The sequence below is a fragment of the Rhinopithecus roxellana genome, chromosome 12, assembly GCF_007565055.1.
Source record: "Rhinopithecus roxellana isolate Shanxi Qingling chromosome 12, ASM756505v1, whole genome shotgun sequence".
NCBI lineage: Eukaryota > Metazoa > Chordata > Mammalia > Primates > Cercopithecidae > Rhinopithecus > Rhinopithecus roxellana.
The window spans coordinates 135,907,362-136,051,540 of record NC_044560.1 but is presented as its reverse complement, the minus strand read 5'-3'; the positions used below and the strand labels follow the sequence as shown (position 1 = coordinate 136,051,540).

At 39.4% G+C, this 144,179-nt stretch overlaps 5 protein-coding genes across 14 annotated transcripts in view; 2 read left to right on the top strand and 3 right to left on the bottom strand.

The window, feature by feature from the left end:
• ZNF155 (zinc finger protein 155) overlaps nucleotides 1-5,849 on the bottom strand; it is a 12,669-nt gene extending 6,820 nt beyond the window's left edge. The window contains exons 1-2 of one of the 2 annotated variants that reach the window (XM_030913421.1): nucleotides 5,789-5,849; nucleotides 2,726-2,825 (exon numbers count right to left, since the gene is read on the bottom strand). In XM_030913421.1, coding sequence (XP_030769281.1) covers nucleotides 2,726-2,740 — 15 coding nt within the window. In that variant the 5' untranslated portion in view covers nucleotides 2,741-2,825; nucleotides 5,789-5,849. Of the gene's footprint in view, nucleotides 1-2,725; nucleotides 2,826-5,671 lie in introns of both variants that reach the window. The other variant, XM_010372459.2, reaches the window with a different exon arrangement.
• Nucleotides 5,850-23,088: 17,239 nt separating this feature from the next.
• ZNF221 (zinc finger protein 221) lies at nucleotides 23,089-35,752 on the bottom strand. 2 transcript variants are annotated; one of them, XM_010372456.2, is made up of 6 exons: nucleotides 35,575-35,734; nucleotides 30,468-30,634; nucleotides 28,026-28,108; nucleotides 25,771-25,897; nucleotides 25,522-25,614; nucleotides 23,089-25,044 (listed from the first exon to the last, which is right to left on the bottom strand). In XM_010372456.2, the coding sequence occupies exons 3-6, from the start codon at nucleotides 28,038-28,040 to the stop codon at nucleotides 23,486-23,488; spliced, it is 1,794 nt and encodes a 597-aa protein (XP_010370758.2). In that variant the 5' UTR covers nucleotides 28,041-28,108; nucleotides 30,468-30,634; nucleotides 35,575-35,734; the 3' UTR covers nucleotides 23,089-23,485. The 2 variants fall into 2 exon arrangements, with proteins under 2 accessions (XP_010370758.2, XP_030769280.1); XM_030913420.1 differs by lacking the exon at nucleotides 30,468-30,634 and having other exon boundaries at nucleotides 35,575-35,752.
• A 10,908-nt stretch (nucleotides 35,753-46,660) lies between these two features.
• On the top strand, nucleotides 46,661-69,309 carry ZNF45 (zinc finger protein 45). Of its 4 annotated transcripts, none has more exons than XM_030913164.1 (8): nucleotides 46,661-46,714; nucleotides 47,221-47,521; nucleotides 55,070-56,117; nucleotides 56,207-56,279; nucleotides 58,261-58,307; nucleotides 61,371-61,497; nucleotides 62,104-62,196; nucleotides 66,740-69,309. In XM_030913164.1, exons 5-8 carry the CDS (start codon nucleotides 58,293-58,295, stop codon nucleotides 68,554-68,556), a joined length of 2,052 nt encoding a protein of 683 aa, XP_030769024.1. In that variant the 5' UTR covers nucleotides 46,661-46,714; nucleotides 47,221-47,521; nucleotides 55,070-56,117; nucleotides 56,207-56,279; nucleotides 58,261-58,292; the 3' UTR covers nucleotides 68,557-69,309. The 4 variants fall into 4 exon arrangements, with proteins under 4 accessions (XP_030769024.1, XP_030769025.1, XP_010370757.1 ...); XM_030913165.1 differs by having other exon boundaries at nucleotides 55,959-56,117; nucleotides 66,740-68,572; XM_010372455.2 differs by lacking the exons at nucleotides 46,661-46,714; nucleotides 47,221-47,521 and adding an exon at nucleotides 50,773-50,823 and having other exon boundaries at nucleotides 55,959-56,117; nucleotides 66,740-68,572.
• Nucleotides 69,310-80,306: 10,997 nt separating this feature from the next.
• ZNF404 (zinc finger protein 404) lies at nucleotides 80,307-103,314 on the top strand. Its single transcript, XM_010372454.2, is given in 8 exon segments — nucleotides 80,307-81,072; nucleotides 81,155-81,241; nucleotides 94,266-94,345; nucleotides 94,347-94,378; nucleotides 95,543-95,554; nucleotides 101,631-101,984; nucleotides 101,987-102,263; nucleotides 102,265-103,314. Coding segments are annotated over 7 exon segments (1,695 nt in total). The 5' UTR covers nucleotides 80,307-81,072; nucleotides 81,155-81,187; the 3' UTR covers nucleotides 103,151-103,314.
• Nucleotides 103,315-129,459: 26,145 nt separating this feature from the next.
• ZNF283 (zinc finger protein 283) overlaps nucleotides 129,460-144,179 on the bottom strand; it is a 16,426-nt gene continuing 1,706 nt past the window's right edge. For 2 of the 5 annotated variants that reach the window (XM_010372451.2, XM_030913567.1), the window contains exons 4-7: nucleotides 141,814-141,877; nucleotides 137,625-137,712; nucleotides 135,362-135,488; nucleotides 129,460-131,419 (exon numbers count right to left, since the gene is read on the bottom strand). In XM_010372451.2, coding sequence (XP_010370753.1) covers nucleotides 129,717-131,419; nucleotides 135,362-135,488; nucleotides 137,625-137,712; nucleotides 141,814-141,827 — 1,932 coding nt within the window. In that variant the 5' untranslated portion in view covers nucleotides 141,828-141,877 and the 3' untranslated portion in view covers nucleotides 129,460-129,716. Of the gene's footprint in view, nucleotides 131,420-135,361; nucleotides 135,489-137,624; nucleotides 138,145-139,269; nucleotides 139,826-141,813; nucleotides 141,878-144,179 lie in introns of those variants that run through there. The other 3 variants (XM_030913569.1, XM_030913568.1, XM_030913566.1) reach the window with 3 other exon arrangements.

Below are 144,179 nucleotides of genomic sequence, written 5' to 3'. Positions count from 1 at the left end.
CTGGGCTACCTATATATAGGTTCAACACATCTTGCCAACTGCCCCAGCAATATTAAACAATTCAGTCCCAACCTTGTTGGGTAAGGCCTATTGTCCTCTCTCATATTCAAACCCTGGTTGCTATCGCTTTTCTTTAGTATTTGCTAAATTAACAAGTTTTAGGTAACTGTGGGTAATTTTCAGGGTGGCCTTGAATCATTCTTTCTTGCTTATAGTTCTGAAGAATAAACATAGAACATGCTAGTAATGCAATGTTCCTGTCCTTCCTAGGGAAGATAACGTCTTGAGTTAGGGAGAAAGTGCCCAGTAAGTCGTGTTGCCCCTGAGGTATATAACCTGGGGTGGGCTGCCTTGTGGGGTACCTCTGCTCTGTTGGAAATGGGGTCAAGATTCTACCCACCCCAGCAAGTTTTCTTCAGCCTTGGATGGCCACCTCACAGCGTATCCTACACTTCTGTGCTCCCTTGCTGCCAATCTGTAGGTAACAAATCTGCTTCACGTAATCTGTTGAATGAGATCGTGTTCTGTCTCACAGGACTCACACAAGTTGATAATCAGTGCACAGTGAACCTACTCCACAGTACTTGTGTGGACAGCTGTGTGGGACAGTTATGTAGTGTGTCCTCTACTCTCAAGGTACAAACCACAAATGTTAATTGCAGCCCTCAGTGTCCTGATCAGAAGCCGGAATGCATCATTGCACTTCCTAAGGGTCTGCCCCTTCCTAACTGTGTGGCCTTGGACATGTTTGCCTACAGGAATTAGTTTCCTCTCTAAATAATAGTCCTTATTTGGCACAGTATTTTAAAGGATTAAACAAGGAAATACATAGCAAGGAAACATCTGTGCCACTGACTAAGTGTTTAATGAACATTAGCTGGAATCATTTTTACTGTTGTTACTAGCATTATCTATTTCATGGCTGCATAGTATTCCAGAGAACTGATGACCTACTTTTAGCTACAGTAAAGAATATTTAATTTTACATATTTTCCATTATCAATCCTGTGAAGAGATCATTAAGTAATGATGTAGTAAGATGTAAGAACATCTTACTCTCCTCTCTCATTGTTTAAAATAATAATTTCAAATGAAAATTAAAACATCAAAAAATAAGCAAATTTAGAACTGTGATCATATAACTGCATGCTTTCTTCCCAGTTTTTTACCTACCTCCATAATCTTTGAACAGAATACAAGTACTTTGCTTCTCTTTATCATGGCCAAGAGCAGGTTATAAATATTCCCACAGTCTTGGTAATCTGATTGGGGGAACAAGTCGTTCTATTATTCTCACTTATTTGATTATAAATGAAAACCATCACTTTTGAAGGTATTGGACATCTCTAGTTCTCCTTTTACACTGGCCTTTTAGTGTCCTTCGTTCCTATCTGTTTGGAGTTTTTCCTTTATTCTGTGCTCAAGGTTTTGATTTTGAATTTTATTTTCTTTAGGTATCCATGTGGCAAACATTTCTGCCCCAGGTCATTATTTCTTCTGGTAACATTGTGTGAGGCATCTTTTGCTATAAGGGATTTAAAGATTTTCTGTAACAACTATGGTAATCAGTGTACTTCAGTGCTTGGAGTAGATGCCATGTCAGAGTGACATGTGACAAGAAGTCACACCAAGTAGGCACAGGGAGGAGCAGCACCACTAGGGACACCATCACTCAACAGGGCACTCCTGACACCCACACCACAGGGCACAGGTTGCTCAATGGAGAATTCTGTCTCTCTCCTTGTCTCTCTTTTTCACTTGAGCCAAATGGCTAACACTCGTGACCTTTGGTTGCCTGTGTACCCCTGAGCAGGTTTCTCATATTTCACCGGTTTAAGAAGAAGAAGAGATCAGGAACCTCCTCATTCTGCTGCTCTGAGGAGTAAACGTAGTAACAGAACACAAGTGACTGGCAAATCTTAGTATCACTGGACATTTTAAATGAAGGTTTTCTACTACTTTGGTTAAACTGCTTACTACATAAGTGAATTAAAAGAGACCAGTAAATAAAGCACACGCAAAGTATGACTGAGACAAGGAGAACACAGAATCTAGCTCTTCCAGTCTGAAAACTCCAACAATATTTGTGTGGAGCAGCAGTTATATCCTGTTGTTCTGTGCCCAGTTAAAATATTCTATCTGCACAACAGCCAATGTGGTACATATCAAAAATACCCTTTCAAAATTGAGCTAATATGGCATATGGTTGCCAAAATTAATTTTGTGGGAAAAGGTTATAGATAGGAAAGCTATCACTGCAGTGTTGCTTAAAATAAGTCTATGAGTGTGAGGTAGTTATAAATAAAAAGATACATCAGTGTAATAGGAATATGATATAACCATAAAAATCGAAGATTATGTAACATATAAAAAGAACACAGTTTACAGTTAGATGTATATCATCAATACAAATACAGTTATGAATGTACATAACAAACAGCAAGAGAAGATAAAAATGGATAATTTGAGAGAGGGGAGGTAAGGAAGTGGGAGCACTGTTCATTTCTACTAATTTTCATACTCCATAAAATAAATAATGGTAAAAAACAAAACAAAACAAAACCAAAAACCAATTGCAGTCAACACAAAAGAGATAAGCACCTGGCACACAACAGGTCCCCAAATGCCTGTTTTCCTCTTGAGTCTTCTCATGACAGAGAAAAACACATGACCATATGAGTAGTGACATGGAATTTTAACAGCAAGAGAGGCATGTCCCGCTCACCTTGAATGTGGTCATTTTTCCTCCTACTTTGGGGAATTTGCAGACTCCTGAGTCATGCAGTTTGAAGGAAGGAGGAATCCTGCCTGAAACATGCCACGGTCTGCAGAAAAAGAGACATGAAAGGGTTGCCACGGGTGACACCCAACAATACAGATGTGTGTTGTGAATTAGCACATGAACGATCACAGCAGCATTATTCATGATAACTCCAAACTGCACACAACCAAGATGCCTTCCTCTGGGTAAATGGATAGGCAAATGGTGGCATATCCATACAATGGAATCTTATTTGGAAATGTAAAGGAATGAAGTGCTGACTCAAGCTACAACATGCACAAAGCTTGAAAACATCATGCTAAATGAAAATCACAAAACCCATGGATTATATGATACCATTTATATGAAATATCTAGAACAGATAACAGTTATATAGAGAGAAAATAAGTTAATGGTTGCTCCAGAGTTGAGGTGAGAATGAGTTTTTATTTTTTAAGAGATGGGGTCTTGCTATGTTGCCTAAGCTGGTCTCAAACTCCTGAGCTCAAGCTATACCTCCCACCTCAGCCTCCCAAAGTGCTGCGATTACAGGCATGAGCCACCATATCCGGCCTGAAAATGAGTTTTAACTGTAAGTGGGCACAAAGAGTCCAGTTGGGAGATGAAAATGGTCTAAACTGAATCATGATGATGGCAAAACAGCAAAAAATGTAAACAATTGGCAAATTTGGGTAAAGAGTATATGAGAATTCCTTACACTATTTTTGCAACTTTTCTATAGCTTTGAAATGATATAAAAATGAAAGGTTTTAAACTATCAGGAAATAGTCATAAGAGCGGTAACAATGGGAATAGTAAGGATGAGCATGACATAATATGGTAGTTTGCTAGTTCATTCTCCATTAGCAGTGTTTAAAAATTTCCATGGTTAAAGAAACATGGGAAAACACAATAAGATATTATAACAATGTTTCAAATGCTTATAAATAAATATACAAATAGACATAAAGAAAGACTAAAAGGAAAGGGGGGAGAACTGAAAGTTCTATAACTTGTATCAGACAGTTACCACCTTTACATCTTGGATTCACAGGTAATTTAAAACATGTTTTCTCCTCCTATTTATCTAACTTTAAACGGCTCCACAATGATATGGTTCCACAATACAAAATCCTTATAAAAAGTGAAACAAAATGTTGACCAAGTTTTAAAAGGCTCCTACAGAAGTCCAAGCCCATGAGCCTTGCTTTCAAGGTCCCTTCAGTCAAGTCCTAGCTTTTTTTCCCAGTCTGATTCCAGCTAGTTCCTCTACCTCAATGAAAATGTATCCAAGGGATGATCAACTCAGGCTCTGACCCAAACTGCCTAGGTTCCAACTCCAGCTGCACCTCTTACTACTTGGGTAACTATGCACCCAGTGTCTCACTCCCACGTTTAAAATGGAAAAGAACGACCCGGCTTGGTAGCTCACGCCTGTAATCCCAGCATTTTGGGAGGCTGAGGCAGGCGGATCACGAGGTCAGGTGTTCGAGACCAGTCTGACCAACATGGTGAAAACCCGTCTCTACTAGCAATACAACAATTAGCCGGGCATGGTGGTGCACACCTGCAATCCCAGCGACTCAGGAGGCTGAGGCAGGAGAATCGCTTGAACCTGGGAGACGGAGATTGCATTGAACCCAGATCCCGCCACTGCACTCTAGCCTGGGCGACGGAGTGAGACTCCGTCTCCAAAAAAAAAAAAAAAAGCGGGGGGAAAGAGCAATAACTTTTCACAGAGCCACGGTGTGCTGTAAATGTATTTATTGCCATAAAGCCCTTAGAATGAAGTTACCAATTAAGGCTTAATTATTATCAACATCCATGCCCAAGGATACATCCTATACACTCTTGGTTGAGGTGAACATCTCTGTAAAAGAAAAACACCGGCTCGGCACGGTGGCTCACACCTGTAATTCGAGCACTTTGGGAGGCCGAGGCGGACGGATCATTTGGGACCAAGAGTTTGAGACCAGCCTGGCCAATATGGTGAAACCCCGTCTCTACTAAAAATACAAAAATTAGCCGGGCATGGTGGCGCATGCCTGTAATCCCAGCTACTCGGGAGGCTGAGGCAGGAGAATCACTTGAACCCGGGAGGCGGAGGTTGCAGTGAGCCGAGATCACACCACTGCTGCACTCCAGCCTGGGAGACAGAACAAACCTCGTTCTCTAATAATAATAATAATAATAATAATAATAATAATAATGGCAGACTAACAAATTAAATAACACTTTTTAAAAAAGAAAAAAAGCCAAGGACCACTCGTATAGAGAGCTTTGCCCTCAGTAGCCAAATCCCTCCCTGCAGTTCTTTTAGAAAGGTCAGGCTGGGGAAGGAGAAAGCTGTGAAACACCCTGACTGCGTCGCCGTCCCGGAGCAAGTTAAATGCTCCTCTCCCTTCGTGAAACGTGGATGCAACCCTCGCCTTCCTAAAAAGAGGTCAGAGGCATCAGGGACCATCCAGCGTCCTACAGGGATCAGAGAGAAGGGCCGGGGCAGCTGGAGCACTGACCCCACCTGGGGTCCTGACCACTTCGCGGGAAATTAACAGGACACCAAGTGACAGGGACTGTTAAGGCTTTGTTTTATACCACAACTTCCAATTCCTAAAACAATTCTATCAGGATGGTCCTAAAATCCTCATTTAAAAAACGGCAATAGGCGGTACAGGGAGATAACACCCCACGTTGTATTGCGAGAAAGAGGTTGCACATTTAAGGTGGAGGCGGACTGAACGAGGTCAAAGACCTGGAAAACCCTCTAAACAGGAACACAAGACTAGACAGGGTTCTCCCCCGCCCACCGAACCCCCGACAACTCCTCCGGTGGACCAGCGTACAGCCCCCAACGCCAGAAGGCTCCATCGACCGCAACAAAACCCCCCTTCGTCCCCCGCATCTCCAAACCTCAGGTCTTCGCCAGGGCTTCTTGCCCCCTTAGTTGACCCCCAGGTCGTTAGGCGCCCCCCAATAACTGGTTCACTTTCGCAAAGACCCGCAAGACACATAGTAGGCCCGAACCACCTTGTTAAGTAAAGTAGTCAAGTCCTGCTCGGAGACCGGAAGTGTCCGCTATGCCACAGAGCGTCTGGACTACACTTCCCAGAATCCCCCGAATCCTCCTGCCCGAGCCAAAGTTCCCACGACTCCACAGAGCAAATGGACTCCACTTCCCAGAATTCATAGGTCTTCCTGCCTGAGCCACAATTCCCACGCTCCCCAATATACTCGCGAAACGCCTGCGGGGGCCAAATTTCCCGCGCATTCACCGGGCAACTGGACTCTCGCAGGCGTTTCGCGGGTATCTTAGGAAATGGAGTCCATTTGCTCTGTGGAGGCGTGGGAATTTTGGCTCAGGCAGGTGGACCTGTGAATTCTGGCCTTTCAACCTATATTTTTTATTTTAAAATAATGGAGTCTCATGTTCTATATCAATTTTTCTGAACTAAAAAATAAGACTTTTCATGGTTTTCTTTAGATAAAGTGACTACCACAATATGAGGAACACTTCTCTGAAAATTGAGTGAATGCTATTTCTATACCAGTTATAGCTGTATCCTTGCTCTATTCTGCCCCCACAAGAGACAAAAATTTATTGACACGCTCAATCATAGTAGGCAGGAAACTGTGCCTAATATATTAGGATATATCTGGCATCAAAGGCCCTTTCTGTCCCCCAGGTCCTTGCACTCTGGGCCTGTGATGGGAGAAGAAGCTGCCATAATCTGTGAAATGCCTTTGGGGTCATTCTTCCATTGTCTTGGACAATAGGTCCTGGCTTCAGTTGACATGGCCAATCCATACTAATTTCATGAATTAGTTGCTTAACCATACCCTTGTTTCCTTCAGGTTTCCTTTTTTTTTTTTTCAAAGTAGATAGGCTGTAAACTTTTATAAATTTTAGTTCTGTTTCCCTTTTAATTAATACTTATTTCAGTCATTTCTCACTTCTTGCCTTTTACTATGGGTAGTCAAGATTATTCAAGCAGCAACTTCACTTTGATTAGAAATTAATTCGAATAAATCTTCAATTATATCATTCACAAATTTTACCTGCCATGCAACACTAGCACCTGAATATAATTCAGTCAAATTCTTCATCCCTTTATAACAAGAAGCTCTCTTCTCTTCCAATAACATGTTCAACATTTCTGACTGAGGTCTTCAGAATGGCCTTTACTGTCCACATTTCTACCAACATTCTGATCGTGACCACCTAGGTATGCTCTAACAAGATCGATGCTTTCTCTACAGTTTTCATTCTCTATTTCTGAGCCCTAACCAGAATTGTCCTTATCAGTCCATTCACGGCACTGTAGGCTTTTCCTAGTATGCATGTAAAATCTCTTCTAGCCTCTATCCATTACATAGTTCCAAAGAGACTGCTACATTTTTAGGTATTTGTTGCAGTACCAATATTTTTAGTCACAAAATACCATAGCTTGCCTGGCTTCTAAACAACAGAAATCTGTTCTTCACAGATCTGGAAACTGTGATTCAAGATCCAAGCACTGGCAGATTTTGTGTCAGGTAGAAGGCCATTTTCTGGTTCATATGTAGCACCATATTGCTGTGTTCATTTGGTTGAAGTGATAAACAAGCTCCTTGTGGCATTTTTTATAAGGGTATTCATCCCATTCATGAATGTTCTTCCCTCATGACCTAATCACCCTCCAAAGGCCCCACCTCCTATTACCATCACATTGAGAGTAACAATTTCAACATATGAATTTTGGTGGGCCACAAACATTAAGACCATTGCATATGCATCATGTAATGTCAGAATTACTAATTCATATCATTGTAAAAAATAACTCAAAAGTAGAGTTCAACTTTTTTTTATAGTACTTTTTGTCTTTAGACTGAGGATATATAGTCAAATACTGTACTGTTTAATAAGTTGCTTAAATTACTTCTTGCCCTCACCTTTAGACTGTTTATGTCATTGACTTGAAATACATTTAGGTTAATTTGCTATTCTATGATTTTAACTTTCCTCGTTTATCTACAAAGAAATCTTATTCTTGATTTTATATTATTGGGTATATCAGTCATTAACATGTTCCCATAAGTCAATGCTCTACCACATATTACTCTCAGAGAACTGTCACTCCCCTCCTTCCTACCCCTAACCACTTCCACGGTGTTGCCACCTAACACTTTTATGTAACTAATTGTATTATTTTCATTACCACTTTTTTTTTAACAGAATAGATGTGTTTCTTATTTTCCCTTTTTACTTAAATGTTAATATAGTACACCTCTAACTCTTCTATGTTCACATAATAACATCTTGGAAATCACGTCATATAGAGTAATTTATTTTTAAAACTGAATAAATTCCATTGAGTGGTTTGTTTAACAGGGCTTCAATTTACGGGCATTTCTGTGACTTCCAATATTTTATTATTACAAATAATGCTGTAGTAAATACACTTGTACATGTATATATTATCCCTGGTGAAGACATATCAGAAGAGTACATCCCGAAAAGCAGGATTGAAAAGAGAAGATGTTAATAGAAATATAATTTGTTGCATATTTTCAAGTTGCCTTAATTTTTTGGTACCATTTCCATTTCCAGAAGTAATGTATAAATATACTCTTGCCTTGAAACTAGCTAACAAAATGTGTTATTACAGCATTTTTAAAGTTTTGCCAATCAAATGGTAAGAAGTGTATTTAAATTTAGTTTTAATTTACATTTCTTGTTTTTTAAATAACATGGAACATTTTTGCATATTTCCTGTGTCAGTATTATTTTTCTTCTTGTAAATTGTTCAAATCTATTACCCATTTTTATGTTGAGTTTTTGGTCTGTTCTCCTCAATTTTTTTTTTAGAATGAGGTCTTGCTATGTTGCCAAGGCTGGTCTTGGAGTCCTGGGCTCAAGCGATTCTCCCGCCTCAGTCTTCTAAAGTGCTGAGATTACAGGTATGAGTCACTGTACCTGGCCTCTTCTCAATTTTTAATTATTATTTATTTAAGATGTTAACACCTTTAAAGTTTTTATTGCAGTTTATTTTATTGACAAATAATACTTATAACTACTCATGAGACATATGATGATGTTTTGATACATATAATGTACGATGATCAGATCAGGGTAATCTGCATATCCATCATCTCAAACATTTATTATTCCTTTGTATTGGGAACATTCAATATCCTCCTTCTAGATATTTGAAACGATATAATATACTGTTAACTACAGTTGTCCTATAGTGTAGCATTAGTCCATTCTCAGACTCCTATAAAGAACTACCTGAGATTGGGTAATTTATGAAGCAAAGAAGTTTAATTGACTCACAGTTCCACAGGTTTAACAGAAAACAAGACTGGGAGGCCTCAGGAAACTTACAATCATGGCAGAAGATGAAGGGGAAGCAAGCATGTCTTTATCATGGCAGAACAGGAGAGAGAAAGGGAGAGCACATGAAGGGGGAGGTGCCACATACTTTTAAACAACCAGATCTTGTGAGAACTCTATCATGAGACAGTACTAGGGGGATGGTGCTAAACCATTAGAAGTGCGCCTATGATCCAATCACCTCTCACCAGGTCCCTCCTCCAATTCAACATGAGATTTGGGTGAGGACACAGTTCCAAACCATATCTCTTGGCAGATTATTAATTTATCTCCTATTTTTGAACGACAGTTTCACTGAATTTAGAATCCTCAGTAGACTTTTTTCTTCTGCATATTAGAACATATCATCTCCTCAAAGGTTTGCTGAACAATCCACTGATTATCTTGTAGAAGATTCCTTGTACATGACAAATTAGTTTTGTTTTGCTACTTTCAAGGTCTCCTTTGTCTTTGGCTTCCAACAGTTTTATTATACGTGTTTCAGTGTGTGTCTCTGGGTTTATCCATTTTGAAGTCCATTAGTCTTCTCGGATTTGCAGATTCATATTGCTCAAATTTGAGAAGGTTTTAGCCTTTATTTATTTATGTATTTACTTTTGAATTAGCTTTCTGACTCTCTCTCTCCATCTGGGACTTCTATTATGCATACATTAGTCCAACTGATGGTGTCCACAATGTCCCTTAGGTTTTGTTCACTTTTATTAATTCCATTTTAATTTTGCTGCTAAAACAATAATTTCATATAACTTATCATGTTCACTCATTCTGAAGTTAATGTAAAAGGATTAGGGACCATGGGCTTGGAATCACTTACCTGAGGCTACGGGGACTGCTCAAACTCAATCTCACCTATACCAGTTCCAAATGGAATGCTGATGTGCACATGCAATTTAAAGACATGGAGGGGCCAGTCCGGGCGAGGTAGCTCACGCCTGTAATCCCAGCACTTTGGGAGGCCGAAGCAGGTGGATCACGAGGTCAGGAGATCGAGACCATCCTGGCTAACATGGTGAAACCCCATCTCTACTAAAAAAAAAAAAAAAAACACAAAAAATTAGCCGGGCGTGGTGGCGGGCGCCCGTAGTCCCAGCTACTCAGGAGGCTGAGGCAGGAGAATGGCGTGAACCCGGGAGGCAGAGCTTGCAGTGAGCCGAGATCGCGTCACTGCACTCCAGCCTGAAATGTGCCATTTGACAATAAGGAGTTAGTCATTGCCAAGATGTTTGAACATTTCTCCTTTTGACTACATAGTCACACGGGTTAATGGTTGTAGGGCCTTGTGAATTACTCTGCAATGTACCAGGGTCCATCCTAATTCAGAACTGACCTCCCGTTTATTGAAACAATTGTGGATTTGTAAACTGGACATGTCTTAGAATTGATTTGGGAGATGTGATTCTGTTAGGTAATTCCAGTTGGATTTCTGTTTACCTGCAATAGAATCCTCCTGCCTATACGAATCAAGTAACAGTGTAATAGACTTCCCATCAAGTTATTTACTATGAATGCCAAGATCAACAACACAAGGTTAAGAAGCCATGCACAATGGCTGAAGCTTTCAGGTTATTCTGGTTGAGCTGGAATTTGATGCCTTGACCTCATCTTTTTCTGTCCCACTTTCTGAAGCACAAATAGGAGCAACTAGTAAATACCACTATAGTCCTTTGTTTGACTATTATGTCCTAAACTAACAAATTCATAGTAATCCAGAATCATGCCTTCTATAGGTATATGCTTGGGATATACAATATATTTGGCATATATTTATCACCATGTCGTGGTTTTAACAACCAATGCCTTATTTCCCACTGGAAATAAAGTCAATAGTGCCTTTAAACTAAAACAGATGAGAAATCCAATTTGAGAAAACACATAATCAATTTAGAAAACTCATTCTTAAGATTCTCTTCCTCTGGAACCATTTCTGGAACAAAGCATCTTTTGGTCAGCTTTGAAAGAGAGTAATAAAATCAATATGACATATACAAGTGATTTATTGCAAGGAACTTTCTTATGCCACTGTGGGACTGGCTAAGCAATTGCAAAAACCGAATGGCTGTACCCCAGGATGGCTCAGATGGAACACTAACTCATGGGAGGAAGATGCTACTAAAAGGTGCAATTTTTTTTTTTTTCAAAGAAGCTTCAGCTCTACTTTTAAATAATTTCAAGCGATTCATCAGGCCCACCGACATTATCTCACATAATATCCCTACTCAAAGCCAACTGATTATGGGCTAGGTATCTACAAAATGCCTTCCATATATATATATTAGTGCTTGATTAAATAACTAGGGACTGAAGTCTAGGCATGTTTTAATTAAAATTGATACCACACAGATCCTCAGCAGCAGAAAACTGTTTAAGGAAAAATTAATATTCAGTACACCAGGATACAGCAGGCAGTAGAAATGAGTAGAAATGAGGTTGGAGGTCAACTTATTTATACAGCCTTTAACATTAGTGTCAAATTAGGACAATCCTGTTAGGAGCAAGTATGCTTAGTGTGTTCCTAGTTTTGTAAAATTCTATACAATTGTTACCCATGTGCATATATATGCTGAACTATCCTTACCAAAATATTCATACTTCCTATCTTCCACTTTCCTTTTTAGACTTTTCTGTACCACCATGATTGTTTCCAATGTCTAGGCATTATTCTTGCAAGTAAAATGAGTGTATTTTTACTATAAAAATTTAAAACAACAACAAATCTATCCAGGAAGTTATTGTCATAGTGTATCAAAAAAAAAAAATCCACAAATGTTGTGGCATTTAACTCAAACCTTTAAATGGATATCCTACTGATATGGTCAGAGATTAATAACTTGGGAAGCTTCCCTCATTTTTCAAACACAGAGATTGAGACTCTGCAATAATTCCCAATTATAACAGTGTGCCCAATTTCAAAGTTAACATGGTGAACTCGCCAGGGTCACACACATAAAAGGGAGACAGTCCATGCTGAGAAGTGGCAAGAAATACTGGCCACACAAAAGCTCAGGTACTACATATGAAGATAGGTATTCAATATTTAGTTTTATTAGGAGTCAAATACTCATGCACTCTGTGAGACAGAAATATGAACAATTAAAAAAAATCAACTGCTCCCAGGTGTTAATGTCATCTTGTGACCAATTTGAGGACCCAGGCACACAAGAGGGTAGATGGAAGGCCCACCTATGATATTTTTTGTTATAACAAATATTTTAAAATGTAATCTGATGAGTTTTCTTTTACAAATAATTACCTTAGAGATGAACTATTATGCTATCTGGTGATAGTTTAAGGAAACTCCACAAGACTGCAGACCCTACTGTTCTGATACCATGTGCACAAAAAGTTAACAGAGCAGGCATAAGTCAGACTGCTAACTTTAAAAAGAGCTGTTCACAACACTGGCCTTTGGCTGGTGTCAAGGAACATGGGGTTTGAGAGTTACCACTTTTCAACAATGGGTAAGAGTGGTTCACCGTGCCTAAACTCTACAATGCAGCTTATTCGGAACACTTGCTCTTCTTCTTAGAGTTGGGAATCTTGGTATGCACTAGACAGATACCTATATAATAAATCTCAATAAGAACCTTTGCTGCTGGTTGCTAATGAGCTTCCACTGTAGACATTTCACAAGTAGTATCACAATTCAATGCTGGAGGAGTTAAGTCTTATGTAACACCATGCAGAGAGGACTCTGGTAAGTTTGCTTCTGGTTTCCTCTAGACAACTGCTTATGAACCATTTCCCTTTACAGATTCTGTTTTGTATCTTGTCACTGTAATATTGTTATAAGTACAACTATACTTTCAGTTATTTTAGCAAATCACAGAACCCAGAAGTAGTCTTAGGGACCTCCAATCTACTATCCAAACTGGCACAGCATGAATACAGCATCATGAAAAGATATTATTTAGAAAACTAATTATGAAAAGCTTATGAATCTCAACTAGACACTTTGAAGAATGACTTTTAACCTAATACAGTTAAGTTATACCATGGTGTATAACTATGAATTGGCACCCAAATCAGCTGTTTGTCCTAGCTGGTTCCACACACTAAGAGACTGCTGCTGTCGTGTTAAGTTCCCTGATCATGCACACCTGTTCTTCAAAGAATCTGTTTTTTTAACCTCCACAACTATATATACCCCCATTATTTCTATCACTAGGATTTGCTTGCTTCCTGACTTATGCCTAAAGCAGAATCACACACATTAGTTATGAAGGCAGTTGACCACACTCATCAATCTGTATATCCAATGACCAGATACATTTTTTTAAATTTTGAAATATGACTCCCACATCCTTATTCCTTAATTTTGAACTGTCATATGACAATGTAGAGCAATCTTATTCAAAGTCCTTATAGGTAAGTGATTAATATTAATAAATCTTCAAATTTTTGTTCACATAGCTGCTTTGGTAAAATTGGTGTTCAATGAGAAATTTAAAAATGTGTAAAATTATAAAATGAAAAATTCCAGCAAATACTCGTTGCCAGGGAAAATGTCAGAATATTCATTCACAAACGATGTACATACACACTAAAAATAACCAAATAAACCCAGAAACACAAAGACACTTAGAAGATTACAATAGGATTTCCTAAGGCATACATTATGTTCTTTTTTTATTGTACATCTATGTCATCATTTTACTGGCTTTGTGTTATTATACGAATAAATGCACTTCACACAAATTCCTGTGGTTGAACACTTGTTCTTTCCATTTTAAAATGAAGTGACGGCCGGGCGCGGTGGCTCAAGCCTGTAATCCCAGCACTTTGGGAGGCCGAGACGGGCAGATCACGAGGTCAGGAGATCGAGACCATCCTGGCTAACACGGTGAAACCCCGTCTCTACTAAAAAAATACAAAAAACTAGCCGGGCGAGGTGGCGGGCGCTTGTAGTCCCAGCTACTCGGGAGGCTGAGGCAGGAGAATGGCGTGAACCCGGGAGGCGGAGCTTGCAGTGAGCCGAGATCGCGCCACTGTACTCCAGCCTGGGCGACAGAGCGAGACTCCGTCTCAAAAAATAAATAAATAAATAAATAAATAAATAAATAAATAAATAAATAAAATGAAGTGACATCATCCGTGTAGTCTACTAATTTTCAGAGTTTTAATGTTGTAATTTTCTATCCTATGATTTCCAGGTCGAACAGTTGTACCTTATACATACTGCCATATGCCACTTTCCAAAAGACGTAGTCTTCTGGCCAACAATGAAGAAGAGTATGTAAATGTTACTCCTGCTCAAATAATGAATACATATGATGAAATTACCAAACTCCAACAAATTTTCTTGGTAGTTCATAGAGATGGGAAGAAAGACTGAGTAATAAGGTTGCCAAAAACTTTCCTTCGAATTTGGTAAAGCTTCTACCTGAGAAGTCTGATAAAAGAAATACTACAGCAATTAGAAGGCAGTCATATTAAAGCCTGCATAGAAACACAGAACCACAAATCATGATCAATTCAAAACTTATTAAGAATTTTTTTTTTTTTTTTTGAGATGAAGTCTCGCTCTGTAGCCCAGGCTGGAGTACAGTGGCACAATCTTGGCTCACTGCAACCTTTGCCTCCCAGGCCCAAGCGATTCTCATGCCTGAGCCTCCCAGGTAGCTGGGATTACAGGCACACGACACCACACAAGCTAATTTTTGTATTTTTAGTAGAGATGGGGTTTCACCATATTGACCAGGCTGATCTTGAACCCTTGGCCTCAAGTGATCCACCCACCTCAGCTTCCCAAAGTGCTGGGATTACAGGAGGGAGCCACCATACCTGGCCTTTACTACAAAAATTTTTGTCAATGTAACTACATCTGCCACATTAGAAGCGTTACTGTGAGCTGGGTGTAGTGGCTCATACCTATAATTCCAGCACTTTGGGAGGCTGAGGTAGGAGGATTGCCTGAGCCTAGAAGTTCAAGACCAGTCAAGCAACATGATGAGACTGTCTCCATTCCTTAAAAATAATTTTTTAAAAGAAAAAAAAGTGTTTTACTCTGAATCCTGCCTTAAAACTTTTGAAAAAGTTTAATTGTACAATATACAGTGGTCTGTTATTACAAAATCTTTTCACCTTGTATTGTGAGAAAAAATGACAAATGATTGTTAAATTTATACTGTATACAATCAGTGGAACACTAGACAGAGTCCCAAATAATAAGAATCCGACTTGAGAACAGAGGATGAGGGGAAGCCAGGAGCCAAGTGGAATAAGATAATAAACAAAATAAAGTTATAGATTGCAGTGCTGAGTGTACCCTGCATTTCAACTCATGTTTCCATAAATTACGTCTTGCAGGGTTTCTCCTTTTTAATACTATTATTTATTTTTTTCTTCAACTTTTATTTTAAGTTTAGGGGTACATGTGCAGGATGTCCAGGTTTGTTACACAGGTAAGTGTGTGCCATGGTGGTTTGCTGCACAGATCAATCTATCACCTAGGTATTAAGCTGAGCATCCATTAGCTATTCTTCCTGATGTTCTCCCTCCCTCCACCCCTCCAGAGGCCCCAGTGTGTGTTGTTTCCCACCATGTGTCCATATGTTCTCATCATTCAGCTCCCACTTATAAGTGAGAACATGCAGTGTTTGGTTTTCTGTTCCTGTGTTAGTTTGCTGAGGATAACAGCTTCTAGCTTCATCCATGTCCTGGATGACCTAATTTCTTTTTATGTTTATATAGTATTCCATGGTCTATACGTATGACATTTTCTTTAACCAGATTATCATTGATGGGCATGTGGGTTGACTCTATGTCTTTATTTTGAATAGTCCTGTAATGAACATACAAGTGCATGTATCTTTCTAACAGAATGATTTATAATTTGAGGGTATATATTACAGTAATGGTATTGCAGGGTGAAATGGTATTTCTGCCTCTAAATCTTTGAGGAATTGCCACACTGTCTTCTACAATGGTTCAACTAATTTATACTCCCACTAACAATGTAAAAGCATTCCTTTTTCTCCCCAACTTTACCAACAACTGTTGCTTTTTCCTTTTTTTTTTTTTTTTTTTTTTGACAGTTTCACTGTGTTGCCCAGGCTGAAGTGCAGTGGCATGACATTGACTCACTGCAAACTCTGCCTCCTGGGTTCAAGCAATTCTCATGCCTCAGCCTCCCAAGTAGCTGGGATTATAGGCGTGCACCATCACATCCAGCTAATTTTTGTATTTTTAGTAGAGACAGGGGTTCGTTTCACCATGTTGGCCAGGCTGGTCTCCAACTTCTGACCTCAAGTGATCCACCCACCTCAGCCTCCCAAAAGTGTGGGATTACAGCACTTTGAGCCACTGCATCTGGCTTTTGACTTTGTAATTGCCATTTTGACTGATGTGAGATGGTATCTCATTGTGGTTTTGATTTGCATTTCTCTAATGATAGTGATGTTGAGCTATTTTTCATGTTTGTCAGCTGCATGTATGTCTTCTTTTGAGAAGTGTCTGTTGATGTCCTTTGCACACGTTTTAATGTGTTTTTTTTTTTTCTCATAAATTTGTTTAAGTTCCTTGTAGACTCTGGATATTAGACCTTTGTCAGATGGACAGGTTGCAAAGATTTTCTCCCATTCTGTAGGTTGTCTGTTCACCCTGATAATAGTTTCTTTTGGTGTGCAGAAGCTCTTTAGTTTAATTAGATCCTATTTGTCAAATTTTGCTTTTGTTGCAATTGCCTTTGGTGTTTTCATCATGAAAACTTTGCCTGTCCCTATGTCCTGGATGGTATTGCCTAGATTTTCTTCTGGAGTTTTTATAGTTTTGGGCTTTATAAGTTTTCAATCCATCTTAATTTTTGTATAATGTGTAAGGAAGAGGTCCAGTTTAAATTTTCTGCACATGGCTAGCCAGTTCTCCCAGCACCATTTATTAAATAGGGAACCATTTCCCCATTGCTTGTTTTTGTCAGGTTTGTTGAAGATCAGTTGGTTGTAGGTGCGTAGTCTTACTTCTGAGTTCTCTGTTCTGTTCCATTTGTCTATGTGTCTGCTTTTGTTCCAGTACCATGCTGTTTTGGTTACCGTGGCCTTGGAGTATGGTTTGAAGTTGGGTTGTGTGATGCCTCCAGCTTTGTTCTTTTTTGCTTAGAATTGTCTTGGCTATTTGGGCTATTCTTTGGTTCCATATGAATTTTTAAATAGGTTTTTTTTTCTAAATCTGTGAAGAATGTTAATGGTAGTTTAATGGGAATAGCATTGAATCTATAAATTACTTGGGGCAGTATGGCCATTTCACAATGTTGATTCTTCCTATCCAGGATCATGAAATGTTTTTCCATTTGTGTCCTCTCTGGTTTCTTTAAGCAGTGGTTTGTAGTTCTCCTTGAAGGGGTCCTTTACTTCCCTTGTTAGGTGTATTCCTAGGTGTCTTATCCTTTTTGTGGCAATTGTGAATGGGAGTTCATTGATGATTAGGCTCTCTGCTTGCCTGTTGTTGGTGTATAGGAATGCTAGTGATTATGCACATTGATTTTGTATCCTGAGACTTTACTGAAGTTGTTTATCAGCTTAAGCTTTTGGGCTGAGACGATCTGGTTTTCTAGATATAGCATCATGTCATCTGCAAACAAAGATATTTTGACTTCCTCTCTTTCCATTTGAATACCTTTATTTCTTTCACTTGTCTGTCTGGACTGGCCAGAACTTCCAATACTGTGTTAAATAGAAGTGGGAAAGGGGGGGGGGGTCCTTGTCTTGTGCCAGTTTTCATGGGGAATGATTACAGCTTTTGCCCCTTCAGTATGATATTGGCTGTGAGTTTGTAATCTATGGCTCCTCTTATTTTGAGGTATGTTCCTTCAGTACCTAGTATACACAGTTTTTAGCATGATGGGATGCTGAATTTTATCAATGGCCTTTTCTGCATCTATGGAGATAATCATGTGATTTTTGTCTTTGGTTCTGTTTATGTGATGAATCTCATTTATTGATTTGTGTATGCTGAACCAACCTTGCATCCTGGGAGGAAACCAACTTGATTGTGGTGGATAAGCTTTTTGATGTGCTGTTGGATTCACTTTGCCAGTATTTTGAGGATTTTTGGATTGATAGTCATCAGGGATATTAGCCTGAAGTTTTCTTTTTTTATCTCTGCCAGGTTTTGGTATCAGGATGATGCTGGCCTCATAAAAATGAGTTAAGGAGGAATCCCTCCTTTTCAATTGTTTGGAATAGTTTCAGTAGAAATGGTACAAGCTTTTTTGTACCTCTGGTAGAATTCAGGTGTAAATTTGTCTGATCCTGGGCTGGTTTTTTTTTTTTTTTTTTTTTTTTGGTAGATTATTACTGCCTCAATTTCAGAAGTCGTTATTGGCCTATTCAGGGATTCAATTTCTTCCAGGTTCAGCCTTGGGAGGATGTATGTGTCCAGAAATTTATACATTTTTTTCTAGATTTTCTAGTTTATGTGCAGAGAGGTATTATAGTATTCTCTGATGGTTCCTTGTATTTCTGTGACGTCAGTGGTGATATCCCCCTTATCATTTCTGATTGTATTGGATTCATCTCTCTTTTCTTCTTTATTTAGCTACCAGTCTCTTAAATTTTTTTTTCAAAAAACTACCTCCTGGATTTGTTAATTTTTGAAAGATTTTTTGTGTCTCTATCTCCTTCAGCTCTGCTCTGATCTTATTTCCTGTATTCTGCTAACTTTGGGGTTTGTTTGTTTTTGGTTCTCTATTTTAGTTGTTATGTTAGGTTGTTAACTTGAGATCTTTCTAGCATTTTGATGTGGGTATTTAGTGCTATTAATTTCCATCTTAACACTTCTTTAGCTGCATCCCAGAGATTCTGGTACATTGTGTCTTTATTCTCATTATAGTTGCAAATAATTTTTTGATTTATGCCTTAATTTCAGTATTTACCTGGGAGTCACTGAGAAGCAGGTTATTCAATTTCCACATAGTTGTGCGGTTCTGAGTTAATTTTTTATTTTAATTTTTGGGGGTGAACTTTTAATCTTGAGTTCAATTTGATCATGCTATGGTCTGAGAGACTGTTATGATTTCAGTTCTTTTGCACTTGCTGAGGAGTGTTTACTTCCGATTATGTGACCAATTTTTAAGTGCCATGTGGCAATGAGAAAAATGTATATTCTGTTGTTTTAGAGCTGGAGAGTTCTGCAGATATCTATCAGGTCTGCTCAATCCAGAGCTGAGTTAAGGTCTTCAATATCTTTGTTAATTTTCTATCTCAATGATCTAATATTGTCAGTGGAGTACTGAAGTCTCCCACTACTACCCCGTGGGAGTCTAAGTCTCTTTGTAGGTCTCTAAGAACTTACTTTATGAATGTGGGTCCTCTGCTATTGGGTTCGTATATATATTTAGAATAGTTAGCTCTTTCTGTTGAACTCTTTGCCATTATGTAATGCCTTGCTTTATTTTTTTTTTTACCTTTGTTGGTTTAAAGTTTGTCAAAAATTAGGATTGTGACTCCTGCTTTTTTCTGATTTCCATTTTCTTCGTAAATTTTCCTCCATCCCTTTATTTTGAGCCTATGTGTGTCTTTGCACATGTGATGGGTCTCTTGAAGACAGCATATCAATTGGTCTTGGCTCTTTATCCAACTTGCACTTCTGTGTCTTTCAATTGGGGCATTTAGCCTATTTACATTTGATATTAGTATCGTTACATGGGAATTTGATCCTGCCATCATGATGCTAGCTGGTTATTTTGCAGACTTGTTTATGTGGTTGCTTTATAGTGTCATTGGTTCTGTGTATTTCAGTGTATTTTCATAGTGGCTGGTAATGTTTTTTTTTTTCTTTCCATATTTAGTGCTTCCTTCAGGAACTCTTACAAGGCAGGCCTGGTGGTGATGAATTCTCTCAGCATCTGCTTGTCTGAAAAGGATCTTATTTCTTTGCACATAAGGCTTACTTTGGCCAGATATTAAATTCTGGCTAAGAATTCTTTAAGAATGCTGAATATTGACCCCCAATATCTTCTGGCTTGTAGGGTTTCCACTGAGAGGTCTGCTGTTAGTCTGATGGGCTTCCCTTTTTAGGTGACCTGACCTTTCATTCTCTCTGACTGCCCTTTACATTTTTTCTTTAATTTTGACCTTGGAGAATCTGATGATTATGTGTCTTGGGGTTGATCTTCTCATGGAGTATCTTACTGGGGTTCTCTGCATTTCCTGAATTTGAATGTTGGCCTGTCATGCTAGGTTTGGAAAGTTCTCCTGGATAACATCCTAAAGTATGTTTCCAACTTGTTTCCATTATCTCCATCTCTTTCAGGTTCCCCAGTCAGTCATGTGTTCAGTCTTTTTACATAACTCCATATTATTTTTTCAGAGGTTTTGTTCATTACTCTTCATTCTTTCTCTATTCTTCTCTGCCCGTCTATGTCAGAAAGATAGTCTTCAAGCTCTGAGTCTCTTTCCTCTTCTTGGTCTATTCTACTATTGATACTTGTGATTGCATTAAGTTCTTGTGTTGTTTTTGGCTCCATCAGGTCAGTTATGTTCCTCTCTAAACTGGCTATTCTGGTTATCAGCTCTTGTATTGTTTTATCATTGATTCTTGGCTTCTTTGCATTGGGTTATGACATGCTCCTTTAGCTCAGCAAAGTTCATTATTACCCACGTTCTGAAGCCTACTTCTGTCAATTCAGTCATCTCAGCCTCAGCCCAGTTCTGTGCCTTTGCTGGAGAGGTGCTGCGGTCATTTGGAGAAGAGGCACTCTGGCTTTTTGAGTTTTCAGCATTTTTTTGTGTTGATTTTATCATCTTTGTGGGCTTATCTACCTTCAGTCTTTGAGGTTGGTGACCTTTGAATGGGGTTTTTGTGGGGTCGTTTTGTTGATGTTCTTGTTGTTTACTGCCTGTTTTCTTTTAACAGTCAAGCCACTGACTGTTAGCAACTGTAGGGCTGCCACAGTTTGCTGGGGTCTGCTCAAGACCCTAGTTGCCTCAGTTTTTCCTGTGCCTGGAGATATCATCAGTGAAAGCTACAAAACAGCAAAGATGGCAGCCTTCTCCTTCCTTTGGAAGCTCTGTCCCAGGGCGGTACTGACCTGTTGCTGGCCTGAAGATTCCTGTAAGAAGTGTCTAGAGACTCCTGTTGGGAGGTCTCACCCAGTCAGGAGGAACAGGATCAGGGACCTACTTACAGAAGCAGTCTGGCTGCTTTTGGTACAGCAGGTGTGCTGCGCTGGGGGAGGACCCTTCCTCATCCAGATTGCCCAGACTCTCCAAACAAGCAGGCTGGAACAGCTTTGTCAACTGAACCATAGAGACAGTGGTCGCCTCTCCCCTGGGAGCTCCATCCCAGACAGAGTTTAGATTTCTGTCAGTATAAGCCTGGCTGAAGTGACTGAAAGCCCCCCTACAGGGAAGCACCACACAGTGGGGAGGAATGGATCAGGGTCCTACTTAAAGAACCAGTCTGGGCCAGGTGCAGTGAGTCATGCCTGTAATCCTAGCACTTTGGGAGGCCAAGGCAGGCAGATCACCTTAAGTCAGGAGTTCAACACCAGCCTGGTCAACACGGTGAAACCCTGTCTCTATGAAAAATGCAAAAATTAGCTAGGTGTGGTGGTACCTGACTGTAATCCCAGGTACTTGGGAGGCTGAGGCAGGAGAATTGCTTGAACCCAAGAGATGGAGGTTGCCATGAGCCAAGAGCATGCCACTGCACTCCAGTCTGAGCAACGGAGTGATACTCCCTCTCAAAAAAAAAAAAAAAAGCAGTTCGGGCATGATCTGGCAAAGCAGGTGTGCTGTGTTGGGCAGGAGGATCCTCTCCTTGTCCAGACAACCTGGTCTCTAAAGAGGTGGCAGGCTGGAACACTGAGTCGACTGAACCACAGAAATGGTGGCCAGTCTTCCCCTCAGGAGCTCCCTCCTATTTCAGGCCGAAGCCTGTTGCTGTTGGTTGGTTGGAATTCCAAGTCAGTGGGTTTTGTGAGGTGCCATGGAGGTGGGGCCCACAGAATGTTGCTGCCTGACTCCCTGGATTCAGCCCCCTTCCTACAGGAATATAAGGATGAATCTGCCATCTTGCCAGGAATTCTGGGGCTGGAGCATGTAAACCTCCTGGGTCTCTGTGTATGCCTGAGAGGCTGCTCTGCCAAAACTCCACACAGCTCTGTGTATCGAACCCAAGGCCCTGGTGGCATGGGCTCACAAGGACATATCCTGACCCATGGGTTGCAAGGATCTTTGAGTAACATGGTTTCCTGGGCAGGGTCATACAATCACTCACTGCTTCCCTTGGGTGGGGTGAGGGTTCCTTTGGCTCCATGCCACACCAGGTGGGCCTTCACTTCACCCTGCTTTTCTTCCATTCTCTGTGGGCTGAATTGATTGCCTAGTCAGTCCCAATGAGATAACCTAGGTATTTCTGTTGAAGGTGCTGAATTCACTTGTCATTTTCATTCCTCTCTATGAGTACCGTGAACCACAGCTGCCTCTAATTGGCCATCTTGGTCCATCCCCAGTTTCCTCTTTTAGATACAATTTTGAAATATGTTTTCTCCTTTTGGTCCTTTAATATCACGTCTCTGACATTTCTAAGATATGAAGCCCAGCTAAAGCTCTTTCTACATCTCTTACATGTACCAAACACACATACAAAGTTCCAATCAGTGTTAAGGTTGTGAAGATTCTGCAGCAAAGATACATACAGTTTACATTCTAGCTGACAATCAATTTTGACATGTCCATCATTAGAGATTTGTAAATGCCTGAACAAACTCCTATTCTTTCTAAGGCCTGTCTCTTGAATAACTATAATTGCCAAACTTCTGAATGAAGCCCCAACTTACAAAGGTTCTGTGCTACAGTGGTTGTAAAACTACATGGGTATGCTGAACTATGGCTGAAACACTGACTTTAACTATTTTCCCTCTTGAGACTGTATGAAATGTATCATCAGCATGGATTCTGTAATAAGCTATGAGATACGAACTCAAACTGAAGTGCTTACCACATGTATCAAATTTTTAATGTTTCTCCCATTGTTAACTCTCCAATGAGCTTGTAGTTGAGAAGACTATCACAGACATCACATTACTAAGGTTTCTCTTGAAAGTGAACACTCTGATGAAGCTGAAGACTTCGAGGCATAACTGAAGCACATGGCAATCTCCCCAAACTTCCATGGTTTCTCTACAATATGGACCCTCTGATGCATATCAAGTCAAGTGCCTGTTGTAGTACATCCCATACTCCTCACATTTATATGGATTATCTCCACCGTGGACTTTTTTCTTGGTCTTTAAGATATGATCTATGTTCAAAGCTCTTTCTATAGTTCTCATGTTTGAATGGTTTTTCTCTGCTGTGGAAAATCGATGGGTCAGATGAATTGAGGCCCAGCCAAAGCCCTTCCCACACTTCTCACACCTGTACGGCTTTTTTTCCACATAGACTTTCTGATGTAAATGGTGCTGTGAATTCTGAGTAGATCTCTTCCCACACTCCACATTTCAATGGCTTTTCTCCACTGTGGAGTCTCTGATGTTTCAAAAGACATGAAGCCCAGCCAAAGCTCTTTCCACATTCCTTACAATTATAGGGTCGCTCTCCCCTGTGGACCCTCTGGTGCATGTCAAGATTAAATTTACTGTTGTACCCCTTCTCACACTGCTCACATTTGTATAGCTTTTCTCCAGTATGGCATGTCTGATGGGAATGAAGTTGTGAACTCTGAGTAAATCTCTTTCCACACTCTTCACATTTGAAAGGTTTTTCTCCACTGTGGAGTCTCCGATGTTTCAAAAGACAGGAGGCCCAGCCAAAGCTCTTCCCACATTCCTTACAATTATAGGGTCTCTCACCTGTGTGGACCCTCTGGTGAAACTCAAGATCCAACCTCCTTTTATAGCCCTTACCACACTCCTCACACTTATATGGCTTTTCTCCATTGTGGGATCTCTGATGGGAAGATCGTTGTGAATTTGTATAAAATCCCTTCCCACATTCTTCACATTTGAAGGGTTTTTGTCCACTGTGGACTCGCTGATGGTTCAAAAGACATGAGGACCACCTGAAGGTCTTCCCACATTCTTTACAATTATATGGTTTCTCTCCTGTGTGGACCATCTGATGCTTACAAAAATCTCGCCTACAAATGAAGCCTTTTCCACACTGCTCACATTTGTATGGCTTCTCTCCTATGTGGACCATGGAATGACTATTAAGTGCTGATCTCTGACGAAAATTCTTGCCACATGTATCACATCTGAATGGTTTTTCTCCTGTGTGAACCATGGAATGCCTATTAAGTCTTGATCTAACACGGAAGCTCTTACCACATATATCACATTTGAATGGCTTCTCCCCAGTATGGATTCTCTGATGTTCCTGAAGCTGTGAATCGTGAATGAAGGCTTTCCCACATTCCTCACAATTATAAGGCTTCTCTCCTGTGTGTAACTTGCAATGAACATTAAGTGCTGATCTACTATGGAAGCCTTTCCCACACTGCTCACATTTGAATGGTTTCTCTCCAGTATGGACCTTCTGATGAGTTTGAAGATGTGAGCTCTGATTAAATTCCTTACCACACACATCACACTTATAGTGTTTTTCTCCCATATGGACTCTTTGATGAGTACGAAGGGCTGAGATGTAACAGAAGCTTTTTCCACACTCATCACATGTATGAGACTTCTCTCCTGAGTGCAATTGTTGATGAAGATCAAAGACAGAAACATCACTGAAGCACTGTTTACATTCATTACACTGGTAAGATTTCTGTTGCACATGACTTATAGATAGTCCTGCCTCAGTCTGGCAGAGGACATCACCTTCTATGAATAACTCAGAGCTGTTCCTTATGGAGTCTTGAGACCTGGTTAGGTCACTTGCAATTTGCTCCCATATTTGCTGACAGGACCACTCTTCATGTGGTCCTGCTTCTGGAACAGTCTCCATCTCAATTTGGATCTTCCCTCCTAAAAAGACACAGAATTAATATATGTGGGCAAGTGAAGCCCTGTTCAATGTTTTCAAGATTTCACATAAGACACGGCAATAAACTTTAATGAATACAGGAAACATCAAGTTCATGTTTTCCGAGTCCACTATGGTCTTTGGTTTTCAAGACACCAATTTAGAACTACATCACATCTCATACGTAAAATCCTTGGTAGAAACAAAATACTGAATTAAATAATTAATAACATACACACATTTAACCTGTTACTAATTCTGGTAAATTTCCCAGTCTAAAATCTTGCATAATAAATTATGAAACTAATAAAATATGAACATGAATAATGAACCCAAAGGAACTTTAAAGAAGAAAGGCAGTTGCAATAATTCAGGAAAGCAGTTTGGGAATTTAGACCAGGGTGATGGAAATAGGCATGGACAGAAGTAAAACAGATGGAAGAGTCATGTACAAGTATGCACAGTTGCTTGGTTCTGACCTGAATTCCCTTCTCTTTGGCTTGTTGTCTTCATCATCCACAACTTTTCCTTCCTTAAGAAGTGGAAAGTATCTTGGTGGAATGGTTGATTCCCTGTGAACATGCAGTGACATGCTTAATTCCAACCCACTGTAGGTAATATCTAGGGAAATTTTACTGGAAATTTAGATTCCCAATGCATACTCAAACTTGGAATACAAAGCCACTCCTGGGGCCTAATATTCTGTTACAGAGGGTGTCTGTCCTCACCTACTGAGAGCAGGTTCCTGAAGTTCTCTAGCATCACGTCTCGGTACAGCTTCCTCTGGGCAGAGTCCAGCAGCCCCAGCTCATCCTCAGTGAAGACCACAGCCACATCTTTGAAGGTCACTGCCTCCTAAAATATCCAACATACAAAACCTAAATCTTATGACCAATGATTATTCAAAGAAGGGTGGCACGAAGTAGGCAAAGGGGACAGGTGTGGTAAGTTGTCCTAGATCTTGAGGGATGTAGGTCAACATACAGATTTCCCACTCATTCTGCCTATATCCAGACAATGACACACACTGATTTTCATGAGATCCATCAGAAGTGCAATGATATAAAAGAAGTCCTGTACTTTTACTTTGTTCACTCATTGAGTCTACTTGTAACCAGCCCTCTAGGACTCTAAATGCTGCCTCCTGGGCTTCAGGTATTTAGGTTATAGTGAGTTGCCAATTGCCTCAGTAACATTCAGCAATTTAGTCCCAACTTTGATGATGTCCATTGTCTTCCTCTCTTCTGTTGTCTTCCTTTCATACTCGAACTGTGGATGCTGTAACTTTTCTTTACTGTCAGACTAACCAGTTTATGGTGACCTGTGTGGGATAGCTATGCAGTACATCCTTTATACTCTCAAGGCACAAACTACATACATTAGTTGCAGCATTCAATGTCATGATATGGAACCATCATGCCTCAGAGCACATCCCAAAGCTCTGTACCTTCCTAGACATGTGGCTTTGGACAAGCTCACCTACATGCATTAGTTTCCTGTCTGTATAATGATTTTTCACCTGGTATAGTTTTCTCAAGGATTAAAGAAGGAAATATATATAGCATTGGGAAAACTGTGTGGCAAAGACTAAGTATTTAATAAATATTATCTAATTTTATTATTTTTAATTATAACTGTCCTTATTGCTATTTATTTCATCTCGCTTCATATCTGCATAGTATTCCAGGGCAAAAATGATCTTTTTATTTAAATAATGAATACTTCATATTAAATATTTTTCATTATCAATCCTGTAAAGAAAATAATTTTATATAGACTTTATTCTCCTGATTATTTAAAATGTCAAATGAAAATTAGAATGTCAATAAACACATTTAAAATTTGATCACATAATTTCATACTTTCTTCCAAATTTTTTTACCTACTTCCCACTCTTTCCAGTGAACACAAGTACCCTTATTCTCCTTATGATGGTTAAGAGCAGGTTGTAAATATTCCCATGGTTTTAGTAATCTGATTAGGAAGAAGAATTCATTGTATTAATATCATTCTCACTTATCTGATTATAAATGAGCAGAATGGCTAACATTCCTGACCTTGGTTGCCTGTGTGAATCTGAGCAGATCTCTCATATTTGATGAGTTTAAGAGGAACAAGAGACCAAAATCTGCATTCTGCTTCTCTGAATAAATATAGTAACAGAACACAGTGACTGGCCAATCTTCCAGTATCATTGGACATTTGAAATGAAGGTACTTACTACTTTGATAAAACTGCTTACTCCATAAAGGAATAAGAAGAGACCAATAAATAACATGCATACAAGGTATGACTGAGGTATGGCAAACACTGAATCTAGCCCTTCCTGTGTGAAAGCTCCAATAACAATATTTGTGGGAAGTGGCAGTCAGAGCCTGATGTGCTGTGCCCTGTTGAAATAATCTATCATCTATAAAACAGCCAGTGTGATACATGTCAAAAGTATCCTATCTTGTTTTCAGAATTAATTTTGGGGGGAAGGGGTTATATATAGGAAAGCTGTCGCAGCAGTATTGCTTAAAATAGTAAAATTCCGAAACCACCTAAATGTCTATGAGTGTGAGGTAGTTAAAAATAAGAAGGTACATTAATTCAGTGGGACTATGATACCAATGTAAAACTGGAACATTATATAATATATAAAATGAGCACAATTTTAAATTAGAGGTATATCATCAATACAAATACAGTTAAGAATGTACATGATGAAGAATGTAACAGCTAATTTGTGATCAGAGAAGAAGTGAAGTGAAAGAATTATCCATTCCTACTATTTTCTCTACTGCAGAAAATAAATTATATAAGAAAACAAGAACTAAAACCAAATGGAAAGTCAACTCAAAAGCAACAAAGGAAGCATCTGGCAAACAAAATGCCCTCAAATGCTTGTTGTTCTCCTTGAGTGTTCCCAAGACAGATAAAAATGTGACAATATAAATGGTAAGATGGAATTTTAACAGCAAGAGAGGCAAGCCCTACTCACTTTGAATGTGGTCATTTTTCCTTCTACTTCAGGGAATTTGCAGAGTCCTGAACGAAGCAGTTCAAGTGAAGGTGAAATCGTGCCTGGAAAATGCCAGGAAAGGCAGAAAAACAGACATGAAAGGGTGACTAGGAATGCCACCCATCAACACAGATAAGTATTTTCAATTAGTGCATGAATGTTCGCAGCAGCATTACTCATATCCCCAAACTGCAAACAAGCAAAATGCCCTCCTATAGGTAAATGAATAGACAAATCATGGCATATCCATACAAACAGAATTTTATTTGGAAATTCAAAGGAGTGAAGAACTGGCTCATGCTACAACATGCATGAACCTTGGAAACATTATGCTAAGTTAAAGAAGCCAGTCACAAAACCCCATGGATTGTAAAATTCAGTTTTATAAAATATACAGAGTAGGCAAATGTATATATAGAGAAAGGTTAGTGGTTGCTCCAGATTTGAGGTGAGAATGAGGTTTAACTGTACATAAGCATAAGGAGTCCAACTGGGGGGCAAAAATGATCTAAACTGAATTGTGATGATAGTTACACCACTCTTCAAAGTTCCTGAAGTTTATTAAATTGTAAGCCCGAAATGGGTAAATTCTATGACATGTAAAATACACCTCAATAAAGTCAGAAATAATAATGATTAATCTACATGTTATTTAACTGGATTCTCCGTCCATATTGATAGAATATTTATAGTTGAAGAAACTGATGAATAAATTGGGAAGAAGTGGAAGCTAATCTTTATAGGAGAATGCCCACTAATAATGTATCTCCCATAAGAAACGTTTTTATTTTCAAAATTTAATTAAAAAGTAACCGTTCAGTGGAAAAATCTAAAAGACATCATCTTAGCCAAGTGAACAAAGTTGAGATCTCCAATGAAGGGAAAAACAGACATCATTTGGCCCCTGTTATGACACCTCAACACTTCTGTGGTATCCACACCAACAATGCATAATCTGAACCTAAACATGAAATACATAAATCCCAAATGACTATCTTTCTATAAAATACTTTGCGTATATACTTCAAGGATGTCAAGAATAAAAAGGCAAAGGCTGTTGAATCTTTCCAGATTAAAGAAGACTACAGAAATGTGACACCTAAAAGCAGGACATAAAATTGGACTTTGGAATGGGAGAAAACAGTTACAAGAACTTTAAAAAGTACAACAAATTTAAATATGGGACTTTGGATAGAAAAGATGATGATGTCTAGCCATATCTAACAGGTAACAGAATTAACTAATATTGGTAGTCTTTTAATTGATATCTAGTATTTAATAGTGATATTATTTAATATTATATCTAGTAATACCTAGCATGTTATATGAAACTCTATAGCCAGCACTTCCTAAATGTCTCTTACCAAGACACTCCATGATCACCTTGGTATATGGGCTTCCTTGCTGCAGAAAGCTACAATAAGTTGTTTCTCATGATAAGTTTGTTCCCAGTGGTATTTGGCTGATGGGTGTTAACAAAGCAAAATACAAAAAGTAAATAATTGGAAAATTTGGGTAAAGAGCATATGAAGAGTCAGATGCTGTGGCTTGAGCCTGTAATCCCAGCTACTTGGGAGGCTGAGGCAGGAGGATAGCTTGAGTCTAGGAGTTAAAGGCTGCAGCGAGTTAGGATTGTGCTACTGTACTCCAGCCAAGGCTCTTAAAGCTCCAACATAATCCTTGACTCCATGTCCCACATCCTGGTATAAGGGATAGACTCCCAAAGCCTTGGGCAGCCAAGTGACATGACTGAGCAGTTGTTTCAGGACCACATCTCAGGGGGCAGTGGTCCCCTTCCCACAGATCCATTAGGCAGTGCCCTAGTGGGGACTCTGTGGGGAGCCCTCACATTTCCCTTTGGCACTACCCTGGTAGAGGTTCTCTGTGGGGGCTCCACTCCTGTGGCAGGCTTCTGACTGGGATCCCAGGCTTTCTCATACATCCTCTGAAATCTAGGTAGAAGTTGCCAAGCCTCCTTCATGCTTGCAGTCTGAGCATCTGCAGCCTTAACACAATGTGGAAACCACCACAATAACCAAGGCTTGAACCCTCTGGAGCTGCAACCCAAGCTGCGCCTGGGGCACTCTCAGCTGAGGCTGGAGCCAGAGTGGCTGGATTCAGGGCACAGTGTCTTGAGGCTGCTCAGGGCAGTGGGGCCCTGGGCCTGGCCCTTGGAACCATTCTTTTCTCCTAGGCCTCTGGGTCTGTGATGGGAAGGACTTTCCCGAAGACTTCTGAAATGTCTTCCAGGTATTTTTCCCATTGTCTTAGATATCACCACTTGGCTTTCTGTTAGTCATGCAAATCTCTTTTGCAAGTGGTTGTTCCAAAGCCCACATGTATTCCTCTTCTAAAAATGCTTTTTCTTTCTCTACCAAATGGCCAGGCTGCATATTTTCCAAACTTTTATAATCTGCTTACCTTTTAAATATAAATTCCAACTTTAAGTCGTTTCTTTGCTCCCATATACAGTTGTAGGCTGTTTGAAGCAGTGAAGCAGCCAGGTCACTTCTTGAATGCTTTGCTGCTCAGAAATTTCTTTTGCCAGGTGCCCTAGTTATCACTCTTAAGTTCAAGCTTCCAGAAATCTGTAGGGCATGAACACAAAGCAGCAAAGTTCTTTGCTAGGGCATAACATGGGTGACCTCTACTCCAGTTCCCAATCACTTCCTCATTTCCATCTGAGATCTCATCAGCCTGGACTTCATTGTCCATATCCCTACCAGCATTTTGGTCACAACCATTTAATCTGTCTGTAAGAAGTTACCATGGCTCAGTGAAAAAGCCAAAAAAAAAAAAAAAAAAAAAGTTCCAAGCTTTCCCTCATCTTCTCATCTTCTTCTGAGCCCTCCAAACTTTTTCCAACCTCTGCCCATTAGCCAGTTCCAGAGCCACTTTCACATTTTCAGGTATCTTTATAGCAATGCACTGTACCTCAGTACCAATTTTCTGTATTAGTTCATTTCTGTGTCCCTGTAACAAAATACCTGAGGCTGGGTAATTCATAAAGAAAAGAGGTTTAATTGGCTCACATTTCTTCAGGCTGGAAAACAAGTGTGGTGCTGGCATGTGCTCAGCTTCTGGTGAGGCCTCAGGGAGCTTTTACTCATGGGAGAAGGTGAAGCAGGAGCAGGCATGTCACAAAGTGAGAGCAGGAACAAGAGAGAGAAATTGGAGGACCCAGATCTCACATGAACTAACTGAGCAGGAACTCACTCATCACCAAGGGGATAGCACCAAACCATTTATGATGGACCTGCCACCATGATTCAACACTTCCCCCTAGGCCCCACCTCCAACACTGGAGATATAGAGGGACCAAACACCCAAACTATATCAAATGTAATTAAAAGAGAGGACTGGGTTGGACTCTGATGCTTGACCAAGCTCGAATTTTAGTGAATCTAAGCTTTAGCCACTTGCCTTGAAGCTGTCCCTAAGGAAAAAATTATGCCAGGACAACAGTAAGTACCTCTAAGACCTGTGGTTACCAAAAGTCAATCAATGTGTGGGAAGGGTAAAACCAAGAAACTGAAACTACAGTGTACAATGTAAAAGAATTCTTTATTTTGCAGTTTCCTAAGGAACTTTTATTCAACTAGATTGCTAAGTAGTAGCATCTTTGGTTTTAAATGTTGCAGAGTTGAAGAGCATGTTTGGGTTTATGTAGAACCCACAGTTCAATATGAAACAATTACAGATGGTGATACATGATGCAACAATTACAGATGGTGAAATCTGATGTAAACACACAGGAGATGTGGGAAAAAAAAAAAAACAAAACCAATAGTCTTATCTATTTGGGGCTTCTAAAAGTTGTTAGGCCCCAAGGAAACTGAGTCACTGGGCTTGACCTCTTAACTTCCTTTTTTATTTTCTTGTTCCTGGCTCAGACCAGATAGCATCTAAGATAAAAGATTCTTTGTCTGAGATAAAAGACCCCTTTGACTATTACATCCCAAATGCAGAATGTTAAATCCGTTCTTCCCAATAAAAGGAAACACTGCTATCAAATTGCTGTAACTATGCATTAATCTTGTATAGAAAATGCTGACATCCTGTTAAGCTTCCTAGACCCTGCCTACATAATGACTCTCAAACCTTTCCACTTCAGAGCATTTATCCAATCTTTTGAAGTCCATGTCCTCCCAGGTGGATATCTTCAAATTTTGTGTTTGAAAAAACTCAATATTTAACCACATTGCCTGAATCTCATTACCAATGTTAACAGGTTGTTCCCAAGGGAAGAGCCAGCCTGATCAACTGGATAAAAGGCATGGTAAGGTCTGCTTGCCCTGAAAAGAGGGACTGCTCAACTCACCCTATAAATGCTGTATGGGATACCCCAGATGATGCAGCCAATACACTGCATGCAAGCCACGTGGGACTGAATATATGATGACTGGGATATTCATCTTCTGAATATGCTTCTTACCCAGGTCATGGTAAATGCTGTGGCTAAGGGGGCCCCTTTTGCATGGGTACCCCATGTGACTTTTGTAAAAAGAAAATCCAAATTGGAGATGGTTATGTCAGAAGTTTATAAAAAGAGGCATGTGGAGTTGGACCCCAGTTATGTACACACCCAGACGGATTTTAACCTGTTTAACTGGGTCAAATTGTAAAACCAGCTGCATTTGATTGGAATTGTTTATACATGGCCTGATCATGAACCTCTTGGGGAAACAGCTATGCTGAACTAGATTGATCATCAACGAAAGACATCCTAAGTTGCTAACCAACTGACAGGAATCATGGACTGTACTAAGACCTTCCAGATATGTAAACTTACGGTAAACATTTATAAGCCCCTGCCCAACCTTGCCTGGATAGAACAGGAAATGATTTAGCTGACTGCTAGATCTGTACTTCTTGATTGCAATTCACAAGACCCCACTTAAAATATCTTTTCTTCTGTTTGTGGCTCAGTGTTGATTTTATTTATTGGTTGACACCTTAACTCTTGCAAAACTGAACAACAGTCCTAGAAGCCTTATCAGTTTTGCTGTCTCGGTTTCCCTTTAAGGATATTAAAGATGTTAAAAGATTACATTAATTAGCAAGAGGAAAAAGACAGAGGGCAGAGTCAAAGGACTCATCCCAGAAAGCTAGAGATTTTTTAAAGGTCATTTAAAAACAATGATAAAGGTGAAACTAAGAAGAAAGAGAGTGTCACGGGACTCCTTCCAACAGGGTGAAATCTTCAGATCATTATGTTAAATTAAGTTTAGCCTAAAGCTGCTTTCTTACATACTTTAAATTAGGTATAAAGGTTTCTCCAGGTGGGGTGTGATGGCTCATGCCTGTAATGCCAGCACTTTGGGAGGCCAAGGTGGGTGGATCACTTCAGGTCAAGAGTTCGAGATCAGCCTGGCCAACATGGCGAAACCCTGTCTCTACTAAAAATTAGCCAGACGTGGTGGTGTGTGCCTGTAAATCCCAGCTATTCGGAAGGCCTAGGTGGGAGAATCACTTAAACCCAGGAGGCAGAGGTTGCAGTGAGCCAAAATCGCTCCACTGCACTCCAACCTGGGCGACAGAGCAGGGCTCCATCTCAAAAAAATAAAACATAAAACATAAAAATAAAAATAAAAAAAGATTTATCCATATATAGTGAACTGTAACCTAACTGGAAGTGTAAACAGACTGTAATCTACTCTTGTGCCAATCACTGAGTTTTTACCAATCAAATGGAGGCAACTGTTCAAACAGGGATCAAATAAGGCAAATGATGAGCTGCAACCAAACTGGCTGTTTCTGTTTCTCACTTCCACTTTTTGAATGTCACTTTCCTTTTTCTGTTTACAAATCTTCTTCAACCACACTGTAGCACTGAAGCTTCTCTGAATCTATTCTGGTTCAGGGACTGCCTGATTTGCAAATTGTTTTTTGCTCAATTAAACTCTTTGATTTATCTAAGATTTTTTACCTTTAAAGTTTTATTAAGAAATGGAATAAATAAAATGGAAATTGATAAGGCTAAAACAAAGGTCTGAACACAATAATATTGAAAGTTTGGTGGACCAAAGGGATCCTCTGCTGATCCCCCAATATTAAAGGGTCTCAAATAAGTTTGCTGTATTTACTCCAGTTTGGAGAAATTTTAAAACTCGTCTTTACTAACAGACGGGGTGGTGTGCGCCTATAGTTCCAGCTACTTAGGAGACTAAGGGGAGGAAAATTGCTTGAACTTGGGAGGTGGAAGTTGTAGTGAGCCAAGGTCGTGCCACTGCACTCCATCCTGGGTGACGAGAGTAAGACTCTGTCTCAAAAAATTTAAAAATGAATTAAATAAATAAATAAAAATAAGCTTAATGGTTATTATCTTTATAGCCTGCATTCAGAGGTAATTAAACATTTTTTCTTGTCATATTTCTGTAATTTCTGAATGCTCCACAATGATATGGTTCTAGAAAAATATAAAATATGTGTAATAAGTAAAACAAAATAGTTGATAAAGTTTTAAAAGACTCCTAGAGAAGTCCAGGCCCATGAGCCTTGCTCTCAAAGTTCCTTCAATCAAGTCCTAACTTGCTTTCCCCACCTGATTCCAGCTAGTTCCTCTGCCTCAGTGAGAATGTATCCAAGAAATTATCAGCTTGGGCTCTGACCTGGACTGCAAAGGTTCCAACCCCAGCTCCACTTCTTATTACTTGGGCAACTATGGGCAAATAAGTCCTGCTCCCTTTGTCTCACTCTTATCTGTAATAGACGAAATGGCAGTACCTCTCCACAGAGCTACCGTGTGGTGTACATAAATTTCTTTGTATAAAGCTCTTAGAATTGAAGATAGCAATTAAGACTTTCTTATCAATGCCCATGCCCGATTACAGCATCCTACAATAGATGTGAACGTTACTGTAAAAGAAAAATGACAAGTCACACTCGCGTGGAGCTTTATTGTCAGTAGTCAAGGAATTACTCCATCTACCTCCAAGCAATCCCTTTAGAGAAGTCAGGAAGAGCAAACAATGCTGCGAAATACCATGGTTGTGTCACCATTCTTGACAAAACAATCAAGACCCTCCCATCCGTCTGTGGAAATTGGAGATACCCATCCTTTTCCTAAATAAGAGGTCAGAGAATATCCAGAATTTTCCAGCGTTCTGCAGGGATCAGAGAGAAGAGCCAGCTGGAGCTCTGACACCACCCCAGGGACCTGACCATTTCTCAGGAAATTAACAAGAGATCGCCATTCACTATAACAGAAACTGTTTTAAGACTCTTATATTACCTCTTTCAATTCCCAAGACAATTCTGTTAGGAAGGTCTTAATATTCCCCATTTAAAGAAAAGCAAAAAGAGGCCCAGGGAGATTAAGTAACACCCCAACGTTGTACTGGGGGAATCGGCCCCGCGCCAGTAGTGGAGGGAGGCGGATGGGGCCAGCTGAGAGCCCAAGAAACCCCCAAATAAGGCGAAGCGTGACAGGACCGAGTCCCAAACTCCCCCGGGACGCTAGGACAGCCCTAAACGCAAGAAGGCTCTGCCGCGGGGATCGCAAACCGCCGCCCTCACCCTTCCAAACCTTTGCTTTCCGACGGCTCTTCCTTTCCTCTAAATTTAACGCTGGCTCGTTGAGGGTTCCGAGAGTAGGTCCAGGAAATTCAGAAGGGCCCCCGAGACGCAGAATAGCTCAAACTATCACAGAATAAAGGGTAACTCTCGCAGCCGTAGCTCCCGCGACTCCACAGACCGTCTGGACTACATTTCCCAGAATTCTCCGGATCCGCCTGCCTGACCGGAAGTGCCCGCAACTCCACCGACCGTTTGGACACTTCCCAGAAGGCCCAAGGAGTAAACGTTCACAGTTTTACCCTCCAGGGGGAAGTGTTGCAACTATACAGAGCTTCTTGACCACACTTCTTCCAAGTCTCCAGAGAAGGGAATCCGTCATCCCGAACGCCTGTGTGGTAATATGGACTCCTGAACTGAGTGTCGTCCTTACGCTTCTCTTGAGTCTTCCAGCAAAAATATTAAATAAACAATGATTTCCTGATCGAAATATCCCCAATTATTGCAGAAGTATTACTGGAGAGTGAACAAATGTGGAGATAAATCTTCAAGGAACTAACAAGAAATTACTGCTTGAGGATCCTAGAGAACTGAAAGGAGGAAAATATTTAGTATAACCTGATGATGTGAGGTTAAAACTGATAGTATGCCGATGTAATTTTAATTTACATTTCCTGTATTGTAAATGAAACAGAACATCTTTTCATATTTCCAAAGGCCATTATTATTATTATTTGGTAAATTGTTCAAACCTTTTGCCTACTGTCCTAATGGCTTTTTGACCTTTACCCTCACTATTTAAATATTGTTTATACATTTGTAAAATAATTATTTTTTCTTGCAAATCTCTTCTATTTATTTATTTATTTTTTTTTTTTTTGAGGTGGAGTCTCACTCTGTCACCCAGGCTGGAGTGCAGTGGTGCGATGTTGGCTCACTGCAAACTCCGCCTCCCGGGTTCACGCCATTCTCCTGCCTCTGCCTCCCGAGTAGCTGGGACTACAGGCGCCCACCACCATACTAGGCTAATTTTTTGTATTTTTAGTAGAGACGGTGTTTCATGGTGTTAGCCAGGATGATCTCGATCTCCTGATCTCGTGATCCGCCCGTCTCAGCCTCCCAAAGTGCTGGGATTACAGGCGTGAGCCACTGTGCCCGGCCCCTCTATTTTTTCTTTTGGTTTTATGGCTTTTTTTGCCACAAAAAAATAGTTTAATGTAATCTATAATTTTTAAAATATTTTTATTGAGATGTAATTCATAAAACAAACCATTTAAAAATGGACAGTTCAATGGCTGTAACATTTAGTACATTCGCAACACTGTGAAAACAACACCTCTTAAGGTTTAAAACATCTTCATCTCCCCAAAGAAAACCCCATACCCAGTAAGCAGGTCATTGCCATTGCCCCTAAGCCTCAAATGGCTACCACCAATCTTTCCATCTTACTGAATTACCTATTTTGGATATTTCATATAAATGGAATCATACAATATGTAACATTTTGTGTCTGACTTTGCTGTAGTAGCATATTTTAAAGGTTCATCTACATCATAGCATGTATCAGTAATTTAAAGATAAATAATATTGTTATGTTTTATACCACGTTTTGTTTATTGTTCATTGATGTACATTTGGGTTGTGTATAATGTTACTATGAACATTCATGTACAAATATTTATTACGCTACCTGCCTTCACTTCTTTTGTATATATTCCTAGATGTGGAATTAGTGAAGTGATATGATAATTCTATGTTAAACTTTTTGAGCAACCACAAAACCGTTTGCCACTGCAATTGCCACACACCATATGTTCCAACCATCAATATGTGAGAATTTCTTCACATCCTCACCCATGTTTATTTTCCATTTTCAAATGATAAACATCATAGTACTTGTGAAGTGATAACACAGTGTTGTTTTGATTTGCATTCTCTAGTGATTAATGATGTTGAGCATCTTTTTTTTTTTTTTTTTTTTTTAAGATGGAGTCTCGGTCTGTCACCCAAGCTGAAGTGCAATGGCACAAGCTCCGCTCACTGCAAGGTCTGCCTCTGGGTTCCTGCTGTTCTCCTGCCTCAGCCTCCCAAGTAACTGGGACTATAGGAGCCCACCACCACACCCAGCTAATTTTTTGTATTTTTAGTAGAGACGGGGTTTCACTGTGTTAGCCAGGATGGTCTCGATCTCCTGACCTCGTGATCCACCTGCCTCGGCCTCCCAAAGTGCTGGGATTACAGGCGTGAGCCACTGCGCCCAGCCAATGTTGAGTGTCTTTTCATATGCTTGTTGGTTGTTTGTATATCTGAATGTTTACTCACGTGTTTTCTGCATTTTTTAATTGGCTGGTTTATATTTTTGTTGTTGAGCATAAAAGTTTTCTTTAATATATCCTGAATACTAAACATCATACTGTATGGTCTTTTCACTTAACAATGTTCTTTTATGGGTACAATTTTTAATTTTACTGAAGTCAAATTTATGTATTTCTTTTATTGCTTGTGCTTATAGTTCTATCTAAAATTTTATTGCCAAAAAAATCAAGATTTACTCTGTTGGGAACAGGCCCCTAAAATCTGGCCATAAACTGGCCCCAAAACGGGCCATAAACAAAATTTCTGCAGCACTGTGACATGTTCATGATGGCCATGATGCCCATGCTGGAAGGTTGTGGGTTTACCGGAATGAGGGCAAGGAATACCTGGCCCACCCAGGGCAGAAAACCACGTAAAGGTGGTCTTAAACCACAAACAATAGCATAAGAGATCTGTGCCTTAAGCACATGCTCCTGCTGCAGATAACTAGCCAGAGCCCATCCCTTTATTTCGGCCCATCCCTTTGTTTCCCGTAAAGAATACTTTTAGTTAATCTATAATCTATAGAAATAATGCTTATCACTGGTTTGCTGTCAATAAATACGTGGGTAAATCTCTGTTCGAGGCTCTCAGCTCTGAAGGCTGTGAGACCCCTGATTTCCCACTCCACACCTCCATATTTCTGTGTGTGTGTCTTTAATTCCTTCAGCACCGCTGGGTTAGGGTCTCCCCAACCAAGCTGGTCTCGGCAACTCTGATGGGTTCTTCTAAGAGTTTTTATACCTTTATGCTCTTAAATTTAGGTTGTTCCATTTTGAGTTAATTTTTAAGTATAGAATGAGGTGAGGATCCAACTTCATTATATTGCATGTGAATATCCAGTTGTCTTATAAACATTTGTTAAGGAGAATATAGTTTTCCCATTAAACAGTTTTGTATTCTTGTTGAAAATCAAGTGGCCTTAGATGTACGGGTTTGTTATTTTTTTATAGACTCTCAATTCTATTCCATTGCTCTACGTTCCTACTCTTACACCAGTATGATACTGTTTTGATTACTAACTTAACTTCCCTCCCTCAAAAGAGGGCTGTCCTAGAGAGTGGCTCTCTTGGCTTATGTCCACTCTCAACAGAGAAACTTCAAGACTAAATTAGAAAGAAATCATAACAATAAAAATAACTAGAATAGCTAAAGCAATTTTGAAAAAAAGAATAAAGAGGAATTGTTCTATCAATTTCAAGAGATTGTATATATTGACTCTCATAGAAGGAGATTGAATAGAATAATTTAGCCTTGTAATTTAAGGAAAGTTTGTGAAGGCTATCAAGGAGTTCCCGGTGGGGGTGGAAAAAAGGCATAGGAGAGAGAAAGCCAGTCTCCAGGTACAGGTCTACAATAGCATCTCTCCTGCATTTGCTGGAGCAACCCATGGGAAAATTGTAAATGGAGTGATGGATTTTACAGCAAACCAGCTGTGGCCTTTGTCAATTATCCTCTCCGCCGTCAGATATTGTACAGTAGGAGACTGTCTCTCAGTTTGAGTTCACGTTTGTTTCCTCATCATTAGATTCAGGTTTGTGCATTTTTGGCAGGAATACTACAGAAGGGATAGGGTATCCTTCCTTCTCAGTATATCATATCCGGAAGACTAAAATGTTGTTCTAACATTGACATTGTTAACTTGGATCTCTTAGCTAAAGTAGTATTTACCAGATTTTTTTTTAACCTTGTTTTTTATTTTTAATTTTTTAATATTTTAAATTGTCAGTACATAATAGGTGTATATATTTATGGGGTACATGAGATGTTTTGATACAGGCATGCAATGTGAAATAAGCACATCATGGAGAATGGGGTAACCATCCCCTCAAGCACTTATCCTTTGAGTTACAAACAAATTATATTTTTTAAGTTATTTTAAAATGTATAATGAAGTTATTATTGACTATAGTCACCCTAATGTGCTATCAAATAGTAGGTCTTATTCTTTTTATTTTATTTTTTACCCATTAACCATCCTCACCTCCCTGCCAACTCCCTACTATCCTTCCTAGCCTCTGGTAACCATCCTTCCACTCTCTATCTTCATGAGATCAATTGTTTCACTTTTAGATCCCACAAAAGTGAGAACATGTGATGTTTGTCTTTCTGTGCCTGGCTTATTTCACTTAACATAATGATCTCCAGTTCCATCCATGTTGTTGCAAATCACAGAATCTCATTCTTCTTTATGGCAAATAGTACTCCATTGTGTATATGTACCACATTTTCTTTATCCATCCATCTGTTGATGAACACTTAACGTTGCTCCGAAATCTTAGCTATTGTAAAGTGTGCTGCAACAAACATAGGAGCATAGATATCTCTTTGATGTGCTAATTTCTTTTCTTTTGGGTATATGCCCAGCAGTGGGATTGCTGGATCATATAGTAGCTATTTTTAGTTTTTTAAGGAACCTCCAAACTGTTCTTCATGGTAGTTGTACTAATTTACATTCCCATCAACAGTGAATGAGGGTTCCCTTTTCTCCACATCCTCACCAGCATTTTATATTGCCTGTCTTTTGTGTAAAAGCCATTTTAACTGGGGTGAGATGATATCTCATGGTAGTTTTGATTTGCATTTCTCTGATGATCAATAATGCTGACCATTTTTTCATATGCCTGCTTGCCATTTGTATGTTTTCTTTTGAGCAATGTTTATTCAGATCTTTTGCCCATTTTTGATCAGATCATTAGATTTTTTTCTGTAGAGTTGAGCTCTTTATATATGCTGGTTATTAATCCCTTGTCAGATGGGTAGTTTACAAACATTTTCTCCCATTTGTGCATTACCTCTTCACTTTGTTGATTGTATCCTTTGTTTTCCAGAAACTTTTTAACTTGATGTGATGCCATCAGTTCATTTTTGCTTTGGTTGCCTATGCTTGCACTGTACAGATCAAGAAATGTTTGCTCAGATCAATATTCTGCAGATTTTCCCCAGTTTCTTTTCTTTTCTTTTTCTTTCTTTTTTTTTTTTTTTTTTTTTTTTTTGAGTTGGAGTCTTGCTCTGTCGCCCAGGCTGGAGTGTAATGGTGTGATCTCGGCTAACTGCAAGCTCCGTCTCCTGGGTTCACACCATTCTCCTGCCTCAGGCACCATTCTCCTGCCTCCTCCCAAGCAGCTGGGACTACAGGTGCCCGCCACCACACCCTGGCTAATTTTTTGTATTTTTAGTAGAGATGGGGTTTCACCAAGTTAGCCAGGATGGTCTTGACCTCCTGACCCTGTGATCCACCCGCCTGAGCTTCCCAAAGTGCTAGGATTAAAGGCATGAGCCACCACGCCCAGCCCAAAGTTTTCTTTTATTAGTTTCATAGATTGAGATCTTAGATTTAAGTTTTTAATCCATTCCGATTTGCTTTTTTATATGGTAAGTCTAGTTTCATTCTTCTGCATATGGATATCCAGTTTTCCCAGCATAATTTCTTGAAGAGATTGTCTTTTCCTCATATGTATTCTTGGCACATTTGTCAAAAATTAGTTATCCATAGGTGTGTGGATTTGTTTCTGTGTTCTCTGTTCTGTTCCATTGGTCTCTGTGTCTGTTTTTATGCCAGTACTAAGCTGGTTCGGTTATTATAGCTCTGTAGTATAATTTGAAGTTGGTTTTGTTCTTTTTGGTCAGGATAGCCTTGATTATTCTGGGATTTTTTTGTGGTTCCATATAAATTTGAGGCTTTTTAATTTCTATGAAGAATGTCATTGGTATTTTAATAGAGATTGCACTGAATCTGTAGATTGCTTGGGTAGTATAGACATTTTAACATTACTAATTCTTCAAATCCATAAACATGGGACAGTTTTCCATTTTTTGGTGTCCCCTTCAATTTTTTAAATCTGTGTTTTATAGTTTTTATTATAGATAACTTTAACTTTTTTGGTTGATTCCTAGGTATTTGATTTTATGTGTGACTATTAAAAATGGTATTACTTTTGATTACTATTGATATAGAAAATGCAGTATATCCATACATTAAAATAGTATCAAAAACACCATGAGCAAAAAGAGAAAGCTGAAGAGTCCTGCCAGATTAATGGTGACAGGAGAAACGTGACAGTTAAAAATGATTCATAAAAGTGGGCTAGGCCGGGCGCGGTGGCTCAAGCCTGTAATCCCAGCACTTTGGGAGGCCGAGACGGGCGGATCACGAGGTCAGGAGATCGAGACCATCCTGGCTAACACTGTGAAACCCCGTCTCTACTAAAAAATACAAAAAAACTAGCCGGGCGAGGTGGCGGGCGCCTGTAGTCCCAGCTACTCCGGAGGCTGAGGCAGGAGAATGGCGTGAACCCGGGAGGCGGAGCTTGCAGTGAGCTGAGATCCGGCCACTGCACTCCAGCCCCGGCGACAGAGTGAGACTCCGTCTCAAAAAAAAAAAAAAAAAAAAAAAAAAAAAAAAAAAAAAAAAAAAAAAAAGTGGGCTAAACTGGAGGAAAATCAATTACAAGGAAATTAAATTAAAAACAATAAATTTAAATATGGAGTTTAGGTTAAATAACATATGTTATCAATATAACCCATTTTCTGATTTTGATCATGAAACTGATCATGAAAGAGAATGTTCTTGTTCTTAGAAAACATACTTAAATTTTAAGGGCTAAGGAAATGCCATCTCTATGGCTTAATTTCCAATGCTTTGGGGAAAAATAAAGATATAGATATGATAAAAGTGTGGAGGGGAAAAAAAAGCCCACAACATCTGATAGCTGGCAGTGGCTAGTCCTTGGTGTTTTCATCTCATCATAATTTCTAGGACATTAACAATTATCAAACAGAACCATTCAGTGACAATGGTAGAAAAAGAAATGCAGCCCTCGTGGGAAGCTAGGTCAGGAAAAGAAAAAAAAAAAGCAGGGAAATACAGTGACTTCTGTTCTTGAGAAAACACAGAAATATTCTCCCATCTCTCCTCCCCCATTTCTTCTTACTCCCCCAAACAATGCGGGGAGCAACTCTCTTCATTAAAAAAAAAAAAAAAAAAGGGTCAGAGACTGTTCCGCTCCCTACAGGAATCAAAGAGAAAGGCCAAGTCAAATACACATGGACCTCTGACGCAATGTCACGTTCACAAGAGTTCAGGAAACTAAGCAGTTCCCAGGAAATTAAAGAGACAACCACTTACCACATCCCAAGGACTGCTTTAGGAAAAAAAAAATTTTTTTTGTACTATCTCTTTGAATTCTCAAACCACCTTATTAGGAAGGCACTACTATCATCCCACTATGCGGTTTCACTCCTCCTCACAGAAAACCAAAAACAAATATACAGTACTGAGATTATCACCAGCAATATCCCAGAGCTCAAATATAACAAGGAGACAGTTCCTAGGGCCACAGAGAAGTGAAAACACTCTGAGTAGATGGTAGGAGAATTGAAAAAAAAAAAAAAATCAGAGGAACAGAGTTTAAGCAACACACGCGGGAGGCCCTAACACCAGGGAATGGACGACCTTGCCTCGACCCAAACGCTCAGAGGTTCAGTTAAAGGGAACGCCTCCCAAGGCCCCTGACTCTTTTCCCCTGAATTGATGGCTGTGCCCTACCAGAAAAGCTCCGAAGAGTAGAAAAGGCTGTACCAACACACCACAATGACGGAAAAATTGGCGGCAACCTCCTCTCCAGGAGCGGAAGTTCCTAAGACTCCAAGTAGTGTGCGCACTACACTTCCCAGAACTCCCCTGCCCTAGCCACCTGAGCGGAAGTGCCCCGGACGCCGGGGAACTTGTGGAAACTTCCTGGAAAGCCAAAGGCGAGCCCTTCCCACTGTCTCGCCGTCTTGGGTTGGAGATGTTTAAGACCCCTCCGCGCTCTTGAACTACCGGCTCCAACATCCCCCAGAATAGCAAAGTTCACGTTCTCGACTTAAGGAGTGGTAATGTGAATTCCTACCCTGAGTTCCTGAATTACCCTCTGCTACCTTCTGTAGGTAAAATAGTCCACAGATAGAATAGTCCACAGGCAAAACTCCTGAAAGACTAAACGTGTCCAATTATTACAGTATTGTTGAAAGAGTAAACATTGAGCCGAGAAAGAAAATCTTGGAGGAATGAAAGGGGAATTTCCTTGTTGTGAAATGTCCACGTCAGCTTTGCTCATAATAGCAAAAAATTTAAAGCATTCCAAATGTTTATCAAGAAATAAATGGATTAATATGTTGTGATATATCCATATCATTGAAGAGTACTCAACAGTAAGAACAAGTAGTACAACCCGAATGAATTTAAAAAACATGCTGTGTCGGCCGGGTGCAGTGGCTCACGCCTGTAATCCCAGCACTTTGGGAAGCTGAGGAGGGCAGATCACAAGGTCAGGAGATTGAGACCATCCTAGCTAACACGGTGAAACCCCGTCTCTACTAAAAATACAAAAAAAAAAAAAAAAATAGCCAGATGTGATAGAGGGCGTCTGTAGTCCCAATTACTTGGGAAGCTGAGGCAGGAGAATGGCGTGAACCCAGGAGGCAGAGCTTGCAGTGAGCCGAGATCGCGCCATTGCACTCCAGCCTGGGTGACAGAGTGAGACTCCAACTCAAAAAAAAAAAAAAATGCTGTGTCAAAAAAGCTTGACACATCAGAGTACATGTTGTGTGATTTCATTTGCATGAGATTCTTTGGCAGGAAAACAACTAATTTTTCATAACAGAAAGCAGATTAATGCTTGGGGCTGGGGACATGATAGAACAATCATAGTAGGGCAAACGAGAACTTTTTGGTGTGTGATGCAAATATCTATATCTTGAGTGTGGTGGCTTTACACAAATGTACACGTTCATTGAATGTATTGAACTTTATTCTTTAAAATGGGTATGTTTTAAGATAAACTATACTTAATAAAGTGGATTTGAAGATATTAGCAGTACCACTACCTCTAGTAGTAATAATGTTAGAGGAAATTGAGTTTGTCAAATGTCCAATGACATCCAAAGATTCAGTAAGGCTATTTTCTCGAATCTGAATTTGAGTAACATATGTAAATCTCATATAGACATACTTATAGGAGAAACATGTTCAGGGTAGTTGTCTTTAGATTTGCATTATTTGGGAAAGGAGCAGCCTTTGCTCACAAGAGCACTAATAAAAGGCCACAAGTTTAGGATTATGAGAGAGGCCTGAATTCTGCTAAGATGTAGGGATAAATGATTACCAATCATTATTCTGGAGGTCGCAAATTTGCAACTTCCCCAGTTATCCTTATAAATAACATTGCTATTGCAGAACCTAAGACTGGCCTTTTGCTATGTCTTTTCAGGCTTTTGCATTTTTGATGACCAGATGACCCCACCCAGACCCACAATTCTTGACTCTACCAGTCATGTGGCATCCACCCAGAGGAGGTCCACATCCCTGTAATTGCATCCCCAACCAATCAGCAGCACTCATTCCCTAGCCCCCTGCCCACCAAACTATCTTTTAAAAACCCCACCCTCCAAATTTTTAGGGAGGCTGACTTCAGTAACAGTAAAGCTTCTGTCAATGGAAAGACTGAAACTTTGTAAAATACCTGAAGAGATTATTTTGAGCCAAACACAAGCGTCCATGGCCCAGGACATAGCCCTCAGAGGACCCTGAGAACATATGCCCAAAGTGGTCAGGCCACAGCTAGCATTTATAAACTGTCATGGCGCTGGTGGGAGTGTCTTATACGGATAGGTAGCAAAGGGAACTTACAGGTTGCTTTCCATCACTTGCCGGTTTCAGCAGGTTTCTTATCTGGTCTTGGAATCACACCCTGCTGGTCTCCTGTCTCAGCCCAAATTGAACATTGTTCAAATGTTTACATCTACTCCTATGTAGTCAACTTCTATTTTTTGTTTTTTACCCTTTCATAATAAAGTTAGAAAAATATTTAGTTTCTACCTAGGAGAAAAGTAAATAGTATAGTTTTCTGTATTTTTTGCATTTCATGTCTTAATCCCTCACTTCACTTCCCTCTCCTTAGTGAATATACATAGACACTTTGGCAAATCATAAGACACCTTTACAGATTCCTGATTTTGAGAGCAAGAAGTGATGTGATTCCTTAATCTGAACTGATTTTTTTCAAGATTTTATATAGGGTAGAGTCTATTCAATACTATATACTTTCTTCAGTATCCTGTGAATGAAAGAAAACTAAGCGCAAGAAAAGTGGAAAATTTTGCTGCTTTTGTTTCAAGTCCTGCTGGACGATTGTATCTCCTTTTTTGAGCATTTTTAATCCAGACCCATGTAATAAAAAGGCTTGTTGCTCAGGGCGGCTGTGGCCACCTTTTTATTACCTCTGTTTTTAGCTCACACATAGCATTCTTTTGCAATTTCCTTTTTTTCATATTTGCAACTTCTGTCACGTATAAAAGGGAACAATGGCAAAAGGAAAACGCAAGCTGAGCTCTACAAGCAGTGACTTAGACTCCACCTGCTAATTCAAAAGGAAAATTGCAGGCTGGCGGGAAGCTCAGCCCTACAGAGGATTCTGGGACGTGTAGTCCAGACTTTTGTGGGCACTTCCGCTCTGGGAAAGCGTGGCTTTGTTATTTGCTCCACTGGGGTAATAGGAACCCATAACCCAGTGCTCAGTGGGTTCGGTGGTACTTTGGCTACTTGAGGACGAGAACACGAAGCCCGCTCCCCTCGGGGATTCTGGGAAATACGATTCGGCCGTGGGAGTTGAAGCCGGCACTTCCGCCTAGAGGAGAGGAGCAGCGGCTGCCGTTCCTGCCGGGGATGCTGGGAAGTGTAGTTCCAGAGCTCCCTGCCGTCCCAGGCACTTCCGCTGCAAGAGGTTGAGAGAGCGGCCTTCATTCCTCTGGTGGAGGTGAGTGAGCCTTGGGATCCTGCGACCTGTCTTAACTTTTATGGCTTGGTCGTAGGATCATCGGGGCTCGCTCTTCGGTCAGCAGGAAAAGACAATGCGGCGAGCAGCGGAGGGCGGAGTTGAATGGCAGAGCAGCTGACTGCCTTACTCTATCCGGAGCTGCTGCATTCGGGGCGGGTCGAGAGTCCCCAGATTGGGAGTGGACCTGGATGGGGCGGCGTCTGAGGGTCTCCTGGGCTCTCAGCGGCCCGACCCGCCTTCCCCCACCTCCCACAGCTCTGTCGCTTCCTAGCGGTATAACATTGGGTGGGAACTTAATCTTTCGGTGCTTAGTTTCTGGTCTTAGTTCCTCTTCTGCAAAACGGAACATTAACCTTATATATTTGTTTTGACAATTAGTAATATAGTACAAGTAAAATGTGTATAGAATAGTACAGGAATGTGGCAACATGTTGGCTATTAATATTAAAACTATCGTAATAACCTTAAAAATATTCATTTTTCAGCAAGCGCCTGGCTCTTCTTTCTGATTCCTGCAGGAGAGGAGGCTGTTCCTGGACTATTTCTGAGCTGTTTTTTAAGAAAGAGTGCATCACTCAACAGGTGGCATCTGGAGTTATCCTCTGTGGATTTTCCAGGATCTCAGACAACTTCGTGCAATCTCCCAGCCTCCTTTCCTTCCCCTGCTCTGGCTTCTGAAAGAATGCTGCGGAGAGGAGGCAAGAGAGCATCCTGGCTCCTAGCAGCAGAGCCCCACTGTGACAGGACCTAGCATTCACCTTTCTCTTCTGTTCCGAGTGGAAGAAGGTATTTCATTCATTGCAAATGTTTCTGCTACAGAAGTGTCCCGTTATTGAATAATTGGGGAAAATGTGACATGAATATTAGTCACACTAAACATTGGGTGCTGTCACTCTGAGGGCTTTATAAAAACTAACACACTGAACCTTCACAAAGGCTTTGTGTTGTGGGTTCTGTTCACCTTACAAAGGTGATGTGGGTATTGTTGTTACACCAATTTTGCAGATGAGAAAATGGAGAGAGCCTAATTTGCTTTCCTATATCACAGTGCTAATAAGAACAGTAGATTTGTGTCCTAGAATTGGGTTCCTTATGTCTGAATACCCTTGGTCCCACAGTTTCAAATCCCAATTTAGAATTAGGAAATCAAATAAACAATCCATATAAATAAGCATAGGAAACTGGCTACAGAGGACCCATTTGAGATCAAGTTGGGGACAGAGGTTGGAATTTTACTGTAGAAGATTTTGAAAGCAAGGTTGAGTTTGGACTTCTTTATAAAATTTTGAAAGAATTCTCATTTAATTTAATTTTAAGCAATATTAGTAGTTCATATTCTAATCATAGAGATGCATGTTCTCTGTACAGGATGCAGAAAATACAGAAATATAAAATTACAAATTTCCTTAATATTAGGATATAGATTATTAACATTTTAATGCATTTCTGTTTAGCAGTTTTTAATGTGTTTTTGTCTATGTTTTATGAAATTGTTATCACACTATTCATAGTGGGTTGTTACTCCCTTTTTTTTTACTATGGAAATATCCAAACATACCCAAATATAATGAACTCTTACGTACAGTCACCCTGCTTCCATCCTTGCTAATCTTATTGCCTCTCCCACCAACTTTTTTTTTTCCCTTGAGTATTTCAAAACAAACCCAGATGTTCAGTCAGTAAGGCTTAAAAACTAATAATTATTATTCATTGTGTTTTGTGTGTTTTGCTTTTTTTGAGATGGAGTCTTGCTCCGTTGCCCAGGCTGGAGTGCAATGGCGCAATCTCGGCTCACTGCAACCGCTGCCTCCTGGGTTCAAGCAATTCTCCTCTCTGTTGGAGAGCTACATGAATCACACTTACTCACTGAATAACTCCTCTTTGCAAACCTCTGGCTAGGTACTCTGAGAATATGATAATGTCCATGAAACAGAGGTCCCTGAAGTCCCACCTCTGGGATTACAGGTGCCCGCCACCACGCCCGGCTAATTTTTGTATTTTTAGTAGAGACTGGGTTTCTCCATGTTGGCCAGGCTGGTCTCCAACTTGACCTCAAGTGATCCACCCACCTCAGCCTCCCAAAGTGTTGGGATTCCAGGTGTGAGCCACCATGCCGGGCCTCATTAATTGTTTATATATGAAGGCCAAGGGAGGGGAGATTCTATTCATTTGCCAGGGCTGCCATAAGAAAATACTACAAATTGGTTGGATTATACAGAAATGTATTTGTTACAGTTCTGGAGGCTAGAAGTCCAAGATCAAGGTGTCGCCAGTTTTGGTATCTTGTAAGGCCTCTCCTCTCTGTGTGCTTGAGCTCCCTTATTGTATGTCAACTTCATCACCTCTTTAAAGACCCTATTTCCAAAGACAGTTATTTTCTGAGATACCGATCATTAGGACTTTAACATTTTGAAAGAGGCACACACAATTCCGCCCATAATAGATATTAACAGCAACTCCGAGGTTTTTGACTCCTGGCAGCTCTAGGAGAATGCTACTTATGTGAGAAAGCTAGAAAGAGTTGCAATTAGGAAAAGGAAGATGATTGATTTTCTTTGCTTTTTTTGGAGTTGCACTTGCCACTGGCATATAGCTCTTGGTTTCTTATCTCTCTCCCATTAGACTTCAGGGACCTCTGTTTCATGGACATTATCATATTCTCAGAGTACCTAGCCAGAGGTTTGCAAAGAGGAGTTATTTAGTGAGTAAGTGTGATTCATGTAGCTCTCCAACAGGCATCTGGATTTTGGGTGCTACAGCTTGCAATTAGAGAACAAAATAGAAAGATTATCCATAGTCCTTGTCCATTATCTCACGTTTGATGGGCGGTAGAATCCATCAACTTTTTCAGAGTATTCAAAATTTGAGTACAATTGTGGATAATATTGTTAACATCTGAAACAAACTCCCTTAAAGACAAATCAAACCACTGTTAAGGTACAGTCTTTTTTGTTTGCTTGTTTGTTTTTGAGACAAAGTCTTGCTCTGTTGCCAGGCTGGAGTGCAGTGGCGTGATCTTGGCTCACTGCAAGCTCCACCTCCTGGGTTTGAGTGATTCTCCTGCCTCAGCCTCCCCAGTAGCTGGGATTACAGGTGTGCACCACCATGCCCAGCTAATTTTTGTATTTTTAGTAGAGATGGGGTTTTGCCATGTTGGTCAAGTTAGTCTCGAACTCCTGACCTCAAGTGATCTGCTCGCCTCTGCCTCTCAAAGTGCTGGGATTATAGGCATGAGCCACCGTGCCTGGCCAGATTTAATATTTATCACATGGAGATTATGATAAGGACTGCTGACATTTGTTGGGTGTTTCTTATGACTTGGAGAATTTCTAGTGGTTTCCATGCACTAGCTTATTTGTTTTTTATGACAGTTCTATTTTATTCTGATTTTAAAGATGAAACAGCAAACACAGACAAGTTAACTATACAGATGACCCGGTGGCATAGTCAGTGGGGCAGAGCCAGAATCAAACTTCAGTAGCAAGTCAGAACACTCAATAACTGAATAACCTTGGGCAAGTTACTTGACCTTTCTGTGCCTCAGTTTTCTTACCCGTTAAGTAGGGATGATATTAATAACTACCTCGTAAGGCTTCTGTGAAGACTAAAAGAGATATGTAACCTGTTTGAAATAGCGCCTCACATGTAGTAAGTCCTCTGTGTATTATAGACTAAAGCTGGCCTTCATCTTCTACAGATAAGTTGAAAAATGCAACAAGTTATTGAAGGAGCAAAGGTGTGTGTGTGTGTGGTGTGTGTGTGTGTGTATATATATATATATATATATTTTTTTTTTTTTTTGAGATAGAGTCTCGCTCTGTTGTCCAGGCTGGAGTGCAGTGGCACAATCTCTGCTCATTGCAACCTCTGCCTCCAGGGTTCAACCAATTCTCTGCCTCAGCCTTCCGAGTACCTGGGATTACTGGCGCCCACCACCATGCCTGGCTAATTTTTTTGTATTTTTAGTAGAGATGGGGTTTCACCATCTTGGCCAGGCTGGTCTTGAACTCCTGACCTCGTGATCCACCCGCCTGGGCCTCCCAAAGTGCTGGGATTACACACGTGAGCCACTGCGCCCGGCCTCAAAGGTATATTTTTAAGTATTCTTTTCTTCCCCACTTTCTACTTTTTCTATGGATGCTTTAATTCTGTTATATATTTGAACAAATATGAATAGTTTCTATGACAGTGATTGTTGAAACCTATAACTAACTCTAATTTGCTGTCTTTTGAACTTAGCGAGTCCCTGCGGAATGATTATATGGTCTATATTGCCTTAATAAAAAGATCTAAGCCTGCACTATCCAATAGTGTAGCCATTAGCTACATATGATTATTGGCACCTGAAACATGACTAGTCTGAATTCAGATATGTTATAACGGTAAGGCATAACAGATTTCAAAGACCTACTATGAAAAAAAGAATGTAAAATCCCTCAGTAATTCTTATACTGATTACAAGTTGAGGGGATAATATTTTGGATATGTTGGGTTAAAGAAAATATATTATTGAAATTAAGCTCACTTGCTTCATTTTACCTTTTTAAATGTAGCTATGAGAAAAATTTAAATTACACAAATAGCTTGCCTGCATTATATTTCTCTTGGACAGCACTGGTCCAAGAGAAAGGGAAGCCTCCCCTTTCACTCTGAGAATTTGTCTCCAGAAGCATTACCAGTCATTCTGCAGCTCTTTCCTCTTAGAGAGAGCTCAAGGGGCATCTTATACTGGAGAGAAGCAGGGAGCTGATAATCAGTAGGCCTGAGTGCCAGGCAGAGCCATGCCCCCGGCTTCCCGGGTGCCCATGGACAGTTCCGTCAACTCTTTAAGAGGCAATGTAGAATAATGGCAGCGGTTCTTGAACTGTGGTCACATCAGAATCATAAGACCCAGGCCCTAGATTCCTTCTGTGAGCTTGAACCTCTGTGTTCTTTATTAGTAATTCAGGTGTTCTGGTCACCTATTCACCCCATTGGTAAAGGAGGGATTCCCCACCTGCTACTGAGTGTCCCCCAGACATTGAAACTTAATCCCCATTGTGGTGTTATTAAGAGGTGAGGCCTTTGGGAAATGATTAAGTCATGAGGGCATGAAGGAGTTAATGCCCTTATAAAAGAGGCTTCAGAGAGAGAGTTCACCTCCCTTGTTCTTCTGCCATATGAAGACACAGCATTCCCCCGTCCCCCTTTTCCCCTACTCTTCTGCTACGTGAGAACACAGCAAAAAGGCCCTCACTAGACCCACAACCTGCTGGAGCCTTGATCTTAGACTTCCCATCCTTCAGAACTTTTAAGTTTAGGAGTACACGTACAGGTTTGTTATATAGGTAAACTTGTGACATGGGGGTTTGTTGTATAGATTATTTTGTCACTAGTACCCATTAGTTATTTTTTCTGATCCTCCACCCTCTGATGGAGACCCCAGCATCTGTTGTTCCCCTCTATGTGTCCATGTGTTCTTATCATTTAGCTCCCACTTATGAGTGAGAACATGTGGTATTTGGTTTTCTGTTACGGTGTTAGTTTACTAAGAATAATGTCCTCCAGCTCTATCCATCTTCCTGCAAAGGACATCTTTTTTTTTTTTTTTGAGACAGTTTTGTTCTTGTTGTCAAGGCTGGAGTGCAATGGTGCCATCTCAGCTCACCACAACCTCGACCTCCCAGGTTCAAGCGATTCTCCTGCCTCATCCTCCTGAGTAGCTGGGATTACAGGCATTCACCACCTTGCCTGGTTAATTTTGTATTTTTTTTTTTTTTCAGTAGAGACAGGGTTTCTCCATGTTGGTCAGGCTGGTCTCAAACTCCTAACCTCAGGTGATCCACCTGCCTCGGTCTCCCAAAGTGCTGGGATTACAGGTGTGAGCCACTGCACCCAGCCAGGATATCTTTTTTATGGCTGTATAGTATTCCATGGTGTATTCGCACCACATTTCCTTTATCCAGACTGCTGTCGATGGGCATTTAGGTTGATTCCATGTCTTTGCTAAATACCAGACCTATGGCTTTTTAACAAAAAAAAAATTTCTGTGTTCTTCAGGGCTGAATTACATGCCTTCAGATATCAGATATCTACATGGCTTTCTCTTCCTATATTTGAGGTCTCTGCTCAAATACAAGAGAAATCTTTCATGACAAAAACTTATTCTGTGACAGCCCCTCCTTTCATCTCTTTTTATTTCTTTACCCTGCCTTCTTGTTCTTAAAAGTGTCTCTCACTATATATTGGGGGTTTGTTATGCCCTCGTAGCCCATTATAATATCAGCTTTGTGAGATCAAGGTCTTTGTTCACTGCTGTATATTTCACATCTAGGACCCTTGGCTGGCACAGAGTAGACCCTTCAACGATTATATGTTGAATGAATGGTTCAGGTGATAAATAATGAGGGCTTGATCCACATGGCATATCTATCAACTGTTCACTACATCATTAAAGTAGTCATTGTGCAAATCTTTGAGTTCCTTCCAAATGCTTGTAGCAATATAGTAGGTGTTGGGGATGGAGCAGGAAACGAAACTCCCCATTAGACAGGTGTAATGAATATAAGTAAGTAAATATCTAGAAGGATGTTAGAGAGGAATAAGGGCTTAGAGAAAAGAATTAAGCAGAGATGAGGGATAGGAAGTGTTGGGGTGCAGTTAGGAGACCGAAATTATCTACAGGATGGCTAGAGAGAGTCTCTGAGGTGGTGACATTTGAATAAAGAAGGAAGAGTTTCTTAGTGTGGCTCTTCTAATAGTCTCTCTGGCCCTAGCCTCCTCCCCATCAAGCCTCCTCCTGTCTGAGAGAGTAATCTGTTTCTAACACAAAAGGAATCTTTTTACTCTCCTTTCCGGAAGTCCTTCAGTGCTCTCCTGCTGACTTGCAGATAATATTGTGACTTGACCATCATCATGGTTTGAATTCTGCCTTCCTGTCCCATCTCTTTCTGCCTATTATTTGTCTTCACATCATGACATTTGTTCTCTGGGAGTTTTATAGTGATTTGGATTCTCCGGCTAATACAGCTCAGTCATCCTCCAGGGCTCAGATTAAGCCACGTTTGCGTAGAACCCCCTGCATTCCAGTGTGGGCTTAGGAGCCCATTCCTCATGCTGCCAGAGGATGCTGTGCACTACTCTGGCATTTGGCCATGTGTAGTGGAATTGCCAGTTTCCTCATCACTAGACTGTGAGCATCTTGAGGCTGGAGAATTGCATCTCTTTTAGTAAGGTTCCCACAAGTCTTCATTGAGTTAATAAACTAATCTATTTAATGAAGTAGTAATAAATTCACCTGCCTAGTGCTAATTATGCAGGCAGTAAAATAGTGTTCATTCTCAGTATTTTAAGGGACACATTCTGTAGGTTCCGTAACAGTGACTCATGCTGGCATTGACTTTGAAGAGCAGAGAGTACTGTCCTAAGATGTATTTAACAAAATCCAGAGATGCTTTTCCTTCCAAAAATGACTTTGATCTTGCCCAAGGACAGCAAATATTGTGAAAGACCTAGAGGAAAAACTTGGAAATAAAATCCCTGCTCTCCAAATCCTCCCAACTGGAGTCAGTCTCAGAATTATACAACTCAGAGAGACCTTAGACCAACTAGTCTAGTCTTCCTATGTGCATCTCCATGTCTGATGGTGGGTTCATTCATTCTTTCAGTCATTTCTGCTGGACAATTGCTTTGTACAGGAACTGTTTTAGGTACTTGGGATATAAAGCTGAATAAGCATTCATCACAAGACAGATGGTTGATGTGCTATTATCACTTCTTTCCCCAAGGCAATGGAAATGTAACCTCTGCAAAACATTCTTATTGAGAAGAGGTTGCTGGGCAAATATAGAGTTAGAACAAAGTGAATTACAAATTCTAAAAGTATTTCAGGCTGGGTGTCGTGGCTCACACCTATAATCCCAGCACTTTGGGAGGCCAAGGTGGGTAGATCACTTGAGGTCAGGAGTTCGAGACCAGCCTAGCCAAAATGGGGAAACCTCATCTCTACTAAAGAAACAAAAAAAATTAGCCAAGAATGGTGGCGGGTGCCTGTAATCCCAGCTATTGGGGAGACTGAGGCAGGATAATCTTTTGAACCGGAAGGCTGAGGTTGCAGTGAGCCAAGATCATTCCACTGAACTCCAGACTGGGCCGCAGTGTGAGACTCCATTTCAGAAAAATAAATAAATAGGTATTTCTTCTAAGATTGGAAGGTTTTATGTTTCCCTTTTCCATAGTAAGGGTTCTTCTATCTGAACTAAGAGAACTAAGAATAATTTACTAATAAATGAAGCAGTAATTAACTAATACTAAACTTTTAATCTGGGTATTTTACTCTGTTTCCACCCTCCATAGAATCAGAATCTTACCCTGAGAGCTACAAGGAGAACTCCATTTTTCACTGTGCAGGGGCTCTCTCCTGAAGGGTCAAGTGGAATCTGGAATCCAGCCCGTGCTTCCCCATCATCAAGCCATGTGAAGCTGCAGACTCCCTGAGTGTCTTAGTCCCTTTGTGCTGCTATAACAAAATATACCATAGACTGAGTGGCTTAAACAGCAAACCTTTATAACTCACTGTCCTGGAGACTGGGAAGTCCATGATCAAGTCACTGGCAAATCCATTGTCTAATGAGGCCACTCTTACTGGTTTGCAGAAGCTATTGTCTTGTATCTTCCTGCGGGGAAGAGAGGAGCTAGGTTACTTGCTTTTCTTACAAGGACAGCAATCCCATTATGGAGGTTTCACCCTCATGACCTAATTACCTCCTAAAGGCCCCACCTCCCAGTAACATCACATTAGGGCTTCAACATAAGAATTTTGAGGGGACACAGACACTGGTCCACAGCAGCAAGGGAGGGGCTCCTTGACTGTTTCATGTGAAGCAGCCGCATGGGTTTATGCATAACTTCTACTGATTGTTTAAGCTGCCAGAAACTGTTCCATGTGTTTTATGTATAGTCACTTTCACTGACCTTCCTATGAGGTAGTTATTATTATTATATCCAATTTATAGATCAGACATTAGAGCACAAAGTACTAGCAAGTTGGAGATGCCCGTATTCCAATACTGGTGGGCTGGTTCTGGAGTCTAGACTGTTCACAACTCTGTTCTCTACTCCCTCAAGCAGCTCCCTTGGCTTCAGAGTCCAATCTCCATTTCTCTGTCTTTTACCCCTAACTCTGGAGCCCTCATTTCTCCTTCCATGAAATCTTAGACTCCCATCTGCTTATTTTTGTCTTTAGAAGCAACAGAGAGACAAGATTTGGAATAGTGGCTCTGGTATGAAAGCCAGATTCAGGTACCGTTCCTGCCTCTTGACCTCATCAAGCCTCAGCTTCCTCACCTGTTAAATGGATACAATTGCCATCATCATATTTGTTGAGAACTCCCTAAAATGCCAGGTATTTTGCCAAGGGCATTGAATAAATTCACTCATTGATTCTTCACAGTAATCATGATTAACATCCTGTTTTCATTTCCTTTCTTTTAGCTGAGCATAGGCACAGAGGTTTGGGTGGTTGGACCAAGGTCACACAACTGACGCAACAGTAGGTTCTTCACAGGTATGTGTGACGTACCTTAATGAAACATCATGGACCAACTTCTTCATAAGTTAAACACAACCATTTTTGTTGTTATTACTGTGCTTACTGTAGCTTGTTAATTTCCGTGACATTGATTATCTAATGTATAGCTGCATAAATCTTGCAGAGTCACGATTTTTTATTCAATTTTCTCTGTCTCTATGATAATCTTTTTAAGGCCGTACGCTGTACTGTTAAAGTAAATTTTGCAAGGTCTTTTTTTTTTTTTTTTTTTTTTTTTAGATTTTGTCTTTCTCTTTAGAGACAGAGTCTCGCTCTGTTGGCCAGGTTGGTCTTGAACTCTTGGCCTCAAGCAATCCTCCCACCTTGGCCACAGAGTGCTAGGATTACAGGCATGAGCCACCATGCACAACCAAATTTTGCAGGGTCTTACACCTTTTAGAAACCAGTCCATATAGTCAAATTCATAGAGACAACATGGTTATCAGGGGCTGGGAGGGGGAATGGGGAATTATTACTTAATGGGTACAGAAAACATTCTGATGATGGATGGTGGTGATGGTTGCACAACAATGTAAATGTACTTACTGAACATAACCACTGAAATGGTTAAAATGGTAAATTTTATGTTATGTATTTTACTATCAAAAAAGCAGTCATCTATGTACAGTAGTCTCCCCTTATCCACAGCAGATACCTTCCAAGAGCCACAGTGAATGACTTAAACCTCGCATATTACCGAAGCCTCAATATACTATGTTTTTCCTTTACCTACATACTTACGATAAAGCTTAATTTATAAACTAGGCACAGTAAGAGACTAACAACTCATAATAAAATAGAATAATGATAAAATACTGTAACAAAAGTTCTATCAACATGGTCTCTCTGTCTCTCAAAATATCTTACTGCACTCTACTCACCTATTTTTGGACCATAGTTGACTTCAGGTAACTGAAGCCACAGAAAGCAAAACTATGGATAGGAAGGACCACTGTAATCTTAAGTATTATTGCAAAAGCCTCAAATTAAGTATGGGAAACTAAGAGAGTATAACAGGTATTTCAGAGGTTAAAGGCGAGGGTAAAGCACAAACCTCTACTAAAAAATTCATCGGCTGAGTATGGTGGCTCAAACCTGTAATCCCAGAACTTTGGGAGGCTGAGGCAGGAGGATCACTTGAGCTCAGGAGTTCGAGACCGGCTCGGGCAACATAGCAAGACTTCGTCTCTACAAAAAGTCAAAAAATTAGCTGGACATGGTGGTGCACACCTGTGGTCCCAGCTACTTGGGAGGCTGAGGTGGGAGGATCGCTTGAGCCCAGGTATGAGTCATGATTGTGCCACTGCACTCCAACCTGCACAGCAGAGCAAGACCCTGTCTCAAAAAAAAAAAAAAAAAAAAAAAAAAAATTTATTGGTAGAAACCATTAATGAGGACAGGTTTTATGTTACGGAATGTTATGTGCTTTTCTGCAGCTAAGAAGTAAGGTACTCTGAAAATGTTCTTTGAGCTTTTCCCCTCCTCATTTAATTCGTAAACAATCCTATGAGGTTGTTAATTCTCTCATTGTTAATCTCTTCATTTTATGCGTGAAAGAACTGAGGCACAGAGATATTAATAATTTGTCCAGGATTTCATAGCAAATAACAATGCCATAAATCTAGGCATTTGGCCCCAGAGGTTACTCTTAATTTGAGCATTTTACTCTCAATTTCTACTCTCCCTAGAATCAGTCATACCCTGAGAGCCACAAGGAGATACTATGTTAGGGGCACACTGTGTGTGGTCAGGCAGGTCACTCGCTTGCCAGGGTCTTACAGTCAGAGGGACAAGTAGTATCTGGAATCCAGCCTAGTCTCTGTTCATCAAGCCAGCCTGAGGAAGGAACACTGTTGCTATTTCATGTTTAAAAAGAGCTATGTGGGTTAGTGACATTCTTGGCCACACTCTCATGGCTTTTTTCTCCTTTCCCCTTGTTTTCTCCTTCCCTCTTAAGACTTGGCACTTCTCCAGAAGGAGGAGGACAAAATGACGAAGTGTAAGGTGAGTTGGACCTCCCTTTCTCCATAAAAATTGTCATCTCATTTCTGAAAGATTACACACACCTTATTCTTTTTGTTAGGAAGATGAAGGAGAACAGTAGACATTTGAGAACCTCTTGTGTGCCAGATGCTTGCTGCTTTTTACTTTTGTGTTAATTTTTCTTGCTTTACTTTATGACTTTATAATTTGATAAATAAGCATAGAAAAGTCAGTAACAGAATAAAAATCTCTCATTTTCCTACTGTTTCCCTTACAAAACAACCGTTTTGATTTTCCATGTTCTTTTCCTCAAATGTATTCATGACTGTATTTGTAAGCATTGTATAGATAAAATGTTCAAGTTACACCTTTTCTTTTTTTTTTTTTTTTTTTTTTTTTGAGACGGAGTCTTGCTCTGTCGCCCAGGCTGGAGTGCAGTGGCCGGATCTCAGCTCACTGCAAGCTCCACCTCCCGGGTTTACGCCATTCTCCTGCCTCAGCCTCCCGAGTAGCTGGGACTACAGGCGCCCGCCACCTCGTCCGGCTAGTTTTTTGTATTTTTAGTAGAGACGGGGGTTTCACCGTGTTAGCCAGGATGGTCTCGATCTCCTGACCTCGTGATCGGCCCGTCTCGGCCTCCCAAAGTGCTGGGATTACAGGCTTGAGCCACCGCGCCCGGCACACCTTTTCTAATTAATATTATTTGCCCCATATTTTTATAGTCCCTTAAATCGATGTTACTCTGTGGTGTGTGTGGAAATAACTTTTCTCCTCATTCATCAACATTTAGGTAGTTTGGAATTTTTACTGAAAACGGTTACTACAGTTTTCCCACAAATAACCATTTTTTTCCAAAAAGCAATTTGAAGGAGTTTTGCTATTATTTACTTTTAATGTTATAGAAACACTATATTAAAAAGTACTTTTGATGTGTGGTACTTTGGGTATTTCGTATATCAATGATTCAAATATGACATCGTGCGACATGATATCTCTGATCAGAGAAAACATTATTAGGTATTTCCATGTAAGAAAGCTAGATTTTTCTTACCCAGGCCTGAATTGTACCCTATGTATGTTTATTTACTGATCTGTATTGTTTTACTCTTATGTTAACTTATTTTATTGAAGTAATAATGTACTTAATTTTAGGAGTCCAGTAGTACAAGAGGACTTACCAGATACTTTTCTTACTGTATTTATTCCTCACACCAACTTTATGAGGCAGTACTTGGTCTCATGCATTTTAATTACAAAGAAACAAGACTGTAGAATTGTGGAAAGTTGCTGAGTTTCACTTAGGCTACCAAAGATCCGACTGATTTCAAAAGACTCCAGGATTTTTACTTAATTGAAGAGAGAGAGGCAAAGGAAAAGAATTCTTCACTCACAGGACCTGGCCCTTTTTGTGTGGGTGCCTAGCTTGTCCTGGTTAGTGGAAGATGCCTCAGATAATACTGCCTCTACTTGATTCTCTCTCCAGTGGCCCATTCTTCTCTATGATCACTGTCATTCATTTAGGGCACCTGAATGTGCAGGGCTCCAGGGATGAACAGTGTTCATATGATTAAAACAATATGATATGCTGGCTGGGTGCCGTGGCTCATACCTGTAATTCCAGCAATTTGTGAGGCCGAGGCAGGTGGATCACTTGAGGTCAGGAGGTCGAGACCAGCCTGGCTGAACATGGCGAAACCTTGTCTGTACTAAAAATACAAAAATTAGCCTGGCATGGTGGTGCATCCCTGTAATCCCAGCTTCTTGGGAGGCTGAGGCACGAGAATCACTTGAACCCAGGAGGCGGAGATTGCAATGAGCTAAGATGATACCACTGCACTCCAGCCTGGGGAACAGACCAGGCTCTGTCTCAAACAAACAAACAAACAAACTATAGGATATGCTAGTGATTATCAGGGGTGATTTTACCGCCCCCGCCCCCCACCCCCAGGCAATATCTGGAAACATTTTTGGTACCACAAGTCAGGCGTGCTACTAGCACCTAGTAGGTAGAAGCTAAGGATGTTGCAAAACACCCTACAGTGCCCTAGACACCCCCACACAGCAGACACCTATCCCGCCTGAAATAGCAATAGTGCTGAGTTTGAGAAACCCTCCTCAACACAAAGCCATACAACACCAGCAAAATGTAGGTGAACAACAACGTATATGCTAAAAAAAAAAAGACTTAAAATCATCACTAGAAATTTTACAGAGTTGTAAGATAAAACTCTAAATGGAATATCTATAAAAGGACAGTAACAGGCGAGATACCAAAGAAAAATAAAGATGTCCAGTAAATATATGAAAATATGATCTTAAGTACACACCAAAAAACCAAGTTGTTTCTTACAGAACAGATTGCCTAGGATTTTGAAAAAGTCAGTTATATTCAATGTTATATATGGTATGGAGAATCAATGATAGTTACTTTCTCTTGCGGGGAGGATAAGGTAGGGAAAAATTGAAAAGAAGATCTGTCATACATCATAATTTGGAAGTTGCGTATTGTCTGACATTGTGATTTTTCACTTCTTGGAACTTACCTAAGAAAATAGGTGGGTTGGCCGGGCGCAGTGGCTAAAGCCTGTAATCCCAGCACTTTGGGAGGCCGAGACGGGCGGATCACGAGGTCAGGAGATCGAGACCATCCTGGCTAACATGGTGAAACCCCATCTCTACTAAAAATACAAAAAACTAGCCGGACGAGGTGGCGGGCGCCTGTAGTCCCAGCTACTCAGGAGGCTGAGGCAGGAGAATGGTGTGAACCCGGGAGGCGGAGCTTGCAGTGAGCCGAGATTGTGCCACTGCACTCCAGCCTGGGCCACAGAGCGAGACTCCATCTCAAAAAAAAGAAAGTAGGTGGGTAATATCTATGTAAAAAGTTGTTCTTTCCAGCATTTATTATAAAAAGAAAAAATCTCTACAATGTAATACACTTTATATGGAATGTGATAGTAAAGTTGAGTATGGTCTCTTAAGAATCTGGCACCTTTCCCTACACATCTTTTTCACATTTCTCAGTGCTATCTGTCTTCCAGTGGACCTATATTGCAAGATTTAGGTGGAGTGTGTTTGATGTTGTAGGAGCCAGTGACCTTCAAGGACGTGGCTGTGGTCTTCTCTGAGGAGGAGCTGCGACTGCTGAACCTTGCCCAGAGGAAGCTGTACCGAGATGTGATGCTGGAGAACTTCAGGAATGTGGTCTCAGTGGGTGAGGACAGGCATTCCCTGACTGAACATTGTCTCCCTCCGATGTCTCTCTGTCCTTAGGTATACAGGGCTTTGGAGCTCTTGAACTGGTTTTCAGTTTTCTAATCATCCATCATAAGACAGATAGGGAATTTTTAGTCTTTCCCCCTGGCGAAAGTGTGTATTTTCTTAATGAACTGTAACTTGACAGCATGACAACTATACACTTTTATACTTTCTCAAATTGTAGTCATCTCCAATTAATGGGTCATGATATACATTTGATGAATTGTACCACTGGTTTTTTCAATGAAATAAAATGGGGTAGAAAATGTCAGAGCACTTGGCAGTAACTGCACATTGCAGCAAAGACTGTCCTGTTGCCAAGAAGAATGTGAGAGACAATGGAGAGGGTATGATGAAAACATATTTTTTTTCCAGTAATTTATACTTATATCTGCATATCTTGGGTCTTTGCATGAAATATACTTCCTCCAATGGGTCATGATTAGAAGTGTGGAAAACACTAATTTTGATGTCCTGAAGACGATGAAATGAGGACAAGAATTTTTAGTAATTTTGGCCTCTACTGTATTAATTATAAACCTACGTCCTTGCCTTTTCACAGGGCATCAGTCCACACCAGATGGTCTACCCCAGTTAGAGAGAGAAGAAAAGCTGTGGATGATGAAGATGGCAACCCAGAGGGATAACTCCTCAGGTAAGGAGGGACTGGGGCTGCTGGACTTTTTTCTATTAGTCTTGGAGATATTCCAAGGTTGGTAAACAAAAATAAGTGACAAAGGCATAGTCTAGAACAGTTTTTTCCCCCTGATGAATATCTAATCTAATTCTAATTTATTGGATGCTTTTGGATATATGAAGATCTGTATTCATTAACCCACTTAGTTTGTTCAGGATGCTAAAACAAAATACTACGGACTGGGGAATTTATAAACAACAGAAATTTATTTCTGACATTTCTGGGAGCTGGGAAGTCCAAGTTCAAGGCACCAGCAGATTCAGTGTCTGCTGAGGACCCACTTCCTGATCCAACAACAGCACCTTCTTGCTACATCCTGAAATGGAAGGGGCAAGAAATCTCTCTCAGGCCTCTTTTATAGGGACACTAATCCTATTCATGAAAGATCTGCCCTCATGACACAATCACCTTCCTTAGGAGTCAGGATTTCAGCATACAAACGGCAAGGGCACACACATTGAGACCATAGCACCCACATCTAATGAAAGCTTAGCTTTAGTTGTAATCAAATTGAATATCATTTCCCCTTTGTGGCTTTCCTGTAGCCATTAATAGTGAATCTTGCTCACTTGGTGAAGAACTACTTTTTAGAATAAAGATTCTCATGGCCACTTTTGAGGCAAGTCTCTATAAAAGCAAATCACTTTACACAAGGAAAAAATGTTTAGAGAATAGCTTTTAAGTCTTTCCCTTTAAAAGTTTTCTTTGTGGCAACCATCCCCCTCTTCCAAAGAGAGTTACAGAAAAGAATGTTACTTCTCATTTTAGACATCCCTATTCAAATATGGTATGTATGGCAATGCCTTTATTATCTACACAATTAGCCACTAACCAAATAATGTTATAGAAGATAGCCATTAAATAAACATATTCTAAAGAAGGTAGATTTTAGTTTTCTCTTCATTGTAATAAAGGGCTAACATATCAACATATCATTTTCTTTTTTTTTTTTTTTTGAGACGGAGTCTAGCTCTGTCGCCCAGGCTGGAGTGCAGTGGCGCGATCTCGGCTCACTGCAAGCTCCGCCTCCCGGGTTTACGCCCTTCTCCTGCCTCAGCCTCCCGAGTAGCTGGGACTACAGGCGCCCGCCATCTCGCCCGGCTAGTTTTTTGTATTTTTTAGTAGAGACGGGGTTTCACCGTGTAGACCAGGATGGTCTCAATCTCCTGACCTCGTGATCCACCCATCTCGGCCTCCCAAAGTGCTGGGATTACAGGCTTGAGCCACCGCGCCCGGCCACATATCATTTTCAATTAGAAACATTATAACCTGGGCAAAATAGGGAAATTGCCCTACTCAAATTGACACATTCTCAGGAAGACAAAAAAAAAGTCACATTTAAAAGTGAAAACTTGCGGCTAGGCATGGTGGCTCACGCCTGCAATCCCAGCACTTTGGGAGGCTGAGGTGGGTGGATCACCTGAGACCAGGAGTTCCAGACCAGCCTAGCCAACATGGTAAAACCCCGTCTCTACTAAAAATACAAAACTCAGTTGGGCATGGTGGCGGGCACCTGTAATCCCAACTACTCGGGGGGCTGAGGTAGGAGAATCACTTGAACCTGGGAGGTGGAGGTTGCAGTGAGCCTGGAGTGTGCCATTGCACTCTAGTCTGGGCAACAAGAGTGAAACTCCATCTCAAAAAAAATAAATAAAAATAAAAGTGAAAACTTGCAAAATATATACAGACATGACAAACTAAGTAGGCTTCAACTTAAAGGAAACACATTTATCTGTTTTCCAAGTTTCCATTATTACAATATAACTTCCTATTTGAACAATTTATTTGATTAAGAAATTAACACCTTTCTTAATCATTTAGGCTAGGAGGTTTCAAACTTTTGAGTATGAGTTACAATTAGAAATATATTTTATATCATAAATAATACAAACATTCACATATGGGTAGATGTGTCTGTGTGTGGCCTTAAACAAGAATTTATGCAGAGAAATACATTTACTGCTTACAAAACACATCTAATATTTTTCTATTCTGTTAATGCTTGTCACAAGCTACTGAATTTATTTCAAACTCACTAATAGTCCTAGCCTTCAGTGTGAAAAACAATGTTGTGATTCATATAGAAAAATGTATTTACATCCATCCATTTTCGTAGTCTGCTTTCAGAGACATTATTCCCGAGGCTCTAAATACTGACTCCTACTTGAAAAAGGAAAAATTTCAAAAACAATGAGAGAACAAAAATTTTAGAAGCAATCAATCCCTAGATCCCCTGGCCACTTTTCTGCCTTATGATTTTTTTTTTCCTAAGTAATTCTTACCATGATTTTGTGATCAGCATGATTTTCTCATCAGCACTATTCACTTAGCTTAGCCCTGCATCTGGTAAAACCTTTAAACTTCCCAGAAGAATCGCTCTTTCCAGTCCTTTTCCCATTATGCATAGTTTACTTGAAAAAGTTCTTTCACTTTTGTAATTTGGCTCAAAGTCTCCTAGAGAAGACAAGTGGGAATTCTTTTAAATACATCTATTGAACACTGTGTGTCAGGCAGAGCTCTTGGGTGATGATAAAGTGGTGAATGATATAAAATGCTTATTCTCATGGATGGCAACATCCGTTCAACAGAGACATAAAAAATAATAAGGGACATACATAGTTTGTCAGAGGGTAATATGTGCTTTGTCAAAACAGGTGAATGGAACTTGCCAGGGGAGTAAGGTAGATGGGGAGAATTTACTATTTGATATTGAGTGGGAAAGAGGCCTCACTGGGCTGGGCGTGGGGGCTCACAACTGTAATCCTAACACTTTGAAAGACTGAGGCAGTAGGATAGCTTGAGCTCAGGGGCTTGAGACCAGCCTAGGCAAGATGGTGAAACCCCAGCTCTACAAAAAATACAAAAATTAGCCAGGTGTGGTGGTGTGCCTCTGTAGTCCCAGCAGCTTGGGGGGATACGGCAGGAGAATTACATAAGCCAGGAGGTTGAGGCTGCAGCGAGCTGGGTTCACGCCACTGCACTCCAGCCTGGGTGACAAAGTGAGACCCTGTCTCAAAAAAACAAAAAGTGCCAGGCACGGTAGCTCACACCTGTAATCCCATCACTTTGGGAGGCTGAGGCGGGTGGATCACGAGGTCAGGGGTTCAAGACCAGCCTGACCAATATGGTGAAACCCCCTTGGTGGTTATGGAAACTTTAATTGCTATTAGGTTTTAGAATAATGTATGTTATTACCATAAACCTCTTCTCCCAGGTATTCTCATGGAGGATATTTCCTAGCAAGAGGTAAAGGACCACTATCTGTTTACACTCGAACTTTAGGTATGTAGGTCAGCAATCCCCAATCTTGGCACCAAGGATTGATTTGTTGGAAGATGGTTTTTGCACATACCGGGGTCGGGGGGATGGTTTTGAAATGAAACTGTTCTACCTCAGATCATCAGACCTCAGTTGGATTCTCATAAGGAGCACGCAACCTAGATTCCTCACGCACACAGTTCACAATAGGATTCACGCTCCTATAAGAATCTAATGCCGGCCGGGCGCAGTGGCTCAAGCCTGTAATCCCAGCACTTTGGGAGGCCGAGACGGGTGGATCACGAGGTCAGGAGATCGAGACCATCCTGGCTAATACGGTGAAACCCCGTCTCTACTAAAAAATACAAAAAAAAAAAAAAGCCGGGCGACGAGGCGGGCGCCTGTAGTCCCAGCTACTCGGGAGGCTGAGACAGGAGAATGGCGTCAACCCGGGAGGCGGAGCTTGCAGTGAGCTGAGAGCCGGCCACTGCACTCCAGCCTGGGCGGCAGAGCAAGACTCCGTCTCAAAAAAAAAAAAAAAAAAAAGAATCTAATGCCGCCACTGATGTGACGGGAGGTGGAGCTCAGGCAGTAATGGCCATTTGCCTCCTGCTAACCTCCTGCTGTGTGGCCCAGTTCCTAACAGGCCATGGACTGGTATTGATCCACAGCCCAGGGGTTGGGGGCCCTGACTTAGGTGATAAGGTATTTTCTGAAAAATGTATGTCTTTCTAACTAGCACAGTGCCTCAAAATCTCCCAATCTTGGAATAAACTTCCAATGAAATAATCCCAGGCAAAGGTTTTTGATAATTTATGGTAGGAGTTTTACTAGACATTTTGAACAGGGTCACTTTGTTCAGATGTCTATGCAGTAGGCAAATTTTGTCGAAGCTATTCATTAGACATCTGCTATAGCAAAAAATTAGGCTTTTAGTAAGGTGCAGTTTCTTGGTAAAGATTTCTTAGGAAACATGTTTCCTGTTCTGCAACCACCACATTTTTACCTGGTAGCTCACACAGAAATTTCGTGTGATTCTAAGCAGGTCTCATTAATGTGTAGTGAATGAGAACCTGATGACTCCCTCTTGGTTTCTTGGTGCATGTACATGATGATAAAGAGAAACGGAACCTTCTCCTGGTTCAATGAAGCCTTAGGCTGTGGGCCCGAGTTTATAAACTTGACATATTGGAACAAAACATTATTCACATGCTCCATCTCCAAATTTTCTTTATCCTTTTAGGAGGCAAGAATCTAAAAGAGATGGAGACTCTTCAAGAAGTAGGATTAAGGTACCTGTCTCATGAAGAGCTTTTCAGCTCCCAGATCTGGCAACAGATTACAAGAGAGTTAACCAAGTATCAAGATTCTGTGGCAAACATTCAGAGAACAGGCTGTCAGTTGGAAAAACGAGATGATTTGCACTATAAAGATGAGGGATTCGGTAATCAGAGTTCCCATCTTCAAGTCCACCACAGAGTCCACACTGATGAAAAACCCTACAAAGGAGAACATTGTGTGAAAAGTTTCAGCTGGAGCCCTCATCTTCAAATTAACCGAAGGGCTCATGCAGGAGAAAAGCCCTACAAATGTGAAAAATGTGATAATGCCTTCCGTCGGTTTTCAAGTCTTCAAGCCCATCAGAGAGTCCACAGTAGAGCAAAATCATACACAGATGATGCAGCTTATAGGAGTTTTAGTCAGAGGTCACATCTTCACCATCATCAGAGAGTTCCCACTGGAGAGAATCCATACAAATATGAAGAGTGTGGGAGGAACGTTGGGAAAAGTTCACATTGTCAAGCTCGTCTGATAGTTCATACGGGAGAGAAACCCTATAAATGTGACGAGTGCGGGGTAGGCTTCAGTCAGAGATCGTATCTTCAAGTTCATCTGAAAGTTCATGCTGGAAAGAAACCATATAAGTGTGAAGAGTGTGGGAAGAGCTTCAGTTGGCGTTCACGACTGCAGGCTCATCAGCGAATCCACACTGGCGAGAAACCATACAAATGCAATGCGTGTGGCAAGAGCTTTAGTTACAGCTCACACCTTAACATTCATTGTAGAATCCACACAGGAGAGAAACCCTATAAATGTGAGGAGTGTGGGAAAGGTTTCAGTGTGGGTTCACACCTTCAGGCCCATCAGATAAGCCACACTGGAGAGAAACCATACAAATGTGAGGAGTGTGGGAAAGGCTTCTGCCGGGCCTCAAATCTTTTGGACCATCAAAGAGGCCATACTGGAGAGAAACCATATCAGTGTGATGCATGTGGTAAGGGCTTCAGTCGTAGCTCAGATTTTAACATTCATTTTAGAGTCCATACAGGGGAAAAACCCTATAAATGTGAGGAGTGTGGCAAAGGCTTCAGCCAGGCCTCAAATCTTCTGGCCCATCAAAGAGGCCACACTGGAGAGAAACCCTACAAATGTGGTACATGTGGGAAGGGCTTCAGTCGGAGCTCAGATCTTAATGTACACTGTAGAATCCACACAGGAGAGAAACCCTATAAATGCGAGAAGTGTGGTAAGGCCTTCAGTCAGTTCTCCAGCCTTCAGGTCCATCAGAGAGTCCACACTGGAGAGAAACCATATCAGTGTGCAGAGTGTGGGAAGGGCTTCAGTGTAGGTTCACAGCTTCAGGCCCATCAGAGGTGCCACACTGGAGAGAAACCCTATCAATGTGAGGAGTGTGGGAAGGGCTTCTGTCGGGCCTCAAATTTTCTGGCACATCGTGGAGTCCACACAGGAGAAAAACCATACCGATGTGATGTGTGTGGTAAGCGCTTCAGGCAAAGATCCTACCTTCAGGCCCACCAGAGGGTCCACACAGGAGAGAGACCATACAAATGTGAGGAATGTGGGAAAGTCTTCAGTTGGAGCTCATACCTTCAAGCCCATCAAAGAGTTCACACTGGAGAAAAACCATACAAATGTGAGGAGTGTGGGAAGGGCTTCAGTTGGAGCTCAAGTCTTATCATTCATCAGCGAGTCCATGCTGATGATGAGGGTGACAAGGACTTTCCTTCATCAGAGGATTCACACAGGAAAACTCAATAAAATATGTTTTACTGTCTCAGATGGGTGCTGAAATACTTTAATTATCAGAGCTATCATAGACAAAACATTTGTCTTATAGAATCAGTAGTTCGGCTGAGTGATTGGGAGACCACACAGCAGAGAAGCCTCACGAGAGTGGAGACATACGGACTGCGTTCAGAACACTGACCATTAGCTGATACATGCAGACAAGAGGATCAGGAAGGATGAGTCTGATCTGGAGTAAACCAGAATTACTAAGATGGGAATGCTGAACGCTATTCCACTAGAATATAAGGTCCAAGAGGGTAGGGACTTTGTTGACTGCCAAATCTACTTTGCCTTTTCAGTGCCTAACACATTGTAATTTTTCAGTAATATTTGAAATTACTGTCATACTTGAAATTCAGTAATATTTGACATTTATCTCTCAAAGTTTCTCTAAAATTGTACTCAGAAGAATAATTCTGCAAGTCTTGGGGGATATATAAGTTAGTCATATGGCCTGATTTTCCCATTTTTGCAGGTCTCATGGATGAGTGTTTATCAAACTGAAGGTTACAGCTTGTTAGTGGGTCCAGAGATCAGTTTCTGGCTAGCAACTAGAAGTTTTGTATGTTAACAGTACTTTATTGAGGTGTAATCTGCATGCAGTAACATGCACAAGTCTCAAGTTTATGGCTTCCTGAATTTTGACAAATGTAATCATCACCAAGATCCATGTATACAATGTCTATTAAACCAAAAAGTTTTCTTGTGCCCATTTCCAGTCAATCCCACCTCCAGTGCCAAGTATTATGATTTCTATACCATAAATTACTTAGGTCTGTTCCTGAGCTTCCTATGGATTTAGTATGTACTCTTATATCTAGATTCTTATGATCAAATGTATGATGATCTCAGTAGATTCAGAGAAAACATTTGACAAAATTCAGCATCCACCGATGATGAAAAAATTTTTCATAAAAGGCATCCATGAAAATCATACAAGCTAACCTTATTTTTTTACAGATGAGGGAATAATTTATATACAGTGAAACTGACTTTTTTTTACATTATTAGGGAATAATTTATATACAGTGAAACTGACTAGTGTATCATTATGCATTTTGGCAAGTGCTGTCATGTGAACACCACCATCACAATCAAGACATTCAACAGTTCTAGCACCCCCTGCCCTGAAACTTGCTTGTTCTGTTTAGTCAGTCCCTCTCCCCATCACCAGCCCTTGTCAACCACTGACTCATTTTCCATCTGTATAGTTTATATCATTTCCAGAATGTCATATAAATGGAATCCTAGAGTATGTTTCCTTTGGAGTCTGGCACCTTTCACTTAATGCTTATGAGACTCATCTGTCTTGTTGCATATATCAGTACAGAAGTCATTTCTTTTTATTGCTGAGTAGTAGTCATATGGATGTACCAGTTTGTTTATCCATTTATCACTGGTGGGATATTTGGGTTTTCAGTTCGTAGTGATTATGAAGAGAGCTGCTGTCAACATTTGCAAACAGTTTTGTGTATCCACATTTTCTTTTGTCTTAGTAAATATCTAGGAGTGGAATTGCTGGGTTGTATGGTAACAGTATATTTATGAAAAACTGACAGACTTTTCTAAAATAACTGTACCATTTTACATTCCTACTACCAGTGTATGAAAGTCCCAGTACCTTAACTTCACCAACAATTGGTATGTCGGTTTTGTTTTGTTTTTATTTTTTATTAGGATTTCAAAGGTTTTATACTGGGATTTCATTTTGGTTTTAATTTACATTTCCTTAATGGCCATTGAGCATCTTTACCGCTTGTTTGCTACCCATATGCCTGTTTTCTTTTGTGAAATATGTTCAAATCTTTTGTCCATTTTTTAAAAACCTGGGTTGTTACTGATTTTTGAGAGTTCTTGATGTGTTCTGGATAGATATCTTTGTCAGTTATGTGTTTTGCAAATATCGTATACCATTATGTGACATGTTTTTATTCCATTAACAGTATTTTTCACACTAGAAATTTTTTTTTTAATGAAGTTCCTTTTTTGTCTTTGGTGGATTGTGCTTTTGGTTTCAAATATAAGAACTCAGCCTAATCCAAGGTCACAAATATTTTTCTCCCACTTTTTTATCACAACTTTTATGTTTTCAGGTTTTATATTTAGGTCTATGATATATTTGAGTCAGTATTTATGTAAGATGTGAACCTTTATATAAGGGAGGTCCACTACTTGCATATGAGAATCCAATTAACTATTCTTTCAGTATTGCCATGGCACCTTTATGAATCCACTAACCATACGTGTATGGGTCTTTTTCTGGCCTCAGTGCAGTTTCATTGATTTATGTGTCTATCATTTTGCCAAATATTGCACATCTTGACTTTTGTATCTGTATATAATGTCTTGAAACCAGATAGTGTGAGTCTTCCAAGTCATTATTTTATTTTGGCTATCAAATTTGTTTGCCTTGCTGTAATTTCCAGAATCAGCTTTGTCATCTGTAAAAATAATTTGCCGGGATTTTTACTGAGATTACAATGAGTATTATAGATGTGTTTGGGGACAATTGACATTTTAGCAATACTGAGAATGTTCTAAACCATATACACAGTACCTGCCTATTTGTTTAGGACTCCCTTATTCAGTAATTTGTAGTTTTAACCTATAGATCCTGCACATGCTTTATTAGATTTATACCTACATATTCCTTTTTGGGGGGTTCTAAATTAGTACTGTTTTTCAAATTTCAATTTTCAATTGTTCTTTTTCAATATATAGAAATACAGTTGATTGTTTTATGTTGACCTTGTGTCCTATAATCTTGCCAAACTTAGTTATTGATTTAAGTAGCTGTTCTATTGATTGCTTGGGATTTTCTGTGTAGACAATCCTGTCATCTGCAAAAAAAAAAAAAAAAAGTGCTTTTCCCTCCCAATTTATATGCCTGTTACAGCACCTCTACTATGATGTGGGGAAACTTCTTCCAAGGTTAGGTTTGAATGTGTCAAAACTCCTTCCAAGGTTAGGTTTGTATGTCAAAACTCCTGACAGTAGTCCTTTGGAATGATCAAAGAAAGATGATTACAGGGGTGGGAGGGCTGTCCAAAAAAAGGTCCAAAACAGAGAGAGAATAGTCAGTGTTCAGTCAGTTTATAAAGGGGGATGTCCTGCCAGCACAGAGTTTAGAAGAGGTGGTGGAGGGCATATGCACTTGTGGAGCAGTAAGTGAACCTTATCAGGATTGTGAGGGAGACTGGACATAGGCAAGAGATGCTTATAAGTGGCTTGCACTAAGTCAAACTCCCAAGTTTCCTCTAATCTTAACAATTCACCCCTGATGTTTGGGTTAGCAGCAAACTCCCAGGTTTCCTGTAAATAAACTTGCATTTGAGAGAGGCCAAATATGCAATGTTGACCCAATAAAATTAGGCCAACAACGATGATAGCTCCCTGTAAGATAATGTGGCACCAGATGATGTTAATCCAGGCAGAAGGAGGCAGTCAGAAGAAATAGGGATTCAGAAACTCTTGCTACATTTTAGTAACTTAGTAACATCGTTGACTGCTTTGGTTTGTTTTATCTATTGAAAGATTCTGGAGAGCTTTCCTGATTTTATTGACCTACATGCAGCCAGAGGTTCCCTTCAGAGGGCCACCTTGAGATGCCACTAGTTCGTCTAATGCAGTATTTTATCAACTACCATGACAGCTACAGAGCTTTATCTCATTAAGGGCTTCTAAATCTTGGGCTATTTGGTATATATGGTCTGCCAGGAATTGTGACGTCGTTTGGCAGCTCTAAGAACAAAGTCTGCTACAGAACTGAAAAGATCTAGACTTACGCCTATTATACCAAAGATTGTGACGAGGCCCAATTTATAATATATAAAAAGGTGGCCTGGTATCCCCTTTTATGGGAAGGGCATTCACCGGTGCATACGTGTGAGACCCTTGTACTTTCAATGGCTTTATATACTATCAATCGTTGATAGAGGGCAGGAAAGGTGGGACTGTGAAGGGAAATTTCATGAGGAAGAACCTGGTGAGGTTGAGGGAGTGCCTGGGGAAGTAAAGGAGCTGGAGGATGACCAGAGAGAATGGCGACTAGATAGTAGTATGGATATCAAATACCTCCAAGAGTGTGGAAATTAGTTGTACGAGTGGTTACCCAGATTGGGACACCTGCTGGCAGGCCCAGCTTTGTTGGAGTTTTATCTCTTGGATGACATGTTCTGTTGCTGTTTCACATGTATTATCTGGCAAGTTGAAGAAAGTAGGATGTGGTGTCATGACGAAGGAATAGTGCAGAGTGAAGCATGGATTGTTGGACAATGGGACTGGTGCTAATGTGGTGGTGGAGGTCACTGTGGAGACCATAGGGAATAGTTATCATGTCCAGGTCCCAAGCGTTAAGCATGAAGGGAGGTATAGTTTTAAAGGCTTTTGTGTGGGGGTCATTTTACCCAAAGGATGAAATTAAGTGGTGGGGCACCAATGGGTGTAAGTTGGCTAGTTTGTAGGGCATTGGTTTACACCAAAAGGGCATCACATGAGGAGCCAATAGAATGGGACAAGGACAAATCTAATCTACTGCAGTTCCTTGATACAGCAGAGTAGGTCATTGGCAATGGTAGGTCCTTGTGTGCTGTCATTCATCAGGGTTTGGATATACCTAGATAAGTAAGGGCCTGCCAGTAAACTTTAGCTTCTTGCCGAGTGTGATTACATTGTGCAGGACAGGAGAATACATGACTGTAGACAGCTATATAGCAGGCAGTGTGGGAGCTTCAGTTAAGTGTGAGGTTTTATGTTAATCTGGCTAGGTGTTGGGCTGTGTTTAATGTTTGATTTAGCTGAAGGTGTCAGAGGTTTCAGTTTTACTTTTCTCTCGTGTCCCTTCTTTTTCCCTCCCTGTTGTCTTTGAATTTCCCTAAGAAGTTTAAAAACAGAATCTGTGTCTTGCAGCCTTCTCAGTTTTATTATCCTGTTGTTATACAAGAATCCTATTGATATGTGGTAAAGTGTGGGGAGAGGGGAAGTGTTCTACAATCATATGATTTAATCTGTCTTTTAGTAGGCCTGAGTCTCTGGCCTGTGACCTTCAGACGCAGTTCTTAGTCTTTCTGTTTTCCCCTTAGGTGAGACAGGAAGGCTAAAGAGGGCAGGAGTTGGCATATTGCCTTTCTCGCAAGTTATATAAGTATTTGATAAAGTCATTTCCCTTGGAGAGCAGTCCTTTGTTATGTGGAACACTCTCAGTGTTATTTCAAAATAGTTACTTTTGTCCTCCTCCAAAACATGAGATTTTTCTTGTGTATTTACCACGAGAACCTAGTAGCATCACTGGAGGTAAATTCCATGAAAATGTGAAGCTCCCCCTAAGACTGGGTCCCTGGAAGATTTTTGAAGCTAGCCTCCAATGAATTCTCTAAATTACCAATTAAGCATTCCTACCAATAACATTGCTAATTACTTATTACCAGCTAATTAGTAACAGTTACCAACACTTAGTTACTAATTAGCTGGTAATAATTAAACTGCTAATAAATATTACCAATTAGCTGGTAATACTTAATTAGCAGTGTTATTGGTAACACTTAGTTACCAATATTCTTTCCCTGCCTAAATGGTCTTACTTGGTCCTTCTGCTCCAAGTAAGCTGATCTCTATTTGCTTTTCTCTCCAGATTTAGGGCTTGTGGTTTGCCTTGTGACCTCTATTATCTGACAGATCCAGAAAAAAAATTAATTTCTTTAGTTTTTTGTTGTTGTGAGGATGGGAGTGATCCTCCCAGAAATCGGACTGACTTCCAGAAATTGGATTATCTGGTTTTTTAAATTATTATTGTTGCGTTCTAACAGTTTTTGTATTCTAGATACAAGTCCATTGTCATATGTATGATGGGCAAATATTGTCTCCCATTTAGTGGGTATCTTGTCACTTTCTTTATGGTATCATTTGTAGTAAAAAGGTTTAATTTTGACATACTCCTATTTATTATTTTGCTTGTGCTTTTGGTGTATCTAAAATATCACTGCCTATTCCAAACTCATGAAGATTTGCCCCTGTGTTGTCTTTGAAGAATTTTATAGTGTTAGCTCCTATGTTTAGGTCAGTGATCTGAGTTAATTTTTGTGTATGGTATAAAGTAGAATTCCAACTTCATTCTTTCTTTGCAGACAGATATCCAGTTGTCTTACCATCATTTATTGAGAAGACTATTCTTTCCCCTATTAAATGGCCATAGCACCCTTGTTGAAAATGAATTGACAATAAATGTCAGGACTTATTTCTGGACTTTTAAATCTATTCCACTCATCTGCATGTCTACCCTTATGCCAGTACCACACTGTAGTTTTCTAGTAACTTTTGAAATTGGGAAATGTGAGTCCTCCAACCTGGTTCTTCCTTTCTAAAGTTGTTTTGGTAATTTTGGGTCCCTTGTGTCTCCATATGAATTTAGAATCAGCTGGTCAGTTTCTGGATGTGGTGGTGGTGGTGGGAGCCAGCTAGGATATTGATAAGGATTGCATTCAATCCATAGATCAATTGGATCTTAACATTAACTTTTCTTCTCCATGAACCACAGATGTCTTTCCTTTTATTTAGGTCATCTTTAATTTCTTTCAATGATGTTTTATAGTTTTCAGTGTACAAACTTTCCTCTTCATTTGTTAACTTTATTCCTAAGTATTTTCTTCCTTTATATTCTATTGTAAATGGAATTGTTTTCCTTTCATTTTTTTGATTATTCATTGCAATTAAGAACACAATTTTTTTTTTTTTGCATATTGATCTTCCTGTAACTTTGCTGAACTCATTTACTAGTCTTATTAGTTTTTTGTGATTTCTTTAGGACTTTATGTATATAAAATCATATCTACAAATATAGCTTTACTTCTTCATTTTACTTCTTCATTTCCATATGGATGTCTCTTATTTCATTTATTTGCCTGGTTGCCCTGGCTAGAACCCCCAGCGTGTATCAAATGAAAGTGGTGAGAGTTGGCCGGGCATGGTGGCTCATGCCTGTAATTCCAGCACTTTGAGAGGCTGAGGCAGGGAGATCACTTGAGGTCAGGAGTTCAAGACCAGCCTGGGCAACATGGTGAAACCCCATCTCTATTAAAAATACAAAAGTTAGCTGGGCGTGGTGGTAGGCGCCTGTAATTCCAGCCACTCGGGAGGGGTAGGCAGGGTTGAGGCAGGGGAATCCTTTGAACCTGGAAGGTGGAGGTTGCAGTGAGCTGAGATCGCACCACTGTACTGGCGTAACAGAGCCAGGGCAACAGAGCAAGACTCCCATCTCAAAAAAAAAAAAAAAGTGGTAAGAGTGCACATCTTTGTCTTGTCTCTGATCTTAGTACTCTGTCTTTCACCATTAAGCATGGTATTAGCTGTGGGTTTTTTATAGATGCCCTTTATCATGTTGAAGAAGTTCCCTTCCATTTCTAATTTGTTGAATGTGTTGTTTATCATGAAAAGGTGTGCATATTTCATGGATTTCTCTTTCTCTCTCTCTCTTTTTTTTTTTTGTTTCCTTTCTTCTGCCTACCTTGGGTTTCAGATGTTCTTTTTTTCTTGTTTCTTAAGGTAAAAGCTTAGGTCACTATATTAGTCTGTTCTCACACTGCTATAAAGAAATCCCTAAGACTATAAATTTTTTTATAAATTATAAAGAAAAGAGGTTTAGTTGGCTCACAGTGCTGCAGGCTGTACAGGAAGCACAGTGGCTTCTGCTTCTCGGGAGATCTCAAGGAGCTCTTACTTACACAAGTCACATGGCTGGAGCAGGAGGAGGAGAGCAAGGGAGGAGGTGCCACTCACTTTTAAACAACTAGATCTCCTGATAATTCACTCACTATACAGTACCAAAGGGGGACAGTGCTAAACCATTCATGAGAACTCCACACCCATGATCTGTTCACCTAACACCAGGCCCTGCCACCAACACTGGGAATTACAATTCAACATGAGATTTGGTGGGGACACAGATGCAAACCATATCAGTCACTGATGGACTAATACAGTGTTTATCTTAAGAAACAAGAGCAAAAGAAGAGCATCTGAAACCCAAACCGTATCAGTCACTGAGACACTCTTCTCTTTTAATACAGGCATTTAATGCTATAAATTTTCCTTGAAGTCTTATTTTATCTACATCCTATATGTTTTCATATGTTGTTTTTATTTTTAATTTTATTTTATTTGACCTATTGACTGTGAAATGCTGGCCAGGTCTGGTGACTCACACCTGTAATCCCAGCACTCTGGGAGGCCCAGAAGGGCAGATCACTTGAGGTCGGGAGTTGGAGACTAGCCTGGCTAACATGGTGAAACCCTGTCTCTACTAAAAATACAAAAATTAGCCGGGTGTGGTGGCTTACATCTGTAGTCCCAGCTACTCAGGAGGCTGAGGCAGGAAAATCGCTTGAACTCAAGAGGTGGAGGTTGCAGTGAGCTGAGATTGCGCCACTGCACTCTAGCCTGGGTGACACAGCAAGACTCTGTCTCAAAAAAAAAAAAAAAAGGTTATTTGGTTCCTGCTGTCTTTTTGTTATTGATTCCTAATTTAATTCCATTGTGGAATAGAGAACAAATTCTATATAACTTGAATCCTTATAAAGCTTTTGAGATTTGTTGTATGGTCCAGGTTATGGCCTATCTTGACATGTACTTGGAAAAATTGGGCAATTTGCTGTTGTTTGGCAGAATGTTATGTCAATTACATTTAATTGGTTGATAATATTGTTCAAGTTTTCTTTGTCCTTATTGATTTTTCATCTATTCTATCAATTAGTGTCAGCAGAGTATTGCTATGTTTGACTATAATTGTTATTTCAACTTCTGTGTAGTTTTACACATTTTTTGTGTTTTTGGTCTTTTATCCAGTCTGTTGTTCATCCTGGGTCATTTCTACTGTTCTGTCTTCCGGTTTCCTAATTCTGTCCTCTGTTCTCTCCATTCTGCTGAATACATCCAATGAGTTTTTAATTGGTTACTAAATTTCTCAGGTCTCAGAATTCCTTGTTGTTCCTTTATATCTTTGATTTCTTTGCTGAGACCCATTCTATATTTTCATTTGTTTCAAGCATGTTCATAATTACTGTCTGAAGCATTTTTAAGGTGGATGCTTTAAAATTCTTGTCAAATAGTTCTAATATTTCTATACGAGTGTAGGCATCTATTGAGTCTTTTTCATTCAGTTTGAGATCTTCCTAGTTCTTGGTGTGATAAGTATTTTCTGTCAGAACTGAACATTTTTGGTTTTATCATATGAGGCTTTGGATGATACCTAACAAAGTACCACCGATTGGGCAGCTTAAACAACATAAATTAATTTCCTTACAGTTCTGAAGGGTAGAAGTCTGATATCAAAGTGTCAGCAGTATTGTTTCTTGTGAGGCCTCTCTCTCTGGCTTGTAGATGGCCATATTCTTCTGGGAGGCGTGCTACCTTCACACACCCTTTGAGTATCTGTGTCCTGATCTCCTCTTCTTATAAGGATACCAATCATACTGGATTAGGGCCCATACCAAAGACCTCATTTAACCTTAATTACTTCTTTAAAGACCTTATCTCCAAATACAGTCCACATGTTGAGGTACTGAGAGTTAGGACTTCAACATATGAACTCAGGGAGTGGAGTACACAATTCAGTTTATATCACCTGCTCTCCTCTGACATCACTGAGGTAGGGGAATTGGGTCCTGCCTCATTATTATGAGGTAGTGACAGAAATCCAGATTTCCCACTCAGCCTCCATTGATACCCATGGGAGTGCTCATTACTAGTTGCAGGGATGGGAGTTCCCCCTAGACCTCCACTGATACCTTTCTTTGGAGGGAACGGAGTGCCTTATTACTGCACTCCATGTGGTTTCTACTGTTAGCACTGGGTTAAGGGGTGGGGAATGGCCTCATTCCTAACTGTGTGGTGAGGAAAGTCCTAACTCTCCAGGCAACAGTGGAAGCATGGGTCTTTGCTTGCATGCTGGGGATAGTGGTGAAGGTTTTTCCTGTGGTGTTTGACTAGAGCACGGCAGTAATTGTCTAAAAGTTTTCCTTCTTGCTAGGCTGCCCTCTTCCTTGTCTTTTGGCTAAAGAGAGCAGGCTTTTGCTGGGACTTTTTGTCTGTGCCCATTGGTATACTGGGACTGCTGGCTTCTTTGGCTTTAAGTCTGGCACAAAGGAGGCACAAAGAAAACCAAGGGAACTCAGCACCAGTCTACCTTTTCTCTACCACTCAGTCTTCTTTCTCTCTCTCTCTTTTTTTTTTTCAATAACCAATGCCCAGGGTTTTGATTGTACTTCGTTGGACGAATAGAAAAAAGTACATCTATTCCATCTTCCTGGAAGTCCCTTCTCAATTTTCTTTTTTTCTTTTCTTTCTTTCTTTCTTTTTTTTTTTTTTTTTTTGAGACAGAATCTAACACTTTCTCCCAGGCTGGAGTGCAGTGGCACGATCTTGGCTCACTGCAACCTCCACCTCCTGGGTTCAAGTGATTCTCCTGTCTCGGCCTCCCAAGTAGCTGGGACTACAGGCAAGTGCCCCCACACCCGGCTAATTTTTGTATTTTTACTAGAGACGGGGTTTTGCCATGTTGGCCAGGCTGGCCTCGACCTCCTGGTCTTAAGTGATCCACCCACCTTGGCCTCCCAAAGTGCTAGGATTACAGGCATGAGCCACCACACCCAACCTTTTCACAACATTTAAAATACCAATTTTCCTGAAAAGTACCCATATATTGAATGCAATTCCAATTAAAATGACAATGCCACAAACATCCCCATTCATGTATTTTGGTGAATATGTATACACACTTTTGGGTTAAAGAATGGAACTCCTAGGTTATAGCAAATGCATATATTGAAATTCAATAGATCTTGCCAAATAGTTTTCCAAAGTGATTGTATCAATGTATACACTCGCCAGTAAACTACGATATTAAGTTTCTTTGACCTTAAAATTCATTTTCTTATTCTGAAAGAAAACATTTCTGTGGGCTCTTGGTACTTTGCCCATTCTGCCTAATGGATAAGTAGGCCACAGTAGTATGCACCTTGGACAAATCAGCCAGATTCGTATTTTAAGTGAGAGGATGGCAAATGGGCATGGGAAATTTCAGAGTGGGAGTTGGAGTGAAGGGAGAGGGCTTTAAAAATTTACGTAATCTCAAAATCTGAAACAAATCCATTTTATGTCCAAAGTAACACACTTAGAAACAAACCATAATAAGGAATACAACCCCATCCATTGCCTCACACAATGAATTCCACAATGTCACAGAGTGAAAACACAAAACACACAGGCATTCTTGCTCTAAAACTAATGCACACTTAACGCCTGCTGTGCTCCTGGAGCTACTATAGGCGCTGGCGCTACCTGGGAGCGCGAAAAACAAAAGCCCCTGTCCTCAAGAGAGCTCGCACCTAGAGTACCAACCGCGGACCATACTCTGGAGCTCGCCACCTTCTCCTCTCACACGCAGGTTTGAGGCTTTGAGGTCTGCATACCCGTGTTCTGCCTTTTCCGGCCGAGACTCAAGATTTCACTCGCCTCCTCTAAACACGCAGGACGACCTGAAATCATAGCCCTTAATAGAGCAAGTCAACCAACGGTGCAGATGGCCAAGCTCTTGCGCATGCGCCCTCTGAGCATAGTCTACAGAATGGCGGGCGCCGTGGACATGGTTATTCCAGATGGACTACATTTCCCAGAAGTCACCGTGTTTGGCTCCCCTTCGAGCTCTAGGTCTTTTTCCGGTGTCCAAGCGGCTGTAGCCCCTACGTGGTGAGTAGATCGTGTCCAAAAAAAAGAAATCAGCGGAGGCTTCCACAGTCCCTGGTTGGAATGGAACCCGCGATGAGGGTGAGAGGCGCTGAAGACCAGAAGACCCAGGGCGTGGACGGGGCGTGTCATGCCTGGAGTTTCAGTGGAATTTCAGGCCTGTCTTCTTGAGCAGCAGAGGAGGAGATTGTGTGTGCCTGTGAGAGACTGTGTGGGTGTGGGTGTGGGTGTGGGTGTGATGAACGAATAGTGTTGTGTATGTGTGTGTGTGTGTTAGACGAATGAACAGGGTTGTGTACCTGTGTAAATTGTCACTGTGACTCCAGGCTCTAGGCTCTGCAGATTCCGCAGCCCTGTCGCCTCACAGACACTTGGGATCTGCAGCACATAAAAGAGAGAAGCCAGATTCATGGAGGCATGAAGGATCCCAGCAAGAAAACACAGACTTGATCTTGAGATGAGATTTTTGAAGTTGGCTGCGGCCTCAAGGCAGGCTCTGAGAAGACTCCATAAAGAGTTCTCAGGAATAGGAATCCCTCCTGGATATTTCCCTCTTGGAAGCTCCGAGGAGCCAGCTATATGTTTGTAACCATAGCATTTCTAAATCTCCAGCCCCAGGAACCTGCTGTGAATTAGAGACAGGTTCCACCCTAGACATCGGTGACGTTGGCCTCTCTGGTATTGGGAAGGTCAACACTGTTCCAGTTTCCCTCCTACTCCCATCTGGTTGTGCTCAGTGAAGTAGGTGAGCAGGTATGATCACTGAAGATATTTCCTAAGTTACTGTGTTATCCAAGAAACCCCAGATGTCTCATGATTGCCTTCTCTTTTCCAGTGCTGCCCTTCTGTTAAAAAAAAAAAAAAAACCATGATCCTGAAAGAGGAAAGAATTTTTGTTACACAACTGAAAGCTAAAGTCCAGGTGAGTTTATATTTCCTCATTACTCGTAAAATGCTCTTTAATTTTAAAGACAGGAGACTCTTTCTTCTCTTTGGAAATGCCCTGCCTAACAGTGACATATCTGTGAATATGCCATTACAGCCTCCTTTCAGGGCCCTTAAGCCCTTCTCTTCATAATTTAACGTTTTGCCTACTACGAGCTATTATGTTTCTAATTGTTGACTAAAAACTAGTCTATAATGAACACCATTTTGCAGAGATCTTTGCATCCTTTTATAGCCATTCCCTAAGGATAAACCCTAGTTTCAAAATGTGAGTCAAATATCAGATATTTACCATGTGCTTGTACTTGTTGGGATACAATGACAAAAAGATATAGTTACTATCCTCAAATGACTTGGTATCCAGTAAGGAAAATGAAATCAGAATAGGGATAAGAAAGATAGTGGATGTGAAAGGCCACTAGAGAAATTCAGATGACTTGTCTTGGAAGTTCACAGGGAAGAGGCATTATTCTGACTGTAGCAGCATTGTCAGGATATGATCAAACTGTGAGAATTCAGTGAAAGAAAATGGGTCTTAACACCTTAGAGTTTTTATTCTAATGATGTTAAATGCAAAGTGACATTAAATGGAACAAGATGTCTTAACAACTGTTTGCAGGACACTGTGATTAGGAGGACAGATACAGAAGTAAAATAAACCCATTAGGAATATATAATAGGAAGCAGCTTTGAAACTACCAGTAATGCATTCAAAATATCAGAGTCTCCGATTTACATTGACATAACATTTCTACAGGCAAACGAATCATAGGGTGGATTCAGGTAATCGGAACTGATGAAAATAAAGTAAAAGCTTTCAATAAAACACAGCAGCAGTTTTTAGAGCAGCATTGGTTCTCAAATGTAGAATGCATCAGAATCACCTGCAGGGCTTGTTCAAACAGAGTTTGCTGGGCCCCAGCGGCAGAGTTTCTAATTCAGTAGCTCTGAGGTAGAGCAGAGTATCTGCACTGGTAACAAGTTCCCAGGGACTATATTTAGAGGACCTTTGTTCTAGAGTATTCTAAGCTTTTTCCTCCAGATCAAAAGATATTTAAAAGGTAAGGCAGGGAGGATTTTTTCCCACCTGTTCAGAGAGAAGATTGCTCTGTTAAAAATTCAAAAATCTATCTAACTGTGTCTCAAGACAAAACTATATAGTTGCTATGCTCAAATGACTTGGTATCCAGTAAGGAAGAATAAATAAAAATAGGAATAAGTAAGATAGTTGCTTTTTTAAAAAAAGGTTTAATTTTATGAAATATACTTTTAGGAAAAGGCAGAAACCCAGGACTGTAAAACAAATATTGAGTAAGTTAATATACGGGTTTATGTTTTCCATACTTTTCTCAACTTATTGATGTCTGTCAGTTTTTCTCTCTATATTGATAAATACATATATTTTATAAATGTAATCATATTTACAAACCTATCATCATGAGAATGATGGGGTGACTCCAGCTGAGTATTCAGCTGGACAAAATAAGGTTGTTTCTGGTATTTGACTACTATGAATAAAACTTCTATGAACATCCTTTACAAGTCTTTGTGTGGACATATGTTTTTGTTTTTCTTGGGTACATACCTAAGGGAGGGCGTGGTTTACCTAGTTTACACTCCAACTGCAATGTGTATAAGGTCCAGTTGCTCCTCAAACTTGCCAATACTTCGTGTTGTCAGACATTTTAACTTGAGCCAACCTGGTGCATGTGTAGTGGTATCTCATTGTTATTTTTATTTACATTTTCCTGATAATGATGTTAACATCTTTTCATATGATATTACCTATTTTGATATACTCTTGGGTCAATCAACTATTTTCCCCATTTTTAAATTTGATTTGTCATTTTCCTATTGATTTGTAGGAATTTATAAATGTATTTTGAACACAAGTCTTTTGTGTATGTATACAGACATAAAAAGGAGCGGGGAGGAGGAGAAAAATGGAGGGAGGGAGAAGGGGGAGAGGAAAGAGTTCCTGTGGCTTCTTATTCACTTTCTTAATCATGTCTTATTATAAATAGATGTTCTTAATTTTAATGAAGACCTATCTACTTAGGTATGTCCACAATAAATGGGCCGGGTTATGAAATTTACATGAGGGCTTAAGAAATTTGGCTCAGGATCACAGCTAGCTTGCAACACATTTTCATCTTTCACTGTTTCAGGCCATAACCTACACAACTTACCAGTGCCTAGGAATGTTTAAGGCCTTGCCTTGGGTTCAAACCTATAGGGGAAAACATGCAACTGAACAGGTCACAGGGAGGTCAAGGCACTCTATGAAACACAGAGAGTAGGGGAAACTTGGGGAACCTAGTTGAGTTTGATTGGCACTTTTCATTTCTTTTTTTTTTTTTTTTTTTTTTTGAGACGGAGTCTCGCTCTGTCGCCCAGGTTGGAGTGCAGTGGCCGGATCTCAGCTCACTGCAAGCTCCGCTTCCCGGGCTCACGCCATTCTCCTGCCTCAGCCTCCCGAGTAGCTGGGACTACAGGCGCCTGCCACCTCGCCCAGCTAGTTTTTTGTAGTTTTTAGTAGAGACAGGGTTTCACCGTGTTAGCCAGGATGGTCTTGATCTCCTGACCTCGTGATCCGCCCGTCTCGGCCTCCCAAAGTGCTGGGATTACAGGCTTGAGGCACCGCACCCGGCCTAAGCACTTTTCATTTCTTAAATGTTTGGGAGAATTTGCCACCGAATCCCCTTGGCCTGACATTATTTTTATGAGAAGATCCTTAATACAGATTTAATTTCTTTAATAAATAAAACAATATTTAGATTTTCAATTTCTTATATCAGTTCAAATTGTGTCTTCAAGGAATTTTAACATTTCATCTACATTTTCAAGTTTATTAAAAAGTTATAAAGTTGTTCATACAATTCTGATTTTAATGTCTGTAAAATATGTAGTGATATCTTCTTTTATATTCCTGATATTGGCAGTTTTTTCTTGATCAGTGTAACTAGAAGTTTATTATTCTTATTAATCTCTTCAGTGAAATAGCTTTGGCTTTATTGATTTTTATTGTATATCTGGGTTTTTTCTGTTATTCATTACTTTTGGTATGTTATACTTTCTATAGGTCTAATTTGCTTTTCCTTTTCAAGCTTTTTGATGTATATCACTGATTTTCAGCCTTTCTATTTTGATAAAACATATATTTAAAGCTTATGTTTTCATAAGCATTGGTTTACCTGCATCTCACAAGCTTTGATATATCTTACATTCACTATCATTGAACTCAAAATATTTTCTAGCTTCCATTGATTTATTATTTGACCAGTAACTATTCAGAAGCATCCCTTTTACACAGGCACATCTCATTTTATTGCATGTTGCTTTATTGCACTTTGCAAATATTGCAATTTTTACAAATCGAGATTTGTAGTAACCCTGAATTGAGCAAGTACATTGTCTCTGGTTTTCAACAGCATGTGCTCACTCTGTCTCTGTGTCACATTTTTGTAATTCTAGCAATATTTAAAACTTTTCCATTATTTTTATGGTGACTGTGATCAGGGTCCTTGATGTTACTGTTGTAATTGCTTTGGGACACCATGAGCCACACTCATATAAGATGGTGAACTGAATGAATATATGTTCTGTGTCTTCTGACTGCTCCACCAACCAGCTATTCCTGTCTCTCTTCCTTTCTTTGTGCCTTCCTATTTCCTAAAACACAGCAATATTGAAATCAGGCCAATTAGTAGCCCTACAATGGCCTCTAAATGTTCAAATGAAAGGAAGAGTCCTCCGTTTCTCACTTTTAATCAAAAGCTAGAAGTGATTAAGCTTAGTGAGGAAGGCATGTCAAAAGCCACGACGGGCCCAAAGCTAGACCTCTTGTGCCAAACAGTTAGTCTAGTTGTGAATGCAAAGGAAAAGTTCTTGAAGGAAATGAAAAGTGCTACTCGAGTCATTTGGAGATACTGCTGATCCGGAGAAAGATTCATGGTCCAGATAAAAGATCAAGCCAGCCGCAAAATTCCCTTAGGCCAAAGCCAGAGCAAAGACCTAACTCTCTTCAATTTTGTGAAGTCTGAGAGACGTGAGGAAGCTACAGAAGAAAGGTTGGATGCTAGCAGAGCTTGGTTCATAAGGTTTAAGGAAAAAAGTCATCTCCATAACTAGAAAGTGCAAGGTGAAGCAGCAAGTGCTGATGTATATGTTGCAGCCAGTTGTCCAGAAGATCTGGCTAAGATAATTGATGAAGGTGGCTACATTAAACAAAAGATTTTCCATGTAGACAAAACAGCCTTCTGTTGGAAGAAGATGCCATCTAGGACTTTCATAGCTAGAAAGAAGTCAATGCCTGGCTTCAAAGGGCAGGCTGACTCTCTTGTTAGAGGCTAATGCAGCTGGTGACTGTAAGTTGAAGGCAATACTCATTTACCATTCTGAAAATCCTAGCACCCTTAAGAATTGTGCTAAATCTACCCTGCCTGTGCTCTAGAAATGGGACTGTTGTCCCAAAGCCTGAGTGACAGTGACAGCATATCTGTTTATGGCATGGTTTACACAATATTGTAAACCCACTGTTGAGACCCACTGCTCAGAAAGAAAAAAAAAAGATTCCTTTCAAAATATTACTGCTGATTGACATTGCACCTGGTCACCCAGGCACTCTGATGGGGATGTATGGAAAAGATAAATTTTGCTTTCATGCCTACTAACACAACATCCACCCTGCAGCCCATGCATGGATCAAGGATTAATTTCAACTTTCAAGTTTTATTTTTTTAAGAAATACATTTCATAAAACTCTAGCTGCCATGGATTGTGATTTCTCTAATGGATCTAGGCAAAGTGAACTGAAAAGCTTCTGGAATGGATTTAACATTCTAGATGCCATTAAGAACACTCCTGATTCATAGAAAGAGGTCAAAATGTTTAACAAGAGTTTGGAAGAAGCTGATTCCAACCCTCACGGATGACTTTGAGGGGTTCAAGACTTGAGTGGAGGAAGTAACTGCAGATGTGGCAAAAATAGCAAGAGAACTTGAATTAGACATGGAGCCTGAAGATGTGGCTGAATTTCTGCAATCTCATGATAAACCTTTAATGGATGAGGAGTTGCTTCTTACGGATGAGTAGCTAAAGTGGTTTCTTGAGATGGAATCTACTCCTGGTGAAAATGCTGTGAATGTTGTTGAAATGAAAGCAAATAATTTTGAATAGTACACAAGCTTAGTTGATAAAGCAGCAGCAGGGTTGGAAAAGATTGACCCCAATTTTGAAAAAAGATCCCCTGTGAGTAAAATGCTATCAAACAGGATCGCATGCTACAGAGAAATCTTTTGGAAAGGAAGAGTCAATTGATGTGGCAAACTTCATTATTGTCTTTTTCTTTTTTTTTTTTTTTAAAGACAGTGTCTTGCTCTGTCACCCAGACTGGAGTGCAGTGGTGTGATCTCGGCTCACTGCAACCTCTGCCTCCCAGGTTCAAGTGCTTCTTCTGCCTCAGCGTCCCAAGTAACTGAGACTACAGCTGTACCCCACCACGCCCAGGTAATTTTTTTTTTTTTTTTTTTTTTTGAGACAGAGTCTCTCTCTGTCGCCCAGGCTAGAGTGCAGTGGCACGATCTCAGCTCACTGCAGCCTCCACCTCCCGGGTTCAAGCAGTTTTCTGCCTCAGCCTCCAAGTAGCTGGGATGACAGGTGCCCGCCACCATGCCTGGCTAATTCTTGTATTTTTAGTAGAGGTGGGGTTTCACCATGTTGGCCAGGCTGATCTTGAACTCCTGACCTTGTGATCCACCCACCTCGGCCTCCCAAAGTGCTGGGATTACAGGTGTGAGCCACCGTGCCCGGCTAATTTTTGTATTTTTAGTAGAGACAGAGTTTCACTGTGTTGGCTAGAATGGTCTCAATCTCTTGACCTCGTGATCCACCCACCTCGGCCTCTCAAAATGCTAGGATTACAGGCATAGCCACTGCACCTGGCCCATTACTGTCTATTTTTAGAAATTGTCATAGCCATCCCACCCTTCAGCAACACTGACCAGTGAGCAGCCATCAACATCAAGGCATTACCTTCCACCAGCAAAAAGGTTATGACTCTCTGAAGGCTCAGATGACCATTAGCATTTTTTAGCAATGAAGTATATTTAAATTAAGGTATGCACCTTATTTTTTAGGCATAATGCTATTACACACTTAATAATACAGTATAAACATAACTTTTCTATGCACTGGGAAACCAAAAAATTCATGTGGCTCACTTTACTGCAGTATTCGCTTTATCGTGGTGGTCTGGGGCCAAGCCGGCAATATCTCCATGGTCTGTCTGTATTTGGAAATATTTGAGAACCTCTTCTTTTTGAGTTCTAAGCTAATTGTAAAGGCTGAGAAAATATACATTGTTTTACATTAATCCTTTGTAATTTGTAGATGCTTTATAGCACAGAATGTTATTCTGATAAATACGATGTAATCATTTGAACAGAATGTGTAGTCTGCAGTTTGGGAGTATAATGTTCATTTGGTTTAATTTGGTTAATCTTGTTCAAACTTTTATGCTTTTGTGGATTTATTTTTGGTGTTCCTATCGTAGTTACCAATACAGAGTGTTGAAATCTCTAACTTTAATTTAAAATTTGTCTCTCCTTTAATTCTGTTGACATTTATTTTATATTTTTTGAAACTATGTTATTAGGTACATACAAATATAGGCCTACCATTGTATTCTTGCTGAATTGCAGAATATGACCCTCTTTATTACTTACAATACTTCTTGCATTAAAATCTACTTTATCTGTTATTAGTATAGCTATGTCTGTTTTCTTCTGAATACTGTTTGATAGATTTTTCCATGTTTTTAAACACACGTGTCTTTACATTTAGAGAACGTTTCTTGTAAGCAGCCTAATTGATCCTATTTTTCTTTTTAACCTAATCTGATAATATTGGTTTTGAATTGCAATGGTTAGTTCATTTACATTTACTATAATTACTTTGGTTTAAGAATGCCATCTTGCTATGTGTTTTCTGTTTGTCTCATTCTTTATTTTTTAAATTGCTCTTTTCCTGACTTTTTTGTATAAATTCAGTTTTTTTTAAATTCCATTTCATCTCCTCTGTCAGTTTGTTGCTGTTGTTGTTTTGGGTTTTTTGTTTTTTTGTTTTTTTTTTTTTGGAGATGGAGTCTCGCTCTTGCCCAGGCTGGAGTGCAATGACTCGATCTCAGCTCATTGCAACCTCCACCTCCCAAGTTCAAGCAATTCTCCTGCCTCAGCCTCCCAAGTAGCTGGGATTATAGGCACCCGCCACCATGCCTGGCTCATTTTTGTATTTTTAGAAGAGACAAGGTTTTCTCATGTTGGCCAGGCTGCTCTCGAGCTCCTGACTTCAGGTGGTCTACCCTCCTCGGCCTCCCAAAGTGCTGGGATTACAGGCATGAGCTACCATGCCTGGTCTCGTCTATCAGGTTTTTCAATTGTACATGTTTGTATATTCTTTTGTTTTATGTATTTATTTTTTGAGACAGGGTCTTACTCTGTTACCCAGGTTGGAGGGCAGTGGCATAGTCTCGGCTCACTGCAACCTGCGCCTCCCAGGTTCAAGCAATTCTCCTGCCTCAGACTCCCAAGTAACTGGGATTACAGGCATGCCACCAAGCCCAGCTAATTTTTGTATTTTTAGTAGAGACGAGGTTTCACCATGTTGGCCAGGCTGACCTCAGGTGATCCACCCACCTCAGCCTCCCGAAGTCCTGGGATTACAGGTGTGAGCCACCACTCCTGGCCACTGAGGTATTATAATATAATATGCGTCTTTAATAGAGTCCCCATAGTGCAAGGACATTTCAGTAGTCATTAATAGAGGCTAATATGTTAACTCCATTAACCTCCTTGCTCACCATTTTTGCTATTATTGTCATTCCTCCATCCTATATTACAAGCCCCATAAAACATTATTATTTTCATTGCTTTAAATAATTCATTTGTTTAGTCATATCAGTCATGTCTTTACTCCATCTACAGCTGTTCATTGCTTGTTTGCATATTCTTGCTTCCATCTGGGATTACTTTCCTTTAGCCTAATGCTTTCTTTTAGTATTTCTTATATTGTGGGTCTACTGATAAAAAATTCTCTTAGCATTTGTTTGAACAAGTATTTAGTTCACCTTTATTTCTGAAAAATTTTTCTCTGGGTATAAAATTCAGAGTTCTCAGTTTTTTTCTTTCAGCACTTTAAAAATATACATTCCATTCTTAGGCTACGATAGTTTCTATTGAGAAGTCAACCATTTTTCTTACTGTTTTCTTATAGCTGACAGCTTTTTTTTTTAAACTATGTGGTTTTAAGTTATGTTTTTCAATGTTGTTTTTCAGCAGTTTGACTATGATATCTCTAGGTGTGAATTTCCTTATTTTATTTTGATTAAGTTTGACAAGTTTTTTTATTTATATATCAAGGTATTTCCTGAGATTTGGAATGTTTTTGTTCATTATTTCTTTAAATAATTTTTCTGTCCCATTCTCTCTTATTTTCTTCTAGATGTTCAGTGTCACATTTTCACCGTTTCTTGGCATTTTTCTTTTCAATTGTGTTCTCTTTTTTTCCCCCTCTCTGAATAAGATTGTTGTTAATTTGAGGCGCAGTGCATTGCCTCAGACTTGTCATTCCAGCTACTTGGGAAGCTGAGGTGTGAGGATCACTTGAGCCCAGCAGTTTGAGGCTGCAGTGAGCTATGATCATACCACTGCACTCCAGCCTGGGTGACAGAATAAGACCTCATCTCTAAAATAATAATAATAAACATGGAGGATTTTTTTTAAAGAAAGATTATTGCAAATTTGACTTAATGTTGCATAATAAGCTCTTTTTTTGAGACGGAGTCTCCCTATGTCACCCAGGCTGGAGTGCAGTGGCACGATCTCAGCTCACTGCAACCCCCATTTCCCCAGTTCAAGGGATTCTTCTGCCTCAGCCTTCTTTTTTTTTTTTTTGAGACAGAGTCTCGCTCTGTAGCCCAAACTGGAGTGCAGTGGCCGGATCTCAGCTCACTGCAAGCTCCGCCTTTCAGGTTCATGCCATTCTCCTGCCTCAGCCTCCCGAGTAGCTGGGACTATAGGCGCCCGCCACCTCGCCTGGCTAGTTTTTTGTATTTTTTAGTAGAGACGGGGTTTCACCGGGTTAGCCAGGATGGTCTCGATCTCCTGACCTCGTGATCCGCCCGTCTCGGCCTCCCAAAGTGCTGGGATTACAGGCTTGAGCCACCGCGCCCGGCCCTGCCTCAGCCTTCTAAGTAGCTGGGATTACAGGCGTGTGCCACCACACCCGGCTAATTTTTGTATTTCCAGTAGTGACAGGATCTCACCTAAATGAAAAGCATTTAGGTTTGAGTGAAGATGGGATCATCACTCACCTAGAGAGAGATTAGGGATCTAGCTAAGGGATCACTGAGAAATGAAAACACTTCCAAGGTCCCATTTTGTAGTGGAAGAGAAATTGACGGTCTTGAGGGAATCAAGGTTGTTCTGGATCATTCTACATTACTGTGTTCCAACTCAGGAACAGATCTATAGAGGGTTGTAGAAAGGAAAATCATCTAGAATGATATGTGGTAGGTGATGATATTGAACTATGGGGAAGAGGTTGGGATTTGTGTCCAACATACATGCCATGTTAGTATAATACTTTATACAATAATATTATTATTAATAGTGCCTTAATACCTTAAGAAAGATGAACTCTAATAAGAGGGTGCTTGTCACTTTATTCTTTTTTTTTTTTCTTTGAGATGGAGTCTTGCTGTTTCACCCAAGATAGAGTGCGGTGGCGTTATCTTGGCTCACTGCAACCTCTGCTGCCCGGGTTCAAGTGATTCTCCTGCCTCAGCCTCCCAAGTAGCCAGGATTACAGGTGCCTGCCACCATGCCCAGCTAATTTTTGTATTTTTAGTAAAGATGGGGTTTCGCCATGTTGGCCAGGCTGGTCTCAAATTCCTGACCTCAAGTGATCTGCCCACCTCAGCCTTTCAAAGTGCTGGGATTACAGGTATGAGCCACAACGCCCAGCCTCTTTTCAATTTTTTTTTTTTTTTTTTTTTTTTTTTAGAGATGGGGTCTTGCGCTCTTGCCCAATCTGGAGTGCAGTTTTGTTATCAAGGCTTACTGCAGCCTCAAACTTCTGGGCTCAGGTGATCCTCCCACCTTGGCCTCCCAAAGTGCTGAGATTACAGGCATAAGCCACCACACTTGGCCATTTTTTCGTTCTTTTAACTGAATTTTGAAGAGCAGAAGTTTTCAATTTTTCAAAGTGATAATACCATTTTATATTTCCCACCAACAGTGTATGAGGTTCTATTTCTGGATGAAATCCAGTTTATCAGCGTTTTCTTTTCTTTACAGATTGTACTTTTTCTTTAGGAATTGTACTGTTGTTGTATCTAAGAAATCTTTGCCTCACCCCAAGCTTATGTAGATTTTTATACTGTGTTTTCTCACAGAAGATCTATAGTTTTAGGTGTTAATGTTTATCTCCATTAGCCATTTTAAGTTAATCTTGGCATGTGGTATAAGGTATAGATCTTTTATTTTGCATATAGATATCCAGTTGTTCCTACACCATTTTTTTTAAAGACCGTCCTTTCTCCACTGAATTGCCTTTGGTCACTTGTATAAAGCCAGTTGTCTAGATATGTGTAGGTCTATTTCTCAACTCTGTTCCATTAACTTATTTGTCTACATTTATGCCAACAGCACATACTCTTGATTATTGTAGCATTATGTTAAGCTTTCCAATTAGTAGGGTTGATCCTCCAACTTTGTTCTTCTTCAGTGTTGTCTAGGTTATTCTAGAGCCTTCGTGTTTTCATCTGAATTTTAGAATGAGCTTGTCTATTTTTACAAAAGCTCTGCTGGGATTTTCTTTTTCTTTTTTTTTTTTTTTTTTGAGACAGAGTTTTGCTCTCGTTGCCCAGGTTGGAGTGCAATGGTGCGATCTTGGCTCGCCATAACCTCCGCCTCCTGGGTTCAAGTGATTCTCCTGCCTCAGCCTCCTGAGAAGCTGGGATTACAGACATGTGCTACCACGCCTTGCTAATTTTTTTTTTTTTTTTTTTTGAGACGGAGTTTCACTTTGTTGCCCAGGCTGGAGTGCAATGGTGCGATCTCAGCTCACAGCAACCTATGCCTCCCGGGTTCAAGCCAGTCTCCTGCCTCAGCCTCCGGAGTAGCTGGGATTACAGGCATGTGTCACCACGCCCAGATAATTTTGTATTTTTAGTAGAGACAGGGTTTCTCCATGTTGGTCAGGCTGGTCTTGAACTCTGGACCTCAGGTGATCTGCCCGCCTTGGCCTCCCAAAGTGCTGGGATTACAGGCACTAATTTTGTATTTTTTAGTAGAGACAGGGTTTCTCCATGTTGGTCAGGCTGGTCTCAAACTCCCAACCTCAGGTGATCCTCCTGCCTCAGCCTCCCAAAGTGCTGGGATTACAGGAGCATCACACTCAGCCTCTGCTGGGATTTTGATTGAGATTATGTTGAATCTGTGGATCTGTTTGCAAAGGTAAGAGTCATCTGACTGATGAACATTATAGCTTTCTATTTATTTAGATCTTTTAAGTTTTTTCTCAGTAATTATTTGTAGTTATGACAGTATTAGTATTGTACATCTTTTGTTAGGTTGATTCCTAAGTATTTTATATTTTTTCGTTTGATATTCAGTATTTTTAATTTTAATTTCCACCAATTGTTGCTAATTAAAATGCCATTTATGTTTAACATATTGAGCTTGTATCTTCTCAGCTTGCTAACTCACTTGATAGTTTTAATTAATATTTATTAGATTCTATTAGATTTTCTATATAGACAATCATGTTATCTGTGACTAAAGATATTCTTACTTCTTTTTCAATCCGGATGCTTTTTATTTCTTCTTCTTGCCTGACTTGCACTGGCTAGAACCTCTAGTACAATGTTGAATAGAAGTGGTGAGAGTAGACATCCTTGCTATATTCCTGATTTGGGGAGGAAAGCATTCAGCCTTTCACTATCAAATGTGATGTTTGCTATAGGTTTTTTACAGATCTCATTCATTAGATTAAGGATGTTGCCTTCTTTTCTTATTTCACCGAGGATATCAGGAGTGGATGTTGGCTTTTTTCAGATGCCTTTTCTGCATCTATTGATATGTTCTTATGGTTTTTCTTTTGTAGTTTGTGAATATGGTTAATTACCTTGATTGATTTTTAAATGTGAGACAAGCCTTGGATTGAGCCTTGGTCATAATAGAGTTCCCTTTCTTATATATTGTTAGATTTGATGTGCTAAAACTTTGTTTGGAATCGTTGCATCTGTGTCCATGATGGAAATTGGTCTGTACTTTTCTCGTTCTCAGCGGAATCCAGTGGGCTTTGCTTAGGTTCCCGCTCCCTGTGCCATAGCCTAGAAATTGTCTCCTTACAGTAAACTAGTGTGACTGCAGGTTTCACCTCATTTGTTACTTGTCTTTCAGGTATCATCGCCCAATGTTTTCTGTCTTGAAAACCTTGGTTTAATATATTTTGTTCAGGTTTTCAGTTATTTCATGCAGGAAGGTAAATTCAATCCCTGTTATTCCATCTTGGCTGGAAAAGATTTTATGATACACTTGTGGGAGGGGGTAGTTGTCAATTCATTTTTTTCATATTCCTTGAAGAGAAAAGCTGTAAGAACTTGCATTTATTAATATTATATGGTTTAGATACATAGAAGGTATTGTGCTTATATATACTATTTAATTTGGAAAGTTTGGTTACTTCATTTGTTTTCATGTATTTGGATTTCTCTCTAATATTACTAAGGAAATTTTGTGTGCTCCAACAGGATTCTTTAAGATTATGTGGGTGCTCTACTTAAGACATGCTAATTTATTTACTCTTATGTAACCATGTCATCATCTTGTAACTCTAGACTACTTCTTTTTACATATTGCCCCTTTTTTGCAATTTAATGTTCCATCTTGAAAGGTTTCCTTTACTTTTCTAAATAATACACGGGTTTGTCATTTCAGGTGCCATTGACATTCAGCGATGTTGCCATAGACTTTTCTCAGGAAGAGTGGAAATATTTAAACTTAGATCAGAGAGATTTGTAGAGATGTGATGTTGGAGAATTATACTAACGGTCTCATTGGGTAAGAATATCTGCACAAAATGATGTACAATATGCTCTCTAGAATATCAGCCTTCTCTGTTGTATATTTTACGGTCTATGCCAAGAAACCAGCTACGTTTCTGTTCCATATTCTCAAATGATTGGTTTGAAGTTTGCTAGGTGGAAATGGGCACCCCCATTCAGCACCTGAATCTTCACTATTCTTCGCTTGCCTTTATGCCTGCCTCTGCCCTGTCCTACAATTACTTCTTTTTCTAAATGACTAGAGGTTTGAATTCTGGCATTTTTCCACAAAGACACTATCAGCAAAAACAAATTTTAAATTATATGTGTGTTTAGAATGTCCGTAAATATTTACTTGCTGATCTTCCTACATAAAAAACATGGTTTTCTCTTTACTACAAACGAGCCTCCATAATTTTTATAGTAGTAGAATGAATTAAGATCATTCTCTTTTTTACTGTTATTTTTGTAGTTCTAGCAGTGGGCCTGTTGGCTTCCAGTGATCTGATACATTCCATGCAGAAGGGGCAGTCTTTGTTCAGTTTTTGGAAGATACGAACCATTCTCTCCTCCAATCTGGGACTTTAATTACACCTATGTTAGATCTTTTGAGCATATCCCACAACTTTATCATGTCCTTATCTGCTTTTCTCCTGTCTTTCCCCTCTACTTTTCATATGATGGAGTTTTAATGTTTTCTGTTGACCTGTATTCCAGCTCACTTATTCTGTTTTCTGCTGTGATAAGTCTGCTCTTAAAGAGGGGTTTTTCATTTTAGATATTGTCTTTTTCAGTTCCAGAAATTCAATTTAATTCTCTTTTATAACTTCCAAATCATTGTTGAAATCTTCATTCTTTTATTTGCTTTCCTTTTATTACTAAATTTTCATCTGTTTTCTTGGAACATTTTAATCATTGTTCATTTTTAAATTATTTTATGCCTCTTTTTTGTATCATCTGGGGGTCTGCTTCTCTGTTTCTTTCTTTTTACTCTTGTTATTTGTCATTTGTTAATGCCTCTTCAAGTTACTAGTGGTTGTGATTGTATACTGGACGTTACATATAAAATAACGGAAGAGGTTTCAGATGATGGTATCTTCCACCAGAGGGTATTTATGTTTTCCTCTATTAGTCTGATAGAATGCAGGCTGATGACTGTAATACAACTAGGAATTAAACTGGGTCACTGCTGGTTTTCAGTTTGGTAATGCTCAGCTACCTCTTTGTAATCACTGTTCTTTTAACTCTTGCTGTACTTAGAATCAGTGAGTTTTTTCAGGGGAAAGGTAGTTGTAGAGACTTAGGGCCAGCTTACCACTCCTTTAGTGGCTGTTATTGCTTATTTGTTTTTATTTTAAGCTTCTTATCCTGATGAATCTTTTGTTTCCAGGAAAAGTGCTTAAAATTAATAAGTTAATCATCCATATGAAAAATCAGAAAAAGAAGAGCGTGGTAGACTTAAAGAAAGTAGAAGAAAGGAAATAATAAAAAAAAACAGAAATTAGTTAAATAAAGCACAAACATACAAAAGAACAACTCACAAAATTGGTGCAACTCTCTCAACATGAATCAAGAAAAAAATCTATGTAAGGAAAAAAGGGAGCTGTCTTTACAAATCACGAAGCCTTGAAAATATGATGATGTTTTGGAAAGACTATGTCAGAAATTTTGATAAATGAAATAAATTATTCGGAAATTTTAATCTATAAAATCTTGACTTTAGAAAAAAATAGAAAACTTGAAAAGCCTTGTATGTATTACTAAAGAAACTGGATCAGTCATCAACATCTTCCCCCAAAACTGGATAATTTAGCCCTAGATGGTTTGTCATGAAAGTCTGAATGCAATAGTTTGAACATGCAATAATTTGGGGAATTTTTTTTCTGTGAGCTCTTTTGCATGTTGAGTGTAACAAAGAATCAATTACAGAAAAGTAAGAGATATGCAGAAAAATAACCATCTTATTAAACATATGAAGAATATTTATAATAGGCCAGGTGCAGTGGCTCACGCCTGTAATCCCAGCACTTTGGGCGGCCAAGGCAGGCGGATCACCTGAGGTCAGGAGTTCGAGACCAGTCTGACTAACATGGAGAAACCCCGTCTCTACTAAAAAATACAAAATTAGCCAGGGGTGGTGGCGCATGCCTGTAATCCCAGCTACTGGGAGGCTGAGGCAGGAGAATCGCTTGAAACCAGGAGGCGGAGGTTGCAGTGAGCCGAGATCGCGCCATTGCACTCCAACCTGGGCAACAAGAGTGAAACTCCATCTCAAAAAAAAAAAAAAAAAAAAGAATATTTATAATAGCTCATTTAATATCCTTGTTTATTATCTGTGTCATTCCTTGGTATCTTTTTTGGGGTGACTTTTCTACTGGTAATATTTTCCCTTTTTTTGCCTGCCGGATAATTTTTATTAGATACTAGACATTGTGAAGTTTACTTTGTTGGAATGCCAGATTTTTAATGTTCTTTGGCATATTTTGGTGTTTTGTTCAGGGATGCAGTTATGTAATTTGGACCCTATTTTATCCTTTCGTGGTTTGCTTTTAAGCTTTTGTCTAGACCAAAAGCTGTCCTGGATCAATCCTAACAAGCAATACCATTTTGGGGACTGTGTTGGATGCCTCATTGTTACAGTCTCTTTCTACTCTGGCTGGTGGAAACAGGAACTATCCCCTACCTACCCTTAGTGACTTTCAGGTATTGTTCTGCCTACCCCTATATGGTGGTACTTTCCTTTGCCTCATTAATTTGCTCACATGTATATTCATATCAGTACTCAGCCAGAGTCTCCAGGGGATCCCTCTACACATCTCCAGAACTCACTCTTTCTGTGCAGCTCCCTCCTCTCTGGTAGTCTGTCTTGCAATTTCTGTATACCTTACTGTCCCCGCACTCTGTGTTCCGCCTCCTTTGCTTGGGCATACTGCTGGACTCTGCTCTGGCTCCCCTTCCCTGTGCTTTCTTTTGGAAATTCTCTAGGCAGTCAGTTGTAGCACTGTTAGGTTCACCTCGTTTGTTTCCCTATTCTGCACTCCCTACTGCCCTGTATCTGAAAGCTCCTGTTTCCTATATTTTGTTTGTTTATGTTTAGTTATTTAAAGTAAGAGGGGAAATCTGATCCCTCTTAATATTTCATAACTAAAAGCACAAGTTACTGACTATGATTTTTAAAAGCTTGTTTGCATTTTAGAACAAGAGGTTCCAGACTGGCCTTGTATCTTCCCTCCCTGAACTAAGAATTAGCTATTTCTCCAGCGCACCCTAGCTCACATTAATGGGAAATAGTATATAGAGACAAGCCTGGCCAACAGGGAGCTAACTAACTGTGACCAGCTTTTTGTGGGGAAAAATATTTTAAAATTTTTTTCTTTTTTTTTTTTCATGGAAATTGGTCTGTTTAGATTTTCCATCTCTTCTGGAGTCTATTTGTTGTTGTTATTGTTTTACGTTTTATTTTGAAATAATTTTAGAGTTATAGATGAGTTACAAATGTGGTACAACAGGTTCCTGTAATGATAACATCTTACATAACCATGGTACATTTATGCAAACTAACAAGTTAACATTGTTAACAAAACTATAGACAAACTATCAGCAAAACTATAGATTTTATTCAGTTGTACCAGTTTTTCCACTGTCTTTTTTTCTATTCCATGATTCAATCCAGGATATCACATTGCATTTAGCCATCATGTGTTTTCGTTTTCTCCTATCTGTGATAGTTTTTGTCTTTCCTTGTCCTTTCTGGCCTTGATACTTTTTGAAGAGAACTAGTCAGGTATTTTGTAAAGTGCCCAACAATTTGGGTTTGTTGAATTTTTTATGATTAGACTGGGATTATCGGCTTTGGGGAAGAATATCAGAGAAGTACCTTTCTCATCATATCCATCATATCGTATCAGAAATACATGATATCAGCATGATTTATTGCTGGGGTATTAACCTTATAAATTTGTTTAAGGTGGTGTCTGTCATTGTTCTTCATTGTAAAGTTATTATTTTTCCCTTTTCATACTCTGTTTGCTAGAAACCAGTCAGTAAGCCTAGCTGGTGTCACTTCTGATTAATTTTATTTTCAGGAAGAGTCATCATTTCATGTACATTTGAAATATATTAGCACAGTTGTATGATTTTTTTTAACATTCTTTATTTCTTTATTGATGGTCATTTCCCCCTTGTCATTAGGTTTGGATTTTCCCCCCATCTTTTGTTCCTAAGGTATAAAGGAAATAATGGTTTGTATATGTTAATTCTACTGTTTTATTTAAATTTTGCTTTTATTGTATTTTCCTTTTCTGCAGTCCATCAGTTTATCATTCTTTTCCTAATGTCTCCCTAATTCTTGTATTTATTTATTTATTTATTTTTTTTTTTTTTTTTTTTTTTTTTTTTTTTTGAGACGGAGTCTCGCTGTGTCGCCCAGGCTGGAGTGCAGTGGCGCGATCTCGGCTCACTGCAAGCTCCGCCTCCCGGGTTTCCGCCATTCTCCCGCCTCAGCCTCCGAGTAGCTGGGACTACAGGCGCCCGCCACCGCGCCCGGCTAGTTTTTTTTTTTTTTTGTATTTTTAGTGGAGACGGGGTTTCACCGTTTTAGCCAGGAGGGTCTCGATCTCCTGACCTCGTGATCCACCCGCCTCGGCCTCCCAAAGTGCTGGGATTACAGGCTTGAGCCACCGCGCCCGGCCTTTATTTATTTATTTTTGAGACAGAATCTCCCTCTGTCGCCCAGGCTAGAGTACAGTGGCACAATCTCAGCTCACTGCAACCTCTGCCTCCTGGTTTCAAATGATTCTTGTGCCTCAGCTTCCCATGGAGCTGGGACTACAGGTGTGTGCCACCACACCTGGCTAATTTTTGTAATTTTAGGTTTCCCATTGTTGGCCAGGTTGGTCTTGAACTCCTGGCCTCAAGCAGTCTGCCTGCTTTGGCCTCCCAAAGTGCTGGGATTACAGGCATGAGCCATTGAGCCTGGCTGTTTTCTCTAATTTTTAAATGAGATGCATCATTTATTCATTTTAATTCTTTTATTTTTAATTAGATGTAAGCATGTTAATCTTTGAGTTTGCCTCAGTGCATTATAATTGAAAGCCATAGATTCTGATATGTAGTATGTCCATTATCACTGTCTTCAAGAAATTCTACAGTTTTAGTTTATATTTTCTCTTTGACCTAACAGTAGTTGTTGAGTGCTTTTTGTTTATAAATAGGAAGAAGTGTTTTGGCTTTTTGATATTGCTACTTATCCTTTATTGCATCAGAGGATAACATCTGTATTGTTTTGGCTTTTTAAATTTATACTTTTTTCATAGAAGAATTCCACATGTCTTCAATACTTGACCCATTTAGCATATTAGATTTCAAAGGCTGCTCCCTCACACAGATTATCAATCTTCAGCCTACATCCAACATATTCTTTCTTGCAAAGTACTAGGCACTCAGTTTCCTAGACTCTTGCCCCATTTTTTACTTTATTTTTCCTAATATCCCCAAGTTTATTTGCTTTGACTTTGATAAGCCTTTCAATATATTAATTTGTGCAATTCCTGAAAAATTGCTGAGATGCATTTCTATACAAGTTAAGAATGATTCACCTTGGCTTTAAATGAATAGAAGGGAGAATTTGGGAAAGGCATTGAAGAAACACAACAGATTGAACATGTGTAGAATGAAAAGAAGTAAACCCTTCAACCTTACAGGCTTTATTTGTAGATATAAAAAAAAACATTATTTAAAACATTACTTAAAAAGTTAATGCAACATGTGATTACCTTGATTGAGATAGAAACAGAAAAGCATGGCTATGCAAAGGCAGGAATGAACACCAGTGATAGAGGCATGTGTATTTTTAAGGGGACAGGTTATTGCAGAATGGCCACATATCAGCCTTTTCCACTTATTTTTTGTTTTTGTTTTTGAGACGGAGGCTCGCTCTGTCGCCCAGGCTGGAGTGCAGTGGCCAGATCTCAGCTCACTGAAAGCTCCACCTCCCAGGTTCACGCCATTCTCCTGCCTCAGCCTCCGGAGTAGCTGGGACTATAGGCGTCCGCCATCTCGCCCAGCTAGTTTTTTGTATTTTTTTTATAGAGACAGAGTTTCACCATGTTAGCCAGGATGGTCTCGATCTCCTGACCTCGTGATCCACCCGTCTCGGCCTCCCAAAGTGCTGGGATTACAGGCTTGAGCCACCGCGCCCGGCAACCACTTATATTTTTGACTGAGCTATTTTGGAAGTGCATTTTTCTCACCTGTAAAGCAAATGTGAGGTAAAAGATTAATAAGGAGTGAGAGATTAGAGTCAGGGAGAGATACTTAATAATTTTTATATAATTTTCAGAAATGAAATGGTTATTTTACTCAGCTGTCTTTTTCAATGACCTTTATTTTCATCCAATTTACATTTTTAACTCAACATTTTATTCTACAATGAATTATGTAATACTTACCATATGGTAGGGACTTATTTTTCAATGGGAGTTGAAAGAAGATTTGCATCTATGCTTATGTTTTAGGGTAACAAAATAAGTAGTAAAACAAATGAGATTTAGTAAATACACAATTGAGAGAAGCAGTATAAAGGCAAATAATTGGAAATTGGAATATAGACTTAAATATATGAATTTGCTTAAAGTTAGTCGATTATTTAAAGAAGCCACTTAAGAGGATTTCTGAAAGGCGGAACATCTGTGTAACACCCCAGGAGATGGGAAAGATTTGTGGTGTGTTCTCACAGCTGAAAAGATGCAATGTGGTACAATATAGGGAGCAGACATCAAGGGCTTGAAATGAATTTGTGTGGATGAGACAGGGCCTTTTATTCATGGTTATGTGTTTGGTTTTCATTCTAAGATAAAGAAAAACCACTGACAATATTATGTAGAGAGCAATGTGATAGTGTTATGAATGGAGATATTCAGGATATACTCCTGTGTATTCTGACCCACTCAGTCTGAGTGGATATCTAAAAGGTAGTATACATAAAACGCTCCTGTGGTGATTCTGATTTGCAACTAAATATGAGAACTAGTGACTTTCTCTTTGCCTACTCATAAATCTTGCATCCTCCTGTGTACTTTCATAATTTTCTGAGCCCTTCTTGCCTTTTAAAAATTGCATGGCAGTATTTTAGAATTTTCTAAACTCTTTTACTACTAACAGATACACTTTTAGTTTATCACTATTTTTAGTATCGATGTCCTCTCCCTACCCCTATTATTGGAAAATAGCATTTGTTTGTTTTTTCATTTTCTTCCAGACCTTGATTTCACAACTGAAAGTGACAAGTTGTCTTGAGAAAAAAGAAATTATGAAGTAAATGCATACCATCAGGAGACATTGAAAAGAAAGAAAACCTTCAACCTTATGAGGTTTATTTTCAGAAATGACCCACGGTACACAATTGAATTTGGGAGACAACAGGGACCTAAAGTGGGATGTTTTAGTCAAGTGATATTCAAAAAACATAAATCCCTTCCCCTGCATCAGAGAAATAACACAAGAGAGAAATCATATGAGTGTAAGGAATATAAGAAGGGCTTTAGAAAATATTCACACGTTACTGAACACCTGAGAGAACATACTGGTGTGAGACCCTATGAATGTAATGAATGTGAAAAGCATTTGTAATTTCCTAGCATTTTATTAGACATCAAAAAATCCACACTGATTTGAAACCCTATGAATGCAATGGATGTGAGAAGGCCTTTAGGTTTTATTCACAGCTTATTCAGCATCAGATAATTCATACTGGTATGAAACCCTATGAATGTAAGCAATGTGGGAAGGCTTTTAGACATCATTCTCACCTTACAAAACATCAGAAAATTCATATTGGCTTGAAACCCTTTGAATGTAAGGAATGTGGGGAAACGTTTAGATTATATCGACATGTGTCTGCATCAGAAAATTCATCGTGGTGTGAAACCCTATAAATGTAAAGAATGTGGAAAGGCTTTTGGTCATCATTCAAGTCTTTACCAACATAAGAAAATTCATTCTGGTGAGAAACCATATAAATGTGAACAATGTGAAAAGGCCTTTGTTTGCAGCCATCTACTTGTTGAACATCAAAGAAGTCATACTGGTGAGAAACCTCATGAATGCATGGAATGTGGAAAGGCTTTTAGTAGGGGCTCAAGCCTTCTTAAACATAAGAGAATTCACGGTGGTGAGAAACTCTATGGTTGTAAGGATTGCGGAAAGGCCTTTTGTAGAGGCTGTCAACTTACACAGCATCAGAGAATGCATACTGGTGAGAAGCCATATGAATGTAAAGAATGTGGGAAGACTTTTAAGCTTCATTCATATCTTATTCAACATCAGATAATTCATACTGATTTGAAGCCATATGAATGTAAGCAATGTGGGAAGGCCTTCAGTCGTGTTGGAGACCTTAAGATACATCAGTCAATTCATGCTGGGGAGAAACCCTATGAATGCAAGGAATGTGGAAAAACCTTTAGACTTAATTCTCAACTAATTTATCATCAGACAATTCATACTGGTTTGAAACCCTATATATGTAAAGAATGTAAGAAGGCCTTTCGTTCTATCTCAGGTCTTTCTCAACATAAGAGAATTCATACTGGTGAAAAACCCTATGAATGTAAAGAATGTGGTAAGGCATTTAATCGTAGTGATCGACTTACTCAACATCAGAGAATTCATACTGGTGTGAAACCACACAAATGCAAAGAATCTGGTAAGGCCTTTAGTCTTTGCTATCAACTTAGTCAACATCAAAGATTTCACCGTGGTGAGAGATTCTTAATGTAATAAGAGGGAAAGCCTTTAGCCATGGCACATCTTTTACCATTGTCACTATTATGATGCTATAGTGAAGATGTTGTTTTTTTTTTTGAGACGGATTCTCACTCTGTTGCCCAGGCTGGAGTGCAGTGGCACTATCTCGGCTCAGTGCAAGCTCCGCCCCCCAGGTTCACGCCATCCTCCTGCCTCAGCCTCCTGAACAGCTGGGACTACAGGCACCCGCCACTATGCCTGGCTAATTTTTTGTATTTTTTTAGTAGAGACGGGGTTTCACTATGTATCCAGGATGGTCTCGATCTCCTGACCTCATGATCCGCCTGCCTTGGCCTCCTAAAGTGTTGGGATTACAGGTGTGAGCCACCACGCCCAGCCTATGGAGAAGATTAAACTAGTTAATATAGAATATAAACACTTGGAAAGGCATCTGGCACATAGTATTTGCTTACTAAATATATTATTTTTATGATAATTGTTAGAATTACTAAAAATAAATTTTATAGAAGGAAGACCCTATGAGTGTGATATTTTGAAAATGTTCTATCATCACTTCATATAATTTATTCTGGACAAAATCCTGTAGAATATATTAAATGAGAAATTTTTAAATTCAAAATTCATAGCCCTAAAGATTAATGCTGGAATAAATACTGTGTATTTATTGAATAATGAAAGTATAGCTGTTGAAAATTAGAGAGTGGTTTAAAGAAATTTTTTCACAAATTCTATAATACAGATAACATACATTTGGCATCCTCTACAATTAAAATAAATTAGAAATGAACAGTTAGGTAGCCAAAAGATGGATATTAACTTGGAAAAGTTTTCCCCAAGTTTATGAAAATGTTAAGATTTACATACTTAGAGAAAAGGTAACTGTTTACAGTGGTGCAATGAAGGCTTGTTTGCCCTTCACCTAGTTTCAGTACATCTGATGTCTCTCTTTTTTATATGTATATACTAACACACATATACACACAAATACATATATACCCATACATGTCTCATATCTATGTATATACATAGACATATATATCATACTTATTACACATGAATATATATATTACATACATAATTTTTCCTGTTTTTTGAGTGAATGTTTTAGGTATCATTCACCTCTAAAAAGCAACATACAACTGCTAGGATCAAAGATAATCTTCTAGATATCTACTTAACTATTATCACAAAAAAATTAAATAACCCTATAATGTCTTAAAATATTCACTCCATTTGCAAATTTCTCCAATTTTTAAAATAATGTCTTTTAGCACTGGCTTTTTTACAAGTCAAGAACCAAACTAATCTCATATATTTTATATGATTATGGCTTATTAAGTCTCTTTTAGTCAAGAGCCTACCCTTCATCATTTTGTGACATAGACTTTTTGAAGACTTTAGATTTGACCTAAATAGTGTTGCACATCCTGTGTTTGTCTTACTGTTTCTGAAGGTGTGATTAACTTGTTTCTTTGTCCTCTATATTTACTGTGACCTGGAGGTTATAATTAGAGGCTTCATTGGGTTTCATATTAAACATTTTTAAAAGACTACTTCATAGATTGTATCATGTACTTAATATTGTAAAATGTCAGGTGGCCTACAAGTGAAACTAGGTTTTATCCCTTGATTCATGTATTGACCACTAGCTCCTTCCATTGTATGGGCGAATTTTTTCTTTGCAATTAAATAAGTAATCCATGGAAAGTCATGCTGGAAATTTAAACAGTCTTCTGTATTCTATTTTCGGAGATGGGGTATTGCTGTGTTGCCCAGGCTAGAATTCAGTGGCTATTCACAGATGTGATATAGCACACTATAGCCTTGAACTCCTGGGCTAAGGCAATCCTCCTGCCTCAACCTCTGGAGTAGCTGAGACTATAGGCACACAGTGCTACACCCAGTTGCTTAAAGAAATTAAGATGAAAATCCTCATCATTTATATTTACCCATATATTTACTATTTCCCATGCTCTTTATTTCTTTCCAGAGATCTGAATTTTCCTCTGATATCATTTCCCTACACTTTGAGGAACTTAACTTAGCATTTCTTGGAGTGAACATCTGCTGGTGATGAATTTTCATAGTTTCTTTTACTGAAATGCCTTTATTTTTTAAGGATTTTTTCTGGCTATAGAATTCTGGGTTGGCAGTTTTTTGGAGATATATGAATATATGTGTGTGTATATACACACAAAGAATACACACACTTATATATACTTATAAAGGTAAAGAGATATATATTGTTTCATATATATATAAATCACTGACTTCTGGTCTTCAGGTCTCCATAGATTGCAAGAAGAAGTCATTTGAATTGTTTTTTCTCTGTATGTAATGTGTCCTTTTTCTCTGGGTGCTTTCCAGATTTTCTTTTTTCTTTTTTTTTTTTTGTCTTTTTTATTTTTATTTTTTTTTTATTTTCAGATTTTCTTGTTACCTTTGGTTTTCAGCTGTTTGAGTGTGATGTGCCTAGGTATGGTTTTCTTTGTGTTAATTCTGCTTGGGATACTCTGAGCCTCTGAAACTTGTACACATGTGCCTTTCACCAAATTCCAGAAATTCTTGGCCATTATATCTTCAAATATTTTTTCTGCATTTACTGTACTCATACATTAAATCTTTTGGTACTGTCCCACAGGTCACTGTCTTTGTTATTTATCTTCAGTAATTTTTTTCTGTTCTTTAGCTTGGACAACTTCTGTTACTCTATTTTCAAGTTCACTTATTCTTTTTTTCTATCATTTCAGTTCTGCTGCCAAGCCTATCTATCAAATTGTTTAATTTCAGATATTACATTTTTTAGTTCTAGAATTTTCCTTTAGTACTTTTATAGTGCCTATTTCTTTACTAAGATTACCTGTTTCTTCATTGCATGCATCTTTTCACAAGGCTTTTAAGTCCTGTTAAAATCCTCTATATATTGATTCATACTAGAAAAATATATAAAATCATTATTATGAACTTATACTGTGAAAAGTTTTCATTTCAGTGAATGTTCCTATTATTTTGACTAGGTCACAGAAAAAAGCTTTTCCTTTCCTTGGAGTTTCAGATTTTGTTTATTCATATGCAGTGTGATACTGGTGAGAAAAAAATCACTGTCTTTTTTCCCTTGATTATTGAATATTTGGGAAACTTTCCTTAACGAAAATCTTGAACTGAAGTTCAAAGTACAAGAAATCTTTGTAAATCTCTTATACCATTAAACAGGTGAGCATTGGGAAAGAACATAAGATAAATTGTTCTCTATTTCTGTTTTGTTTTGTTTTGTTTTGTTTTGTTATGTTTTTTGAGATGGAGTCTTGCTCTATCACCCAGGCTAGAGTGCAATGGCACGATCTCAGCTCACTGCAAGCTCCACTTCCCGGGTTCATTCCGTTCTCCTGCCCCAGCCTCCCAAGTAGCTGGGACTACAGGTGCCCACCACCATACCTGGCTAATATTTTGTATTTTTAGTAGAGACAGGGTTTCACCGTGTTAGCCAGGATGGCCTCGATCTCCTGACCTCATGATCGCCCACCTCAGCCTTCCAAAATGCTGGGATTAAAGGCGTCAGCCACCGCGCCTGGCCTCTTTCTTTTAACAGTTCCATGAAGTAGTCGTGATTCATAATATTTACATGTATATACTTCATAGGTATACTCTTTATACAGTAGAGCAAAGCAGTTAGGGAGACATCGGTCTCTTGCATTAAAATTTCAAGGAATTCAGATTTTTAACCTAATACAGCTGGTGTATCATCGATTGTGATAGAAATATTTTTTCATACCTAACAGAAAGTTTTCTTTGACAGATATAAAAGACAAAAATATCTATATCGTGACTCTGGTTTTGTAGGCTGCGAATTTACAGCTTTTTTTATTTGGGACTCTTTTGAGATAAAATGTACCCACAGTATCAATTGGGCTACATTATCTTATATTGCACAATTCATATATGGCTAAAGAGGAGGACTTGAAGCTTTTGCTAACTTTGAATTAATTGATCCATGATATTGTTAGAAATATCTTGTATTCTATGAGCAGTTTTTAGGTGACTTAAATATTTTTTTACTTTTTATAAGATCGTGTTAGTCTTTCTCAGAATTTGCTAACAAGATTTTTGCAACTAAACTAATAATTTATCTTATCTCTATATCCAAAATTTATTTTTTGTGCAAGAATCAGAGCCATTTTATAGCTCAAAAAGGCTACAAACTCAGATTCTGTTTAAAAATTGTTTAAATATTTTGGTTGGACATTTAATTCTAATTTCAGATAACTAACTTCATCGATTCCATTTTGCTTATCAAAAGAAAAGTCTCATCAAATTTACTATATATTTGCTGAAAATGTTTCACAATATTTTCCTCTTTAACAATTTGTTATGTAATAAACAACTTTTTTGTTTTGCTGTCTCACAGCAAATTGCAATTGACATTAATCATGAAATTAATAGTATATTACCTTCCAGGCTCATTTTTTACAATTCTGAGCATAGTACTGGTCTCCACTCAATTCTGCGTAATATGCCTTCATTTTAAATTTTAAAACTTGTCCATACTTATTTTTCAACCTAGAATAATAATTTAATTATAAACTACTAAGTATTTACATTTAATTACTAATTATGATTTCTTTAGTATCACCGTAACTCTTGTTCTTTTCAAAGTATTCAGATAAATACATCAAGGCAGGGTGCAATGGTTCATGTCTGTAATCTCAGCATTTGGGAGGCCGAAGCAGGCAGATCACTTGAGGCCAGGAGTTCTTGGCCTGGCCAACATGGCAAAACCCCGAGGTTACTAGAAATACAAAAATTAGCCTGGTGCAGTGATGCATGCCTGTAATCCCAGCTCCTCAGGAGGCTGAAGCACAAGAATTGCTTGAACTTGGGAGGCAGAGGTTGCAGTGAGCCGAGATGGTGCCACTGCCCTCCAACCTGGGCAACAGAGTGAGACTCTTGTCAAAAACAAAAAATAAAACAAACAAAAACAAACCAGAGCTAATACTTTCCATGAGTGTTTCCATGTAAGGACTCATCGCCAACTCATCAAAAAATTCAGAGTATCTGCAACAGGGAGACATTTATAGAACATTTCCATCAGTCCTAAAAGTTTTCTCTTGCTTCTTATCTTTCATTCTCCTAAGGCTACCATTGTTCTGATTTCTATTACAATTAATGTGTTTTACCTTATCTTGATCTTCATGTAAATGGAGTCATACATTATGAATACTACTATGCCTGAATTCTTTCGTTCAGTATAAAAATTTGAGATTCTGCTATGTTATTGCTTAGATTAGTTTATAGCTTTTTATTGTTTAGTAATATTCAAGGTATGAATATACCATAGTTTATTCATCTGTTCTTCTATTGATGAATTTTGAATAGTTTGCAGGAATTTTTTATTATAAAATCTCTCCAAATAGATTTTTTAAGATAAAAAATTATTTCCCTCATTGATTTGCATAGGTGACTCTTATAAATCAATTGGTTGCATATATTTGGAATTATTTCTGGAGGCTCTCTTCTGTTACACTGATATATTTAACTTTCCTTATACAACTACTACACTCTGTGAAATAGCTCTGTATTAAGCTTTGAAACAAGGTAAGCTAAATATTCCAATGTTTTTCCTCTTCAAGACTGCTCTTGGCAATTCTGGACCTTTTTATTTCTATGTACATTTTAGAATTAGCTTGGAAAGATTTACAAAATGTTTGCTAGGATTTTTGTTAGGATTGCATTGAATCTTCATATCAATTTGTGAAGAATAAACATCTTAACAATGTGGAGTATTTCAATCCATGAACATGGTATATTTCTCTATATATTTAGGTCTTGTCAATTTCACCTAGCGGTATTCTGCCTTCAAAAACACATTATAGGCCGGGCGCGGTGGCTCAAGCCTGTAATCCCAGCGCTTTGGGAGGCCGAGACGGGCGGATCACGAGGTCAGAAGATCGAGACCATCCTGGCTAACATGGTGAAACCCCGTCTCTACTAAAAAATACAAAAAACTAGCCGGGTGAGGTGGCGGGCGCCTGTAGTCCCAGCTACTCGGGAGGCTGAGGCAGGAGAATGGCGTAAACCCGGGAGGCGGAGCTTGCAGTGAGCTGAGATCCGGCCACTGCACTCCAGCCCGGGCGACAGAGCGAGACTCCGTCTCAAAAAAAAAAAAAAAAAAAAAAAAACACATTATAGGGCATAAACGTCCAACTTGCTGCCACTGCATAGCTATTGCCATCATTCATAAATCACACATGCACATTAACCAAAATTAAATACTAGTAAAGCAAACACAGTCTGCCCTCTGTATTTGTGGATTATGCATCTGCAGATTCAACCAAGGACCATAAAAAAAAATACAACAATAAAAAATGCAAAATTTTAAAAATACCGTATAACAACTACAGTTGACCCTTGAAAGTCCAGAGGTTAGGAGTTCCAACCCCCTGCACAGTCACAAACCGACATACAACTTTTGACTCCACCAATTAGTACTTATACTAATAACCTACTATTGGCCGGGCGCGGTGGCTCAAGCCTGTAATCCCAGCACTTTGGGAGGCCAAGGCGGGCGGATCACGAGGTCAGGAGATCGAGACCCTCCTGGCTAACATGGTGAAACCCCGTCTCTACTAAAAATACAAAAAAAACTAGCCTGGCGCGGTGGCGGGCGCCTGTAGTCCCAGCTACTCGGAGGCTGAGGCGGGAGAATGGCGGGAACCCTGGAGGCGGAGCTTGCAGTGAGCTGAGATCCGGCCAGTGCACTCCAGCCTGGGCGGCACAGCGAGACTCCGTCTCAAAAAAAAAAAAAACAAAAAAAAAAAAACAAAAAAAAAAACCTACTATTGAGCATTACCAATAACGTAAACAGGCAACACAATTTTGTATGCTATATGTATTACACACCGTATTCATAAAATGAAGTAAGCTAGAGAAAGAAAAAAATTTTCGAGACAGAGTCTCACTCTGTCACCCAGGCTGGAGTGCAATGTTGTGTGATCTCAGCTCACTGAAACCTCTGCCTCTGGAGTTCCAGTGATTTTTGTGCCTCAGCCTCCCTAGTACCTGGGACTACAGGCAGACACCACCACGCCCAGCTAATTTTTTGTATTTTTAGTAGAGACGGTTTCACCATGTTAGCCAGGCTGGTCTTGAACTCCTGACCTCAGGGATCTGCCTGCCTCGGCCTCCCAAAGTGCTGGCTGAGAAAGAAAAATATTTTAAAGAAAATCATAAAAAAGAGAAAATACATTTATAGTACTGTACTGTATTTATCAATAACATGTTTATGTAATCTGTTTATAAGATGAATCATCTGTCTGAAATGGCAGGCAACTGCAGCCACAGACCTCAGTCTATGGTACATGACAAGGAATTCAACTTTTTCTTGTAATGTAATAACGTTTCTCGGCTTCTTGGGAGCACTTCGAATGTCACTAGCAGTGCTTTGTATGGGCCCCATGCTGTTATTCATGGTTTACTGTATTGCACTGCACATGATGAAAAATATATGAAAAAAAGAGATCACTTTTTACTGCAATACATAATTTACTGGAGAGACAAACTGGTCCCACAGAAATGACTAGTATCACATAGTGTTTTAAGTGAATACTTGCAACACTTTCATTCACTGCAGTAACAACTGAAGGTGGCTATGATATTATTATAATAGTACAGTATGCTCTACAGTTAATTTTATGCAGTTATAATTTAATACTGCATTTTTACAATTAATTACATTTCTCTCAGCTGCAAATGGTACCATGTATGGTCTGTAAGTGTGTGTGTATGAGATTTAATATATTTTAACTTTTTAAAAATTTTGTCATTTATTAAAACAGCATCTTTATATCTAAAGATTGCTACATACATTCAAGAATTATTATTTATGCAGTATACAGATAATTGATACACATATGAATTCCCAATCCCCTTGCTCTGACTTAGTGATACATCTCTCTTCCCTCTCCACCTCTGAAAGTAGAGAAATACTTGTGAAGATATGTAATACTTAAATTATTTCTAGCAACTTTTTCCTAATTAGCACCTAAGTATATATTCATTTGCTTGATTACAATTAAATTGTTATGAAACACTTTATGGGGTTAAAAACCTATTATTTTACTTATAGAAACTTAAAAATTGACAAGTGTACATATTTATGTGGTACATAGTGATGTTTATATATATATATACACACACACATATATAATGCATAGTGATTAGATCAGAGTAATTAGCATAGCCATCATTTCACATATTTCATTTTTTTGTGTTGGGAATATTCACTATCCTTCTTCTAACTATTTGAAACTATATATTACTGTTAGCTATAGGCATCCCACAGTAGTATAGAATACTAGAATTTATTTTTCCTATCTAGCTGTGATTTTTTTATCCTTCACAAATCTGTTCATATTCTCCCCTTCCCAACCTATAATATCCTCTGTTCTACTTTTTACTTCTATGAGATCAACTTTTTTGGTTTCCACATATGAATGAGAACATGTGGCAGTTAACTTTCTGTTCCTGGCTTATTTCACTTAACATAACACACTTCCATCCATGTTACTGTGAATGACAGAATTTCATTCTTTTTATGGCTTAGTACTCCATTGCGTATATATATACCACATTTTCTTTTTTTTTTTTTTTTTTTTTTTTTTTTTTGAGACGGAGTCTCGCTCTGTCGCCCAGGCTGGAGTGCAGTGGCCGGATCTCAGCTCACTGCAAGCTCCGCCTCCCGGGTTTATGCCATTCTCCTGCCTCAGCCTCCGGAGTAGCTGGGACTACAGGCGCCCGCCACCTCGCCCGGCTAGATTTTTGTATTTTTTTAGTAGAGACGGGGTTTCACCGTGTTGGCCAGGATGGTCTTGATCTCCTGACCTCGTGATCCGCCCGTCTCGGCCTCCCAAAGTGCTGGGATTACAGGCTTGAGACACCGCGCCCGGCCGTACATTTTCTTTATCCATTCATTTGTTGTTGGGCACCCAGGTTGATTTCATGTCTTAGCTATTATAAATAGTGTTGCAATAAATATGGGGATGTAGATGTCTCTTGGATATATGGATATCCTGTCCTTTGATAAATGTCTGGGTGGGATTGCTGGACCGTATGGTTACTTCTCTTCATAGGTTTTTTTGAGGAGCCTTCATACTGTTCTCCATAGTGGCCATACACGGTTACATTCCCATCACCACTATATAAGAGTTCCCTTTTCTCCACATTTTTGCCAGCACTTAATTTTTTTGTCATTTTGATAATAACTATCCTAAGTGGGATGAGATGACACTTCATTTTGGTTTTGATTTGCATTTACCTGATGAGAAGGCTGGGGATTTTTCATATATTTGTCATTCATTTCTGTGTCTTCTTTTGAGAAATGCCTGTTCAAATAATTTGCCCATTTTTTAACCAAAAATTTTTTTGCTGTTGAAATGTATATTCTGGATATTAATCCCCTGTTAGATAAATAGTTTGCAAACATTTTCTCCAATTCTGTAGGTTGTCTTTTCACTCTGATGATTGTTTCCTCTGCTGTGAGAAGCTTTTTAGTTTGATATAATTTCATTTGTTTATTTTTCCTTTTGTCACCTGTGATCTTATTTTTTAAAATTCATTAAAATTTTTCCCAGACCAGTGTCCTGAAACATTTCCTGTATGTTTTCCTCTACTAGTTTTGTGGTTTGGGGTCTTACATTTGATATTTGATCCATTTTGAGTTTATTTTTGTATAGCATGAAAGATAGGTGTCTAGATTCATTCTTTTGCATATGGACATTCTCTTTTCCCAGCAATATTTATTGAAGAGAATGTCCTTTCTCCAATGAGTGTTCTTCAACCTCTGACAAAAATCAGTTGACTGTGTATATATGGATTAATTTCTGCGTTCTCTATTCTTTCCATTGGTCTGTGTGCATTTTTATGCCAGTACCATGCTGTTTGGGATACTGCAACTTTGTTGTGTATTTTGAAGTTTCATTGTATGATGTCTCTAGCTTTGTTCTTTTTGCTCAAGATTGCTTTGACTATTTGAGGTCTTTTGCGGTTCCATACAAATTGTGAGATTTTTTCTGTTGTGAAGAATGTCATGGGTATTTTGATAGGGATTTCACTGAATCCATAGATTCCTTTTGGTAGTATGGTTATTTTAACAATATTAATTCTTCCAATCCATGAGCATAAGGTGTTTTTACATTTACTTGTATCCTCTTCAATTTCTTTCATCAGCATTTTGTAGTTTTCCTTATAGAGATCTTTTACCTCCTTGGTTAAGCTTCTTCCTAGGTTTTTGTTGTTGTTGATGATGTTTTTGCAGCTTTAGAAAATGAGATTGCCTTTTTGATTTCTTTTTCAGCTGGTTTGTTGTTCATGTGTAGAAATGCTACTGATTTTGCATGTTGACTTTGTATCCTGCAACTTAAGTGAATTTGTTTATCTGTTCTAAGAGTTTTTTGGTAGAGTCTTCAGGTTTTTCTATATAGAAAATTATCTTGTCTGCAAACAAGAACAATTTGACTTCCTTCTTTCCAGTTTGGATACCCATTATTTTTCTCTTGCCTAATAGCTCCAACTAGGACTTCCAGTATTATGTTGAATAAGAGTGCTGAGAATGGGCATCCTTGTTTTGTTCCAGATCTTAGAGGAAAATCGTTCAGCTTTTCTGCATTCAGTACGATGACAGCTTTGGGTTTGTCATATATGGTCTTTATTGTGTTGAGGAACTTTCCTTCTATAGCTAATTTATTGAGAGTTTTTATCACGAAGGAATGTTGAATTTTATCAAATGCTTTTTCTGCTTCTATTGGAGTGATCATATGGCTTTTATCTTTCATTCTGTTGGTGTGATGTATCACATTTATTGATTTCCATATGTTGAACCATTTTTGCATTTCCAGAATAAACCCACTTGATCATAGTGTATTGTCTTTTTGATGTATTGTTGTATTCCATTTGCTAGTATTTTGCTGAGGCTTTTGCATCTCTGTTCATCAAGGATATTGGCCTATAGTTTTCTTTTGTTGCATTCTTATCTGACTTTGGTATCAGATTTATGCTGGTCTTATAAAATGATTTAGGAACAGTTCCCTCTGCTTCAATTTTTTGGAAATATTTTCAGAAAAATTGGTATTAATTCTTTAAAGATTTGGTAGAATTCAGTAATTAAAGCCATCCATTCCTGGACTTTTCTTTTTGGGAGTTTATTACTGATTTAATCTCGTTACCTGTCATTAGTCTTTTCAGGTTTTCTGTTTCTTCATGGTTCAATCTTAGGAGGTTGTATATGTCCAGTAATTTATCCATTTCCTCTAATTTTAAAATTGTATTGGCATATATTTTTTCATAGTATTGTCTAATGATCCTTTTTTATTTCTGTGGTATCCATTGTAATGTCTCATTTTTCATTTCTAATTTTATTTATTTGGGTCTTCTCTTCTTATTTAGTCTAGCTAATTGTTGATTTTATTGTTTCAAAAAAACAATTTTTTGTTTCATTGCTCTATTGTATTTTTTACTCTCAATTTTATTTTTGCTCTGATTTTTATTATTTCTGTCTTTCTACTAATTGGGCTTATTCTTCTTTTCTAGATCCTTGAGATGCATAATTAGGTTGTTTATTGGAAATTTTCTATTTTTGATGCAGGTATTTATTATGCTGATGAAAAAATGTGTATTCTGCACCCACTGAGCAAAATATTCCATAAATATGTTAGTTGTATTTCATCTATGGTGCAGTTGAAATCCAATATTTCTTTGTTAATTTTCTGTCTAGATAATCTGTCCAATGCTGAGAGTAAAGTGTGAAAGTCATGAACTATTACTGTATTTGGCTTTATCTCTCTCTTTAGATCTAATAATATTAGCTTTATAAATCTGAATGTTCCAGTGTTGGGTGCATATATACTTACAATTGTTATATTTTCTTCCTTAATTGATCCCTTTATTATCATATAATGTTCTTCTTTGTTTCTTCTGACAGTTTTTGACCTAAAATTTGTTTTGTCTAATATGCATATAGCTATTCCTGCTCACTTTTGGTTTCTATTTGCATGGAATACCTTTTTTTCATCTCTTCACTTTTAGCCTATATGTGTCTTTATAGGTGAAGTGAATTTCTTATAGGCAGCGTATAGGTAGGTCTTGGGGTTTTTTTTTTTTAATCCATTTAGCCAGTCTATATATTTTAAATATGAAATTTAATCTGTTTACATGCAAAGTTATTATGAATAGGTGAGGGCATACTCCTGTCATTTTATTGAATATTTTCTGGTTGTTTTATATATTCTTTGTTCCTTACTTCTTCTTGTTTATTTTTGTTTGGGTGGTATTCTGTAGTGATAAGGTTTGATTCCTTTCTTTTCTTGTGCATTGGCTCTACCAGTGAGTTTTATAGTTTTGCATGTTTCCATGATGGTGTTTATAGGTTTTCAGCTATTATTTATTTTTATTTCTGCCATCTATGAATAAATTAGCTATTATTTCATTAAATATGTTTCCCTCACCTTCCTCCTTCTCTTCTCCTTCTGGAATGCCCATAATGTGAATATTTGTACACTGAATAGTGTACCACAAATCCTGTAAGGTTTTATCATTCTTTTTTCTTTTTTTGTCCGCCTATGTTATTTCTTTTTTTTTTTTTTTTTTGAGACGGAGTCTTGCTCTGTCGCCCGGGCTGGAGTGCGGTGGCCGGATCTCAGCTCACTGCAAGCTCCGCCTCCCGGGTTTATGCCATTCTCCTGCCTCAGCCTCCAGAGTAGCTGGGACTACAGGCGCCCGCCACCTCGCCCGGCTAGTTTTTTGTATTTTTAGTAGAGACGAGGTTTCACCGTGTTAGCCAGGATGGTCTCGATCTCCTGACCTCGTGATCTGCCCATCTCGGCCTCCCAAAGTGCTGGGATTACAGGCTTGAGCCACCGCGCCCGGCCATTTCAAACAGCCTGTCTTCAAGTTCAGAAATTCTTTCTTCTGCTTGGCCTAGTCTGTTTTTGAAGCACTTGACTGTATTTTTTATTTTATTCATTGAATTCCTCAGCTCTAAATTTTCTGTTTGGTTCTTTTTTATGATGTTTCTCTCTGTTGAATTTCTCATTCAGATCATAAATTGTTGCCCTGATTTTGTTGAATTATCTATCTGTGTTCTCTTGTACCTTGTTGAATTTTCTTATAATCGTTATTTTGAACTTTTGTACTGGCATTTCATATATTTCCTCATGATTGGGTCTATTATTGAAGAATTATTGTGTTTCTTTGGAGGTGTTATGTTTTCTTGCATTTTCATGTTTGATGTTTCCCTATGTTGATTTCTAGTCATCTAGTGAAACTCACATCTTCCAATATTTTGGAATAGGTTTTATAGGAAAAGACTTACCTGCTTGGGTGGGTCTTGGAATGGCATTTGGTAGAATGTGTTGCCTTTCATTCTTGGTAAACATAGCAGTGTGGTCCCCGTGTACTTTTTTCAGCTGTAATCCATGCTAGTGACATTTATGAGTGTGTCAGTGGCCTAGGATGAGACTTTGTCGTGGTAATGATGTGGCTTCACTGGTAGTGGGCTCACCAGGCTGTTTCTGAAGTCAGGGGCACATGCATGCATATAGTGGGTCAACCCACTCAATTCTGGCTTGCCAAAATTGAGGCCCTAGAGCTGTTTCTCAGGCCCAGGTGCAAGGCTGCTCAGCTGCCTGGGAGTGTGCTCACCTGGGGAGGTCTGCAGGGCTGTTTCTCATGCCCAGAACATAAGCACACAGATTTTGGCCAGCCTCAGCATGTATCTACTAGTTGCAGCCATGGAACTGTTTCTCAGATCCAAGACATAGCCATACAGTTTCCCAGCTGGCCTGGGTGTGTCTGCTGTGGGTGGCCCCAGTGGGCTATTTCTCAGGCCCAGGAGGTGGGTGCAAGGCTGCTCAGCTGGCATCTTTTATTGTGTTTATTGGCCATTTGTATGTCTTCTTTGGAGAAATGCCCATTCAGATCCTTTTTCCATTGTTAAATATAATACTTGTCTTTGTATTATTGAGTTGTTAAGAGTTGTTTATACATTCTAGATACAAGTCCCATATCAGATATATGTTTTGCAAATGTTTTCTCCCACTCTGTGAGTTGTCTTTTCACTTTCTTAAGTGTATCCTTTCAAGCACAAAATTTTAAAAAATGATTAAATATAAGATTTTTTAAAACCCTATATTGTACCCACAAATGTAAGCAGGAAAGTAACTGGTAAACTTAGTTTTCAGTGTTTCAGGTTGTTGAGTACAGAAAGGCACATTAGGAGGCGGCTGAAATGCATGCAGAGGGCCAACTGACCATATCCATCTTACAACCAGGAGAAATGAATGTATGGGTGAACATTATAAAGTCTGTCAATGTAATTTACCACATTAACTGTCTGATAGAAAAAAAAATGAGAAGTTTATCTCAATAGATTTCAATGATTTAAATCAGTCTATTATTTTTTTAATTAGCAAACTAGAAATAGAGCACTTCCTGGAGTTATTCAAGGTTATAGTCAGAAAACCTTTAGCAATAATTTATACTGGGGAAATTTATTTCATTTCACTTCATACCAGAAAAAAAAGCAAGAATGTCCTTCATTACTGCTTCTTTTAAATTAGTAGTGGAGCTACTGTCCAACACTTTAAAGTGGTGGTTCCCAACCTTTTTAAAGGCACCAGGGACCGATTTCCTGGAAGACAATTTTTCCATGCTCTGGGGCCAGGGAAGGGATGGTTTTGGGATGACTCAAGCACATTACATTTATTGTGCAATTTATTTCTATTATTGTTGCGTTATAATACATAATGAAATAATTATATAACTCACCATAATGTAGAATCAGTGGGAACCCTGAGCTTGATTTCCTGCAAATAGACAGTCCCATCTAGGGGTGATGGGGACATTGACAGATCATCAGGCATTAGATTTTCATAAAGAGCACACAACCTAGAACTCTTGCATGCACATTTCACAATAGGGTCATGCTACTATGACAATTTAATGCCTCTACTGATCTGACAGAAGGGGGACCTTAGTAATGTGAGTGATGGGGAGTGGTTGTAACTACAGATGAACTTTGCTTGCTCTCCTACTGCTTACCTCCTGCTGTGTGGCGCAGTTCCTAACAGTCTTGGGGACCCCTGCTTTCAAGTAAGAAAACGAGGGCCAGACATGGCGGCTCGTACGTGTAATCCCAACACTTTGGGAGGCTGAGGCAGGAGGATCTCTTGAACTTAGGAGTTTGAGACTAGTCCAGGCAACATAGGGAGACCCTGTCTCTACAAAAAGTTTAAAAACCAGCCAGGCATGGTGGCCCATGCCTGTAGTCCCAGCTACTTGGGAGGCTGAGGTGGAAGGACCAATGGAGCCCAGGAGTTCGAGGCTGCAGTGAGCTATGATCATACCACTGCACTCCAGCCTGGGCAACAGAGCAAGACCCTGTCTCAAAAAAATATATAAATAAAGCCAGAGAAAGAAAATACATAAAAAGAACACGATAAAATTAATATTTTAGATAATATAATAAACTAAGAAAACACCAAAAAATCATCAGATAAATTATTAGAACTAATATGAGACTTCAGAAAAGGTATGGATTCAGGGCTTTTGCCCATGCCTTTTGGATGCCACTTACAGTCTTGGCAAGCCAGATCTAGAGGTTTGTGGGAAGCCTTTATACAGAACTTACAGGCAGTGCATTAACCATGCTACATGTTTTCACTCATATAATACCCTTCACAGTGCTATGACATAGTTATACTATTGTTATATCTCTATTATAGATACTAAAGATTAAGTGAATTGAGATTAAGACATTGAGGAAACTACCAGTAAGTGGTGGAGGTTTAGTCTCTGAGACAATGCCCTCAACCACTGCACTATTTTGTGTGGTGTGAGTTCCAGAATCAAAGAATAAGGTTTGATTCCTTCACACTACATTCAAATTACCAGAAGTTAATTAAATCCAGGAAGTAATATTATTCCAAATTGCATCCTCATAAATATTAGGTTCCTCAGTGCATTTAACTCCACTTTGGTCCTCACATATTTTCCTTCCCTTAATATGAGAAACTCATACTATTCAGAGCCTTGAGTTTTATTCTCTAAAGGAGGCAGCAGTACTCCACCTCTATTTAGAGTCTAAATATGAATCAATCCATTTTCTCTTTTATTCCTTTAACAAATATTTGAGCATCTTCTCTGAGCCATACATTTCTCTAGATACTGGAGATACAATGATAGCAAGAGAAGCATATTCCCTGATCCTTTGGAACTTATAACCAAGAGTGTAGACAATCAGCATGGGGACAAATAATGTCACTTTCTCTGACACATTATTTAAAATCAAAGAATGCCTGGCCGGGCACGGTAGCTCACGCCTGTAATCCCAGCACTTTGGGAGGCTAAGGTAGGTGATCACTTGAGGTCAGGAGTTCAAGACCAGCCTGACCAACACGGTGAAACCCCATTTCTACTAAAAATACAAAAATTAGCGGGATGTGGTGGCACATGCTTGTAATCTCAGCTACTCGGGAGGCTGAGGCAGGAAAATTGCTTGAACTCGGGAGGTTGCAGTGAGCTGAGATCGTGCGACTACACTCCAACACAGGCAACAGAGCAAGACTCCATCTCAAAAAATTAAATAAATACATAAAATAAAAGAATGTTACTTAGTGTTTGGTGCAATGAGGAAAATTTTTTAAATAATCCAAAAGAGTGTGACTGACAGAAGGGTGGGGCTAGTCAAGTGGGTGGTCAAGAAAGAGTTGTTCAATCAGGTGGCATTTGGGCAGAGACCTGAATTACAAGAAGCCTGTGAAGAACTGAGGAGGTGCATTCCAACAGAGTGGCCAGCAAGTGATAGATAGCTTGCTATTTTTTAAGGAACAGAAATGCTTCATCCTGGATGGAGTATAGTAGACCATGGCAGGCAGTGAGGGGAGGGGAGCCATAGAAATAATGTCAGAATCCTGTACTCAAGACCATGTATGACCTGTAGGAATTAATGATGAGTTTAAATTTGATTCCAACTGTGATTGGAAGCCTTTGGAGGGGCTTAGCACTAGAGATACTTAAATAACAACAAAAGAAATAATGCACCAATATAAAATTAGCTTGTTAATCTTGTTTCCATCTCATGAAATTTGAAACCCCTAAATTTGTGTCCCCCCCAAAAAACCCCACTGACATTCTCTCTGGAACACGAGACATGGAGCCACTGTTGCAATGGGAAATTATGTGGAAAAGTAATTTCACCTCTGTATACCTATTTATCCTTATCTCACTAAACCCACCCATTATTCGTTTCCTGAATCCCAGGGGCAGAGTCATCATTACTCCCAACTCTCTCATCCTCATCCTGTTGTTCTGTAAAGATAATAAGGGATCGAGGACAGAAAGAAGGATATTTCAAATCCCTTTAAAATTTTGTTTTTCAGTTGGATACAGGAATGCAAGTGTATACAGACAGAAGGCATCTCAGAGAGCCTCTGTAAGGAAGATAGATTCCCATTCCTGCTAAATGCCAATTTGCAATTTTGCAAAGTAATTTTTAAGCACAACTGCAGCTTAAAAGCACACTATTCCCTGGTACACACATCACTGCACTTCTTTTAGAAAAGAGTCTGATTCCTTTACCATTTATGCCCCCCAGAGACTGGAGGGCATTTTCCCCCTAGAAAAAGCCTCTAGTTGAACCTGAATCCCCGCTCATTGTAGAGTTCTTGACTTTTGACTGTTTCTGTCCTGGCACAGGACTGTGTGCAGGATAAATGTCCCCACCCAAAACATTAACCTGCAAATTACAGAAATTGAGGATGTGGTTTTTGTAATATGAGTCCCTGATGCAGACTGGAAACTTTTAGTAACATCCCAAGAGGAAATGTAGAAAGAATACATAGGCATCGTGCCCAAGTTTGCAGACAGAAAGTTAGCTTTGCTTTGAGCACACTGTTTTGCTTTTAGTTTAATAAGCTGTACTATGGGATGGGGCAGTGAGGCACAGATTTTCCACTGTTGAATGACCACCCCAAAATTCACTGTAAATTCTCTCTAGAAGTCTGCAGCTGTAGAAATAATTCCAAAACTAACACGCACAGACAAGACATGTTCTCCTAAAATCTTTCTCCTTCTCACTCAAACCAAAATGGTCAGATTTTCTCCTTTCTTCCTGTTTTTATCCCCACAATTATTCATGAACAGACATACTTTGTGACTTTAATCATTCTGCTACAAGCCATAATACTCATTTTAAGCAATATTAATATAGAATCATTTACTCAACTGTTTTGCTATTGTTAAACGTGTACAAAATAGATAGAAATTTTATATATTCATGTAGCAACCAGGAACTTTTTTTTTTTTTGAGGCGGAGTCTCGCTCTGTCGCCCAGGCTGGAGTGCAGTGGCGCAATCTCGGCTCACTGCAAGTTCCGCCTCCCGGGTTCACACCATTCTCCTGCCTCAGCCTCCCGAGTAGCTGGGACTACAGGTGTCCCGCCACCACACCTGGCTAATTTTTTTTTTTTTTTTGTATTTTTAGTAGAGACGGGGTTTCACCATGTTAGCCAGGAAGGTCTCCATCTCCTGACCTTTGTGATCCGCTCTCCTTGGCCTCCCAACGTGCTGGAATTACAGGCGTGAGCTACTGCGCCTGGCCCAACCGGGAACATTTTTATAGTAAAGGTTTATATTTTCCAGTTGACTAAAGTCATGGGAATAAACTATTCTCAATGAAACCATTAATGATTTCTCAGTTGCCCCCCACAGTGGAATGTGTTGACTCACAGTGATACCAGTAATGTTGGTATGAATCTGGTAGCTTAGAGTATTTGCCCACAATTCTTCCCTTATTGTCCGCCCTTGGCAGAGCTCATCCCTGCCCCATTGGTGTTGGGCTTGGCCATGTGTCTGTCAACAGAATTTGGGTGGATTACAATGGATATAGATACTTTAAACATGCTTTGGCTCAGCCTCTTGTGTTTCTGCCATCCACTATGAAAAGAACATGCCTAGGAACCTGCTGGCCAAGAATAGGGAGACACCAAAAACAGAAGGGTAGAATAAAATCCTTTCAACCACGTGAATTATTTCCAAGTCACCTCTTCAAAGAAAGCAGGTGGAAAGGATTTTCCACCAAAATGAATGAGTAGAAAACAAGAAATTCAGTAGAGGAGAGAGGTGAAGAGAATCCCAATGGTGATGGTGGTGGAGGCCATAATATCTCTTGTGTACCAGGCAGAGATCTGGGCAAACAGTCCAGAATGAACTATATTTTTAAAATGTGGCCAAGGACACTGCAGACCCTTCCTCCACTACTTGGGTACAGTGAAAATAAACTGAACCAAAATTTTTATTGATGAAATCCATAATGACACTCGTATATGACTAACACTGAATTATGAGATATTAAAGGAATACTTTCAAATCTTGAATGTCTACTCTAAGGCAATGTACTCTGCTATTTACATGGACTATCTGCTCAAGAACACAGAAGAGGCTGGAAAGTGTAGTCGTCTCTGAAAAGGATGATTTTATAGCTTCAGAAAAGGTGAGAGATAAGACTTTTGTTTCTTTTGAATTTAGTGCTATGTATGTGTGCTGTAAAAATGAACTGAGGCCAGGTGTGGTGGCTCACACCTGTAATCCCAGCACTTTGGGAGGTGGAGGCAGGTGGATCACTTGAAGCCAGGAGTTCAAGACCCACCTGGCCTACATGGCAAAACCCTGTCTCTACTAAAAATACAAAAATTAGCTGGGCACGGTGGTGCACGCTTGTAGTCCCAGCTATTCGGGAGGCTGAAGCAGGAGAATCACTTGAACCTGGGAGGCAGAGGTTGCAGTGAGATCACACCACTGTACTCCAGCCTGGGTGACAGAGAGAGACTCTGTCTCAAATAAAAAAAAAAAAAATGAATTGAGTAAATATGTTCACCCTGTGAGGAAAAGAAAGAGAGATCAGACTGTTACTGCATCTATGTAGAAAGAAGTAGACGTAAGAGACTCCATTTTTTCTGTACTAAGGGAAATTCTTCTGCCTTGAGATGCTGTTAATCTGTAACCCTAGCCCCAACCCTGTGCTTGCAGAGACATGGTCTGTGTTGACTCAAGGTTTAATGGATTTAGAGCTGTGCAGGATGTGCTTTGTTTAAAAAGTGCTTGAAGGCAGTATGCTTGGTAAAAGTCATCACCATTCTCTAATCTCAAGTACCCAGGGACACAATACACTGCGGAAGGCCGCAGGGACTTTTGCCTAAGAAAGCCACGTATTGTCCAAGGTTTCTCCCCATGTGATAGCCTGAGATATGGCCTCATGCGAAGGGAAAGACCTGACTGTCCCCCAGCCCGACACCTGTAAAGGGTCTGTGCTGAGGAGGATTAGTAAAAGAGGAAGGCCTCTCTGCAGCTGAGGTAAGAGGAAGGCATCTGTCTCCTGCTCATCCCTGGGAATAGAATGTCTCAGTGTAAAATCCGATAGTATGTTCTATTTACTGAGCTAGGAGAAAATCACCTTAGGGCTGGAGGTGAGACATGCTGGCGGCAATACTGCTCTTTATTGCACTGAGATGTTTGTGTGTGTGCACATCAAGGCACAGCACCTTTCCTTAAACTTATTTATGACACAGACACCTTTGTTCACATGTTTTCCTGCTGACCCTCTCCTCACTATTACCCTATTGTCCTGCCACATCCCCCTCTCCGAGATGGTAGAGATAGTAATCAATAAATACTGAGGGAACTCAAGAGACCAGAGCTGGTGCGTGGGTCCTCCCGTATGCTGAGCACGGGTCCCCTGGGCCCATTGTTCTTTCTCTATATTTTGTCTCTGTGTCTTATTTCTTTTCTCAGTGTCTCATCCCACCTGACAAGAAACACCCACAGGCTGTGGAGGGGCTGGCCCCCTTCACACCCAAATTCCAATTACAACTTGGTTTCATTTCCACATTGTAAATCTTGGCCTTCTCAGTCTTCAGGTTAACTAACAGAATTCCAGACATTAAGCATAGACTCCTCTGAGTCTGGAAGAAAAAATACTTAAAAGGTTAGACCAAAAATATTTTCCCTGTCCCCTACATCTACAAACAATCAGATAATATTCTATATCATGAAAAATTCCTAGTAAATGTTCTAACAATATAGACTTTATATTTCAGGATTTCTGCTTTTAAAAATTAACATTAAGTCCGGGCGCGGTGGCTCATGCCTGTAATCCCAGTACTTTGGGAGGCCGAGGCGAGCGGATCACCTGAGGTTGGGAGTTCGAGACCAGCCTGACCAACATGGAGAAACCCTGTCTCTACTAAAAATACAAAATTAGCCAGGCGTGGTGGCACATGCTTGTAATCCCAGCTACTAGGGAGGCTGAGGCAGGAGAATCGCTTGAACCTGGGAGGCAGAGGTTGCGGTGAGCTGAGATCGCGACATTGCACTCCAGCCTGGGCAAAAAGAGCGACACTCTGTCTCAAAAAAAAAAAAAAAAATTAACATTAATCTCTAAAAAGCTGGAATTATGTTTGGTGGTCTTAATATATACATTTAATTTAAATTATCTAATGAAATTTATACATATTTGTAATTTTACTTTTTAAAATGAAGGATCACTTGTTATGTCTCACATATATATAAAAAGCTAATGAAACTTAAGAGTCTGATTTTTTATTTAAATAAAACCTTTGAGAGTCTATGGTTAATTTAAAGTAATACCAATGATTATTTCAGGAATTACATATAACCCATTTGAGCAACTAAAAGCAGATGTACGCTGCTGGCTAATGGGAAATGTTTCCTTGCTTCTGTCACAGGAGATGCCCTCCCTTATTATTTTCTGTGGATGTTGTCATGTCTGTTTGTAATATCGGGAAGCCTGCCAGCCATCATAGTGCCAGCCAACAGTGGGGAGTGCAGAGTGAGAAATGGAAGAGAAACTGAGCCTCTGAAAACTTAATTTTGCTGATGAATCAAAAATATCTGGAACCCACTGTCCCTCTGAAAGCATGTTATATCATTCAATATACTTCCTCATTGTTCTAGCCAGTGTGGTATTTTTTTTTTTTTTTTCTTGAGACGGAGTCTCACTGTGTCACCAGGCTGGTGTGCAGGGCGCTATCTCAGCTCACTGCGAGCTCTGCCTCCCGGGTTCATGCCATTCTCCTGCCTCAGCCTCCCGAGTAGCTGCGTCTAAAGGCATACGTCACCACGCCCAGCTAATTTTTTTTTTTTTTTTTTTTTTGTATTTTTAGTAGAGACGGGGTTTTGCCGTGTTCCCCAGGATGGTCTCGATCTCCTGACCTCGTGATCTGCCTGCCTCAGCCTCCCAAAGTGCTGGGATTACAGGCGTGAGCCACCACGCCCAGCCCCAGTGTGGTATTTTAATTTCTACGAAGTGTATCCTAACTGAATCAAACAACTAAGGGTTATGGTTCATACTGGGAACTGGAGATGCAGAGATAAAGCTGATTCCATCACAGCCATCAAAACCAGCTCACTATCAGGTGGGGAATAAACACACACACATACACAGAGACAGAGAGAGAGAATGTCATGTGTCACGGCCTAGGTGTTAATTGTTGTCCTCCAAACTGAACAGAGGCTCTGTAAGAAACAGACACATCGAAGGTATCCAATGCCCGGAGCAAGGAACAGAGAAAAATTGCAAGAATATACAAATAGGCAACAATCAGAAAATGGAAAATTAAGCCACAATTATCAACAATCAAATGCCACTCTATTACCTATGAGAGTAATGAAAATATTCTTTAAACTGATGATGTCAAGTATTATCAAAGATGTGGAGAAAGCAGAACATTGATATACTGCTGGTGAGAGTATAAGTCAGTTCATTTGTTTGGCAAACTGTTCAGAAGAACTTAAACTTACTAAAAAGTTTAACAGATATGTATCCATGACCACACCCCAGCAATTCCACTCCCCGTGTATACAGAAAGAAACGTGTACACGTGTGCTCCAAAAGACATGTACAAGTATGAACATAACAGCCCTATAAGGAAGTTCTGACTTCCCAACACATTCTACTTAAGAACACATAATGAAAGATTTTCAACAAGGGGCCATGTTGGGATGCTTCTTTTATATGGATCTTGGCTAGTACTACATGGCTATGAAGGTTCCTTAAAGGAACTGTGCTGAACACTCAATAAATCTGTTATGCCTGAAGTAGGAATTAAAAGACAAAAAAAAAAAAATGCAACAGATGGAACTAGAAAAGTAGTCAAGGATCAAACAAAATAACCTAACAGGATCATACAATATTCAAGAACAGGTTATTGCAATACCAAAACAAACAAAAATACAATAACAAAGAAAACTACTATATAATGTCACTCATGAGATGCAAAAATACTAAATAAAATGGCAAAATGAAATCAAGCAATGCATCAGGATACTGTGACTAACTGGAATATCCAGGAATGGGGAAAAGGTCAGTGAATCTGTCAGAATAAATCATCACATTAACAAATTAAATACCATACAAGTGTAGAAAGAGATAGTGAAATGGCATTTAATTAAACTCAGGAGGCACCCCTACTTAGCTACAACAAAGATTTTCACTTGTAACTGAGAGCATGATGCCGCCATTCCATCACAGCTAACAACCAGACGTGGTGAGTGAAATTATCTTTTGGTTATAGCAGCATTTCCCAATGCAATTTCACCCACCTACAAAGATAATAGTCATGGGAATCAGTATTTCAACAATGAAGTTTGCCACACACCAGTTTAAACAAAGTTCAACCATTTTCTTCACTGGAATAGTCTTTTTTTTCCTCTTCTCTTTAGTCTTTTGATAAGCTGGTGAAGTGCTTTTGCTTGTTCCTTAAGAGGGGATTTAATAGATGCTACTTTATAAGCTTCTTTAGTTTCTTTAACTATAAAATCCTCCTTCATTTTCAAGACTAGTAAGCACTAGTGATTCCTTGAGATATAATTTCAGAAATGTTGGGATAAGGCACCATGTCTACATTTCTTGGTTAACAGGCAAATGTGGTACCCAGAGGGAGTGGCGTAATAGCCAATTACCAATAATATATCCTGTTAAAACTCCCAAAGTACTCTGCTTTATGTTACACTTGATTATTAAAAGTGCAATTGTTGGCTTTTTATGCCTTTGAAAAAGTGCAATCATGTAGAATAATGATCACTAGAGGGTGAATGACTGATTGAACAGTGATATTACAAATTCCCTATGTGCACAAAATAGAGAGGTCAGGTGTAGACTTATGACAATGAACCACAGACATTTAGTTATCAATGCATTAGTTCTGATGGAACTAACATTATTTTTAAAAAGACATAATTTTTAAAAGGGTCGATTTCTAACTGTGTGAGTATATAAACACACACTGTATTTCATCGTAACTAACCTGCCTTGATGCTAGCACTAAATCATGACAGCCACCTGGTTGAAAGTGGTTACAAGAAGCCATCAATTTTAAGATGCACTGTGATTTCCAAATAGTAAAATACAGCCAGGCACAGTGTCTCACGCCCGTAATCCCAACACTTTGGGAGGCTGAGGCAGGTGGACTGCTTAAGACCAGGAGTTCAAGATCAGCCTGGACCAACATGGCAAAACCCCATCTCTACTAAAAATACAATTAGCACACAGGTGCACACCTGCGGACCCAGTTACTTGGGAAGCTGAGGCACAAGAATCACTTGAACCCAAGAGGTGGAGGTTGCAGTGAGCCAAAATCACATCACCGCACTCCAGCCTTGGCCACAGAGAGAGAGATCCTGTCTCAGAAAAAAAAAAAAAAGTAAAATACATACCATATGATCACACATTTCCAAAGATCATTGATTAAGGTTGACCAATCCTATTAGGTATATAATAGATCTTTACAACGGACAACTCTAGTAGTTATCGTAAGTGATCAAACTTGGCACTGGTGCTATGGGGGAAATGGATCCTATCTGCTTCTGATGTATTGCAAGATGAAGTACACATCACCATCTATGAAGTGTTCTGGTAAAAAATGCTTAAGCCTCTATTTCCAACTTCATGTTATGAGAAATGTGAAGAAGAGGCCAACATCAAATTTCACCATGAGGAAAGAAACTAATGTGTGACATTCTATAAAACAGCTTTCCTAAACTCTTCAAAAGTCTGGGTTTTTTTCAAGTCTCAATTTTTAGCTCAGCTTAAGGGATAAACTCTAAATTAAAATCCCCTCAAATTCTTTATACTGTACTAGATCTTATCCAGAATGAACTATCTGAAATTCAAATGGATGAGTGGTTATAGGAAGCTTTTCTGAATTCGTTCCTCCAGATGGTTGTGCTTCTCCTAAGAATTCACCAGTAGTAATACTAATAATAAAGACAATATGAACAATAGCTAATATGTTTTGAGCATAGGCTACATACCAGATACTCTTCCAAGGATACAATGCATACTAAATCCATCTAATCTCTGTAACAGCATTATTAGTTACCATCAGCATTTTAAACATCATATCCAGAGGAGATAAGCATTTTGCTCACCATCCTACAGGTAGTATGGAGGTGAAATGGTGATGACAGTATAGTATATGCCATGGATAAAGGTTTTCCTACATTTGTTACATTAACAGAGTTATTCTCTAGGATGAATTTACTGAAGTTTAACAAAGATTGAATAGTGTTAGAAGGCTTCTGTACATTTAACGTATCTGGTATAAATTATCTTATGCTGTTACAGGCATTAGAAAATTTTGATTCCCTCATTTGCCAAATCTTGCTATAGTATGACTTCTGCTATTCTAATCAGAGAGGTGCAAGCGAAGAATTTCTTATTTAAATTAAATTATAATGTGACTTGTCTCATGTCTTGAAAAATGTGAGTCTTGTCTCTAAAATTATTTCTGGAAGAGAACAAACTTTGTTTTCAATTCTCAATCATTTATGGACTGATAATTTTGTAAAATAGAATAAGAATGTTATGGAAATGTCAAAATGCTATAAAAGTTCCAAATATTTACTGACTTTCCACATTTATCTCATGATTGACAGATGACAATTTTATGACCGCACCAGTCTCTGGATAATAATTTGAATAGCATCTGTCTAAAGGCCTTCTTATAATTCTAATTCAAATGATCTCTCATTTGGATGAATTCTCTGATGTACTCTAGGATATTTACTATATCTATAAGCCTTCCCAAATTCCTTATGTGCATAGGATTCCACAGCAGTATGAATTCTCTGATGTGCAGCAAGAACTGAATTAAGTTTAGGTCCTTCCCACATTCCTTCCATTTAAACTCTTTTTAACAAATACCAATTATCTGATGTTAATCAGACTTTGTGTCATGAATAAAGATCTTCACACATTCCTTACATTTAAATGATTTTACATCAGTATAAATTGATATCCAATAAGACTGTACAGAAGTCTAAAGGCCTTTTCATATTAGTTATATTCAAAGTATTTCTCACTAGTATGAATTGCTAGATAGCAAGATAATTGTCCATAAACAGAAATGAATGGCTTTTGCACATCCCTTACATTCACAAGGTTTCTTAAGAGTAAGAGTTCCTATTATGATGAGTTGTCTGTACACACACACAAAATGTTCTGTTACAACTTTCAATCATAAGGTTTCATCGGTTTCAATTTTCTCATTTGAGTAAGTTGTCCACAGAAAGGCTTCCCCACATTCTTTATATTTGTAGGGTTTATCATTACCACAAGTTCTCTCATGAACAAGTTTTGAGCCATGAGTAAAGGTCTTCTCGAATTCCTTACATTGATAAAGCTTCTCACCAGTATGAAATCTCTGATGAACACTAAGTTGATAGCCACTACCAAAGGCCTTCCCACAGTCTTTACATCCATAAGACTTCTCATTAGTATGCACTCTCTCATGCTTAATTAGGCTTGAACCCCAACTGAAGGCCTTCCCACATTCCTTACATTTAAAAGGTTTCTCGCCGGTATGAATTTTCTGATGTTGAGTAAGGTGATAGCCACGACTAAAAGCCTTCCCACATTCTTTACATTCATAAGGTTTCTCCCCTGTATGGATTCTCTCATGTTGAACAAGACTTGATCCACAATTAAAAGCCTTCCCACATTCCTTACATTCATAGGGTTTCTCACCAGTATGAAATACCTGATGTCGAGTAAGTTGATACCCACTACAAAAGGTCTTTCCACATTCTTTACATTCATGGGATTTCTCACCAGTATGAACTCTCTCATGTTTAACAAGGCTTGAACCCCAACTAAAGGCCTTCCCACATTCCTTACATTCAAAAGGTTTCTCACCAGTATGAATTTTCTGATGTTGAGAAAGGTGATAGCCACGACTAAAGGCCTTTCCACATTCTTTACATTCATAAGGTTTCTCACCAGTATGAATTCTTGCATGTTGAATAAGACTTGATCCGCAATTAAAAGCCTTCCCACATTCCTTACATTCATAGGGTTTCTCACCAGTATGAAATATCTGATGTCGAGTAAGTTGATAGCCCCAACAAAAAGCCTTTCCACATATTTTACATTCATAAGGTTTCTTACCAGTATGGATTTTCTGATGCTGAGTAAGTTGATAGCCACGACTGAAGGCCTTCCCACATTCTTTACATTTATAAGGTTTCTCCCCTGTATGAATTATCTCATGTTTAGCGAGGCTTGAGCCCCAAAAAAAGGCCTTCCCACATTCCTTACATTTATAAGATTTCACACCAATATGAATTTTCTGATGTTGAGTAAGGTGATAGCCACGACTAAAGGCCTTCCCACATTCTTTACATTCATAGGGTTTCTCACCAGTATGGATTCTCTCATGTTTAACAAGACTTGATCCCCAACTAAAGGTCTTCCCACATTCCTTACATTCATAGGGTTTCTCACCAGTATGAAATCTCTGATGCACATTGAGTTGATAGGCACTTAAATAATTCTTCCCACATTCTTTACATTCAAAGTGTTTTTCAGCTGTATGAGTTCTCTTGTGTTGAACAAGTTTTGAGCCATGACTGCAAGCCTTCACACATTCCTTATAAACATAGGGTTTCTCTGTATGATGAATGCTTTGATGTGGAGTAAGAGATTTACTTTTTCTGTAAGAGGGTATTTTTTCATAGCTGATTATCATTTGACTGAAGTATCCCTCTTGATATCCTTTTAGTCCCTCAAATATGCTTTTGCACTTCCAATTATTTCTGAAGATGGATGCCTCAAGGCCAAGGGTTTTACTTTTTTCCTTCATCTCCCATTGGGAAAAATTTATTTCAAAAATATCCTTTTCTGAAAATATTTTTGTGGTCTCATATGTTGTTGACTCCAAATCTGAAAGAAAACAAGAAAACCACATATTTTATTTCCTTCACTAGGAAAAAAAAGAAAAAAAACTACAGTAGAAATAAAAGACAAATTAGGTGACTTTACTGAACTCACTCCTGAGTATCAAGGCACTCCCCTATTAAATAACAAACTTAGCCTTGATTTTGCAGCTCTTGTGATCTTAATGTTCTGATTTTATAGTTTTCTGGAGGATTCCACAAAGTTCACTTCAACAAGTCCCTCATTTTCCCATGCTGATGTTGCCTGAAACCAAATGTCAGCTTCCATCAGTCAAGCCCTTATGTGCCCAGCTGTGGTCATCCAGTGTCCCCTGCTAGGTATGTATCTTAATGGGAATCAAATTCTTATCATAATGAGCTTTGGCTGATTTTGTTTTGTCTAACAACTCTTTTGTCTTAACAACTCAATAGTCACAACTCTGTCATTTTATCGAGGCAGCCATGAACAATATGTAAACATATAAACAAATGGGTAAGACTATGTTCCATACAACTTTATTTGTAGAAACAGGTGGATATGGTGTATGATGTTACAAAATTACGCATGGATAAAAGATTATTCAAAGTGCAATGATTTTAATGTAACATAGTATGAGAAGTTCACAGATATGGTGTGTACCAGCTAATCACATCCCTTACTTCTCAGCCCCACCACAACTTGGGGAGGGCAGCAGCCTGTATTCCTGGAACAGCCAGCTGGGACCTGGGTGGGCAGTGTGACTTTGTCTTCCAAAAACTTCAGGGTTGTGCAGTTTGGTGGGTTTTGTGTTACTTTGAGGGACCAGCACAGATGACTGCCTCGATTTTAGCTCCATCAGTCACAGAAGCTTTCCCCAGAAGCATCTATTGGAAGATTAAAGGGCTAATGGACCTTTTCTTCTCCCCCTTTTTATAGCCAGATATTTAAGTAAATCTTTGTCTGGTACTAACTGACTGCAGAGATGATGGAACAGAAACTTCAGTGACCACATACAATAAGGAATATACAATTTGCCAAAAGAGTTTTAAAAAGTCTGACAGCTCCAGCCCTCAACAAGCAGAAATCAGCCATGCCTGAGGAATGGGAAAATTGAATCTCCAGAGGTACCACATTATACTCAAAATGCCCAGTTCCAACAAAAAATTACAAAGCATACAATGAAACAGGAAAATAGGGTGCCCGTTCACAAGAAAAAAAGAATTTGACAGAAACCATTCCAGAGAAAGCCTAGACATTGAGTGAACTATCCAATATGCTCAATGAGCCTAAAGAAACCATGGACCAAGAGCTAAAGGAAATCAGGAAAACAATATATGAACAAAATGAAAATATCAATAAAAGGATAGAAATTATTAAAAAAAAAAAAAAAAGGAACCAAACAAATTCTGGAGTAAAGCAACTGAAATGAAAATTTCAGTAGTGGATTCAGCAGAAGAAAGATTCAGCAAACTTGAAAATGAGTCATTTGAAATTACTGCACTAGAGGAGCAAAAAGAAAAAGGAATAATGAACAATGAAGAGAGCCGGAGGGATTGATGGGATACCATCAAGTACACCAACATACACATCTTAAGAGTCCCAGAAACAGAAGAGAGATAAAAGTACAGAAAAAAAATGTGAAGAAAGAATGTCTGAAAACTTCCAAAATCTGACAAAAGGCAGGAATACACATATGCAAGAGACGCAACAACTTCAGGCAGGATAAACCCAAAGAGACTCATATCTAGACACATTATAGTCAAATTATGGAAACCCAAAGACAAAAAGACTTCAGAACACAGGAAGAAAGCAGAAGCCTAACACATACAAGAATCCTCAACAAGACTAACAGCTAATTTCTCATCAGAAACCATGGAGAACAGAAAGTAGTAGGATGGTATACTGAAAAGTCCCAAAAGAAAAAACACTGTCAACCAAGAATTCTACACCAGCAAAAACTGTCCTTTAAGAATAAAGGTAAAATTAAGACATTTCCAGAAAAAACAAAAGCCGAAAGAGGTGATTACCAGTAGACCTACTCTAGAAGAAATGTTAGAGGGAGTGTTTCAGGTGAAAGTGAAAGGTCACAAAACAGTAATTACAAGCCATAAGAAGAAATAAAGAACATTGGTAATGGTAACTACATTAGTAAATATAAAAGTTAGTATTATTGTACTTTTGATTTGTTGATTTAAAAGACAAATGCATAAAATAATAACTATAAATCTGTCTTAAAGTAACCCGGCATTTCAAAGCAATAGCTGATTATAAAACTAGAGCAGAGAAATTTCATACAAGATGAACCTCTGACACCTTGTTTATCAGAAAATCAGGAGGTACTTAAAAGAGTATGCCAAAAAGCCATATCATGAAAGGATTCCCACTGACCAAATCTGGAGCAAGCTCCAACACTTTGAGCTTCAAAATAAATAACAGAAAAAACAGAATATAGCCCATTGACTAGAAATCCAACATATGAATAAATGGAAAGTTTGAAGAGGAACACAATATTTATTTATTGAGACAGGGTCTTGCTCTGTCACCCAGGCTGGAGTGTGGTGACACAATGTTAGCTCACTACAGCCTCAACCTCTTAGGCTCAAGCAATCCAGTCATCTCAGCCTCCCCAGTTGCTGGGACTACAGGTGTGCACCACCAGAGCCCAGCTAATTATTTTGTATTTTTTAAAGAGATGGGGTTTTGCCATGTTGCCCCCCATGCTGGTCTCGAACTCCTGGCCTCAAGCAATCCACCCGTCTCAGCCTCCCAAAGTGCTGGGATTACAGGTTTGAGCCACCACTGTGCCCAGTTCTACAATATTCAATAGTTTCAAAGTTCCTCCCTATAAAATACTTATGGAAGGGAAAAAAAGCAACTGCACAAGGGGGAAGCCAGCAGACACCACCTTAATCAAGTACTCAGAGTGAATAACATGAGTAATGACAAATCATTCATACTACCCAACAAAATGCAGGGAGAAGAATGCAGCATCGATTCTGTGATAATCCTGCCAAAGATCCATACTCTAAATCTAATCATGAAGAAAGAGCAGACAAACCCAAACTGAGGAACACTGTACAAAATAACTGGCCTGTAATCTTTAAAAGCATCACAGACATATGTGCAAGTCAAGGAAAGACATGTGAACTGTTTCAAACTGAAAGAGACTAAACAATCCAAATTCCACAAACAAGAACAACAAAACAATACATTATCTGGCCCCTTCCTATCTCCCTGGAGTAATTTCTTAGTACATATTCCTTTAATAACTCTACCCTAGACTTCTGGTAAAGTTCCTTTCCAACAACAGGGCCTTTGCATTTGCTGTTCACTGTGATTGATCTGTTCTTCTCCCACATATTCACATAGCTTGAATATCTCTATTGAACATCTGTTCAAGAAAGCATTCCTTGACCATCTTATCTAAATTAGCCCTGTCCGTCCCCATCATTTTCTATTCCCTTACACTGTTTACCTTTTCCAAAGAATTTGGTTCATTACACACTATTTATTTATTCACTTACTTATTTGATGTTTCTCCTTTACTACAAAGTAAACTGCATGAAAATAGGCAAGTTATTAAAACTTGTTCATGATTCAATTAATAGTGCTCAGCACAAGGCTGGCCAGAAGTAGATATTCGATATAATACTTGCAGAATTTATAAAATCTGGTTTCTTTGACAATGGTTACAAAATAAATGTCCTATAATGCAAATCCAGCCCCTTGGCCATTAAAGGAGAGAGGTGATTGTAGGGAGGGCCCAAGAATGGTGTAAAGCTCACTGAGGGATGGGGAAGGTCAATGTGTTTAACGAACCCATTTCTAACCCAGCAAGTATAAAAACATACCCTTGGGAAGGGGGAGAAGAAATTCACCTGGTTTCTTCAAAGATAGCCCTGGAATTTCCAGTGCAGAAAACTGATGATGCAAACAGGAGACTAAATTATTTCAGGCAGATGACCTTACCCAGTGACACCAAGTTACTATAGTTCTCCAACATCACATCCACGTACAAGTCCCTCTGAGCAGGGTCCAGGCATTCCCACTCCTCCTGAGAGAAGTCGATGGCCACATCCCTGAATGTCACCAACCCCTAAAACCAAAAACCCATGTATTACTTGTGAAATTAAAGAAAACACTTCCAAGAGGGAAAAAGAGGGTATGAAGGATAAACTACAAAGAAGGGGAGAAATACAATAATCAAGGAGGCTGAAAGCCTCTGATATAGGAAGGGAAAAGCAAGAAAATCAGTGTGACTAAAGCAGAATGTCAACATGTTCTAGAAGACTCCTGTTACAGCAGAAAAAACTTCCCGGATGCTATAAGATAACTCAGCTATCCAGACCTGTCTGGTAATATATTTTTAAAATCTCAGTTTCTTCTCTGTTAAATAAAAAGTGCATGTGTGTATACATCATGCATATTGACAATGTGCTACGTGCCTTTCTCATAAATTATTTGTAAAAGTGAATTGCTCACCATCTTTCCCCTTTAAGAAATAAAAACAAGGCCTGGTGCAATGGTTCATGCCTGTAATCGCGAGCACTTTGGGAGGCTGAGGCGAGCAAATCACTTGAGGTCAGGAGTTCGAGACCAGCCTGGCCAACATGTGAAACCCCATCTCTACTAACAATACAAAAATTAACCAGGTGTGGTGGCAGATGCCTGTAATCCCAGCTACTTGGGAGGCTGAGGCAGAAGAATCGCTTGAACCTGGGAGGTGGAAGTTGCAGTGAGCCGAGGTTGCACCACTGCACTCCAGCCTGGGTGACAGCAAGACTCTGTCTCAAAAAGAAAGAAAGAAATAGGAAAACATGAAAACTTTTTCCCAAATGTACTACAAAATCTTTATTTTATAAAACCGATTCCCATTAAATTAGGGACTATCAACAAGACTCAAATACATCACTGTTAGATTACATCATAAGCATTTTTTCTTATGATGAATAAATTTTTTTATTTGTTGCAATTCATTTTATCCTCTCAATACATGAGCTTAATCACTCAATTACATCTGTACATTTAGGCTGAACAAAACTTCTGTAGATTTTCTTGATTGTGGAAATATATTATCATCTAGACCTTAGGCATCATCTTATCTGTTACTATCAACTACCCCTCGCTTAGTACGTTACTTGTTCCTGAATTAGAGGATGCTGATACAGGACACATGAAGACACTGATATAGGATGTTGCACATGACACAAATGTCACTCATGACCTACACATCCTGGTTGATGACAAAATGATTTCAAAGTCAACTGGTTCAAAATCCACTGGTGATGGAGTCCTTTGGTGACTCCAGAGAACACTGGTCTTCATCTCTTAGGAAACTCCTGGAAAGAACCACTAACTCCCCTCTCTCTAATCTGAAGCGCCTCCCAACACATGCAACTTCACATAAACCGAGGTTGAGACCAAGAAACCCCAAAGTCCATCTTATCTCTGTGGAAAACTTGGGTCTATGGAGAAGTTCCAAGGTTTTGCATGTGGTCCAATGGGACCCTCATCACTAACTAATCACACTGCAGACCTGACATGGGAATGAGAAACTCGGGTAAGGGAAATGGTGCCGATGTGGCCAATCAGAGATGATACCAAAAGGCATCACCCAAGACAGTCAAGATGGTTAAACATGAAAGTGCTCCCAGAGAATGCATAAACAACTAACATCACTCTTCCAGGTGACCATCCAGCTGTCTAATGACAGAGTGTCTTTGGTAGCCACCTTCTAAAATCAGCATCTTACCCTAAATTAAAAAATACTGCTGTTTTCAAAATCCCTGCAGTCTTTCATTCTCTTCCCTTTCCTCCTTTATATGACTCACGTTGGTGCCTTTGATGGAGGAAATCAATGCACTATTGGTTTTCTTTGCATACAAGTAAAAGTGTGTTGTTAACTATTTCTTTGAGTTATCCTTAACAGAAGCTTAAGTATTTCCCTCAGAAGATGCCACTGCTCTATCACTGCTCTTACTAGAAGACTGGGAACACAGGAGATGTTAAGTAACATCTTCAATTAATATGACATTGATTAAAAAGGGGAGGGCTACAAGGGGAGGACACTAAGCTATTTGGCACCATCCTCCACTGGAATAGGAAGAACTGAGAAGCGGGTTCAGGGATGGAGTTCTGTCAGAGAGAAGGCTTTAGGAAAATTAAAAAAAAAAAAAAGATTCACACGCCCTGAAAATCACAGTATTTCATGGAGAGAAAAATACCAACTTACATCAGTCATGGTTCTGGAATTGCAAGAACTAATTAATGCTCCATGGGATTCCTCTATTGGTGAAGCACAGAATCCAGAAAAGCCAGAACTGGGGAGGGAAAACGAAGTGTTAAACCAGGTGTGCCTCAGTGATCCCATCCTGACTTACGCTAATAGAAGATCTTATCTTCTCCATGCCTGCTTCTGCTACACACCCCACGTGCCATTTATGGAATCCAAACTTTCACCTAAACCCCAAAGTTCTTCAGCAGGGAGGTTTCTGGCAGTGTCTGGTTCTGAGGATGTGAACCTGGACCTGGGATCTGACGATTCAGTCCTGCCCAGGAGATCGGATCATCCTCCTTCCATTCCTACCTCTCAGGAATACCTGTCATGGTCCACGCTAGAATGTCCTTCACGGGCTCAGGACTGAAAGAAGTTGATCAAGACAGGGGAGCTGGACAGAATGTATAAAGAATTCATCGGGAACCCAAAAAGCTGACTTTCCAATGCATATATCAGTAATATTCATGACACGGAACATCATGCAATGAGTACATGCTAACTTAGGGAAATAAGATATACTCAATAGAAAAAGGAGGTTATGAGATTTATGGTATGATTACATTTATAAAATACATACATATCAATACAGAAAGACTGACAATCACATCAATAGATAAAAAATGTTTAGAGTTATACATCTCAAGAAAGAAACAAAAAATAAAAAATAAAATTACATATCTATATATATTAATAACATTATCTTTTCATTATGATCATGTTTTTTGTTTAGGTAATCCACATAATCATTGTAACCATGGCCATGCATTACAGGAACTGTATAATTTCTACATATGCCTATGTCTTGCCTAGAAAAAAAAAATGGATGAAATTCCCCAAGTTATGCCATGGATATATTAATAGAATAATATTAGTGTAATAATATTAATATATCCATAGCATAAGTTGGGGAATTTCATCTTTTCTTTTCATTTTTATTTTTTGGGGGTTTTATTTTATTTTATTTTATTTTATTTTATTTTATTTTATTTTATTTTTCGAGACGGAGTCTCGCTCTGTCACCCAGGCTGGAGTGCAGTGGCACGATCTCGGCTCACTGCAAACTTCGCCTCCTGGGTTCACGCCATTCTCCTGCCTCAGCCTCTCAAGTAGCTGGGACTACAGGTGCCCGCCACCATGCCCAGCTAATTTTTTGTATTTTTTAGTAGAGACGGGGTTTCGCCCTGTTAGCCAGGATGGTCTCGATTTCCTGACCTTGTGATCCGCCCGCCTCGGCCTCCCAAAGTGCTGGGATTACAGGCATGAGCTACCGTGGCCGGCCTATTATTTTTTTTTTGTTCGCCCTCCATTAATGAGGTTTTGATTCTGCTTTTCTTATCTTGACTGATAGATTTATTTTGTATCTGAACCTGTCTTAAACATGGTATCCTCCAGATAACTGCTGAATCACCTGATCCTATTAGGCTCACTTTGCAACTAACATTAGTAGTATAAACTTTACAGAATAAATTCCATTTGCCTCCAAATACTTGATCATGATTCAACAGTATTGCTTATAACTCCCTTCCTATGAGTTCCTAAAGCAGGTCCCCTGGATTGCCTACTGGCTTTTGTTGCTGGCTGCTGACTGCCTTACACTTACCCCAAGGCATATTTGGTCTCCAAGGTAACAACTATGTCTTCCAAACACTGTATTACCCCCTAAGTACAAGTATTACAGGGTCAGGCATTTGGGGCAAATTCTTCACCCAAAACTTCACTTCTAGAAATGTATCCTTAAGAAATTGCTGAAGAACAAAGAAGCACACAAGAGGAATACACAAGGATATTCAACCAAAAATAACTTCTGATCACTAAAAATGAGAAACTAGGTAATAGTAAACAAAAGGTTTAATAAATTATGACCCACCATACCCTCATTGGTTATGATGGTGTTGGTTCATATTAATTGATGAAGAAAGACATATATGATCAATTCCTTAGGCAGGCAGGTTTGTGACTAACATAATGTGGGAAGTATATTCTGTTGAAATTGAGATAAAAGATCTGGTGTCAGATCTTTAGGATGTGAATTTGAGCTTGATAGTTACCAATTTCTCAACACTTCTTTTTCCCCATCAATAAGAGGGGTGAGAACAGTGTTCACCATAGAAGAGTAAGAAATCCATACAAAATACTGAATGGTATATGATAATTGTTTATAAGTTGTCTTTTTTTTTTTTCTTCAGAGACAGGGTCTTGCTCTGTTGCCTAGGCTGGAATGATGTGGCAGAAACACAGCTCAATGCAGCCCCAACCTCCTGGACTCAGGTGATCCTCCCACCTCAGCCTCCCTCCCCAGTAACTGGAACCACAGGTGCATGCCACCATGCCCTGCTAATTATTATTTTTTAAAATTGTTGGTAGAGACAGGGTCTCACTGTGTTGTCCAGGCTGGTCTTGAACACCTGAGCTTAAGGAATCCTCCTGTCTTGACCTCCCAAAGTGCTGGGATTACAGGTGTAAGCCACTAGGCTTGCCCACGTTGTCATCATTATTATTGAAAATGACCAGGCACAGTGGCTCACGCCTATAATCACAGCACTTTGGGAGGCTGAGGCGGGTGGATCACAAGGTCAGGAGATCGAGACCATCGTGGCTAACATGGTGAAACCCCGTCTCTACTAAAAATACAAGAAATTAGCTGGACATGGTAGTGGACGCCTGTAGTCCCAGCTACTCGGGAGGCTGAGGCAGGAGAATGGTGTGAACCCGGGAGACGGAGCTTGCCGTGAGCCGAGATCGCGCCACTGCACTCCAGCCTGGGCGACAGAGCGAGACTCCATCTCAAAAAAAAAAAAAAGAAAAGAAAAGAAAAGAAAATGAAGAATATTACTGTCCCTTATCCTGTTATAACAAAGAAACTTAATGCTACTCTCTTTTGCTCACAGTAAAACGTGTCCTTCTCAGACCTGCTTTCTTATAACACAAACTCAAATTTCACAGGTCAGCCTTGAGCCTGTACTCTTCCTAAATAACAATGTGAGAAAAACAGGTTCTCAGAAACATGCAGAGGAAAACACCACTTCCTCCCAGAAGATACATAGAGATTCAGCATCATTAGGCTGCATCAGAAAATACAACCTGATTAGGTATCAAGCTGAGAACTTAACCAGTGGCTCAGTCTTACTCTTCTGTACAAATTGGTGGTTTAAACATTTACAGCCACAACCTTCTTTTTCTACCTCCTGATATTTACACCTGTCTTTGGAAATATTATCTGTAAAATGTATTTTTTGTAAGATGGCTCTATATTGGAGATTATTGCCATTGTCTGTAGAGGTAACCTTTAAAATAATATAATTCTAAAACTCCTTTTTGCCTGGTAATTCATTTTTAAATGACATTTCTATATTCCCAGAAGTTGTACATAGTTGAAGATTTTCAAATAAGGGAATCACTAGCACTTCCCTCTTATCCCTAAATATTCAAAATTAACATACAACCTAGATCTGGGTTGTTTCTTTTTCAAACTAAGAACTAAAGAGTCTTCATTTACATCACCAATTACTATAATTTTATTCTTCAGAAAAAAACAAACAAACAAAAAACAAAACAGACCCATAGGCTCAAAGGAAAAAGGATTTAAACAAAAATATTCCAAAGTGCCGGGTGCGGTGGCTCACGCCTGTAATTCCAGCACTTTGGGAGGCCAGAGGAGGCAGATTGCTTGAGCTCAGGAGTTCAAGACCAGCCTGGGAAATATGGCGAAACCCCAGCTCTACCAAAAACAGGAAAAATTAGCCAGGCATGGTGGCACACACCTGTGGTCCCAGCTACCTTCCCTCTGAGGTGGGAGGATCGCTTGAGCCTGGGAGGTGGAGGTTGCAGTGAGCTGACACTGTACCACTGCACTGCAACCTGGGTGACAGAGTGAGACACTACTACTCAAAAAAGAAAAAAAACACCAAAACATTAAAAATGATTAACTCTAGAGGATGCGATTTTTAGCTTCCTTCTCGATATGTCTCCTGGATTGCTGAGGTTTTTTTGGACCAAGCCTGCATTAATTCCATAATTGGAACTACAAAGACATTTCCAAACGTAAAAAACTGAGTGACAGGAGGGATATATTTCAGTCATGAAGAAAATTGAACAAACGGCGCCAACACTGAAAATCAGTGAGCCCGATACAATTCACACCTACCAGCTCTTGAACATCCTGTAGCTGTTATTCAATGTAATGAGACATATTCACTGTCAAGATTCTCCTGTAAATCAACACAAATTAGATAAACCACCTTCAAAGTCTGAGGAAGAAAATAAATGTGCATAAACAAAAAACAGTATTTGGTACACAGCAGATACTCAATAAGTATGGCTGCACCTCTCCACTTCTTCACTGAATGAAGAATTAAAGTAACATTTTAGATGTAATCCTTGAAATACATCTTCCAAAACCCTGTCTTATTAGATGGGATTGACAGGTAACACAATATACTTGAGCACTTTTGTTTATAACTATAATGATTGCTTAAAATTGCATCATTTATATTTTTCCTTCCTTTGACTCTTTATAAACTTAATTTTTATTAGGTGCATATCATTCCATCACTAGATATACTGCAATTTACTTGACTATTTCCATTCTATTGGACACTAATTTTTTTTCTTTTTTTTTTTTTTTTTGCGATGGAGTCTCACTCTGTCACTTAGGCTGGAGTGCAGTGGCGCAATCTTGGCTCACAGCAACCTCTGTCTCCTGGGTTCAACCGATTCTCCTGCCTCAGCCTCCTGAGTAGCTGGGACTACAGGCCCACACCACCACGCCCGACTAATTTTTGTAATTTTAGTAGAGCTGGGGTTTCACCATATTGGTCAGGCTGGTCTAACTCCTGATGTCAAGTGATCCACCCGCCTCCGCCTCCCTAGGTGTTGGAATTATAGGCATGGGCCACTGCACCCAGCTGGACTAATTTTTTTCAAGCTCCTTCTCAGCAATTACAGTCTTTTTTCCAGAACAATGGAGCTAGATCTTTTTGGGTCATGGTCACTTTTGATAATCTCATGAAATTACAGACACTTTGCCCACTTAAAAAAAACACATTTACATATATTTACAAAAATTTGGTCTCGATTTCAAGGGGTTTTGGTCACCTAGAAGCTTGTCAATGAACAAGAAGACCTCAGGTTAAGACTTCCTGTCCTAAGGCTGGGCACAGTAGCTCACACCTGTAATCCGAGCGCTTGAGGAGCCTGAGTCAGGTAGATTGCTTGAGTCCAGGAGTTTGAGACCAGCCTGGGCAACATAGTAAAATCCCCTCTCTATAAAAAATCCAAAAACTGGCCAGGCTTCATGGCACGTACCTGTAGTCTCAGGTACTAGGGAGGCTGAGGTGGGAGGATCGCTTGAGCCTGGGAGGCCAAGGCTGCAGTGAGCCATGATCATGCCACTGTACTCCAGCTTCAGCAAAAGGCCAAGACCCTGCTTTTTTTTTTTTAAGTTTTCCTGTCCTAGATCATTTGAATATCTGGTCACTTTTTTTTCTTTTCTTTTTTTTTTTTTTTTGAGACGGAGTCTCACTCTGTCACCCAGCCTGGAGTGCAGTGGCACGATCTCAGCTCACTGCAACCTCCAACTGCTGGGTTCAAGCAATTCTCCTGCCTCAGTCTCCCGAGTAGCTGGGACTACAGCCACCTGCCACCATCCCGGCTAATTTTTTGTATTTTTAGTAGAGACGGAGTTTCACCATGCTGGCCAGGCTGGTCTCGAACTCCTGACCTTGTGATCCACCCGCCTTGGCCTCCCAAAGTGCTGGGATTACTGGTGTGAGCCACCACACTCAGCCCCCACTTTTTTGTTAATTTGCAAGCACCTGTCACAATCAACTTCGTATTTCTCTTACTCTAATCTATAAAAAGTTGACAGGAAATAATCTAGAAGGGCCCAATAATAGCAACTCAATATTCAGTAAGCCCATATCATGGGGATGACACTGCTCTAAGAAGCTTTACACATAATAACTCATCTTACATCATCACAACTCCATTAGGTAGGTACTATTCTGTCCCTATTTTATAGATGTGGCACAGAGGGCCTGAATCAATTATCTAAGTTCACACAGCTACCAACAGGCAGAGCCAGGATTTGGATTCAGATACTTTGGATCCAGAGCCTTAATTTTTTTTTTTCTTTTTTTTTTGAGACAGAGTCTCTCTCTGTCACCCAGGCTGGAGTACAGTGGTGCAATCTTGGCTCACTGCAACCTCCACTCCCCAGGTTCACACCATTCTCCTGCCTCAGCCTCCCGAGTAGCTGGGACTACAGGCACCCGCCACCATGCCTGGCTAATTTTTTGTATTTTTAGTAGAGACGGGGTTTCACCATGTTAGCCAGGATGGTCTCGATCTCCTGACCTTGTGATCCACCTGCCTCGGCCTCCCAAAGTGCTGGGATTACAGGCGTGAGCCACCATGCGCGACCCCAGAGCCTTCATTTTAACTACAACATAGTTCGGCTTCTTACATGCCACACAAAGCTGGACTTGAAACAAGCCATGCTTGACAATGTTA

Coding starts and splice junctions, on each gene's coding strand:
- ZNF221 (XM_030913420.1), bottom strand. Junction 25,615..25,770: donor CAGGAACCTGCTCTCAGTAG/GTGAGGACAGAC, acceptor GCATGTTCACAG/GGAATCAACCATTCCACCAA. Junction 25,045..25,521: donor CCAAAGAGAAGGGAATTCAG/GTCAGAACCAAG, acceptor GTGTCTTTTTAG/GAGGGAAGATCCAAATTGAG.
- ZNF45 (XM_030913164.1), top strand. Junction 61,498..62,103: donor CAGGAATGTGGTCTCAGTGG/GTGAGGACAGGC, acceptor GCCTTTTCACAG/GGCATCAGTCCACACCAGAT. Junction 62,197..66,739: donor CCAGAGGGATAACTCCTCAG/GTAAGGAGGGAC, acceptor TTATCCTTTTAG/GAGGCAAGAATCTAAAAGAG.